The sequence below is a fragment of the Simochromis diagramma genome, unplaced genomic scaffold, assembly GCF_900408965.1.
Source record: "Simochromis diagramma unplaced genomic scaffold, fSimDia1.1 OVJJ01000302.1, whole genome shotgun sequence".
Lineage (NCBI taxonomy): Eukaryota > Metazoa > Chordata > Actinopteri > Cichliformes > Cichlidae > Simochromis > Simochromis diagramma.
In genome coordinates this window covers 301,965-446,143 of record NW_024386792.1, presented here as the reverse complement: position 1 = coordinate 446,143, position 144,179 = coordinate 301,965, and the positions used below count along the sequence as shown (strand labels likewise).

At 41.7% G+C, this 144,179-nt stretch overlaps 1 protein-coding gene and 1 long non-coding RNA gene across 3 annotated transcripts; both read right to left on the bottom strand.

Moving 5' to 3' along the window:
* Positions 1–29,421: 29,421 nt before the first annotated feature.
* grin2ab (glutamate receptor, ionotropic, N-methyl D-aspartate 2A, b) lies at positions 29,422–143,660 on the bottom strand. 2 transcript variants are annotated; one of them, XM_040023659.1, is made up of 20 exons: positions 141,725–143,660; positions 140,742–140,948; positions 111,026–111,250; positions 110,774–110,932; positions 58,876–59,042; positions 58,641–58,775; positions 58,440–58,539; positions 56,898–57,103; positions 53,433–53,547; positions 53,128–53,330; positions 47,496–47,664; positions 45,084–45,237; positions 43,508–43,633; positions 41,008–41,237; positions 40,114–40,274; positions 37,926–38,113; positions 36,914–37,152; positions 34,702–34,885; positions 33,018–33,801; positions 29,422–32,923 (listed from the first exon to the last, which is right to left on the bottom strand). In XM_040023659.1, the coding sequence occupies exons 1-20, from the start codon at positions 141,740–141,742 to the stop codon at positions 31,921–31,923; spliced, it is 4,773 nt and encodes a 1,590-aa protein (XP_039879593.1). In that variant the 5' UTR covers positions 141,743–143,660; the 3' UTR covers positions 29,422–31,920. The 2 variants fall into 2 exon arrangements, with proteins under 2 accessions (XP_039879593.1, XP_039879594.1); XM_040023660.1 differs by lacking the exon at positions 141,725–143,660 and adding an exon at positions 111,366–111,431 and having other exon boundaries at positions 140,742–140,817.
* Positions 79,415–106,644, bottom strand: LOC120728631. Its single transcript, XR_005694761.1, has 2 exons — positions 85,091–106,644; positions 79,415–80,766 (listed from the first exon to the last, which is right to left on the bottom strand). It is a non-coding gene; the product is annotated as an uncharacterized LOC120728631 (long non-coding RNA).
* Positions 143,661–144,179: the final 519 nt, after the last annotated feature.

Below are 144,179 nucleotides of genomic sequence, written 5' to 3'. Positions count from 1 at the left end.
GCATCGCCAGGCACCAGTCATGTGGCACGCAGAGATTACAGGCTGCAGGTTTCACCCCAGCTAAACACCACAGCAGCTTATTTCACTTTTATTTCAGTCGAAAGTGTGTCGAGGAGTGAAAATGTGGTATGAATGTGTCTGTCTGTCTGCGTGCGTCCTCAGAGCGCGAGAGCGACAAGACCTGGACTGGGCACCAAAGGTTGAAAGGAGAAAACCTTTCCAGCTCGTCCTAAAACCCCAGCATCTCACAGCGGGATTCTGGGCACGCATTAAAGGATGGAGAAAATGATTGAAGAGGAAAAGAGATAAGAAAATGAATGGTTGGGCAGAAAAGATATAATAATAATACCACTAAAAAAATAAAGAGCAGGAATGGTTGCAAGGCCCCCTCCTCCCCAAGCATAAGGATTAGATGTTGTGCTGCTGGCTGCAGATGGGTTTGGGCTTGATTCTGTATGCGTGTGCACCGTGTGTAATATCTCGGTGTGTGTGTGTGTCTGGGGTTTTTTTTTTTTGGGGGGGGGGGGGGGGGGGGCTGGGGGCTCAGGAAGTAGGTTCAGCAAGGAGTGAGGAGAGAGGGAGAGAAGAAGAAAAGGAGGGAGAGGGGAGTGAGGAGCATGAGAGGAGGGAACAGGATGAAAGGATGTAGGTGAGTCTAGGAGGAGAGGAGGCCCAAATCCTCACTGAGCTCCTGGGAGAGAACAAGGAGAGACACGCAGAGACTAATGATGTGAGAAAAGGGGAAAAGTAGAGGGGAAAACAGGAAGAGACTGACAGTGTGTGTGTGCGTGTGTGTGTGAGATGTATAGATCGGAAATAGAGCCAAAAGTGTAAGTAAAGCACAAGTCTCCTAGCTCGCATTTTTATATAGAAAAACCCAACAGGACCTGACAAGAGTCTGATAGAATCAGCGCAGCTACATGTTCACTCATCATACACTCCTACACGCTTGCCCTCACGCACATACTCACAGTCCCACTTGCCCTCTCTTCAGCACTGCTTCATTTTTTCCAATATTCTGTGCTTGGGGTGGTATTCCGTTTTGGTGCAGTTTAAATTTTTCAGCAGGTTCACCTGGTGTGACTTTGGGAGCCATTAGCCTTCGACTGGGCCCAATCCGTGCAAGCACCTCTGCAGGTCGACTGCTCACAGTCCGGGGGGGCTCGGCGGGCCCCGTTCGCCATTAACTCAGGGGGAAAAAACTGAGTCTGCAAAACATAAAATTGTTGTTTTCAGCCCAGGAGTTGTGGCACTCCTCTGTTGGAGTTTAAGGGCATAGCTTTGCCGGCACTGAAGCTTCTTTTTTTTTTTTTTTAATGAATCGAAGAAAATCAGTCCATAAACATTTTGATCATGGATCAGTTGTGAGTTCTGTAATGAAGCTGGTAATTCAAACATGGCTATAATTTGTATTGTTGTGAGTTTGCAGACACGATAATTACAAGATATTAGGAATTCTTTGTATTTTTTTCTTTCATTTTACGCTCTGAGGGTTACTTGGTTAGCTCTGCTGCCTCACAGCAAGAAAGTCTTTGGCCGTGTGGGTTCCTCCCTCAGTCCACAGACATGCGTGTTAGGTGGAGATTCTAAATTGGCTGTAGGTGTGAGTGTGTGTGGTAGACAGCCTGGTAACCTGTCTGTGGTGTATCTGCTTCTCCCCCTATGACAGCTGGGATAGAATGGATGGATGATTACTCAATTTCCTAATAATTATTTTTAATACTGCAAATGAAATTTTTTGCTTGTAGTGACATAACTGCTACGTCCTCACCCTGATCTCATGTCGCAGCTCCACGTGCAGCTTTTTAGCTTCTTGTTTTGGTTTGCAACTTGATTGTTTCGTCTCTCTGCTGTCACCAAAATTGAGAGAGGAGATATTTTCCACTAAAGAAAAGATAAACTGCTCTAACAAGCCCCACTGGTTGACAGGCAATTAGCTGCTAAACTCAGGAGAGCAGTTTAGCTACAAAACAAAGAATGAGTTGGTTGAGGCCCAAACAGGGTCGTCAGGTGCCCAGGAACATGTCTCTAAATGAATGTCAAAGGTCTTTCCTCTGTACATTTTGTTGCCTGAAAGTAGCTGCAGGCAAACAGCCAGAGTCTAAAGTAAAATTGCACGATGCAATAACTACACATGGAGGTCCTTTGCTGCAGGAGGTGTTTACTCACTCCTTTGTCAAACCTTTTCCAGTTGTTGATATGTCACGGCTGTGTGTATTTTTTTTTCTCCCCCTTTTCTTCCCTGCACTGTTCCCTCCAAGTAGCAAAAAAAATAAATGACTGCAGCAACCCAAGAATCATCTGGTGGATATGAATGTTGCATAAGGCTGTCCAGCTGAGAAAAGAGGTATTTTGAGCCTCTTTGAGATGAAGAGAATTCAGCAGAAAGGTGTGAGACGAACAGGTTGAGTTCAGAGGGAGCTCGGAGACATGTGTTAGGAAGCATCAGAGAAGTACAGAGAAATCCTTGTGGTGACTCGGAAGGAGGAGGCAGCTCATTGACCTGGCTGTGCTCTGCAGGTACAGGGACACACTGCTCTTTAGCCAGATAACTGTCTGAGGGAAGGAGAACATTTTTCAGGAATTTGTACATCGGCTACACGTGTAATTTGGAAAGTAGTTCTCGATGGTTTAAAAGGGTCTAAGCGTTTTTCCTCGGTGGAGGTCAGTAAGAGAGCTCATTTAGAAAAGGCATAATTTCCATTTCAGCTTTGGGGGAGCAATCTGCTGGGAACTGCTCAAGACACTACAATTATATCCTTCACCACCATGTGCACTGTGCTCTTAATGGGTATTATTCATGCACATTATAAACACCAGAATCTCTGTGTGTGGTACTTAACATGACATACTGGCCTAAACAGTGACTGTGTGCTGTAATTCAGACTTAATGAGCAGCAGTCGACGTCTAATGGGGGGGGAAAATGCAAAATTTATTTGATAATTCAGTGAACAGTTTGGCATTCTCCATGGAATTCTTTGTGGCAAATCATTAGCTAGCTTTAGAGGTTTTTTGACTACAGACAGTATAAAAGATGGACACAGGCAGCCGCTGGTTAGTAAAGTCCCATTGCCAAGCATCGAGTGAAGAGAGGATCATGCCGTGAAGTCCCACGAATATTCTCCTTTTCGACTCTTAGAATGGCACTAATTTTAAATGTCGTAGTCATAAATATACATTAAATAATTGACAATTATGTCTTCCATCAAATTGATGCATTCTCATAAACTTAGACTGAATACATTTAAAGGAGGAGGCAAATCTTTTTGTTGCTCCATCATCTTGAAGGACATCACTGTTCCGCCTAATGGGAATGTGGCTATGCATGTGAATAAGCTAAAGGCAGAGGAACAGAGAACTCATAGGTGTTTGTGTGGCATGGAAGCAAATTTTAATACACCTGCACCTTTACACTCTAATATGAAGGATCATACCCTCACACCCTGAGAAGGAGTCACCTTCACCAAAGAGGCAAAAACCCAAAGGAAAGACACAATGTGGCCGGTCTACCGATAGAATGAGAGTAAATATTGGAACAGCAGCTTTTCCCAGATGGAGGGAGTGTCAGAGAGAGGAGGATTATAAAGATCTTTGCACATGGGCTTTGAAAAAAGAAAAAGTTTCTTTGATAAAAGTGTTTGTCCTACTGTGGCCACGGCACCATCACAACTTCCCTTCCAAGATGGTTAGTGAAGTGTCTCGAAAATCTCAATATAAGGCAGAACTGTACCAGGCTATAAACATGCTTTTTAATGCTGTAAAGTTTGAAGTTTTTTAACATGGCAGTCTGATGGGAATCTCAGGTGGCCTCTTGAGTAACTGCAGTTTAAAGGGTTCATTTTTGTGCCCCTTGGTTTTTCCATAATTGCCTTTAAAAGTTCAGTTTTGTCACTGATATACAACATGCCAGTCGTGTTATATCTCGAAAGGGGGAAAATACACATGAAAATGATTGTGATTGTAGCTTGAATTAGCCCGCTTTAGTTACAGCCCACATAGCAGACAGGTCTGGTCCTGGATGTGGTGTCAAGCTGGCATTGCTGGCTGACTTCTGGCACGGTAAGTGGTCAACCAGATGTGGGACAGGTCTGGCAATGATGGCACTATTTATGTTCCCATTTTCCTGTTTTAGTTAGAAGACCCAAATGCCATGTTCCAATAATATACTGCTATGCAGGTTTGACAGGTTTGAGCGTACACTTTATCCAAAACCTACTGAGGGTTTACTCATGTATACCACCGGGTGGCTGTAGCTCGGGAGGTAGAGCAGGTCACCTACTGATCGGAAGGTTAGTGGCTCGATCCCTGGCTGCTCCAGTCTGGATGTCAAGAGTATGAATGTAGTTAGGAAGCACTCAGTTTAGAGAAACTGTGTGTGATTGGGTGCATGTGGCATTTTGTATAGAGCACTTTCAGTAATCTAGCAGAGTAGAAAAGAGTTATATAAGAATCAGGCCATTCACTGTCTGAACGGAGTTTCAACATGTTACTTTTTCATTATGTTGTTCCGGCAAATGTTGTTATTACATGGCTTGATTAAGGTACACATTAGGCTGACATCTGGGGCCAGAGCTGAAACTGTTCTGGGCCAGCACACAGCAGTGTGTCTGCAACTGGCCCGTGGCTGCACACAACTTACACATGGCCCACATACCGCAAAGAATGACGGCCCTTTGGTGGCCAAGATCAGGTTTGCCAGAAGTAATCCACACATGGGCCAGCACAGGACCACCAGTGTGTCTCCAACTGGCCTTGTGCTGGCCTATGTGTGGGCCACCTCTGGCAAACCAGATCTGGGCCTACCACTACGGCCCACATACCGTCATTCTTTGCGGTATGTGGGCCATGTGTAAACACATTGTGTGGGCCAGATGGTTTTCAGCTACAAGTAGTTGCAAAATTGACTGGCTTTGAACTCCATGTAGCACTTTTCTAAACAACTTAGCAGACACTGTGCAGCTGCCACCTCTGACCTCAGCCTCTGTCTGTCTGTGTCTCTTTCCCTCATAGGTCTGAGGAGAGCTGAGATTGCAATGGACACTCTATAGAGTTAATTGAGGGGCATAAATGATTTATATGACATATGAGCGATGACAAGTCCCCTTGCCTTCTCATGAAATTACACCTGTAAGTAAGTGGAGGATGCGTGGGTGGATTAGATTCATCTTGACATGTTGCAACGCTTAAAGGAAAGCTTCTGAGTGTTTAAAGTCTGCCACATGTAAACACGCTGATAGAAGCCAGCTGCTGTAATCGCTCGCACTGTCGTTAAGCAAAGTGGAGTTCCCTTTGTGTTTTGAAGATGATAGAGAAAATCTTGCCTTTGTCACATATCGAAATGTATGATTAGCTCAGACAAAGCTAAACCCGCCCTTCAGCAGTCAGGATATGGATCAATAGCATGAAAGATTACAGCAGCTAGCAATGCTCAGGGCACACAGCTATTGTACCAAAACTAATATGAAAATCTATACCTAAGCGAAACCCTAATATATGTAGCGAATGCTGAACCATTTCTTTTTGTGTGTGTGTGTGGCAGACATGGATGGTGGTCATTTATTTTAAATTTTGAGCAGGTTTTAGGATGAAATACACTCATAAAGCACACAAAAAAGCCAATCTGGTAGGATTCCTTCCTTCTACGTCTATAGCACGCAGGTCGCAAGAGTTCCTGCACAGGCTTGCTTCAAACACATCAAGATTGCCCGTTGACTCGATGACAGTGAGCCGATCTGTGCAGCCACTGATTACAGCTGGACCTCTCCTTTATCTGAATGCACACCACCTTTCCATCTCTGCCAGCACACAGCGCTACTTGGAGCTCTGTCCATTTTCACACCTCTGCTCTCTCCCCGAGGACCCAAGGACTGTTTCACCAGATTTGCAACGTGCGAGCTGAAATGTAAAACATGAGATCATTTCCCCTAGCTTCGTTTTGACACATTTCACAGATCAAAACAAACACCACACCGAGCGACCCATGCGTGAGCGTACGAACGCCCTGTCGAGTCATCCGTAATTTGCAACCGTTTGTGAAAAAGCGACGGCGCACCATTCGTGATTCCCGTGTGTGCGAGTCACCTCTGAAATTTTTCAGGGCAGATTTTAGTTTCCAGAGTCCTGAGGCTCCGGAGAAACCAGACTAAAACTCTTCTGACCAGAGGGCAGTGGACCAATACATTTTCCTCACACTAATAACAGAGGAGTCTGGGGAATTTGTTAATCCTGTGTTTTGTGGATTTATAACGGCTTATCTCTGTTTTCCCCGAGGTATCCTGTTAGAGGTGCTGAAGGAGTGTGAGGAGCCAGGGTCACAGCTTTGAGCTGTTCAGTCTTTTTACCCTCAGAGCGAGAAAGCTGGGTTTTAGTTGCCTGGTATCAAATCAACCCTAATCCCGCAGGAGGATCTGGAAGAAGTTGGAGGAAGTTTCCAGGGGAAGTTGAAGGGAGGAAGTCATCTGCTCTGCTGCGACCTGGATAAATGTTGAGCAAGTACTTGGAAAATTGTAGAGCCACAATATGATGTTTTCTTGAAAGCTATATTTTCAGACTTGTTTCCATAGTAAACCACAGTATCTTCCTTTGTTTTTTTATGACTATGACAAGATCTTGCATTGATGTAAAATACAAGGCTTCATTTTGGCTTTAATTACTATGTGGGCTTTGTGGTGTAACTAAAGGCAGTCCACCGTTTGTAAAGATGAATTCTGAATACACAAAAAGTCAGTGTGAGAGTGCAGCATCATACTGATTCTCCCTTGTAATAGCAGTGGGAAAAATGAGAAACATCTTTAAAAGACACGATGAGTGAAAAAGGACATCTGCTCATCGACTGTCATGTCCTGATGAAAATGATCCATGATCCAGTAATGTAGGGCTTTAGCACAAGTGTACGTGACTTATCCGTAATTCCGGAATAATATGTGCAGGAATCAGCATGAATTATTCTATGAATAAATGCATGACATATGAACTCATGAGCATTCATGCTAATAATGGAGGGTGATGTGTGACATTAGCTTGCACTTGGCACATATACATTAATTAGCCTATTGGGTCAAATGAGCCTTCAGTGGTACTTCATTGCAGCTAAGTCCAAGTAAGGATACAGTGTGGAGCTTTTTTGAGTTTAAATAATATATTTCACTAAAGTCTGATTCAGGTGAGACTTAATTTGGGACGTTTTATATGGAAATTATAGAAGTTTTGAAACATCTCATTCTAGCTCCAGTCCCTGGTCTGTCTGTCTTCACACTTCTTCATCTCTGGACTTGCATTCATAATCATAGTCAACACCCCCTTTAAACTGTAACGTTTTATATATCAGGAAGTTATAAAATAATCTTGCAATCAGAAGTCCTTAAAATTAGGTAAATAAACAAGCTACAAACATGATATATTATTATACTGTTCCATTATTTCACAAACACAAAGCCAAAATGCAGAAGCAGTGTGTGAAAATAATGTATAATCTTACTGCCTCCATAGGAATTAAGAGGGTAAGTAGCAGCCAGAAGCAGCTAATTAAATGTATTTGATTAACTGATCAGCTGTTGCTACACATCCACCCGGGAAGGGAATGAAACCATTTCAAAACACAAATGGAAACAGGCACTGATGAGACAGTAACAAGACAGTTGTCAATCTTCCTAGAAGTCAATGCTCAGAAAAACTAGCCGACGTCCTCCATAAAAAACAAAACAAAAACCAAAGAAAAAAACATGAGCTCATCTCAGACCCTACAGGCCTCAGTTAGCATGTTAGATGTTAGAGCTCATGATAGCATTGTTAGAAAGAGACTGAACAAGGAGAAAGCCTCTTCTATCGAAAACAAACATGGCAGCATTGCTTATGTTAACAAAGTGAAGAGGTTTGATCATGTGCACTGTTTGGTGGGAACCAAACAGTGCACAGTCAGCACCTCATACGAACTGTCAAGGACAGCGATGGAGGGCTGATGATTTGAGTGTTTTGCAGCCAAGGGACCTGGGCCTCTTGCAGTAACTGAGTCGATTATGACCTCCTCTGTATACCAAAGTATTCTTGAGTCAAATAGGAGGCCGAAGCTTGATCTAAAGTGGTCATACAACAGGGGAATGATCTGAAGCACAGCAGCAAATCTACAATTTACAGTCTTGAGATCTCTTACCAGGTGTCTCACCTGTTTCAGGTGACTTCAATAGGTCACGTGATAGGGTGGGGCACAGTCTCACGGTGGTTTCATCCAAAAACTGGTGGTAATGACCCATGTCTTTTTTCACACCTTGGCTCATGTGATGACTCACATGATTAATAGTGAGTCAGTGACCACCTCCTAATTGACAACAACTGTTAGGGATTAAATACCTGGAACTCTGCACATGTTGGTTGTAGAACTGAAGAAGCCTCTTGTATGAGAGGTGAAATGTCTTCAAACAACTTAAAAACATCCAGTCTTCTTCTTTCAAGCTTTTAGGAATGCTTTCCTTAAGGTTTAGGAGGGTGTTTATGGGAATTTTTCACCATTTTTCCAAAGTGCATTTGTGAGGTCAGGCACTGATGTTGGGCGAGATGGTCTGGCTTGCAGTCTGATTCATCCCAAAGCTGTTCTGTTGGGGTGAGGTCAGGACTCTGCAGGCCAGTCAAGTTCTTCTACACCAAACTCACTCATGGACCTTGCTTTGTGCACTGGTGCACAGTCATGTTGGAACAGGAAGGGACCATTCCCAAACTGTTCTCACAAAGTTGGGAGCATGAAATGAATCCTTTCATTGGAATAATAACTCCTGAACAACAACCCCCCCACCAGACTTTACACTTTGCAAATTCCAAACCCAGACTCATCACTCAAATTGCCAAGTCTGCACACTGTTCTTGAGGCTAAGTTGCCGAGGTTTCTAGTCATCTCCACTTTGTCATAATACAGCTGACTGTGGAATATTTAGTAGTGAGTAAATTTCATGACTGGACTTGTTGCACAGGTGGCATATTATCACAGTACCACGCTGTAATTCACTGAGCTCCTGAGAGCGAGCCATTCTTTCACAAATATTTGTAGAAGCAGTCTGCATTCCTAAGTGCTTGATTTTATCAGTTTTGGGTAAGTTACTTTAAAAAAGTAATTAATTACTAATTACTTAATCAATATTGTATTTAAAATACTTATCTAATTACTGTGTCTGAAAAGTAACTTAATTACTCAATAAGTAATTTAACTAAATACTTCTTAAAATCCCTATAAACCTTGAGTGGACAAACAATAGAAATTAATCTTTAAATAATAAATACATTTTTTTTTAAAGACGAAGACTCTACAGTAAGCAGCAGTAGCATCTCTTCCACAATGTAGCCTGCAATTATTTTTTAAGCTCACCTTCAGACGCTTTCTGTGCTGCTGAAGTAAAATCAAGTTTTGCCTGCTTAGCAGGAGTAGCCGCGGTGTTATCCATGGATGATGAACAAGGATCACTCAGAAGTGTTCGTCTATGCTCTCGTGTCAGGCGCTTCGGTAGATTACTCGTGCTATTAACAGTGGCCGATAGTTTTTACATATTACTGTAATGTTCTTGTCTGCTTGTTTCAGAAATGTGAAGAGTAGAGCAGGGCAATATGACCAAAAATATTTATCACGATATACATTTGAAAATTTGCGATAACGATATAACTGAGGATATAACTGACACCAGACAAAATACTTTACAACTCCACAACTTTATTAGTGCAAAAAACAAACAAACATCAATGTATTTTCACTTAAACAAGCAGCTGTTTTTTATGTGCATTAAAGTTATATAAAAATTTAACAGTGCAAATGCAAATTCCTTGCTGACAGTTTAACCAAAAGGCATTTCCGGTGGAAATTGGCCGACATATCCTCAGCATAACCATGTATAATATCCATAAAACTTAAAAAGAGGTTATACACACACAATACGGTAATATTATGTTGAAGCACAGTACGTATCACTCCGTGAGGCGTCTGCCTAATAAAGCCGTAATGCTCCGACAATCCATCAAGCAGTCTGGGTTCGTAGCTTAGCAAAGTCGTACTAAAACATTTGACAGATTTTTGAGCGCCGTGTACGACATAAAATTGTTTTGAGGTCAGTAAACACAACCAGAATTCATACATAAGGCCCATTGGATTATAAGGGACTCTGTCGATTTTCAGAAAAATCAAAGGATTGATTTTAAGTGTGCCATATTTTCCAAAAAACACAGTAATAACGACGGCCCGCTAGCATGCGCTACCAAAAATAGTGCTTTGTTGTGTATCTGACGGATGAAAGCCAAACCAGTTCCACACCACTGAAGTTGCAGCATTTTTACAAACCAGTTCTGGTTCATCTGTTTCATTCAACGATTTGCTTTCGCCGCCATGCTTCTTCTGACGTGTGCGTATGAAAACAAAGGCACTTTACCCACATTCTATCGCGATATTTCATTTTTCTATCATTGCCCAAAATTATACCGGTATTACCGTGAATGGTATGATATGGCCCAGCCCTATACGGGACTATTTCCATTTCATAAAACAGCCGCTCGCTTCAGCCGAGTCCGACAGCTTCCGCTTTAGAATACGACTATGCAGAAAACTGGCGCGAAATGACGCGCAGCTGCACTACAGCGATGTTAAAGCGGCAGAGTTTACTTCTACGTTTAGAAGATAAATTATTGAAATTAAATAATGATATTCAACGAGTTTAATTATTTTACAATGCAACTCAAGTACATTGTAAGTAACTGTAATTAAAATACCTAAAAATGAACAGTAATCAGTTACTCTACTTTTTCAGTGGAAAAGTAATTTAATTACAGTAACGCGTTACTTAGTAACACATTACACCCAACACTGGATTTTATACACCTGTGGCCATGAAAGTGAATGATTTGGATGGGTAAGTGAATACAACTGACAATATAGTGTTTGTTGATAGACATGTCAGAATTTAAGACAGACCCTGCTGACGAACCATATTAATAAATACTGACAAAAAGTCACTCATCTGCACATAACTGCTCACAGACTCCACACTGACTGGATACGGGTCTTTAAATGGCAACGCTGTATAAATGGAGTGCACCACAAGGTTAGCAGCACAGGCCTTGGAGAGGCTGGATCTAGATCTCCTGGGAATCCCTGCACTTAAATATTCTGCAATCAAAAACAGCCTTTCCTCCATAGAAAACACTGCTTATTATGCTGACCTTGCTCTAAGTGTTTCAGTGGTGTTATTATCCTAATGTATTCTGTCCGTGCTCTTCACTTGTTTTGTTGGCGTCATGTTGTTTGATCATGTGTCTACACTTATTGCACAAATACAGAACAAATAGCACAGCCTCCTCCATCATCAAATTAGTATTTTTCCTTTACCCACTCTTAGTCCATCCTGCCAGTTTCAAACCAGTGGTCACATACTAGCTAATAAGTAGTGCGTTAATCACAAGTGGTGTCCAATCGAAGGCATCAAAAGCACCAATCAAAAGCATCTGACTGCAGCTACATTTAATGAGTTTTGCTGGTGAGAAAAGACTTCATGAATATTAAAATATCCGGTCACTTTATGTGCCAACGCAAAAAATGATTCACAGTTTGGTCCACAGAGGCTGTTGTTGTGCTAACTTTGTGAAGACTGGAAACATGTGAATTCACTGTTAAAAGCAATTTGTGTGTTTGCATTTCAAATGTACGCGCTGATGATAGATCACTTTAACAACCAACAAAGCAACAAAGCTGCTAGCTGCACGTTTTTAGCTCCTCTGTCACGTTTCCACTTCCATGATGCAAGGCTGAAAAAAATCACTGTGATATCACCTAATCTTACTTTCAAAGTGTGACAAGTGTGTGTTCTGACTGTCAGCCTAGCTTATGTGTATAAATACATGTGTGTGTGTCTGCTGACACCAAGTACATTGGGGTACAAATTCTCTTTGCAAACACATGCACAGTGTGAGCACGTTTAGCCGGCCCTTGAACGGCGTCTTCTTTTCCGTCTCCCCGCTGCAGATCCCTAAGATGGCGGTCGTCACTGTCACTGACGTCAGCGTAGTGCCAGCAGGGCTGATGTCAGTGTTTCTGCTGCTGTTGCAGGTATATGACTGACTTTTCAGTGATGAAACAAAAGCTGACAGATAAAAAAAAAAAAGAAAAGAAAAAGAAGTGGATGGCTGGAGAGCTGAGAGGGCACTAATATCTCGTAGCCAAAGCTTTGCTCCTGCCGTCACACCTCTTACAATCCAAATTTGACAACTGCCACCATTCACTTTCCCATCTTCCTCCCTACCTTTTCATTCTCTCTGCTCAGCAGCTTCTGTTTCCCTTTCTTCTGCTCTCTATATCTCTTTCTTTCTCTCTCCTCCTCCCACGCGCGCCCCCTCACCTCTTTTCTCTCGTTGTTTGATCAGCAGAGCAGCATCTCAGCAGGAGTATTTAAGGAAAGAGAAGGCTCCCCTGCTTTATTCTCTCTTTCGCACCCCTCTGCCTCACATCTCTCTGTGCTCTCATTTGCTCCTTTCCCCCTGTTTTCCTCTCACTTTAATATTCCTTCTTCACTCCTCCTTCTCAAACTTTCTTAGCTTTTTCATCCCAAATTCTTCTTGGTGTTGCCTTTTACACAATAACCACAGTGCTCGTGTACGCATCTGCTTGTATCTCTTTAAGTGCGCGCGTAGAGACGGTACAGTAGTAGTGTTCAATTACACAGCAGGAGAGTTGCTTCTGAGTCACTCAAACTAATCTGGCCTGAAGGTGCAGCCCCTGAGACCTATAATGTGTGTGTGTGTGTGTGTGTGTGTGTGTGTGTGTGTGTGTGTGCAATGCTAAAAGCACATTTTTATAATCAGTTATTATGTCATCGCGTCATATGATAATCACTGAAAAAAGATGACCCCCGTACCCTTAATGATGAGTTTTGACACCTTATATACACCACTGTGTATGTTCCCTTTATGCACGTTATATTCAGCAATTTTCATAGCAAACACAAATCCTACTGAAAAAGCCAAACCAACCCAGCTCAACAACTTTGTTGGTGATGTATAATGCCGCTGAGGGTTATTGTGCTGGTAGGAGCTTGACTGTTTCTAGAAGATGGATGTAGCCACTCCAACTTAACCATAGTTGGTGAGCAAACATTTTGAAACCTCAAGTTTTGCATTCTGGCTTTCTCCTTATCCTTTAAATTTGGTTGTAAACAGACAGTAAGGAAAGGGTACCGCTGGCTGGCTAGCTTGGTTAGAAAGGTGCATTTAGCTAGCTTAAAACATCCCCAATATACAATACAAAGTCTGTACAGTTTTTTTCCACACCAGGATATAAACATGTAGTCATATGATAAAAGATGTATGCCCTCTTTAATTCTTTACAGTTTTTACATATAATGATTCAATAAAAAATCATCTGATTCTTAGCAGGTCTTAAAATGAGCTAAATACAACACCAGACGAACAACACTGTATTATTTATTTAACATATCCTCATGTTAGAACTCACTGATTCAGTTCTGCTGTGTTCCCATGTGTTTCCACTTCCCTTGATCAGCTTCCTTTGTATATTGTCGGCTTCTTCCTCTGTTCGTTGTTGCGCTCTCCCTCATTGTGGTTGTAGTGTTTGTCTATCTGTTAGTTCAGCTTGTTGTCAGTCTTGTCTTTTTCATGCTCTTGTATAGTTCTACTTTTGTTGCTGTCAGCATTTAATTAAAGCTGCGATTTTGCAGCTTTGGTCTGCTGAGTTGTCTGGGTCCACACCCTGTTCGTCACACACTACATGACAATGACACCACATGACAATGTGAGTGCATGGGGACTAACTCATTTTGGGAGCCACCCAGGAGTGGCCGTTTAACGACCTTTGTTTGAACCTTTCTAAACAAAGACTCTAACAGTCACATACACTCGATGCTGGGATTGTCCAGCTATGTGCTTCAAGTAATTATCATCATTTGAGCACTACATGGCTTTAGATTTTTGATCTAGGTTTTCGCTGCTGATACAATTAAAAACATAGATTCTAGTCTTATTCTAGCTGCTGAGCAGGTGAGATGTCCTCCCAAGAAGAGTGCAAAAACCTTTTTTATCCTTCCCAACTGATAGACAGAAATCAAGCTACAAAAGCACTCCAATGGAGGAGCAAGGTCTGGGGAGGAGGTTGGGGTGATTAAATGGGTAAATTTTAAAAAATCCTACTTTAACACAGGTGATTTATGTGCTTTTCCTGATTCTAACACACAGCTAACCTTAAACAGATACCTTTACTTTAGCGAAGGAACGATTTTACCTTGAACTGTGTCATATTGATATTATAAAAAAGAAAAAAAAGATCCCACCATTTTCATCCACTTCATATTTGCACTTGAGGAAAAGTGGCCACGTTGTAGCCCATGTGTTCTTATTCTAAACACAAACATTTCATAATCCTCTGAATGTTTTTATACACCGTGGTAGGCTGCATGTATGTTCATGCATATTAGCAGCTTGTTGGGACTTAGTTTCTCAGGGCTGAATCCCCACACTGAGGCTCAAGAGACGTTACACAAGACAAAATTGTTCATTGGATGCGACAAGTATTCTCACCGAGCTGCAGAACGATGCCTGACAGCCTCACACACCTCATCAAGTATTTAATGCAAACTATGTTTCATGCGTGTGCTGTGTGTTTCTGTGTGTGTGTGTGTGTGTGTGCATGTAGATGAACTGTTTTTTATAAGAGCAGGGCACTGACGGAAGACAGGAGTACATCCTCTCTCTCTCTCTCTCTCTCTCTCTCTCTCTCTCTCTCTCTCTCTCTCTCTCTCTCAGACACACACACACACCTACACACACACACACACACACACACAGATGTGGCCTCCAGAGTTCAGCTGGCTCCGTCCATCGCCATTGGCAGTCAGCCTTTGTGCATATTGTTAGGCACTAAGGCATTTAAGGAGCAGATGACACAGAGTGATGGGATGGCAGCTGGAAATTGAGTCAAAGTGAGTGACAGCTCAGTTGTAAACTAATAGAAAATGAATCCATTTTCTTTTTACATTTTTGTTTTTTAGTGAAGGACTAGTCCTTTAAATTTGGACCGTTAATAGCACTTAGTGGCTGCTGCTTTATCAGAGGACAGATGAACACAAAACACTTTTCAAAACGCCCCAATTTTGACCCAGGTGACAGTTTTGCTCGTTGGCGCTCTCACGCAGTAAGACTCAGCAAGACCTGGAAGGTATCAAAGCTCCACAGCACTCATGCTGGGCAGTGAGACCTGAATCATCCTTTAACCTCCTAAGACCCGAACTCTTCCACAGCATGCATTTTTAATTTCTCTTTGATATTTGGGCTGATTGGGGCCCGATGAATGCAAAAACAAAGAATTACCAGATTTTTCTTTTACCTTATTTTTGTTTTTAAGAAAAATAAGAGCTACATGTGAGGATATTTGTTTAAAATTTTGATAGAACAGTTGCAGTATAATGTCCTCGTAAGTGGATATCAGGCCCTTGTAGAGCAAAATTGAGTATTTTGGTCTAAATAACCCAAAATGTGATGTCCACATATGTGGACGCCAGGTCCTAGGAGGTTAAAGATTGTCAAAAAGAAATCAGCATTCAGTGCAAATTCGACCTTAAGTTGGTCTAAAAGTTCCCTTATTACTAAACTCTGGGATAAGTGGAAATGGTAACAGTGGGCACACCTAAACGTCCTGTCATATAATTAACTCTTATTTCTGGATTTTGATTGGATCATTGTAACAACTTCTTTCTTTTCTTTACCAGTTATTCTGTTGTAGATTCGCTGCTGTTGGTATCATTGTCCTGCTACATGACTCAGTTTGGGCCAAGCTTTATGTTTGTAGGTATGAATTAAAGCATGAATGGTTGCCTGCCTTTCTGTGTTAGCCCTGCAGTGGACTGGCAGCCTCTTGCCCTACGACGGCTGGGTTAGGCTCCGGCCTCACTCACTCGGTTAAGAGAATGAATGGAATAATCTCTTAATTAGAATGATGACTGAGAATAAATGCAGTAAAATTTCATGTATCATATCATCCGTTTTAGCATAGTAGAATGAGCCAAAAAGGAGCCCAATGAAATGCACTGTAGTGGTTAGTCTGTACAGCTTCCCAGCCACAATTACTGCAATTTAGAAAAAACACTAACGCCGACTTTTTTTCAATGTTTTTTTAAAGGTTTTGAAATGCCTGCAGTCGCTGTGAGTGACTCCCAGTCCTTTAAAGGACAGGTTAAACGTAGGATGTCAATTGCACAATCACGTGTGATGAAGTGGACGAGTGGACAGCCATTTCAGAGCCACTCCACGCTGCTAAGAGGGCTGTGATTTGCATTGGCCTCTCTGCCGGCCTTGGTTTTTCTCACTGTTTCCCGCTGAGCCAAACGTAAACTCAAAATGGCAAACATAATCAACTCCTCCAGGTGGTCTTATGAGTCATATGTTAGAAGTTCCCTTTCGCTTTAATCCAGCCCTTGATTAAAAGGTCCTCAACAGGGGCTCTGAATCCCACCTGCTCTTCGCTGCCGGGGTCGATATATGAATTATTTAAACGTCCGCAGTCCCTTTTGCTTGGCTGGTCTCACATCCACGAGAAAGGGCGATGACATTTTGTCTCATAACAGGACAGACAATGGGAAACAAAAGTTTTCAGCCACCAACAGGAAACCAGACCACATTTCCACCCTGTGAGCAGCTCACCTACAGGCAGTGCAGGCATCGTTTTCTACACCATTAATTATGTCTGTGCTTTTCAGCGACAAGCCAAAATATCTGTTGTGATTGGGTCGTAGAAATCTACCTTTCTTCTTTCATTTAAAGTGTGAAAAGCTCTTCCAGACATGTGTGACAGCTACTCAATTTTCACACTACAAAGCAATCAAAGACAAAGAATACAGGCTTGAGAACTGATTGTTAGTGTGCTGGTTTATTGATTAGGTTAGTGACTGAGAAAGGCTAACTCCAGCAGCCCTGTCCTCATCTTTGCTGGATTTGGGGAACTTTGGAAAAGTTGACCTACACTTTACTCGAGGCAGCATAATGCTGGCTAACCACGTTATTATTCTTTTTCCATTTAAAAGCCTCTCATCTTCATTCGTTATCACACTAAGACTTGAACACAAAGAGATCTGAATAAAAATTGGCAGAGAAAAAGCTCTGCCTCTATACTATGAATCATGTCATTCCCTGAGTGATGTTCTATGAAGGATGAAGGCATCAAACATTTGAAGATGCCAACACCAAAGTGAAGATAGCAGCATTCCTCACTTTCTAATGTGAGCGTGGACTGATAACAGTACAGACCATCCAAGAAGTTTGTGCTTCAGGATCGTTGACTGAAATCCTTGATTAACTCATATGAGTGTCTGTACATAGACCTGTAAAGTTTGTGAGTGCATGAAAGCTTATTGTAATTCCTAGCTTAAAAACAACAACAAGGTGGTATACGCTCACTGGCCACTTTATTAGGTACACCTACCTAGTATTGGGCTGAACCCCCCTTTTGCTTTCTGAACTACTGTCATAGATTCATCTTTCATCACTCATCCAAGTTGTCTCCGTCTCTGACTGAAGAAGTCACAGGGATGAGTAACGAAACGTTTCTCCCACTGAAAACGTTACGTCCAGATGAACAGAATCAACCTTCTGGGGTACCCTGAGACCATTAAACCCCCATCAGCAGCCTGAACCTTTCACACAAGGCAGGTTGGATCCATGAGTTCATGTTGTTTACCAGATTCTGATCCTGCCATCTGAATGTAGCAGCAAAAACGGAGACTCATCAGACCAGCCGATGTTTTTCAATTCTCCCGTTGTTTCCTTTGGGTGAGCCTGTGTGAACTACATCTTCAGGTTCCTGCCTTCCTATCAGCTTGAAGCAGTCTGGCCATTCTCCTCTGACCTCTGGCATCAACAAAGCATTTTCACCCAGAGAACTGAACTCGCTGGATATTATAAACTCAAGAGATGGATGTATTTTGAAATACTCAGATCAGCCTGTCTGGCAGCAACAACCATGCCACATCACTTAAATCACCTTTCTTCTCCTTGAAAGATGCTCAGTTTGAACTTTAACGTGTCATCTTGACCACAACTACCTGCCTTCCGGCATCGGGGTTACTGCCACCATTTGAATGGCTGATTAGATTCTACTGCATTAACAAGCAGTACCTAATAAACAAGTGTACACCTCCATATACAGTTAACTGTCTCATAAACAGAAAAGAACACATATATTTTGATCACATGAAAACAGACCCACACCCACAAAACACTGTCAAAGTGTCAGCGAGGAAAAAAAAAACCTCCCACAGTTTGTATGTCCCAGTCGACAGGAACAAATAATGTCTGAGTGATTAAGTAACAAAGATCTGACGCAGGCTGAGGGCTTCCCACGGTTAGGAAATGTTGCAGACAGCATGAAACTCTTCAAACACTTTGGACAGAGACACAGTGTTACCTGGACTGTCCATGCAGCGTGAAAGACAATCAGAAATCTTTGTTCTGTGTTGTACTTATTTAGCAACATTAGACTAGGTGTGTGTGTGTGTGTGTGTGTGTGTGTGTGTGTGTGTGTGTGTGTGTGTGTGTGTGTGTGCGTGTGTGTGTGCAGCAATGTAAACTATAAGAGATCAAGACAATGTTCACCGTTCGAGGTGTCGCAGCAGGAGGGATTCAAGTGTAAATCCATATTCAGCCAGTGGGGAACATGCATCAGGCCCAGCGGTGAGTTTTCTACAGTGTGATCCCCGCCTCCCGTCGAGTCTTCCAGTTTGGCTTTAACTCCTGGTGGGAACATAATTCAATACAAGTGTGGACAAGGATTCTTCTTGTCGAGTGGACTTACAGGCTTCTTCTGACCGTGAGATGCTCCAAAACAGCGAGCCAACGATGGTTAAAAGATGCAGAGCTCGCCTCAACTGCGCACATGACTCCATTTTTTAACATCTTTGTGGTCGGAGCTGCATAATTTATTGCCTCAGCCAACATTGCTGAACAGTTTAAAAGCGGCTTACTCAACTGAAAGCCATGTTTGACAGTGACAAGTACTTTAACAAATCACTAACTGCATTTTATTTTTGTAAAATTTAAAGGAAACTCAGAGAGAGGTGCAGACAGGGGTCAGCGTGGGTAACTACTGCAAAGTTAAATGAGACAAATTTATTTGAAATTCCTCAGCGAATGTTCGTATCTTCATAATAATAAAAAAGTGATAATAGGACCTTCGAAACAAAAGATGTACGAGTTGATTTCCTTGAGTCATTTTTGCAGCACACAGCATTCTGTAATGTATTAAAAATGAAGCCAGTGAAAAAAAGTGCTTTTAAACCTGCATTCTTTCTAATGGCCAGCAGGGGGAGACACCTGTGATTGAACTGGAGGCTACCAAATGCGTTTTCTAGGTTCATTTGACCTTTTTTGTCTTTTGTTTTTTACAGGATGTTTTTATCATGATGATTTATACGTGACTGGACTAAATCACTATTAAATAATGGACCTTAATAACAGAGGATAGAAAAGCTTTCTTACCACTCCACAAAAGGTTTGTGTGAAGGGCTTATTCAACAAAAACATTGCCAACAACACAACTTTTTGTCATTCTCCCATGAAATATCACATTAACTGAAGTTTTACTTTGTACTGCTATTTTAAGAAGAGCTCATGATCACCATCGAGCTATTTTGCTGCTCACTTGTCCTTTGACAAATTGACAAAAATGACATCACCCTCATGTCTGTGTGTGAGTACGGATCTAGATCCAGAAGGCGATCCACTTAGCTGAGTATAATGACTGAAAACTATATATAATTAGTAAGAGGATTTCAATATTTATGGTGCCTTTGTGAAAGGTAAGGTGATGTCCATATAAGTGACTCCACAGCAACAGAGCTGCAGTGGATGAAAAATGGAACTGCAATTCCTCTAGTGGCCACTTGAAGCTTGATCCAAAAGTGAGTCAGTCCCCCAACACTTCCACGTTAAATTGTCCAACTCTAGAGAAGAAATTACGGAGCCCCGCAAGGGACATGGGAGAAAAAAAAAAATTAAGACGGACTTTTGCGAGATCTCGCAAAACAAACTCGGGATCTCGCAAAAGTTTTGCGAGATATTGCAAAACAAAGTAGTAGGTCTCGACCTCCCGTTAGCTTCGAGATGGTGGGTGTCAGATCTCCGAAAACGTCGCAGCACTTTTGCAAATGTGTGTTGTCTTGTAAACCGAGCAGATATTTGACACAACTACATTCACGCCTCAAAATATCTTAGAAGTTTATTTCGTGACCCAGAAAGAGTAATATTACAACTACGTAGCTGCCGCCATTGTTGGAATTCAACTTTTGCGAGATCTCGCAAAAGTTTTGCGTAAAGTTTTGCGTAAAGTTTTGCGAGATCCCGAGTTTGTTTTGCGAGATCTCGCAAAAGTTCATCGTAATTTTTTTTCTCCCATGTCCCTTCTGGGGCTCCGTAAGAAATAAACATTTTTACAGCTTGGTGCATAAAATAAGTTTAAGCCTCTTTCCCTCTTCACATAGCTTCCCCCCCTAAGGCTTAACATTTGTATTATTAGGGGTCTGACTGACAGCTAGATGCCAGCTGTAGCTGTCTGCTAGCAGCTAATGTCTTAGCACTGGACCCTCTCATCCCAATACGATTACTTCTCACTGTGAAAGACCGACAAGACAGCAACCCAAATGTTAAAACTATGACGCCTCACAAAGGGGCTTCACATACTAGTGGGTGACATCACAATGGCTCCTTCACTCTCTGGCCCAACACACAGTTGTTCCTTTGTTTGCTTATTTTTTGTCTTTCATGTAAACCCAGTGTCATAATCTTTTTTTTAAAAATCTGTGTTGGTGTCAGTTTTCTTATCTAACTGTCAAATTCTTCCCTTAAAATCATTAAATAGAATGAGTAGTAAAGGTATTTTCAATAGTCAAACTGCAGAAAACTTGTTTTTTTGTGCATTTTTACTAATTTGCATTATTGATTATAATCTTTGGCTGGTGTTCACAATAACAAAGCACTTATTATGTTGCTTTGTTGGCAGCATGTTGACTAGTTATCTACATTTCTGCATCCAGGACCTACAGCATTTGTACACCTGGTACTGTATCGTGCCTTTTTGGCATCTTTCAGATCATGATTTGATGCCACATCAAAGTCGAGACGCTGCCCTCATCCCCATCTCACCGAGCAAACTCAGATTAAGTGACAGAAAGATTTCTCTCCATCAGGGCGACAAAATATTGCTAAAACTTTTATTTTTTTTCCCCACCAAGCAGATGACACGAACAATAAATATTATTGCTGATGGTCATGTTGATCTCTCACAAGGTCAGCCATGTCGTAAACAGGAGTGTTTGAAGAGATGCTAGATAAATTACAGGCTGGACTCTGACAAATGACTGTGTCACTGAACTAATGAGTAAAGCAGCATGACATAAAATGAATGCTTCGAATGAAAAAGCGCCTCCAAAATGTTAAGACATGTTGTACATTCTATTAACACATATGCACAAACTGTCCTTGTTCAGGGGTGGAAGAGGAGGTGGGTGATGCAGAGGGGACGATGCCCAGCGGCAAGCACTTTCCCCCCCGGGGAGGGCTGAGTGCTTCTCTCTCTCCCGCCTGGAGCTTCATCATTTATAGACGAGACAAAATAAAACAAACACAACAAAACGGCGTGAAGTCTGGGAGCTGTGGCTCTCATAGATACACACTCTCACGCGTTGAGAGGCTAGCAGAGATGCACACGGAGCAGAGTTTTGTCCAATTCCTTGTTCCTGCCTCCCAGCATCCCTCAGCCAGCAGCAGTCAGGTGGAAACCTTCTATTAGAGTACCAACAATGCCAGACACTGCGCACGTGTGCAACCGGCTGTATGTAACATTAATGGTGTGATTAGCCAGGTTATTGAAGCTAAATTTACTCTAAATGCTCTGTGTCTATTTTTGCACCTGGAAGCACCCTGATTAGCATACAGCTATTAGCATAAGCATAGCGTGGTAGGTACTCTTTCTGTGTGTGAGTGAGAGAGAAGGAGGAGGTGAGACAGGGACTAGTTGTCATCAGTCATGAGTGACATCGCTTCACACAGTGCTTATTTCAGATTTATAGCTTCCTACCAAAGAGGCCATGTTGCTTTTGTTGCTCAAACTGAGCTGACTGACAGAGACTGTGGTGTCATTCAGACATCAGCTGTCAGTGTTCAGTAAAGCCAGTAGAAAGTCCACATCAAAGATGTGAAAGGAGTCGTTTATCCCGGACATTAAATAGTAAAGGCATTAAGTATTGGACAGTAAGCTTGGAGAATTTGCAAAGACTCAGATTTAAAAACAAAAACAAACAAACAAACAAACAAACAAACAAAACCACTGGTCAAATCTGCTGATCCAGAGAAATTGTCCCAGCAGCAAATATGGCGAGCCCAATTAAATTAGTAAGAAGATACCATTCAATATCACTACTAACCACAACATACAGTCTTGGATCAAATTCTTTCTCTGTAGTGTGCCAGTGAAGCTTCAGTTAGATCTCTAGGTATGTTTTAGTATGTTTTATGTACACTCATGTGAAAAAGAATACAGCTTTGAAAGGGCTCTGTGTGGTCCAGTGGAAAAAGTAAGTACACAATTACTTGTTTTGGGGGATTTACAGGAGAAGGTCCCTTTTCCCTAAAAAGATCATGGCTGTACAGTTTAGGATTGCAAAGTTGCATCTCAACAAACCACAAGAGTTCTGGAACAATGTTCTTTGGATAGATGAGACCAAAGTGGCCACAGCTCCACGGGACCTGGGAACATTGATAAACCATAAACTCCTCTGTGTACCAAAGTATTCTAGAGTCAAATGTGAGGCCATCTGTCCAACAGCTAAAACTTGGCCCACACTGGGTTATGTAGCAGGACAATGATCCCAACAGCAGCTACAGAATATCTGAATAAGAAATTAAATGAAACAATGTGTTACAATGATCCAGTCAAAATCCAGACCTAAGCCTGATTGAAATGGTGTGGTGGGACCTTAAGAGAGCTGTCTGTAAATCATGTCAGGGACAGATGAAGTCATACAGAACACAAATGTATAGTTATTGCTGTTAAAGGTGGTTTTATAAGCTACTGAGTCATGGGGTTCACTTAGTTTTTCACATTGTTGTGCTGTCTGTCCAGTTACCCATGCATGCTAAATACCAGAGTTACCATAATCACTTGTTTTTCAGTTAAAAGTAGGGTTCAGATCAAGCACCGTGAAAGTTCAAGATATCAGTGCTTTCATCAGCCAAAGTTAAAACCAGACGCACTGTTATACTGAACGAGAACCTTTAAACACTGCTTACTGTTGATTGGGTAACAATAGAGTTATTTTCAGACTGTTAGTTGGCTGACTTTGAAGACATTTGTTAGTGCTGATTTTTTAATATGGAGTCTGTAAAGAGTGAGAAGTGGTTACATAAGAAGGCTGCATCTTGAATTGTCACATAATGGGAACGCTAAGTGAAAAACGCAGGAATATTTCCACAGCATAAACATCCCCTGGTTTTCAGCTTTGGCACCAACTTTTACAGAGATTCTGCTCTTATGTGTGTTGTTTTCAACAGCAACCAGTTGCTATGTAAAAATGCTGTAAGAAATCACTGTGTACCAATCAGAAAACCTAGTCAGCAACTACTCAGTGGGCACTTCATATCTGATGACCAGCAGATAGAGCCTTTTTAAATGAGTTATTATTCAACTGTTAAGCCTTAAAGAATATTTACTGACTATAAGATACAACCAGTTATTAAGAGAGAACCACAATGATTTCAAACATCAATGTCTTTGTAGGTCTCATAAGCTGCTCAGTGATTGCAGTGTCTCAGGTGAGTCTGACTCAAATGAAAATAAAAAAAGTCTGGAGGTGTGGAGCTAGAAAGAAGCGGGACCTCTGTATCTACTGCAGGCTGAGCTTCTGAGTTGCGTTACAGGTAATGTAGGCGGCAGGTTTTGACAGGGAAGATGAATGTGTGGAATTATAAAACGTAGTCTCTGGCTCTGTATTGATTTTGATCCCTTTCACAGATGTAATGCTGAAAAAAGGGATTTCGAGAAACACAGCCGCGCTGTCAATCAAACGTCATCTGTCAGCTTCACTGAACCCGTCCTAAAGTCGACCTTTGCAGTCGTGAAAGGAGCAGCCCGGCTCCGGTCCAGACATCCAGAAAGAAAAAGTCCTCCTTTGACTATTCAAGTCCCAAAGGCAAAACTCCAAATCCAAAACTGCCCATCCCTCCCACCCTGCCTCCCCCTGCTGCACCGATGACTTTGACGGTAAAATCCTGTCAATCCCCATCAGATCGGCACGAGAACGGCCTGTGAATGTCGACATAGGGAAAAAACTGAAACTTCTCCTGCCTCTCTCCTCAAGCTCATGATATCAAGGGAAAGTGGGAAAACATTTTCACACTGAAACACTCGCTCACTCGCACACAAAGTGAGCGCTGACCGCTGGAGGCTGAGAATAGATGTTCCAAGTTTTGATGCAGTTGATGTAACTATTATTTCTCCCATTTTTTTCCTGCTCTCCTCTCCCCTGCTTCATGTTACACCTATCTCGTCTTCTCTCCCTCCCCCTCCTCCTCTGCCGCTCGCTCTCATTCCTCTCTATTCATCTCCTCACTCTCTCTCTCTCTCACTCTCCTTCCTCCCCTTTCCTCTCCTCTGACTAGGCTCAACTCACTCCAGTATTTTTAGTATTAGTGAGTAGGCGTCACCAGGTCCTTATGAATTTTCATGGGTTTGTTTAGTGTGTAGGCTGACATGCTGCTCTCTCTCTCTCTCACACACACACACACACACACACACGATCAGAGCAGTTTAAGAACACAAGAGTGCATGCTAACACACGTGTTAAGTGAGTAGGCTGACTGCTGGTTAATGAGGATGTTTGGAGTCTAGGGAAGAGCCAACAGCCTACAGCGGCCCTGTCAAAGTCAGCACCATCACCCTCATCGTCCTCCATCATCCTCTTCTCTCTGACTTATTCCTCTTGTTTTCCTTCTGACTCCTCTCCAGCCGGGGGCTTGCTCAGATGGAGACGTTCTTAATCCAGGAAATTAATTATCTTCATTTATCTGCTTCATCTCACACCCCTAGAGAGTGGCTATATGTGGGAGAAGGCCCAGTCAGATGTGTGTGTGTGTGTGTTTGTGTGTGTAGCCCTGGGATTATGTCTGTGTATCCGCAGGAATATCCACATTTAAGAGTGCGTTGTAAGTTACTGCAGGCGGGCAATGATCATATATATTCTGCCCCTGTGTGTTACAGTAATTACATTACAGCCTGACATGTGGGGTGGCTCCATTCTATTAATTAAATAAGAGGAAGAGGCTCGAGTCTGAGAGTGTGTGTTGTTGCTCTGTCCATTAGATACGAGCATATGGATCACGTCAGGAAGAATTAGGCCGTTGTGGTCCTCGCACTTAGACTTGGAAGAAGCACACACACACTTGTGCACAATTATACACTCATGTGGGCCTGTGCAGATGCTCTGTGGTGTGTTTTGTGATGTTTCCTCCACACAAAGACATCTCAAAGAAAGTCTGGATGGCTGCAGCGGGAGTCCTCGTGTCTTTGTTCTCTGCTCTCGTCCTTTTTCCTCTGGCTGCAGCTGGTCCGTGGCTTGTGACAGATCCTCCAGCCTCGGTGTGTGCCGATTTGCAGCACGCATAGAATTGTGCGTGCGCGATTGTGTATCTACGTGCTCTTGCCTGCTCCCCTCTCCTGTCCCACTTCAGCCCAGATTAGAGCATCCGTCTCCTGAGGGAGACAAAAATATAAAAATAAAGCTTTTTACCAGAACACTGATCTGAACACACACGTATATATACACATATCGTGCGCGCAAACACACACACACACCAGGGGTGCATTATGAAAGCCTACAGAGAGAGGGACAGAGAGCTCTTTTGCAGCAGAATCCAAAAAGCCCTTTTCTCTGAGTAGTCAGTAAACTGCAGAGATGGAAGGAGATACATACAGAAGCAGACAGAGAGGCCCAGTCTGACGGGGCATACGAGCTATACTAAATGTCTCATGTTGCCAGGTTTCTTTATCCTCCTCCAGCATAACCTGCTTTATCTATTGCACATTAATAAGTCAGTGGGTAGTTTTGGAGAGCAGGAATTTTTCCAAGTACAAATGTTGGAGGTAGTTTCTGTTTCTATAGTGCCGAAACTGGGAATCATCATATTGCAGCTATTAGATTTAGTGAGGGTTTTTTTTGTGGCTCATACTGCTTATATACAGTGGTGCTGAATACAGATATTTTTTTGTAAAGAAAACATGAAGGAGAGTTACCAGAGTCACTGCTTTATGATGCCTCGTTGTTGCGCTTATGAGAGCAAAGTGTTGGAAAAGACACTCAAAGGGGCAGAATGGAGGACAGCAGAGAAAAGCAAACCAGTGAGCTATGTAATTGAATTAACACATAACAGTAATAATGATAATACACACACAATGGGACTGCAGTGAAGTGGATACAGGAATCCTGCTTTTTTGTCTTCACAGGAGTGTTTTTTCTTCTTCAGTGACACAGATGATAGAGGCAAGTCATACATCATGGCTTTGCAAATTGTACTGCAGTATCTTTGTATCACGATATCATCGCTGTCACTGGAAACCTGTCGTGGTAGCAGCGATAGTGATAGATGCGTTACACTGTGATTGCACCTCTCGATGCTTTTGGTACTTTGATTGGATGAACACAAGTGTCGGTTGTGATCACGTTTCATTTTTTGATAATGCATCAGTGTAACACACTGTTTTTCTAAATTCAGTAATCACATTACAGCTATGATTGTGTCTTTTTTGATGTATTTTTTTTTTCATTAGGTCATTAGGTAAGGGTTTGTGTCAGCATGTAAGACTGAATAATGTAACGAGCAGTGTATCAAAATACTTTCTCCAGGGAGTAATTAAGTACTGCCCTTTTTAAAAATGTAACAAATGATGTTTTATATATTGCTTTTACCAAGAAGCCTTTCATACTGAGGGTAAACAGGGAGAAGTTAATCAGAACTAGACTCATAATCAAAGGGAAGAGGCTTTAAGGAGTGATGACAGCAAGTTTGAACATTTTGGTGCAGATCATCATCAATGTGTACGGAGAAAGGCAGGAGAGGTACAGCAGTGAGTGTCTACAACCATCTGTAAAATATGGTGGAGGCTCTGTTGTGGTTTGAAGCTACATTTTGGTCAGTGGTGTTTGGGATCTTGTCAAAATGGATAGAATTATGAACAGAAATATATTGACAGATTTTGATCCACAAAGCAACACCATCTGGAAAGCATCTGATTGGCAACAGCTTCATTAAAATCATACCTGGATAGAAAAACAATGGAGCACTGTCAGTCATTTATTGGCCTCCCCAGAGCCCAGACCTCAGCTTTATTGAAGCGGTGTGGGATAATCTTAACAGAGAACAGAACAAAAGGCAGCCAACATTCAAAATAAGAGCTTTGATTGTCCCTGTAAAAGCCTGGAGAACTATTCCTGGAGACTACTGATAGAAATGAGAAGAAAGCTACGAGTTCAGGCTATTTTGCCTTCCATACTGTATTTCCATGTATATTTTCAGATGTTTCCAAATCTATAGGTGTGAATGTGTGAATAATTGTCTGACTGTATGTGTTAGCCCTGCAGCAGGTTGGCAACCTGTCTAAGGTGTACTCCACCTCTTATCCTATAACAGCTGGGACAGGCTCCAGCCCCTACCCCCCTGTGACCCTGAAGTGGAAAAGAATGGATGGATGGATAGTCATAGAGCTTATTTTTGTGAGGATACAAAAGAACATGGAAAAAGATGACTGGCTTTTTGTAAATGGAGCTTAGGCAAACCCAACTTAGGGGACTGGCCCACAAAAAGAAAATGTCTATAGGACCACTCTCAGCCCCAAAAAACAGGGTTAGAAGAAGTTTCAGAATTTCTTGCAAAGATTCCATCCATCTTCATCCGCTTTATCCGAGGCCGGGTCGCGGGGGCAGCAGCCTAAGCAAAGAGGCCCAGAGGTGAATTCCTCTGTCAGTTACAAGGACTGTGAAAGGTTATCTCTGGGCCAAAAGCACATAATAAAGAAAATGAAGACATTGAAATAGGATTACAAGACAATAAAGCATCAAAACAGGAAGATACCACCTGATGGTTGGCCATTACATCGCCTCAGAGTTCCTATTAGCCCTGCTAATGCAGACAGTAGAAATGCCAGGAAGGTTCCTGGTTCTCTGGATCTGTTTAGTCTAAAAGTGGCTAATGAATAATTGTGTTTTATTTTTCTTAAACTTCATGTTTAACACTTTAAAGATGAATTCGTTAGTGGCAGACAGAAGAACTGACACAACCCAGACAAGTAGAAAAATGTAACCTTTACTTATTTACAGATTGTACAGAGGTACTGAGTGACAAGGTAGTATTTACAACACAACTAGTAGCTTAGAAACCCCTGAACTTATACACAAGTGAGATACACGGCAGGGAGACCCACAGGACTACACACCAACACACTCTGTCCACCTAGTACAGTGTATGTGTGTTTGTGTGTGAACACCTGGGCCAAACTGAGATCTGTACTGAGCCCTGGGAACACTAAGCGTGCTCCTCAATAGCGGCTATGTGGGAGCCAGCCGGGTGCCTTACCGCTGACATCATGGGGCCAGGAGCCAGGAAGTGTAACCATCCAGGCCTCTGACCAAGACATGGAAGGGTACGTGTTGGTTCGTGTAGTCCAGTAGGTCTAACTCAGGGAGAACTTAGGTGTTGCAGCAAAATATGTACCACCAGAAACACGAGCACGTCATGCAATTTGAAAAATCTGAAAGTAAAACCAAAAGGTTGGTGTAAAAACCTGTGATGGTGGACATACAAAAACGCATACCTCATGCTCGCTTAATCACAACGGTACAGACGCAACATGTGTGTGTGTGTGTGTGCCTAGCTGTATTTGTGTTGTATGAGTAAGAGCCAGGTCAGAAGGTTACGTGTGGGACGAAGGGAAGAGAGTCCAGAAAAGCACACACACATACACACACACCACAAACAACCTGTAAATACACACATCCTCTGTCTTATATAAATGCCTGCACGGTGTAAAACACACACGCACACAGACACACTCACACTCGCTCACAGGTAAAACAGCACAGACTTGTAGTGGAACTACGTGGGTGGGAGGGGGTTTTTGTATTAACCACACAGGCTGGACGATCATTATTCATTGAGTGTGAATCAGATGACCCAGCTACGTGCAGCTAGTTAACAGGCATAGTTAACTAGTCATTAACCCAGCAGTGACGACTGTACAGTGAGGTCCCAACCAGCAACACACCAGAGGGGAAAAATAAAGAAATAAATGAAAAAAAACACAAAAAAACAAAAGCAAACAAAATCACGATAATCTAAACCATGCCAGTCTTTTTTTGTTTTTAAGAAGCAGAATTAAAAAGCCACGTTGTTATTGAAATGAATTCAACACTTAATACCATTCAAATCAAACAAATGAAATCAGTTTCTAACATTTAAAACAAAGATTTTCTCTGTACAGAAGTATAATATTGCAACCTGATATTGTGCATATAACTCACACATCAAACCTGTTAAGATTACCAAAAGAGGGGCAGCGTTCACCGTTCAAAGGTGCTGTTTTTTGTTCAAACTCTCTCGCATTCTTTGCAGCCAATATATATATTAGATATATGTGAGCGTGGTTTGCCTGTGTGTGTGCGCGCGTATGAGAGAGAGAATAGAGCATAGAAAGAAAGAGAATAGACAGACGCTCAGCTAATGGGATATCAAGTCCTTTTTCCATCAAAATCCTTGTGTTAAAAAATAAATTAATTAATAAATTTAAAAAACAAATCAGTGCCCTTACTCAGTAGATTATGGATTTCTAGAACACTCATACACACATTGCCAGCTTGTTGAGTGTGTCTGTGTGCGTGTGTGTGTCTGTGTGTGCGCGAGTGTTGCCTCTGTAACGAGTCACTTTGCAAACTCTCCGCGTTGCCACGTGACTCTCAGTGCTGAAACACAGCGCCGTGTTCTCGCCAACACAAGAGCCACACAAGTACCAGCTTACTCTGACGCGCGTCCAGGAGCATTCATTAGATGAGTAAATCTGCAACAGCGATACACTCAGCCTCTAAATTCACTACGGAGACATTAAAACCGGCTCCTTTGCTTGACATAGAAAGTTATTAGAAAAAAAGCACTGGGATCCTACGAGAGCCGAACGAGTTCTCACAGCTACTGATGTTAAGTGATTTCCAGCAAAATGTTGAGTTTTTTTTCTTTTTTCTTTTTTAAAAACACCACGACTGAACTTTAATCTTCTCATACTCGGTCTACTCTACAGGAGGAAGCAGGGGGAGTGAAAAAAGAGGAATCGAGGAGGAAACCTGGTTAAGGAGAGGGATGGAGGAAAAGGATCAGTGGGAGGGGGCAGGGCGAGGGGATGGAGCGCGGGTAAAAGTTCAAAAAGAAGAGAAAGATTTCAAGTTTGTGTTGTGTATACTGTATGCATGATGCTGTACCCCATTATCTAACACTGTAAAACGTCCGACCTCACAATGGAACGGTGCCCTAAACCCCAATGCCAAAGAAGAAATTAAGAGAAAAGAAAAAACATCTATTCAGCGAATGACTGAGAATATTCATATTTTTCAGTATAAAAGTGTTTTTGGTCAAACGTCTTGTGTAGGTGGCAGGGTATAAAATCTACAAAGTGCACAAAATGAAGCTATCTTGTAGCCTCGACACACACACCCAACCCTACACTACTATCCTAGACTACTGCGTATGTGTATGTGTGTGTGTCTGCATGTATGGATGTGTGCATATATGACCCTGTATAGGAGTTTAACTGTAACACAGGGCAGTAGGAAGCATGCAGTATGACCTGAAGGCTAGCTAAGAGAGGAAGCAAGGATGCTATACTGTATGTCTCTAGATCGATAAAACACTAGAACACACACCCTCATCCTGAGAGGCTTTTAACTGGTGGCCGCGTTCGGACCACTTTTTGGAATGTTCAATTATCTGACATCAACAGTGACAAACAGTCTGTGGTTCCCCCCCCCCCCGTAACAACAGACAGCACGTGTGTGTTCGAGTGTTTGTACGTCTGCGGGCGGGCGCCGATACACTTCTCAGACCTGTTTCCTGACCAGCTGCCCGCTGCCCGGTCTGTTACATAGATAGTGGTTTCCATTCAAGTCAAGGATTACTCTAAGTGAAGTTTACTACTCTTTAAGCCATGCTGGCAGTGCAGTTTGGAGGCTCAGACAACATACGGGTTGACTGTAGAAATCATAGTGCAACAGGAGAGTCCTAGAGAGGGGGGTGGGTGTGTTTAGGTTAAATATGCGTGTGTGTGTAATCTCAGAAAGAAAGGGGTTTCTTGTGTGTCTCCTTTATCTCCAAGAGGCTGGTGAGAGGGCGTGACAGGTCGGCTCGTCTTCCAAACACTTCATCACAAGTTCCCTTACGTCCCACTGCTGGCGTTAAGAAACCGTGTACAGTGTCCCTCGTATTCCACAGGATGTCGATCCATCTTGTCGGACAAATTGTCAGTTCGTGCCTTGTTGCCCGCGGCTCGAGGCTGGTACACACACTGACACTCACACACACACACACACACACTCTCTTCATCTTGTATTGTGCCTCCAGCTGTCCCTGTGGCCCTCCCATCTCTGACCTATGGAGGGTGTGGTAAAGAAAACAATGATTTATTTACTCGCTGTTAACCTTTTTAGTCCCGAGCTTCCCGCTTTTCACCCATGTGTGCGTGTCTGTCTGTGTGTGTGTTTCTTGTGCATGTGCTTAGAATCAGAGCTGCCTCGTCCGGTCACACACACCTCTTTCTTTGCGTGCGTGCGTGTTAGTGTGTTTCAGTGAGATTTTTAGTGTGCTGTGTGTGACTCTCAGACGTCAGACTCGATGCTGGGCATGCGGCGGTAGAGCCGGGGTCGGTTGCCGCCCGCGCTCGAGGCTCGCGGCGCTGTCACATAGCTCATTGGCTGCGAGGCAGCAGGTGGGACCATGTAGGCCACAACGGGAGGCTCCTGCGGAGGGTAGAACACCTGTTGGTCGACCTGGCCGCCATGCTGGTTGAAGTGATGGTTGCCATGGTTACCCAGGGTAAGTGACACAGGCATTCGCTGCTTATAGAGCTCATGGGCGGAATTTCTCTGTGGCATTCGTGTTGTAGCCTGGGAGGCAGGATCGCGTTGTGCCGTGCCCGGCGCCGACTGTAGGAAGGGGTTGTGGGATGGGCGGTCGGGGAAGAGGCTCTTCGAGCGCCGCGGCAGAGGCATCGGGGTGTCCAAACTGTGGTGGTGGGAGGGTGAGGGAGAGGGGGGGCTGCGGCTGCTCAGCGGACGATCAGAGCGCATTGTGAGAACATTAGCATAGGCCCCCTCATCCAGGGTCAGCTCCCTCTCCCTATCTCTGTCAGGCAGACTCAGCCCCCGCATGTGGGGGTGGGCCTGCGACTGCCGCTCGGGAATGCCGTCCGGAAGCACATTCTCGTAAGAGTGCTGGCGACTCAGCTGGAGGTGCTGGGCCGAGGAGGAGGTGGGGAGAGGGGACGGGGAGGAAGGGGTGGGCTCAAAGTGGCTGACAAGCCCGTCCCCCTCACCCACCAGGCCCAGCTCGCTCTGGGGAAGGTAGTGCGTGAACATGTCCGCGCTGTGTGGGTGAGGGTGTGAGTGGGAGTAGTGCGAGTGCAGGTGGTCTTCACTGATGTCATACAAATTCCCCAGGTGGGCGCAGGCATCGCAGCGAGCTTGTGGCGAGCGAACAGTGTAGAGGCCAGAGTAACCGCTCAGCTTGGTGAGGCAGGAGCGACAGTGGCCGGGCCTGACACTTTGCGTCCCTGGACCTGCGCTTGGAGCTTCGAATGAACCTCCGACCTTCTCTTTCACACTAGAGGGAGAGAAGACGCAGCTGATTATACACAAAGAGACAAAACAAGCACCTTAAACGGGGCTTTATGTGCGATTAATGCTAAATAAAATACCTGCTGTGAGTGTAGGTGCTGTATTTCTTATCCTTCAGAGAGTGCAGGTCGGCCTCAGCGCTGTGACTGTGGTGTAGGAGGCTGGCGCTCAGCTGCAAAATGGGTGCGTCTGACTGGTGTGAGAGTGTGTGCGGGTATGTGCTGTCAGGTGGAAACAGGTCAGGGGGGTAAGGGTGCTCATCACTTCCCCCCTGGCTGTCTCGCTGGTATGGGGGAGCGGACTGGAGACTGGCCTGGTCTGAATCAATGGAGTAGATCTTGGATGCTCCACCTCCACCGCCTGCTCCTCCACCGCCCCCACCCCTCTTCCTCAGTTGATTGATTGGCTTAAATCCGCCCCTTGCTGCCATGGAGTCAGAATCTTTGTGTGACGGTGGCCGACTGGAGCACTCCGAGAGGTCCGAGTGCTGTGGGTCCTCGGGTAGGTAGCGCTGGCTCTTCATTTGTGGCGGTCCGGGCCCAGATGCAGGGGTGGGGCTGTGGCCTGGAGATACGACGCTCGGCTGAGTCTTCAGGGTCTCGACACTTTTCTTCCACAAGGCTCGGGGCTTTGATGCAGTGAGGCCCGCCCCGGTGAGGCGGGTCTGGCCGTTGTCATCTGTGATTGACAGCTGGGGCTTGTTGGGGCTGGTCTGGTGGGGTGGAGCTTTTTGTTGCCCAGGAAATGGCGCAGCATTATTGAGGAGGTTTTTGTGCCTCCCGGACAATGACAGGAAGCCCTGTGGACCCGCAGCGTTGCTATAGAGACCAGGACCCTTCTGAGGCAGAGTATGGAGGGAGTTACCTAGGAGACAAGGAGAGATGCACCTTAGACAGAAGATACAAAAGATGGACGATTGGTTGGATGCTCAGCCAGGTCAGCTGATACATCATCTACTGCCTCGACATGCAATGTGTGGCATCTAATGTATTTCTAATCACGAGGAACGCGTGGACATGACAGTCAGCAAGGTGAAAGTAGTCACCTTTACTCACGCATACACACAATGTAAAGAAAAGACAGCTGCTATGTGAACGATCTTATTACAGGTGACACGGCTTCCTGATTTGCGCTGGCGCAATATATTAGTTTTGAGCTCAGAGCTCAGAAAATACAGTTAGTAGAACCCCTCTATGGTTTAGAAATGCCCTTGTTCTTCCAATTAAAGCTTTTATTTAATATAACATGAACCTGATCAGAAGATCTGCAAATGATGATTAATGATTCATGACATCATCATAAATTATGATTCATTTTTAACTGAATAACTGTGTAGGAAAACAGAGGCCCGTTGCCAGTAACAGTGTGTGAATTGCTTATTGCGGTGCCTAATGCAAGTTTATTAAGTTAGACAGCAAACTGATCGTGTTAGCCCGGCTGAAAACTGTTGATTTAAGAAGCAATAAATTGGATCAGTCATCGGTTCGTCTCCAAATGCCCCCCAAACAAGAACACTTTCTTCTGAAACTTGTCTACACCAGGCCATATAACAGTCGGTTTCACTCTTCAAAACCAGCACATAAACGCTTGGATGATTCTTTCAGTTGACGACCTTTAAGGCACCTCAACCGCTCATTGTTATTTATCATCAATGATTCCAACAACCACTAACAACATCTAACCAATTCCATTTAAAATGATAAAATAGACTTGTCTTTAAGAAGTAAGGACATTTTCAAGTGACCCTCTGAGTGTACTGAGTACCTTTCCCTGACATCATGTCTATGATGCTGGGCTGCACAACGACTGTGTTGCGTTTGGGAGAAGGCAAAGCGATGGACTTGGCAGACTTGAGCAGGTGCAGCATGTTGGCTTGAGGACTGAAGTCCAGCTCTGGTGCCTTCTTCTTCATATCTATATGAACGCCGTGGATACAGCTCCATATACCCTGAGAGGAGACGAGGAGAGGAAATTAATGGAAGAAAAGGAAAGGAAATGAGAGCCGGAGAGGAGGGAGATAGGAGAGATAATAGAGAGTTAGTGTAATTCACAACCCAGTGACTTCACAAAAAAAGTTCAGACAATCCCCGAGACTAATTTCCTTGTGAGGTAAATTAGCAGAGACCTCTGCATCCTCTCTCCAGTGCGTTTACTGCAAACCTTAACCTCATTTTGTTTTTGTAATGTGGCTAGAAGAGATAATCACCACTTTTTTAGATGAACTGCTTTCTGAGGCGCCTAGAAAATTAAATTTAGGTGATGATGTCACTGGAGGGGGCCTTTGAGTGCAAGGAGATGTTCTTCCTAGAGCCACTTAACCTCCAGCATCGCTGCTCTAACAGCATGTGCACGCCAAGAAACACACACAGTCACACAGACACACACACACACACAGGACTCTTTTTGTAAAACACTTAATGTGTGAAATGCTGCTCGTCTGGAATAAAAGCCCTGCCTAACACAGAGACATGACATATGAATAATGAAATAGTGGTCTGTCCGTGTGTGCCCATTTTGTTTTTTGGGTGTGTATTTGTGTGTGCGTGTGCATATATCAATGTGTACCCCTGTTTGGTCAAGCCTGTCCCTCATCTCACTCCACCTGCGAATGTGTTGCCATTTTTAGAAGAGAGCCAGCGACACACCGAACGTCAGAATATTCTATATTGGATGCCATCAGCCTATCAGCAAACAGGATGACATTTAGCAGTGGTGAAACTGGGAGAATATCTTTGTTCTTTCACTATATGTTTTAACTTTCACGTGTGAGAGAGAAGGGCGTTGTGTGTATGTAAATGAACTCGCGTCCTCTTAGTTGTCTGATTCCTCTATCCTGTCGTCCGTGCGCGCAGCAGTAAATTCATCTCTGCCTCAGCTGGGCTCCATTATCACACTGCCCCTCCTTCCTTTTTAATCACACACACGTGCAAAAACATTATTGTATCCTAACAGTAACAACTGTTTGTGTTTGAGACAGTTTCAGACAGCTGAATCACAGCAACACACACAGGCCCGTAGATTTATGTGAGTTTCTGATTCATCTGATTCATCTGTTAGAAAAGTCCTTTCTGCACATCCCTGTGTGTATTTTCGATGCCCCGGAATAAGCATAAAGATTAGGCAAATTACAGAATGGATTAAAATTTGGATGCTTTGTTTGAGAGGAAATTTTTCACAACAAGACAGCAGCAAACTAATCATTTCTTAAAATTTACTGTGCTGTTTGAATTATTGCTCTTAGGCACCACAAATGCTCTCCACCGGCCCTCACAGCCGCAATAATGTGCTGAGTTGTTTTTCTCTGTTATTTCTCTGCTTCGGCCTGAAATAATCTACAAATATAGTTATGTTTGTTTCTCTTGCAGATTCTCTGTATGTTTAGCCCGCTCTTTCTCTTTATCGGATTTTCTTTGAGAGAACTCTGTTAGCCGGCTGTGCTGTTAAACATCAATAACATTATGAGACACTCACAGCCCTCATCCCATTATTGATATAGGAAAATCCAGTGCTTTCTTGCAGTCTGAATGAGCATTGTACATCAGTTGTTATACCCTATAGGGCCCTGTTTTATCACTAAGTGCCATTCACTGCTATGAATTCTAACAGCAGCTATCTATTCCTCAGTCACACTAGAGTAAAAGAGGACGGAGACATCCTTGTGACTTGGAAAACTGATGATTGCATTGCATTGAATATTTTCACATTTGGCAGCCAACTGCACATAGTTGAGGTGACCAACTCGTCAAAGTCTGTTTGAACTGACTGTGAATGGTTGCAGACTCGGCCCCTGTCTGTGAAACAATCAAAGGCAACAAGACTGCAAGTCCATGCTTCAAAAATGCTGGCAATGCTCCAGTGTGACTGAAGCATTAAAGTCCTGCGTGAGATTTTGAAAACTAGGAACCAAAACTTCCTGCTGTGAAAATGTGGGTTCCTGTGCACGCTTCCAGGTGTGTGATGATTTCCTCTTTCTTACCCTGCTGATAGTGAAGAGAATGCCCGGCCTTCCAGAGCAGACACCAGTGAAGCAGTATCTCAGTCTCCAGTAGAAAAGGTGCTCCGAGATGAAGGTGAGGATGGAGAGGCCCATGGCCGTGGCCAGCATGTAGAAGACCCCTGCCATGTTGTCCACATCCAGCTGACTGGACATTACCTCATTCTTCTCATTGTGGCAGATCCCAGTCAGCCACTGAGCTTCCAGCTCCTCCATCTCACCTGTTGCAAAGATGAATGTGAAGGGTTAACACTGGAGGGGAAAAAAGAACAACGTGAGGAATGAAGGCAAAGGAATTCGAGACGTAAGGAGAAAAAGTGAACGAGGTGATGGGTGGCAGAGGGCAAGAAAGGGATGTGGTGGGAAAAGAGGCATATGAGGCGAGATGGGGAGAAGGGAGGAGGGGCGAGAGGTGAAGTGGTAAATAGATCGTAATGGAAAGGAGACAGGAGGCGGAGTGGAAAAAAGGGGTTGTAGGAGGAGGGCGAAGAATTGATAGTGATGGAGTGATAAGGAAAGATGGGAGGAATTATTATCAAACTGAGTGTGTCTGAGAACGTGTGTGCTTGAGCACGAGGGTGTTTGCCCTGAATAAAATGGCCGCGTGTGAAGCGAAGCGCTTTAGTGGTTTCAGCAGTTTGATTTCTGTCCGACTGATTCTCTTTCTTCCATTCGCACCATCTCACAGCTTATTATACAGAACAATCTGGAGGAGTAAACATAACAGGACACGGTGGGCACACACACACACACACACACACACACACGCATGCGCGCACACAAACCCGGAGAGTAATGATGATGAAATGGTGTGTTAAGACTAGCCCTTGATAGCTTTCTGACAGAGGGAGGGAGGAGGGAGGCTGAGTGTTGGAGGGAGAGGGGTAAAGGAGGAGAAAGCTGAGCGATGGCACAACTGAGCAAAGTCCTCCAACAACTTAGAGACTTTCAATTTCAGTACAGTGTGTGACTGAGATGGCTCTCCACGGCTTACCGTCTCCTATGATGCTCAGTATGGCCAGGTCAACCAGGCGTTTCCAGTAGGATCCTTTCTGCAGGGCAATGCCATAACCTGTAGTGGCAAAGATATAACCGCTGCCGATGGTCACCAGCTTACACCCATCATCTCTCCCCGCCATGTAGTTCAACACCGCAGCATCATAGATGAAAGCATCCAGCTTCCTGTAAGTAGTATACAATATACTTATTAAGCACTAACAGATTAAAGCCAGAATATAAAACAACAATCAGGACCTGGAGCTCTGTTTGGGTGAAGTCCCATTAGGTGATCATTGTGTCCAAGTTAGATGAAAGTCTCACCAATAACGTTGGAAGAGTAATGCTTTTTGTGAATTGTGGGCAGATGATGGATGTCTCACAGTGGCAGACACCTCACTGTTCCTTTGGCCAGATGAGCTAAAAAAAGAGTTTACTAATACTTGTACAAACTTTTACTTCACCGACAGTCAAACTGGCTCAGTTTTTTACTGTGAACTAAATTATTAATAATAATATTTAATGTTATTAATTAAAATTGCAAGATTTTAAACGTGAGCCATTTTTACCTTCTGAAAGTGTTTGAGATCCACTGATTTAATACAAAGCTAAAGCCAGTTAGCTTTACATATTACAGAATGTGTAGTCTTTAGGCTTCCTTTTTTAAACTAATATTGTGCTAATTATTCAGCTTTTGATATCATTTGGTGTAGTGTTCATAACATTTGGTGGAGTCAGGACAGCTGTTTTTGCTCTAAGCTAACTGGCAGCTAGCTTAAACTCTTACATTTAGAAATCAAAGTGGCATCACTCTTGTTAAACAGTCAGAAAGAAAACGAATAAGGGTACTTCCAAAATGCTCAGTTGTACAATAGCTGTAACAATTGGTTAGTAGTAACTGAAGTTACTATTTTTATAGTTTTTGTATGAACTTTTGCCTTTTTCTCATAAAACCAAGAAAAACGTACCTCTCCAGGGACTAACCCCCCCCCATTTCAGTTAAAAACAAATACAAGAAGGAAAGATAATTTTGTGTAACTGATATTTTTCACATAAACAGGCTTGTACTCTTCAGTTTTTAGATCTTGTTTTTGCACTGACTCTATGGGCTGCTAGCTAAGAGGCCACAGTTTGTGTCTGATACTAGCCCAGATGTGAGCCTGATACATCTGAACTCAGCAAAGGAAAAAAATAGACAGAATAGAGCCTGATGAATGATTGACCAAATACAAGGCAACAAGGACCCTCTATCATCATCCCATATAACAGAAGAAGCCTGCACTTAACTTCATTTTGGTTTTATATAATAGAATGAGTATACCTTGGGGCTAGACATGTGCATAAATATAAGTTATACTTTGGATGTAAATGCGCATATACTGTATGAAATGAATACATGGGCGATCTGTTGTTGCTGAGAGTTGCTGCTCCACAGATAATTTTAAACTAATATTCACTTGTGTAACTGTGCACAGCACTGGAAAACAATATAAATTAATTAAAGGATAGAGAGCGTCCTGAATGTGCTTCACAGACCATTTCATGACTGGACTGAAATTTTAACTCAGACTCCCAAGTGTTTATATTTTTCTCTGTCAAAACAACATTTTTTTTGCCTAATAAGTTAGCAAAATACTGATGATGCTGCTGAATGTCTTCATTATACAGTTTTGATGCTGTATAAACAAAGCCTAGTGTATTAAAAAACAAACCTTATTTCTTTCATATGCAGTATCAATAAAGTAATTATTACGGAACAAGAAAACCAAAGAAATGAAAATTATTTCTGGAGAAAGATCAAAGCCTGCAAAACTAATGAACAAATAAGAGCACTGTAGCCATCCTTCTATTTAGTGTGTGTTTAGATGGAAGAATAAAGGTAGCAAACTCCAGAACAAATTACACTCTCCCTGTTTTGGCAGCTCGTTCTTTCCAGCAGCAACAAGACTCTATAATGAGCACTTGCAGACAATGTCAGTGACAGAAACACTCAGCACAGTTACTGCAGCATTTTAGCATAAGCTACTGTTTAGCCCCATGGGGTCGAGTTCCTGCATGATGCAATGACTCTTTTTGTGTTTGTTTTCACATGTTCTTAAGCATATGTGGTGTTTGCCAACAGAATGACCGCCTCAGGTATAAAGAATCTTTCCTTGATGTGAGTTGGCTTGACAAGTTAACAGTACCCGGTCTTGAGGCTGACTAGTGCATCCACAACGCCGGTCTGATGGTATTTGGTCATGTACTGATGCATATCTGGGTAGTTCTTCCTGATGTTGCGCTCGGTGCTCCCGTTCGGAACCGTCCCGAACCGAAATGGAGGGGAATAGGAGTACGGGCTCTGGAACTGCAGTGAGGAAAAATAAGTACAGCGAAATAGTGACATATTGTTCAAAGGGGGTAAAGACAGCGTGAGACAGGAGCACAAAGAGGGAAAGAGAAACTTTAAAACAGAAAGGCTCAGAGATGAAGAGCAGTGGTGAGAGACAGCAGGAAGACAAAGTAGGAGGGAAAAAATGGGGGGGGGGGGGGTTGAAAGTAGGAGTCGGAGCTAAAGTGTGAAAACGAAGGAGAGGGAGAGGAGAGAGGAGGAAGAGTGCAAAGTGACAAGAAGAGACAGAGGAGGAAGGAGGTGGGAGAGACAGTGGAGTGGACTCATCAGTCATCATCATTGTGTGTCCAGTCTAGCGTAAGACTGGCTGGGGTTCTGCTGACACTGCCAGCCCCTGGAAACTACACACACATACACACATACACATCCAAACACAAACACACATGGCTTTGATCTATGCAGCTTGTGTGTGTGTGTGTGTGTGTGTGTGTGTGTGTGTGTGTGTGTGTGTGTGTGTGTGTGTGTGTGTGTGTGTGTGCCTGTAGGTCTGCTGTGCTGGCAGTGTTAGTGTGGTGACAGCTACGGCCAGAGGGTTTGGGCTGTTGAAGCCCAAGGGCGCTCCCTAGAGAGTCCTGTCTGGCTGCAGGGCTGGCATCCATTACAAGAGCAACCCTGACTGTGAATGTGTGTGTGTGTGTGTGTGTGCGCGTGTGTTTTTACATGTCCATTTGTGTGTGTTTAACCCCACCTTCTTGTCAGAGAGTCCAGTGACTTGGTCCACAAACTCTTCTTGGATCATGAAAGCAGCCAGGTTGGCAGTATAGGAGGCCAGGAAGATGACAGCAAAGAAGGCCCACACCGAGACAATGAACTTACTGGTGGTGCCCCTCGGGTTCTGCACAGGCACAGAGTTGTTGAACACCAGACCCCACAGCAGCCATATGGCCTTACCAATGGTGAATGAGGGGCCATGTGGGTCTGTGAGAGAGACGGAGACAGGGACCAGGCAGGGGAGAAGAAGGAGCACCAATAAAGAAAAAGTGAAAAAAAAACGGGGAAAGGACCCGTGTACAAAACCTTAAACTCACAACATGAACTTCAAAAAGTTTGAACTTTGTGTAAAATGTAAATTAGAAAAATGATGCAATGACTTACAAGTCATTTCAACTACATTTAACTGAAAATGGTGCATGTTTCAAAAAGAAAATTAAGACAGGGGCAACAGAAGACTGTAAAGTTGTATAATGCTAAAGAAAATAAACCCAGCAGAACTTATGAGGGTTTTTGGTAACGTGAGTAGCTGTTTCTTAACATAAAAATACAAAGAAACTGGGGATTTTATTATCTACATATACAGTGTTATTGCTCTTAATTGGTTCTGTGAAGCACCTCTGGTTTTTAAATGTGCTATATAAATAAAATTGTATTGTATTTTATTATTAAATGATTACAGTAATGTGTGGTAATTCCTGTGCACGGGTTCAGAAATACTACAGAAAATCAAAATCTTGGTGAATACAGGTCATTGCTGCACTAACAGTAAGTTCAAACTCTTCAAGAAAAACACAATTTAAAGCTCAAGTTGAGGGAAAAATGGTCCTGTGGTCTGGGGGAATCAATATTTGAAATTCTTCATGGACAACTTAGAGATGTTGTGTGCTCTGGGCTAAAGAGGAGAGGGGCCATTCAGCTTGTTTTTTTTACTTACAGTTCAAAAGCTGCCATCTGATATTGTATATGGAGTGCTTTAATGCAAATGTGCACATCTGTGAAGGCACCATTAATCATGAATGATGCTAAATGATATATTATTTCATCAAAATAAAACCAAAATACTTTCTGTGAGTAATACTAGAGCATGACCGAGTCCGAGTGCTAAGCCTGGTCAGGCTTGCGGTCCAGAACAAACTGTCAACATATTTTACATGAAAAATACAACAAAGGAAATCCTGTTGAGCAAGGGAAACATTCTACTGTCAAAACAACAGCAACTGGTTGTTAACCCTTTTTCGAGTGAGAAACCAAACTTCAGTAAACATCCAAAATGGCCTCAACCCCCTCTCTGTGAAGTCGAAGAGCTTATATGTATTTCTCCCAGCCCCTCAACATCATGGCATCTAACCAGCCCAACCCTAACCCTAAGGTAACTAATATGGTAATTTCACTGACCTTGATTTGCAACAGAAAAATGAAAAACTAAAGAATTAAATACATTTTTGTAACGTCTTCTACGGCTGATATTTTTAACTTCCAAGTATTTAAATGAATTTAAAAAATAATAATAACAATAAGAATCAGAAAACCCTTGTTTTTTTCTTACACCCGACTGTGTTTTTGCACAGGTTCTTCTTCCACCTCCTTCTCCTCACCATCATGTGATGCTTAAAACAATACGTTTTTATAATTGGCAGCCTATTTTAGAATAGAGACATAATTTGTAAATGAAGGAAAAAGTGCTTTATAATTTAATAGAATCAGGGGGATGATTTTTGTAAAAATGCACTCAACCTGAGCATTTTTCAATGTCACTGTGAAGAACAAGCATTTTCTTGGGTTTTAAAAAAAAGAAATAGTGGAAAAAGTTTTTGGCCAATCAAATCAAAGTCTCAAACAAATTTGTCCACTAACTGATCTAATTTCCAATTTGGTGGGTTGAGCCAAACCCAAATGAATGTTTTTCAGATTAATATGTTTCAGAGGAAAAGACAAAAAAGAAGATGAAAAAAAGCAAAAGAGGTAATCAGATTTCCAAATTGTGGCTTCAATCAAATCTAAATGGATCTAAATGTTCAGGTTAAAAATCTAGTTACAAAGTTTTAAACCAAGCACTCATTGTTCAATCAGTGGGAGGTGAAAAAAACAGCAAGCTAAACACAATGTATAGATTTCCTGAACTTTCAGAAGTGCTGAGTGGAAAATCAAAGGAAAAAACATTAACTTGCTACTTCTGGATCGGCCTTTAGCTGATTTAAATGTTAAATTAAGTCACAACATTTTATACAACATTAATCTCCAATTCAGAGCCGACAGGGAAGCTCCAAGTTTTGGTTTTTGATGACGCCTCAGATTACAGGTTTGGTAGTTCTGGGAGAGAAATGCTAATGCTCTGTAGCATTACCTGAACTGTCTGAAGTCAAGTGATAATAGGTCACTTCTTTTGCTTCAGGGCTTCTTGCTCCTGGGAAAAACGATTGGTGTGATATTCTTTGTGTGTGTGTGTGTGTGTGTGTGTGTGTGTGTAAGTCTACCTTTGCCTTGGGCCAAGTTGCGGTTGAAGCCCAGCGGACTGACAAACTCAAAGAGGAAGACGGCGATGGCTGTGACAATGAGCAGCATCACAAACATCATCACCCAAACCGATGCACTGAAGGGCTCTGAGAGGAAGGAGAAGGAGAGAGAGAGGGAGCAGAAAGAGTTAAAGGCAAATCGAGTACAGACAGCGAGATATCGTGGAGGAGCAGGAGTGAGGGACGTAGAGGGAAAGTGGAGGCAGACAGACTCGCGGAAATAAAAGAAGAGGCGCACACACACAAAAAAACAGGGATGAGAGGGGAGATAAAGTGAGGAAATGATGATAGAGAAGAAACAGAGAGGGGAAAAAGGGATACAGATGGAGTGAGAGAGGAGGGAAGGAGAGGGAGAGTTAGTCACAGAGAGTTTGACGGAGCACATTTCCATATTTCTCATTATTCCCTTGGATGAGAGCTGAGAGAGAGGGAGAGGCCTGGGGCGGGGGAGATGGTAGAGGAAAGGGTTAGAGAGAGAGAAAGGGAGAGAGAGGGAGAGAGAGAGGGGGAGAGAGAGAGGAACCAAGCCCAGAGTGATCTGCTGTGCCCTGCTGTGGGCATGTGTATGTGATCTATTTGTGTGTTTGGTGTGTAGCAGGGCAGGAGTTCAGAGAGCGGGATGAGTGCCAGAGACATTGAACCCAGACAAATTGTATGTGAGTGTGTGTGTGTGTGTGTCACTGCATGTGTAAGTATGCGACTGCCAGGGTTAGCCAACCCTGAGAGATTGTGCGCTGAGGTGCCTCTAATATGAGTGCGAGATACTGAACCGTCACTGATACCCTGGCGCAGGCTCAACACACACACATTTGCTTAAACACACACACATGCATACATGCACGCAATCATACAATAAGCTTTAACATAAATACACGCACAAAGCATTCACCCCTTAACATACATACGGCCACAGCACCTTCGTTCTCCACACATCCTTGTCTCACTACACAAACGTCCCAATATATAAATATATATAAATATATATGTATGTATATATAATATCGCAAAAATGTCTTGTTTTTGTTTTTCTCCCAGCACACACACACGTGCATACTGACACATGGCTTGATACGCTGGGACCAACACACGCATGGTCCAATACATCCCCTCGCTCCCTGCCTCGCTCCAATGACAATACAAGACATTAGGCAACCACAGAGGAGCGCTTCAATTCCTAGTCGTCTGAACAACTGGAGAGGAGGAGAAGGCAGGGGAGAGGAAAGGGGGGAGGGGTGTATCAAGAGTGCTTTGTCTGAGCTGACTTTTCAAAAAACAGCTGGCACGCTCCACTTCCTCTGCTCTGGTAGAAATATTAATGTGCTTAGGGTGTTGAGGCTCAGATAAAGTCAAGAGTACAAGTGGAATTTGGCCAGCATATACTGTCTGAATAAAATATTCCATTTTATGTGCAAGACTTCGCCAACATGTAAGCACCTCCCCTTTTCTCTGCCCCCAGTAGTCAACTGAGTTGGGGGACCGCCAGAGAATAAAAGAAAAAAAAAAGGGGGTCGAGTTAAAAAGAGAGCGATGGATTTACCGAGGAAGGCTGAAGGCGAGACGGTCCCGTTGCTGCGTGACACCATGACGCTGATGCCAGTCTCCACAAAGGGCACAGAGAAGTCAATGACCTCCGACCTCTCCTCGTTAATGGTCAACGAGCCAACGGCCATCTCTGCCTTTTTATACACCACCTAGCAACCAGAGAGAGAGAGAAGCACTGTTATACCGAGAGCATGACTTACTGCCTACACTGTCAGAAATAAATACAGTGAGCTCTGTAAATATTTGGACAACATCACACAGTTTCACTCTGACTTTTTCCTGCTTTTTATTTTGGATGTGAAATATCACATTGTATCACAGGGTATAACTCGGAATGTCAGTCGTAGTTGGAGGGCAGCTCCAGCCAATCCAATGAAAAGTGAAAGTACAGCTGTCTTTTTCATTGTGCCACCATTTGTAAATGTCTCAGTGTATTGTGACAGAGGGACATTCTGCTCATAAAGATGTCTTTTTTAGTAGGAAATAAAATATTATGCTTTTCTTTTTCAAATGTAATTGTTGAAAGGCTTCTAGTGGTCTGATCCGTGAACAATCTGTGGATCGTAATGTCAGGTTTCATTATCTCTGGTGTAAATTTCAGTTTAAAGGTTTCCCTGTGGCAGCGTTTAGGTTTAATATGATTTGTGGCTGAATAAATCATTTCCAGATAAGATAATTGATAGGAATTGGGTAAGACTGATGGTGTCCTGTCCCCTTTTTAAATCAGGACCCACGGACATAACTGTTCAGTGAACAGAAACAAGCGGCTGGGCAGTTGTTGCATTTCTGTTACACTTTGAAGCTAATCAAAACAGATTAAAGAGTACCTCCCAGTGCTGTGTTTTGAGATCTGAGAGTGCAAACTGTAGGTTTGAGAGCAAAGCTGATATTCTATGTTTTTCATATTGATAACAAACTATGTGAAACAACCAGAAACATTGAACTGATCCAACTAATCGCATTGTTTTTATAGCCAAAGTCTAAAACATGCCTCGGTGCCCCCAGGGCTCCATCGTTGTCCTTAAAGTAATAAAAAGAAGTCATTAGAATTACAAGTTCCCTCATTAGAATTAACACAGGCACTGCAGTTTATTTCAAGTTCATCCCACTTAAACAGTATTGCTCTTGTACTGAGACATTAATTAATTTAATTAAAAAAAACAATTGCGATTACTGAGCCTCTTTAAAAAAAAACCATTAGCAATCCATTTTTTAAGAATCACTTTTATCGGTATTAAAGGAAATGAAAGTGGGAAAAATGCCCCCCCCCTCTTATGGCTTATTCATTTTTACTTTGCTAAATATTATTGTTTAACTGGCCCCTTGCCTCTCAGCCCATTCACGTTTCTGGGACCATCAATTAATACTCATTTGGCCAAACTAGCATGGCTCATTTACCCACGATGCCCTGACAGACCGGTTTATGGTTAGTGAGATAGGTCTGTCACCCCTAACTTGTCATTTGGCAACAAGTGTCATTACTAATGTGAAGAAGCATATTTTACACTGCATCTTTTAATAAACATAACTAAATGTGGGTATTTGGGAGTCTCGTTTGGTGCCAGCAGAAAGTGAAAATAAGCCAAATTAAATACAAAACACAAAGGTCCCAAGTGTCCAACCTTGAAGCAGATGGCCTATAGCAGCAGAAGACCACACACAGGATCTGAGGCTACAATTCGCACAGGCATACCAACATTTTCCTGGTCTTATCAGTCTGGATTTCTAATGTGATTTTTGGAAGTAAAGGTCAACAACATGAAACCATGGATCCATCCTGTCTTCTGATGGCTGCTTCAGGATAATGCGCCATGTCACAAAGCTCAGATCAACTCAAACTGGTTTCTTGAACATGACAATGAGATCAGTGTACTCAAATGGCCTCAACAGTTGACAGATTTCAAAACAACAGAGCACCTTTAGGATGTGCTGAAATGCGATTTTCACATCTTAGACAATCAAAATCAGCGAGCAATGTTTCGAGCGGCTTGCTAAAACTGCTCCATGAAGAATTTCGGTAGTTCTGAAGGCAAAAGGGAATCCAACCCAGTGCTGGCAAACTGTAACTAGCTGTAACTAGCTACTAAGTGAAAACGTGGGCATTGTTGGTTTCTAAAGGCAGCCAATATATCTGTGTGCCAGTATGTGAAGGAACCAACTCTAAACGACATCTTGTGTGTAATTAGGAAACGCAGGTGGCATCTCACAGAACATCATTATATTACGCCCGGAGAGAGAACAGGTTTCATTTTGCAAAAGTAGCCCGGCAGCGTAAGCATAAAAAAACAGCACTATGTCACTGCTATACTTAAAGTTCTATTTCATATCATTGTTAATTGAAATGCTTGCACAGAAAGTCAGACTCACAGAATATACATTCATTTATTAAGACAGAGACAGGCAGTACCTCTCCAACCATGCCATTCCAGACGTTGTTGATCTTCTTTCCGTGTTTCCCGTTGGTGACCAGGTAGAGATCATAGGTAAACTTCACATTCCTGGCTATCTTCTTGAGAATGTCAATGCAGAAACCCTTGCAGCACTGCTTAATATAAGCGCCTCCTGATGTGCTGTTACTGCAACAAGCATATGCACAAACAGAATTAGGTCATTTTTTATATCAGAGGACATTTGAGTGTTATGTGTGTAACTGTGCGAGCTGCCTGCTCGCTCCACATCTGGTGGTTCCATCAAACTGTAAAACTAGAATTATGACACTACTAAAGGGTAGAGAGAGCTTTCAGTCTGTGTGTGAGGGACTGTGTGTTTCCCTTAGTGCCAGCTACCCAAACCAGATGAAAACACAGGGGTGCCGAGCATAAGCTACTGGGCTTTATATAGAGCCAGGCTCTACAGAACAACCAACCCACATAATTAAAATATCAGCTGTCCTTTCCTCATCTGTCTTCTGTGTCCTTTTCGCTCTGCCTCCTCGGTGTTTCTCAGCTTTCGTCTGTAGGAAGATGCTGCCCCAAAAACTCCGCAGCCGCACACATAGGATGCACAGAATTCGAGCCGGTGTTTAAGTAAACTTTTCTGACAGCCGTCCCCGAGGACCTCAGAGCAGTGAACTAAACTGCATTGTTGGATCAAATGATTCTCATAATCTATTAAACCCTACCAGCATTTTCAAAAGCATTTCCATGAAAAGTTAATTCCGTTCCCATGTCAGCAATCTTTGATGTAGCGTACTGTATGCGGATGGGAGCAGCAGCTCTGTGACCTTTTCACTTGCCTTTTTCGCTGACTCCAATTCAGGAGAAAGTTCATGAAGAACTGAGGGATTCACGCGCACAGAACACCGAGAACGACTGTCAAAGACACGACACATCAAAGGATTAACAGATCCTTTAACTGCAGTCGACTGTATCTGCGGCGCATCATTACTGCGTGTACGAGAGAGACAGAAAGAGCCAGAGCAAGCATCGTATACGTACGCGTGAGTGAGTCTGAGTATGTAAAATCTCAATGTCGCAGGTGTTCTAATGCACACATACTGTATGCATTAGTTTTTCCCAGCTGGGCTCTCTCTGAACATGCAAACACACAGACACATATACACACACCAACAGGCTGTCTGAGGTTCACATATAGTACATCTCTTTGATTATTTTCATAACAACAAACAGATGCAAATGATATGGAAGTAGTGACTGTATAAATGTAGCAGCTGTAGGGGGTTAGATACTGTATACAGATGTATGGACATCTGCACATGAAGTGCTGCACATAAACATGACAATTGTAGAAGAAACTTGTCTTTTTACCTCAGATTTTAGAGCAATCCCCTCTAGCGGATGACTGGTTAAGGTCACAAGTTAAGCTCTGTATGAGAGGTGATTCAGATGTCTAATAGTCCTTGCCTGCAGTGCTGATAATCTCAGAGGTTGTTATGATGCATCCATTTCTCTGAGGCATCTCCCGTCTGCCTTCTTTGAGTTCTACAGATGCAAAACCTTTAATATGGTGGCTTCCGGCTGTTAAAGAAATCTTCAAAGAAAGTAATTACCGGTGAGTTTTTGCACTTCCCCTGTGGTTAGCAGTGACAGTCCTATCCTATCCTATCTATGCTAACCCACGCTAATGACTATCCTGAACAATTTCAACTATTTTCTGCTGTCTGGATGAACCGACGCATTGATGACACAGAATGCTTCAGAAAAGAGATGTTAGTTGAACATTAGGGCTGTGTTGTGGTTAATGAAAGCACACATATGGTACTCAATAAGTGACAAAATTAATCTCAGTCGATTATAATGCATATTTAGGGGCTCCAAACTGGACATCCAAAATGTGCAAATGAGCAAAAAAGAAAAGCTGCCTTATCTTGTCACGGAGAGCCACTGGTCGAGGTGTCCATTTGTAAAGTAGATAAATGGAGCAAATCCAAGAGGAGTTTAATTGAGAAAGTTCTACTTTCACTGTATATCTGAAAAATATCTTCTTTTTGTTTATACATTCAAGACGGCATGCGACATATTTCAGCCTCTACAATAATGCCTTTTAAGTTCTTTCAAAGAGAAGAGTCCTCAGTATTGTTTGACATGCCGCTGCTGAAAAAAGGCTCAAAAGCTCTCTGCTGGGCTGACTTAAAAACAAATGTCATGTACGTTAAAACACATTGAACTGATATGACATCTGAGGAATCTATATTTGATGTTATTAAAGGCCTATTATCAAAAATATCTTTTCATCATTTTCATCTTAAATCAACTGAAAAATTATCAATTTGTTGCAACACAAATGACATGCAGTGCAGAACAAACATCAATCAATGAGGTGGACAGTAACAGTAAAAGTGTACTATGTTGTCATATATATATACAAATAAAATAATCACATTAAATGAAGTAGCATGGCAAAGCCTGTGTGAATTTGTGATACTGTTGTCAAGAGTGCTGATAGCAGATAACAAAATGTTCTGGGATCCAGATAAAGACATCAGATATCAGATAAAGACTTGCTAAAAATAATGATAAGAAAAAAATTTAAGCAAACGGGTATGAGGGATGTTTTTAATGTGAGTGAGGAATCGAGATATTCAAGGGAATATTTTACAACACAGGATATGGAGCAATTCTGCTTTCCCGCCTGGAGTAGAAAGGACATTTTGCTGTTGGGGAAGAGCAAGAGCAAAAAAAAAAGAAAAAAAGAAGAAGAAGTCAAGGCCAGGTGAAATGACGACGAAGCTGCCGCAGGGAGCAGAGAGCTAAGTGGCCGGTTGTAGCAGAGCACAAAGCACAAGCTGGTGAGTTTGGATAGGCCGCAGCCTGCAGATATGGACGCACGACTCCCCGAGGAGCCTTGAGCGCCAGGACCAGAATTTAGAATTCGATGCGAACAGCCACCAGTAGCCAGTGAGGAAGAAGAGTGTGGAGGAGGTGGGGAGCGCAGGGAGAACTTGGGGAGGTTGACGGCAGGGCAGGCTGCAGCGTTCTGCTGAACAGAATACTTTACGAGGCCGGCTTGGTGGATGTTGCAGCACTCCAGATGGGCGATGACAAAAGGTTGGGCAGCGTCCCACATGAAACATCTTTTCATTTTCTGTCTCCAGGCATGGTGCAGGCTGGGGTTTGTTCTTTTTTTTTTATAACATAAATTAACCTCTGCTAAAATTGTTACACATAACTGAGTGCCCCGGAGTTGCCCAGAAAGCAAGATTATGTTCTTGGTATGAAAACAAAAAAGGCTGAAAGAAATTTAATGCCTCTGATGATCAACATTTTCTAATCTACTGAACACTGTGTTGATGCCAAGATAAGGTGCTTGTTTCACAGAATACCACATATCAATAATAAGTTTATTGATATAGCACCAAATCACAATAGCAGTAGCCTCAATGTGCTTTTTATTGGAAGGTAAAGACTATAATCAGACGGCTGCCTGTGAGCAAGTACTTGGCGACAGTGGGAAGGAAAAAGTTCCTTTTAACAGGAAGAAATCTCCAGCAGAACCAGGCTCAGGGAGGGGTGGACATCTGCCACTAGTGGCTGGAGGTGAGGGGAAGGAGACAGGACAAAAGACATGCAGTGGAAGAGAGTCGAATAATAACTAATGATTAACTGCACACTGGTGTATAAACACATAGAGAGTGAAAAAATGAAGAAATACTCAGTGCATCATGGGAAGCCCTAGCAGCCCAGACCTGTTGACATAACTAAGCCTAACTAAGAGAAGGTTTAGGGTCACCTGATCAAGCCCAAAAAGCTTTATCCAGACAACTGTCTTAAACCCAGTTATTTAGTATACTGCATGTACTTTTCACATGTACAGTATATAATTTAAATCATCGGTCCATCAATTAATCAATTAATAAACAGTTAAGTGTAAAAATTTATTTTAAAAAAATACTTTTCTATAGAAAAACTGTCCAAATTTCAACTGGAATTACCACCTTTGGGTTTTTGGCCTCTGCAAACCAATCAAGATGAGGTTTACAGCCATATCAGTCCAGATTCATTATGTATATTCCATGCAGGCTCTGATATAGTTTCAAAGATGGACACCCAAATATTAAAATTGGCCACAATGTCCCCTTCTGTTCCTGAGCTGTGACACAGAATAATAGCTACAAAAGTGTGTTGCAGAACAGCAAAGATGTTGCTCGACCTTTTGGATATAAAATGTCCTTCTCTCATCATTTTATCCTGTTATAAAATTATGTGAAGTTTGTGTTATAATTGCCTTGTGAATTCTTGAGTTTAAAAATGTGTTTTGTGAGGTCAAAGTGAGCTTTGACTCTAAGACTCAAACTCAAACCTTGAGTCAGGCTGAACATCTGTGCCAGATGCAATGAAATTTAGTGTTCCTGTGACACTGCAATCAAAACAATGTTGTGTTAAATTTCCAGAATATACCCCCTTCATAAGAATGGGATGGACAGAAGTACATGATGACGCAGAATCAAAAGATCTTATAATCAAGCTCAGGCTGAGAGATCCGTTGGTTGTTTTTGAACCCATAAATTCAAGCCAACCTCTTTAAGAAAACAAAAATCAGGAAGAAAAAACTGTATTAAATAATATTTTGAATAAGTTCTCCAAGTCACACGTAAAACCCAAATCATGAAAGGTGCAGAGTACCACCGGGGGGTTTAATTTTCCCATTATGAGTAATATCCACATTCTTCCAGGATCCAAGCACGCACGGCCTTAATGCCTTAGTGTTAATGTACAATATGCAATATGAGGAAAACAATAAGCAGGGTTACTAATTAGCTGTACTGCAATATTTAAAAACAAGCAACACATTCAGAGCATTTAAAATAAAACACAAATCAAACCGAACTAATGAAACAATAAAACCACAGAGGGCTGCACTTGCCACTAAAGCGGCAGGAGAAACAAAAATCGAGTATACCGACAGATTGGCATTAGCGAGCTGACAGCAACAGAGAGCAATTAATTATTAATGCTGACAGAACTGATTACCTCTGAACCAAATGAGAACTCGGGCTGTGTGTGTCGGTTCTGTCTCTGACACAAGACTTTTATCTTGTACAACACTGGCAAAGAACAGACAGCGGGAAAAGAATACAAAAATCGAGCTAGGCGAAAGCTGCTCCTCTTATAAGTGCGAACGTTTTCGGTCAAGTTGTAACATGGGCTGCAGAGTTTGTGAGTTTAGTATTAAGTTGTGCTGAAGCGTAATCGAGTTTGCCTCGATTACAGTGCAAGCTACGTACTGTACATTTGGATTTCAGACTAGAGGACAAACAGATGGTGAATCATTATTATATAAACTAAAAACGAGTGGGCCCGGTATAAATCCCGAAAAGTGCAGGAACAAAGGGCAGCTGATTGACAATCATCCCGTCAGACACACTGAGACTGGTTAGAGAGGTGTGATTCTGTTCAGCCAAGAGATACACAAACAGATGAACTAACACTACCTGTGTCCTAATGAGACTGAACCTATTCGAAGAACAAACAGGTATCTGTCTCTTGTAGCGTCACCATTTCGGGGCATGCAAAGTATGGCTAACAACCTGGCTCGTGATTTTATGTGGGCAGTGGGCAGGTGTGGGTGCAGGTACTTACTTTTTGACGTGTTTGCGGCAGGGCACTGAGTTTCTCATGCAGGTGCCAGTGAGGATGTCTACGTTGTCCACAATGACGAAAGGTTTCTCTTCCAGAGTGACAATGGAGAGGTGGTTTTCATCGGCATCCTCGTCCCCATAGGAGTTATACCTCGGCCACACCGGGAACATCAGCGACAACGTCCCGTTCTCCCAGCGGCCCATCTGTGAGCACGGGAGGAAAAACACACCAAAAATCACTCCAAAAATCCACAAAAAGACATCTTATTAAAGTTTTTTCTTTAAATTTTCGCACTCATTTGTTACCTTCTCCCACTTCCTTTCCACATTTAGGACGATAACCACCAGTTTTGGGTTGGCCTGGTAACCGTCTGGAGTAAAGGATAAATCTCGGCCTTCATTCCACACGTGCATCATGTGCCTGAAACACATGGGGGGGGGGGGGGTGTTGATTTGCATCTGCTGGGGTGTTTGTATATGTGCACAACAGCAAATACGTTCAAAATAACAAGTTAAGCACTCTGTAATCACCGCAAGGGTCTCCACTTCAAATCAATGTTGTCTTCACCCACCATGTGTGCACAGATGCCTGAGTGTGTACGCGTGTGCGTGCATATATTTGTGTGTAGGAGTGGGAAGAGTCAGAGGCCACGTATCTCTCCCATCAACATTCTGCATTGATTTCTCCACAGATATATGCCTGAAAGACAAGTCTCTGGTGCAACAAGGCTGCCCTCACTCTTTTACTCACTAAAGCTGTCCTGCATAAGCAAACAGATCCTATGCTGAAACGTTTACACACTCGCTAAAGTGAAGCAGCAGAGAGAAGTAAATGAACCGGTATCACACACAGTGATATGGGGATTAAAGATACACTCGCTCCAGTGAAACAATTTTCAGAAGGAGAGGATTTCTGCATGTGAGGACTGGGATAATAGTGTGGATTCCCACTAGGGGAGAGAAGGCCTGTCCAAGAACGTTTACCTTAAAGACTGAATCACAGGCAGGACAGCAGCTGTCCAAAACAGACAACACCTTTTCTCTGACACCTTGTGTTCTGTTTTATTAGAAATTGTCTGAATCATCTCGACACCGCATCGTGTGATCCTGTACGAATGAAATATCATTCAGCTAAAACGGAATATTTCAGAAGGCAAACATCTGCTTTATAAACATATTCATACTCTGTACAAGATTCCCCTTTTCATCCAGAAGAAAACTGTCTCAGTCCATCAGCTATCTAAACATACATTATCTGAATTGCTATTAAAAAGGAAGAGTTAAAAGCATTTTTTTTATATGAGCTAACAAGGGCACGGGGCCATGAAGGAGTCATGCGTGCACTCAGATATTGCGACAGCAAGTCAAGATGCATAAAAAGAACCATGTGAGCACTGTTTAGCACGCACCCTGCAGCTGAAAACTATGATAATTACACTCCAGTTCAAACAGGTGGGATTTTATGTTGTCCCATCTCCAGGAGAGGTATTAGAGTCAACACACATAAATATTGTAGTCGGACAGTGGATTAGAGGGAGCTACATTAATCATCTGTTCTTACAAAGACTTGGAAAAAGGCCTCTGCTCTGTGAAAGCTGGCTCCACTCACACTGAGAAAAAGTAAACAAAAGGTCCCCGTCTCCCTCGTGTACTGGCACTGCAAAATAAATAAATAAGTAAATATAGATATATGCGGTTTAGTTATGTCCTCTCCCAGCAAACACAATAATTAAATATAAACCTACACAGCCAAACATTACAGGCTTCACTCTACAACCAGACCTACCTCTGTCACAGATCACAATGCTTTGGACTATAAGGGGCACGTCAAGACAAATATATATTTTTTTGTGTTGGAAAAATCTTCCCGGTGCAGCAGGTGATGCCCTTGTCACAGCGCATCGCCACGGCTGAGCACATGTAGCGGAAACGCTGTGTGCAGTTTATTCTGGGAAACTGCTGTCGCCTCCTATTTCAGGTTTGTTACCATTTTGGGGGAAAAAAAAGTTTCTGATGTAAACGAAAGACGCCGCTGTGTTTTTGAGGCATGCAGGAGAACCAAATCCTGTTTGTATTGTGATTCCTTGTGTAATGAAAATGAAATGTAAAGCTACATTATGAAGTGGGTTCAGCGATTTTTATATAAATGTATCATCATCACCTAGAAATTCAGTAGAGGTTTAAGTAGTACGTGGAAGAAAGAGTTGCATCATAGAAATATATGAAACCCCCTCCTTCAGTAAGTGCAGTTTTTAATGTGGATCCTGCTACCACTATGTGAGAAGCACTTTTCTATTAGCTGAAATACTCTCTGAGCACTTTTATGAAAGTATGAATAAAGAAGAAAGGCAGGCTTCTTCCCAAATTCTGTATTATGGCAGAGAGCATATTTTTAGAGGAAAGTGACAGCTTAGGGGTTTGCACGCTACACTGGTTCCATCAAAAAGAATAACCTTTTGAAATTTACAACAAGGACAAACCTTCCATAAAACCTGTATCATTGTGGAGACCAAATAAGCTCAACTAGAGTCTGAGATATTAATTCCTGTCAAGCAAGAATGACAGAAAATCCGGCGGGTCTGATAGTGTCTTTTAAGTGCCGGATTATGTTGTCCTATTCCTCCCCACCTCGCGTTGTTTATATGCACACTGCGGCAAGATTGTATCTAGACTAATGTATGCAGAATCCTGATCACAGCCTCACCACTTTTCCGAATCAGGGTGGGGGAAATCCAACCTGTCAGTTTATTATCACAAAAAAATTGGCTGCAGTTGTTTTGACAAATATGCAAATTCTATCGAATAAGTTAGTGAGACAAATGAGGTACCTCTGACAGTAAGAATAGAGCTCTGAATAAACATTTGAGTTCCTGTCGAGGTCTGAGTTATATTGGATCAACCTGTCAACAACAGCAGTGTTGTATATGCCTTGATATACACTGTAGTGGCCTAATGGGAGAGAAAAATGGGATAATAAAGCCATAATGGTGAAAATCGCACTGTGGCTCTCATTCTAATGAGCCAGCTCATAAGTCATCACCAATGTGCAGACCCTAGCAACATGACCTTTATATTTTTAGTTAGTTTAATATAGACTTCTGAATTTATAACAGCATATTAGCCACTGCATGCTTCATATTCAAGATGCAGTCACAATATCACTCCGAAAAAAAACTTTACAGAGGCAGTTTAGCTAACGGCCCTGTAGCAGTGACTGCTCAGTAGCTCAGTATGAATCTGCATGCTTGTGTTTCTCTGTGTGTATGTGTGTGCGCCTGTACATCACAGAAACTTCAGAGACGAGTACATTATCTTGCATGCTGGTATGCACACCTACACACACCTTCTGACATACACCGTATGAGCCCCTCACAGATCAAGTAAAAAAGAAATCCAGACAACAAAGGTGCACACGCAGAGGTTCACACTATCATACACACACGCATACACAAGACACATCCTAAGCTCTAGTTAACACAGGGTGGCAACAACAAGGAGGTCTGCCTGAGGTCTCCCAGCTAAGGAGGCAGAATGAGCTCACACACCGAGCAGCCGTGTACACAACATCTAACAGTGTTAAAAGCCATTAGAAATCACAGTGTTTAACACTGCTGTCATCTCTGCTTCCTTTCTCTCCTCTTCCCCTCTCATTACTACATTAAAAAGAGTTATGTAAGGCTGCCGAACAGTCAGCCACAAAGCCAACCGAGTTATGCAAGTCCCTGGACCTTGATCTCCTCGCAATCGTCACACATCCACAGTTCCACACACCTGCGCAGGGCACTAGGTGGGAGCTTCCCTGGGCTCCTGTCTGATGCTGTGCTGTAGCAGCTGCTCTGGGCCTCTGGTAGCTCTCCCTTCTCCCGCAACATGAAGGTGGCTGCAGAGGAAATGATGCCCACCCCATCCCGCACCCGTGTCTCGAGCGGGTACTCCCAGTCATCATAGGACACAGAGATCATACCCAGGGGGAAGACCTGAGAGGGGGAGGAGAGGACATCTAAGAAACGACACATATGGTTTGTAAGCGTCAAGTTTAGTTTAATTTGACATTTTTACCCCAGATTTGAAACATCCATATGCATTTCTCAAAGGTGTCAGGCGGATGATTTATTGGTTCTGTCTGTCCTCCGGAAATAATTCATAGCTGGCTACTAGATGCGTGTGAACAGACTGTATGTCTATAAACTGAATTACTCATTCAGGTATCGCCTACATCTTGCAGCTGTCATTGAAAAAAAAAAACTGTATAGCTCAAACTTTATCTCTCTGAAGCAGACTGAGCAAACATCAGAAAAAAAAATGCAGGCACAGCAATCTGTCTGTCTACCCTACAGTACTTTGTTTTTACATTTTACTTTGGCTTTAGTTGTAGAGTCAGATCCATGACTGAGAAAGAAATCAGAGGCGGAAACCCAACACAAACAGGAAGACTCGAGTCAGAGATGGAGAAGAATTAGGAGAATAAACACTTGAAAGGCTTTTGAGAAGTGAGTATTTTATGCCTTTGGGACTGATCATATGTTGTTACGTACAAAAAGATGACTTTTTGCTGGATTATCTGTAAATTAGTATGCTCTGACGTGAACTGTATTAGCGGTCAACATGATTTGTCTTTGAAACATCTTTTAATATGTAATACATGGATTAAAGATAAAGTTTCACAAATTCTGGGAATTCTGCACAGACACACAACGTCACTTGTCTATGTAATCGCATCTGCCTGCCAGCCCCTCTTAACCCTACTAATTAAGAATTTCTATCTTGCTTGTCTGATCTACGGACAAACAAAAACAGGTAGAAACACAATATTGCAACCAGGGTTCAACTGCCAGAGTAATTGTTTTGGCTGGAAGCTCTGATTTCCTGGAATCTTGCTGTCGTGAGGTTATAAAGAGTTTAACAGCGTTCAAGAGTCGAAACCAGCCAGCCCCTCATAAAACATCTATCACAATTATATTTGATATTTTAATCTGTAATCTTCATATATATATATATATATATATATATATATATACACACACACACACACACACACACACACACACATACAATATGTCAGAGTTTTTATTTATTTAAACTAGATATGAAACAATTAATCTGTGGGTACGGAGAATTATATTATTTTATATTATTTTTTATGTAACTTTTCTCAAAAAAGCTGACCATGTTACATGGTCGGCACTCATGAATAAGAGGGGAAATCTGGGATAGTCAACAGATGACCTGCAACAGCCTGGGATCAAAAACATGGCTTGTTTTGTCAAACCACACAAAAGTGGCCACCTGTTACTACATATGGGACCTCACTACCTCAGGGGTAAAGTCTGGGTTGCCAGTGGTGAGACTGGACACGATCCAGATGTAACCAGCTCCTATCAGACCCAAGGACCGAGCCTCCTCCATTATATACCTGTCAAACAAAGGAGACAGATCCAAAGCTGAAGTCTGTGAAGGCAGTGTGTGACAAAGAGACAGAAATGACGCAACGAAACAACACACGCAAACACTTACACGGCTTCATCCTTGGAGCAGTAGAGCAATATAACAGGACTCTGGATCCTCTTGAGTGCAATGTGTGATTTAGAGTTTGGGTCGCCATCCACAGCATCTAGAGTCACCACACTCTGCATGTCCCATCGCACAAAGCTGTAACAATAAACCATTAAACAATAACACACAGCTTGTCAGCTATCATAAATAAAGGAAAGAAAACAACATGTGCGTTTGTATGTGGTGTTTTCATTACCTGTGATCCACAGTTACCCTCAGCGTGCTTATGAATCCCTGGTACCCGGGGAACTTGGATGTGACGATAGAAAAAACATGCCAGTCGTATTCCTCCATGATAGCAAGCATGAGCAGAGCCTCCTGCTGAAGAGCCGCGCCGAACTGGAAGAATGTGGATTTCTCATCCTGCAATGACATGTGGGGCCAGCAGCACAGACAGTCAGCAGATTTTTCAGAGGAAGTAAATTAATTGCAGAAAAAGGGATAAAAAAAGGCACTGGAGTCTATGTGAGCAAAAAACCAGAATTAGAGCCCTTTTCAATTTTACAATCAGCGAGACAGACCGAGAGAAGAAGGGAGATAAGAGAGACTTGCAAGAGTTGGAGAAGCGACAAGTAGAGAGGGAAAATGGGAAAGGGCCGAAGAGATGCTGAGAGATTCAGACAACAAGTGAGACTGCACAGCAAGAAGAGTGACTGCCGGCAACAAGGGGGGCCTAATGGTAGGAGATAACTGCCTCATAACTCACAGGTTTGATTCACTTCAGCACTCCGTAGCCAATATACCAAACAGCCAGGCATTGTCTTGAAAGGTAATTGAGCCAAATACTGATGTCTCCGATCATGTGAACTGACTTAAAAACATTTGAGTCATTAAATGTTTTGTTTTTTTCCTTTTCCCCCCGTGCTAACTGCAACAATATATAAAGTCATCCTATAACTGTCTCATTTGGAAACCATCGTCACTAAACTGCGGATCGAAATGTTCACAGCTTTGGAGCAATAACTCACAATGCCATACACACTTAAATCATTTCGTCTCAGATTCAGGACGAAACTGTGTGAGAGTAAAAGAGCAGTATGCACTATCAAAACCAAAGCAGCTGTTAAGCAGAATGAAACCCCAAACCGAGTGTGAAATAAGTTGCTAATGATCGCAGAATGTATATTTGCATGAAGGATAATCTACCCCCAACAAACAGACAGCAACACGGCCGAGCCACTAGAGAGGGAGGGAGAAAAGAGGAGGAGGGGGTGGGGGTGTGGACGGGGAGAAAGAGAAATAGGCTGAGAGGGGTGAATGAGATGGAGAAAAATGTTCCAGCCTTCTGAGTGAGATTGAGATACCTGCTGCAGAAAGAAGTGGGGGGAAAAGTATGTGAGCGAGAGAGAGAGACACTGACATCAAACCCTCCTTCACTATGACTGTGCCTCTATTCTGCAGGCAGAAAGATCACACGCGCACATACATGCTTTAACACTCTTTCAGCAGAGGGCATCGAAAAACGTGACACATTAAACATCAAAGCCCTCGTGAACACAGGCGAAGAGTCCGTTCTTCTCTTCAGTTGTGCGTGCATGTGTGCGTCTATGCTGTTTGCGCACGTAAAAGGGCTCAGGCCCAGTACTTTGGTCCAACAAAAATTTCTCGGCTGTAGCCGTAACGCACATCAGATCCAACACGCCTCCCTCAACCACAAGAAAAAAAGGAGAAAAGTGGGAAGGGGAGAGGATGAAATTGTACTTCAAAAAGATCTATCTTGCTGTTTTCATCTGTGTGTGTGTGTGTCTTTATACTTTACTGAGGCTTAGAAAAAGGAAAAAAAAAGAAATCTCCCTCTGTGTGGCAACAGGCACATCCTCAGCTCTTCCTAGATAAGAGGGACACACAAGCACAGGTACTACCACACACTAACACTCGCTTATATTCAAGTGCACAGCTGTACACTCACATATAAATCAGTGCTGCGAGTGAGATTACAAGCAATCTGATTTGTCAGGTAGCCGGTCAACCTAATTATCTGCCAGAGCTTTAATAACGGTGATGATTTTGGGTTACTCTTTCTACTTTTGACCACTGCAGATTATTAGTCGTCAAGGCAAATTGTTAAGATCCGGAACAAAGGAACATCCTGACATTGCAACAAAGTCCGACTTGCCTGATTGTCTGAGTCGTCTTGTAAACAAGACCAAATTTACATATAATAGCCACATTATCTAAATCATTCATGTGTAAATGAGCGCACTCAAAATGACTGTAATAATGCATGTGCACAAATGCAGCAAGGGCGTCAATATCGGAACGAGGAAGCCAGCAAACCATGAGTGATTTTTACCACTGATTAGGTAATTATTGTACTATGCACCTCGATTTTCACATTTAAATAAGTTTGCCTAGCCTGAAAGGTTTCGAGATTGTTGGTTGGACACATAAAGCAACTGAATATAAGGAGTCTAAAATATCTTGTTTTTAATTTTAGCATTGTGTGCATTGTATTGCAACACACACAAAGCTACTTAGGTGGTGCTAAAAGTTATATGTACTGACTGGCCACTTCATTTGGTACACCTGGTCAACTGCTTGTTAAACCTAATATCTTATAAACCTAATCTACCCACACATGGCAGCAACTCAGTGCTTCCAGGCATGTAGACATGGTCAACAAACTGCTAAAGTTCAAATAGTGCTTCAGAATCAAAAAGAAAGGTGATTTAGGTGACTTTGAATGTGCACTGTTGTTGGTGCCGGACGGCCTCGTCTGAAACAAGCTCCTCTGCTGTAATTCTTTCACACAACCATCTCAGTTGTATAGCGAATGGTCCAAAAAAGAGAAACTATTGAATAAGTGGGAGTTTTCAGGGTGAAGATGCCTCGTTGATCTGAGAGGTCAGAGGAGAATGGCTGCTTGAAAGTGACTGGGAGGCAAGAGTAACTCAAATAATCACTCTTCTCTATACTCAAGGTATGCAGAAGAGCTTCACTGCAGAAGAGAATCTCTGAAGATGGACTACAGCAGCAGAGGACCACAGCCTGTCAGCTAAGAACAGGACACTGTGGCTATAATACGCACTGTCTCACCAAATTTGGACAATAGAAGATTGCCTAGGCTGATGAGTTTTGATTTCTGCTCCAATATTTAGATGGTAGAGTGCGAATTAGGTGTAAACAACATAAAGTGTGGGTCCATCCTGCTTCGTATGAGCAGTTCAGACTGCTGCTAGTGATGAAATAGTGTGGGGAATATGTTCTCGGTAGCTTTGGACCCCCTAGTACCAACTGATCATTGTTTAAACACCACAACCTACTGGAGTATTGTTGCTGACCATGTCCATCAGTTTATGACCTCGTTGTACCCATCTTCTGATGGCTGCTTCTAGCAGGTTAACACACCATGTCACAAAATTCAAAAAATCTCAAACTGATTTCTTGAACATGCGAATGAGTTCACTGTATACAAATGGCCTCCATAGTCACCACATCTCAGTCCAAATTTGGCAAGTCTGCAGCGGTGTTTCAGAAGCCAATCAGCCTGGGACTAGCAACGCATACCCAATAAAGTGTCCAGTGAGTGTATGTTCATGGTACATTTACACCTGTCATCGTAATCGAAGCTGCGCTTTATTGAAAATGAACAGCCAAAAAAAAGAAAGAAAAAAAAAGAAAGCCATAGAAAGAAACCTCTTTGTAGGAAATGAGTCTTCTTTGTCAGAGAAAGCCTTTGTATTAAAATAGTAATCTTATTTTAAGACAATATATGCAACTTTGTTATAATAGGATACTCTAGCTAACACTGAGCTACAGTTAACAGGCTTGAACAAATCGTTTACATAATATTCCAGCAGAGGAACAAGATTGTTTTCCCTAATTTAAGAGTAAGACCTCTTGCATAACTTCTCAATTTAAGCTTCCTGGTAAAACTCTGGATCTAACCAAGACTTGCAGTCTTACATCTCACCATAAAGTCCTATTCATCTCATTTTGAGAAAAATATACTATGTAAGAGCTGATTGTGTAAGATTATCCAGATTGTTTTAAGAATATATGTTTTATTTCTTAGTGAAGCTGGTGGATCTGAAGCTGGTTATTCTACAAGAAAATTCAAGCTTAATTACCATCAGCTGTATGAGGCAACATCTTCTTACACTGCTTTCAGCTGCAAGACTGTTGCAAAGGCAAAGACTGTCCAGTAACAAGAGCTTAAATCACACTTATATTTCTTATTTATATAAATGCTGGTGTTGCATCCGCATCAAATAATTTATATACAAACATTTTGTGTTATCAGCAGTATCATCAGACACCCCATTATGGTTATTAGTTTCTGATTTTAAGTAGAACATCAGAAGGGTGCACACTGTTAGAATAAACCGGTTGAATAACCTGATGTGTGATCATCCACCCTTTCAGCATCTATCAGCTCTGTTTTCCTGGGCAGGTGTATTAGATTATAGTAGCATATGCTCACAGATCTCTATTCGGAGCAATAAAATGAATAGTCCAGATGTTTTTTTTTATTAGTTCACAGAAACCTACACTTCCTCTGGTCCTTTCATTAGTGAACTTATCACCAGTAAGAAAAAGTCACTTTACAGCGCCTGCATTTTAACTCATCCCAGCCGAATAGGCGCAGGTGTAATGAATAACCCTAATGACTATTGAGATGCATTAAGTGTCCCATCAATCCATTTCAACCAGCCAGCAAAATACCTGGAAAGGACTCACCTAAATGGGATGCATCCATTGTTACTGGCATCACTTACACCTGTGTTTTTCCTGCCTCGACAGTTAAAAAATGTTGGTTGTTTTCTCCTTCATATGCATCACTTTGGGGACTTGATCAAGCTCCTTCTTAACTTAAAAAAAAGCCACCCAAAGCGGCTTTGTGGTTCAGTGACCTGACACAATTTACACAGTTGGAAAAAATAAAGTACGCTCTCAAGGGGTCGAAGGAGAGATTCTTTGCCGTTTGGGATACATTAAAACCATAGCCACCTGATAGATGCTTGACATCTGCCGTACATCCTTTTCCTGTGTGATTATGATTAATTTTGTGCAAACTATTGCCCTTTAGGTGCACATCTTCAAATATGGTGAATTTCCTTGTATCTCATTTAAATTCACTTTATTCATTTATGTATTTTAATTTTTTTCCCCTCTGGATCGCTGTCCAACATGTTCTTGGGGTGGGGTAGATATATAAAAAGGAGCATTGTGGCCTTGCTACATGTATATCTTCGTACTACATTGTTGATGCTCAATAAAAAGAAAAATAAAAAGGTCACCAATGACTTCCATACACTTTGAAATTCAGTTCAGACGGTGGTTTGATTCCTCAAACCTCTACACGCCAAAGTGTTCACTGCTCCACTCTCATTGGTACGTGAGCTCATGTTTGAACGGGTGAATGAGAACGTCAAGCAGTTGTAGAATTGCAAATACAATATTTGCAGTTTCATATTTCACATTAATAAACAAAAAAACATTTTAAAAAAGAACTGACTAGATTTAAGTGTCATTTCTCTTGCAGTTTTAAAAAAAAACCTTTTCTCTGAATAAAGTCCTCATTGAAACATTCTTTGGAGAAACCCTTTTTACTGATCTCAGTTAGTGTTTAAGAAAACTTCAAGGACATTTAAGATAGTTAAAAAACATATTTGCACTGAACTGTGTTGCCATAGATAAGAGTATCAACATGTGGCCAGATTTAGGCACAACTACGGCACACAGGTATCACTCAGACTCACTGGATGTGATGAAACCGATACATGTTGAGAAAGCAGCTCGGGTGAGTTGAAGGTTAATGCCAACAACGGATGGAAAGAATGTGACAGGCAAAAGAGGATGAAGCAAGGAGTGTTTTCCACTAGAGAAAGGTGCCTGTTTTTAATGCCGTGCTGCCTGACGCCTCAAAGATCACGGCCGTTCCATATTGATTTTTGGCCTTGTCTCTTGTGTACAGAGATTTTCACGGATTCTCTGACTCTTTTAAAGATATTGGGAACAGCAGATGATGAAATTCCCATGTCCTTTGTTATTTCACACTGAAAAAGGTTATTTTAAAATTGTTTGTGTTTAAGAGAAAGTGATACCCTCCCTGTCTTTACTTCTAAAAGAGTTTCTCTTAGATGCCCTTTTAATACCCAATTATCAAATTTACCTGCTGGCAATTAACATAATTAAAAGTGAGATTTTCCACTTGGTATTTTTTTTCTTTTCGTATAACTTTAATAATCCCTAATTGTCCCTGTCTGAGCTTTTAGACAAGATCATATATTTAAAAAGACATTTTCAGAGTTTCAAAATCTGATGTGTTTCATTTTTGCCTTTTTAAAACTGTAAAGACCCCTCATACTTTAGACAGATACTCGAGAACATGCTTTCCACAGGCGCTAATTCCATAAAACCTCACATGAGATGTTGGTGAGGACTTTTAGCCTGACTCGCAGGTTTATCTCTAATCTTTTTCTGTTCTTTTTTGTAGTTAAACCACAAATGTTTGTGCTCTTTTTTAGTTTGAGGGGTGTTAAAAATGTACTGTGTGTGTTTGAATTACACAAGTGTGTTTGGATACCTGTGCATATCTGAGTTTAAAACATTTATGACAAAACATTATTGCAAACTGCCTTAGATTACCAACTTAGACTACTAACTGCCTGGATGACTGAGAACCTACACAGACATATATTTGTAAACTGCTACACAGATAAAGCTAAAGCCACGGCTGTTTTTCATTTCTAGTATTTGTGTCTAGGCGTTTCTTCGTGTAGTTATTTAAATGATGATTTATGTTCCAAGCAGTCTGACACATTTTATAAGACTTGTTTGATTTTTGTTTTTTTTAGAGAAATGGGATGTTTTGTTGGTTTAGTGACGAGTTGTTCATTACTCCTACAGTTTAAAGATTGTAGCTAAGCATTCATTTATTTTCTTAATAGCTCACTCAATTCAGAGTTGCAGGGAAGCTGCAGCCTATTGCAGTGGTCACGGTTTAAAATGCGAGGCACTCCTTTGACAGGTCTCCAATCTATCACAGCAGTGAGAGACAGACACATCCATTCTCATATTCAGGCATACAGCCAGTTTAAAATCACCAATTAACTTAACATGTAAGTCTCTGGACTGTAGGAGGAACCAGAAGTGCTGTGCAATACTCTAAATTTTGGTATTGATCCGTTACCAACCAAACCCAGGATCAGTATAGCCAATATCAACACCAATACACATATAGTTTCAACTTATAAAGGCATTTTATGTCTCTTATGTGCGAAAAGCGCTATATAAATGCAATCCATTATTATTATTATTATTATTAAATTACTTCACCTGTTCGTGATTACAACCAAGAATCTTCTTGCTCTGACGCAACAGTGCTGCCGAGGCATCAGAACACTCCTCCTTTAAAACAATGTTTTGAAATACAGAAATGTTTGAAGGAATCAGTATCGTGGAGCTGTCCACCACTGACCTGTGCCTGCAGCAGGGCGTGGATAAGGCAACTGCGGAGTACGGATCAAAGAAAAGGTCAAAGTCCGCTTACTGTCCAGACCTAATACCCAGACATGGCTTGTTGACTTTGATTTTACAGCTGTTTATTGTGTCCTGTAATGTGTTGTTCATTTAGATTCAGGATTCTTTGTCCTTTTTCCTTTTCTGTGTTATAATAATAATGGATTGCATTTATATAGCACTTTTCTAGGCACCCAAAGCGCTTTACAATTCCACTATTCATTCACTCTCACATTCACACACTGGTGGAGGCAAGCTACAGTTGTACACATCAAAAACCAAAATATGAATAACCGTGCTGCAGCTGACTGCATGCTGGACTCTTGTTGTTGGCGGAGATCTGACTGGTATCGAAATGAGGTCCTCCAAATTGTACCTGTGCCACTCTTCCAGGAGGACCCTGTCCTATGACTGTTACAGCCAGACAATGCCCACCCAAACACTGCCAGGAACGCCAGAGCAGTGAAGGCCTTTCTGGATCAGGAGCATATCCAGACACTTCCTTGGCTAGCATTTAGTCCAAATACGTGTCCTACTGAGCATGCCTGGGAGATGCTGGGTCGACATTTTCATCAGGGTTAACCACAACCAATGACCATTGCACAGCTGCAGGCTACACTAACCTGGATGGAGAGCAATTCCCTCAACAGATTGGGACATTTTTACAGACCTTGGGCAGACAGGTGTGCTGCGTGCATTGCATCCAGAGGAGGCCATGCCTCATAGTAAATATCTCGCATGTACATATATGATAGTGTCAGTCTAATAAATTGATTTAAAATAAAAACTTGTGCTTTATTTTTGGCTAGTATAGATATTCTCAAAATGCAAAATGCCTTTACTTTACACATGCTTTTCCTGCAAACTGCAGTAAAGCACTGGTACCTTATTTCTTCTTGTGTAAAAAAAAATCATAACATTAACAGTCTCACTGCACAACCAGATGAATTCATCTTTCACAGGTACACATTCTCAAATCTCATGCTTTTTTTTTCAGCTACAGATTTGTGCAGTGTGCCTTCATTACCTCAGCGGCGAGGGCAGAGCGAAGGACGGCGGGCATGTGGAGAATTTAGAATGAATGAGGTGAAAGTCTTTTTGGAAAACTGAAGGAGAAGATGATAATTGCTGGTGGTTGCTGAATTATAAAGGATAAGAGACGTTGACACAGACCTGCACCTTCTCATCAAATCACACAAGTCCACCAAGAAGCTTACCTATGAATAATGCATGAACATAACACGTGTGTACACACACACAAACTGCAAATGTGTCTCCACATTATAACCGCACATACCTAGAGATTCTCTGATGACATTGTGCATCAATTATACAAATACAGTGAACTTCGCGTACAGTTTCACATCATTCCATGTGCATGCACACGGCACATACGCACGCGCACTCGTGCACAAAGAGCGGCTAAAATACATCCTTACTCATGAGCCAGCATACTGATGAATAATACACCATCAAAACCAAGACAGTATCTCACTTATTCTCGCTCCCCTTCACACACACATGGTGCTTTATGTCAAAATTCATTTTTGTTTACAGCAATCAGATTAAGAAAATATGAAAGTGTAGTGGGAGCGGTGCAGATTCAGGCTAATGACGGATGAACTGACACATTTCTAGAAACGGCTGGGAGATGGAGTCATACGGGCTAGAGGATGGAGGAGGAGTTGGAGTTGAAACTACCCTTAGTGAAGGTGGATGAAGCAAGAACTGAGCAACCACATGCTAAGACACCACAGCCAAATGACTGGAAGGAGAGTACATGACATGGGGCAGAAGAAAATAAAAGAATAAAGCCAGTGTGCGGGATGATGACAAATAGATGGGTGTGAGGGGGGAGAAGGAGGAGAAGGAGGAGGAGGGTGATGAGGCCAGCAATGTGCTATATTAATATTTAATGCAGCAGGTCAGTTAGGATAGAGCAGCTACATTAACTTAGACTGACAAAGTATGGCCCCCAAGTGCAAACAAACTAGCATGGCAAAATAAAATCTGTGTCAACAAAGTGAAGCTTCAAGGGTCACTTGTAGAAGAGAACAGCCACAGCGACAGTGGCAGAGGGTTTTTTTTTATTTTTTTTATCCCAGAATGAGATTCTGCCCAAAGTTGAGTTGTAGAAAGCTTAAAATAAATCCCCACATTATTCTGGTGAACTGAACATCAAAGTCTACTGGCTACATAGTGCAGAAAATGTACTACCTCAGTTCCCTGTGGTCTGAGATACAGGTGACTGACAAAAAAAAAGAAGTACTTTGGTATATAAATTATGGGATGGCATCAGTAAGCACATTTGGGGACAGCTGTACACAACAGATTTTGTTTTTTTTGTTTTTTGTCCTAGTTGTCCTGTGATATTAGATCTTAGTGCAATTAGGAATAATTTAACACTGCAGGTTAGTGCGTTAAGAGGGTGAAACATAGGGGCATGACAAGAGGGCCTGTCAAACATTAAAACTGAACTAAAGAGCTTCACTGGCGAACGAGACACATTTTCTGCTGCAGTCTAATTCTCTGTAAATGCTCAGCAGATGTTCTGCAAACCCAAGTGCTAACAAACACTGCTCTAAATCCATGCGCTAACATAGAATTAGCTCAGGAAATCTATTCGCAAACAAACACCTCGGGTAGCCAAGGAAAGCAATATTTTTTTACTTGACCAAAACCAGAATAATCAGGCCAAAGAGGAGTTATTCAAAGAGAGCTGCTTGTGTTAGAATAGCTTCAGTACAACGGGGGCATTTTATTCTACACGTGTACTTTGATTTCTTGGTGTTTAAACTGTGCTGTGACTTCAGGAACTCTACAAAGAGCAGTTTTATGAATATAATAGTAACACATGTTACATCAAACATCAGTCTGTGGGTATTCCTGAAAGCTGCGAGCAGGGACATCACAGTCGACAACCTCTGCAGCATTAAAAACACTGACGTAAGGCAGGTCCTTCAATAGCTAACAAGCAGAGGTCCCTTAAGCTCTAAAAGCTCTTCAGTTTTAGAACACAGAGACAGGTCCCAAAGCCCACATCCACCAACCATGCACAGGCTTTCTACTTTTCTGGGATTGACAGAGAGCTATAGCATTTAGCTTGCAGACATTGGTTCCCAGTGCTAACAAAGACTACTTTAGTATTTAACAAGAGGTAAGTCCCGCTGCTTAAATCTACTGTAGTATTTAAAAGTCTTGCACTCCCCATGGAAACACAGAATACCATTTAACAGAGCGCAGAGCCCCAAAGCTAGCACAGCCTAGCTTAGATTAGGTCTCACCACAAAACCATGGGAAGCACGTAATGGACAGCAGCGCAGCCTCAGATTGACAAAGCTCACAACGAAACCTCAGAATGTAAATGGGCCTGGAATACGGCGGGTCTCCTGACATTTAAAACACTTTTCCATCTCTGACCCAACACTTAAATAGTTTTAATGTTATTTTACTCCTGAGTTATCCAGAACACACTGTCCTAAATGGTCACACTGCTGAGGATGTTACTTTTAAAGTAAAGGTCTGCATCCACTGATGTAGAGAACTATGGAAGAAGAAAAAGTTATTTCTAAAATACTTTAAAAATACGCACTAACCAGCCATTGTATCAGGTACACATGTTCAGCTACTCATTAACACAAATATCCAATCAGACCATTACATATTAGCAACTCAATGCATTTAGCCATGCAGACGAGATAACCTGAAGTTTAAACCAAGCATCAGAATGGAGAAGAAAGCCATTTTAAGTGACATTGAATGTGGCATGGTTGTTGGTGCCAGATAGAAACGTCTCATAAACTGCAATTTTTACAGGATTTACAGAGAATGGCCTGAAAAAGAGAAAATATTATTTTAAGTACCTTATTCATTTGAGCTGCGCTGCTTTGAGCTGATAGGAAGGCAACTGTAACTTAAATATCCACTTGTTACAAGCAAGGTATGCAGAAGAGCATCTCTGAATGTGCAACAAAGTGAAACTTGAAGCAGAAGCAGAAGATGTGCTACAACAGCAAAAGACCACACCATGTACTACTCCACTCTCTCAGCTAAGAACAGGAAACATAGACTCGCAAAAACTGGACAAGAGAAGATTGGAAAAATGTTGCATGGTCTGATGAGTTTCAACTTCTGCTGCAACATTTGGATGCTAAAATCAGGATCAATATGAAAATCTGGCTTATATCAGGAATTCAAACTGCTGCTGGTGTCTGGGACATTTTATTGAAACGTTATGGGTTCCTTAGTCCCAACAGAGCATTGTTTAAACATCAATGTTTTTCTCTGAAATTATAGGAGAAAGAAATCTTTCTATCTATTTGTTATGTGAATCACCAGACACCCCATGATACAACATTATCACAGTACTTACAATATGATATTATTGTGATTTTTAACATTTTCCAATATTTGCAAAAAAATTCAAATTCATTCATATATTTATTTGTATATTTATTTGCCTCATGGTGGTTTATATTGTGAGGTAAAGACCCTGTAATAACAGAGAGAAAAGCCCAACAATCAGATGACCACCTATGAGCAAACACTCAGCAAAAGTGGGAAGGAAAAACTCCTTTTTAACAGGAAGATACTGGGGGTATTTGCACAAATTGCATAACTGCATCACTAAAAAAAAGGCTGCCATGAGATAAGATGGACTCACTCTGCTATCAGTCTGCCAGCTTGAATGGGGTCAAATTGGTAATAACATGCAGACTTTTTATGAAAATACACCAATTAACTGTGAGAAATAACTGAAAATCACATATCTGTAGCTTTCTATAGAGACAGAAACACACATTTCACTATCACATTTGCGCTTATCAACCTTTCTGTTCTACAGGAAATTAACTAGAATGCAACAAGCTGGCAGTCAGAGAGTCAAATCCCCTCAAGTTGCACTCATTGACAAAGACTCATTCATAATGATGGCAACACTTTGGCAATCTGTCTGTATTTAGAAATTAGGCAGCAATTATTTGCAAACCTCTGAGAATGACCGCAGGTTGCTTCCTGTCAGACAACGTGTGCAGTCGCCGTGATCATGGTCATTGCGACCGTGGCTCAGGGGGTTGGGAATCGCATCTGTAACCGGAAGGTCGCCGGTTCGATCCCTGGGCTCTCTGTCCTGGTCGTTGTGTCCCTGGGCAAGACACTTTACCCTACTTGCCTACTGGTGTTGGCCAGAGGGGCCGATGGCGCGATATGGCAGCCTCGCTTCTGTCAGTCTGCCCCAGGGCAGCTGTGGCTACAACTGTAGCTTGCCTCCACCAGTGTATGAATGTGAGAGTGAATGAATAGTGGCATTGTAAAGCGCTTTGGGTGCCTTGAAAAGCGCTATATAAATCCAATCCATTATTATTATTATTATTTTTACTCGTGTGACTGAGCCATTAGCCTGCTCTGAATTGGGATCTAGCTTTGCCAAGGCAAGTGTGTCCAGTGTTTTTCAGCTGAACCAATTTAATGTGAGTGTGCTTGACTAATGTTATCTCAGGATGGTGTTGAAAGAGAGGACCCTCTTTTTCTTGTTCTGTTTATTTAATTAAATACATACATTTTTGATGTCCCAGTATTGACATAACATCACCAAGCAAAAATATCACAAAACTGTGTTGTATCAATTTTTTCTTTTTTTTTTAAAATCAATCTATCAGTGTAGCATCATTTATATTTGCTCATTTACATTTCCCGTGCTGCGGGAGTATGGGGTGTCTGGCCCATTGCTACGGGCCATTCGATCCCTATACAACCATTGCAAGAGCTTGGTTCGCATTGCCGACAATAAGTCGGACTCGTTCCCGGTGGGTGATGGGCTCCGCCAGGGCTGCCCTTTGTCACCGATTCTGTTCATAATTTTTATGGACAGGATTTCTAGGTGCAGCCAAGTGGCAGAGGGCTTTCACTTCGGTGGCCTCAGAATCTCATCTTTGCTTTTTGCGGATGATGTGGTTCTGTTGGCTTCATCGGGTGATGGCCTCCAGCTCGCACTGGAACGGTTCGCAGCCGAGTGTGAAGCAGCGGGAATGAGGATCAGCACCTCCAAATCTGAGGCCATGGTTCTCAGCCGGAAAGGGGTGGAGTGCCCACTCCGGGTCGGGGATGAGTTCCTGCCCCAAGTGGAGGAGTTCAAGTATCTCGGGGTCTTGTTCGCGAGTGATGGGAGAAGGGAGTCGGAGATCGACAGACGGATTGGTGCTGCGGCCGCAGTGATGCGGACGCTGCACCGGTCCGTCGTGGTGAAGAGAGAGCTGAGTGTAAAAACGAAGCCCTCAATTTACCGGTCGATCTACGTCCCTACCCTCACCTATGGCCATGAGCTGTGGGTAGTGACCGAAAGAACGAGATCGCGGATACAAGCGGCAGAAATGAGCTTCCTCCGAAGGGTGGCTGGCCTCTCCCTTAGAGATGGGGTGAGAGGTTCAGCCATCCGGGAGGGGCTCAGAGTAGAGCTGCTGCTCCTCCACATCGAAAGGAGCCAGCTGAGGTGGTTCGGGAATCTGACGAGGATGCCTCCTGGGCGCCTCCTGGGTGAGGTGTTCCGGGCATGTCCCACCAGGAGGAGGCCCCGGGGCAGACCCAGGACACGCTGGAGAGATTATATCTCTCGGCTGGCTTGGAACGCCTTGGAGTTCCCCCAGATAAGCTAGAGGAGGTGGCTGGGGAGAGGGAGGTCTGGGCTTCTCTGCTTAGGCTGCTTCCCCTGCGACTCGGCCCCGGATAAAGTGGAAGAAGATGGATGGATGGACATTTTCTTACTGTATTAATTTGACTTGAAGTATTAAAAAAATATATATAATGAAAAAACTATATATAATATATATAGTTTTGTAATATTTCATGCTTATATAAAAATTTTAAACCCCTTTTAAACACACAACTAGAAAGATTTTGATATATTTAGCAAAACCTTTAAATATGGATGTTTTTAGGATGCATTTAATTCATCATTATAATTACAAAGCCAGTAAAACTTTCCTCCTGTTTGTTTTTGCTCATGTTCGTCAAGTTTTGGAACATTTTAATGCTTATAAATATGAAATTTTAAATCCCCAATTAGAAATTGAAATTTAAAATGGGATTTTTATGAAGTCAGATGAATTCAAAGTAAACCATTAAATGCAATATTCACAGGTGTTAAAGTGTAAGTTTGTATTGAGCATCATTTAATTTAAAACTGTTACATATGCAAATGTGCACGTGTGTCATTTTTTATTTTTTACATGTAGAGAGAAGTGATTTACCTCTCAGACTTTTGCTGTCATTTCAGTGTAATTTATTTATTTTTGCCCCAGTCACCAAAACTTTGAACCCACTGATGTATTTGCTTTAGTCAACAGTTAATACACCCATCTGCTGCAGGTTTACCTTCATTATCTCAGAGAAGTCATAAACTCACATTTGTTTTCCAAAAATCCATTAAAAACAGCTCGCGGACACGCTGCAGCGTTGGAGAACGTATTGTAATCCATCACACTCGTGTAATGCATTCCTCTCCTGCGAACATGTCTGTGAGTTGGGTTTTTTTTGTTTGTTTTTTTACAGTTTTGTTGGGAATCGCTGTGAAGCAAAAACAAATTATCAGTTATTAATGCACGATGAGATTAGCAGATTAGTGAGTTAGTAATCCGGTGTCACACTCCTCTTAACGTGCCAGAGCAAATCCGGATGATTAAATCAGGTAAGATATCTCTTCTCCACTCTGCCATCAACACCAGCTTTTATTTACAATGTTTCTGTTGTAACACTGCACTCCAGCTCTGACATCTGAGATGTGTGCCTTAGTTTGTCAAAGTTTGTTTTTTGGCGATGATTTGTATTAATTGAAGAATCATTATTGCAAATATTAATAAGGAATATTACTACATAAAAAAGGCTGGTTAAATAATTTCTTTTTGAAGCTGGATTTCACTGAACTTACAGTGTGAAGAGTAAAAAAAAAGGTTTTCTTTTTGTCTGATACGAAGTAAATGTGTGCAACTGAAACAGCCTGCTTTTTAGGTTAGGACTGTGAAACACAAACAGGCTCTTACAAGATTTGGATCCAATTAGCAAAACTTTTGAATGCAGATGTTCTGAGGATGCATATAATTCATAATTGTGACTGCAAAGCTAACCGAGTCATATCCCCCAAATGTAATCCTTTTGTTTGTGTTTACTCATGATCGAGTAATTTGACACTGATCGTAATGGTGACACTTTATTCCTATTGCTGACACGAAGGGGCTTCAGAAAAACAAAGCACATTAAAAAACACAGAATTACACAAACGAAAAGGCCTAGAAAACGAAACTTATTGTAATCCGGTGATAAATTCTGCACGCACACAAGAGTTTGTGCCTTTTAGACTTTAAATATATCGCGTGTGCTCACAGAAATAATCCATCAGCTGTCCCCGATAAATCAAGATGCACTCTGCAGTGCTGACTCCATCACATATGTTGCTGCATCAGCGTGCAAAAAGTCAATGAGAATAATGTAAAGAAATAATGTAATTTTTTTTGGCACAGCCGCGGAAAATTCATTTCGAGCACAACTTCAACAAAGCCCATTGTACTGGAGGGCGGACGTGCGCTTGCCAAGCACTGCTGGTTAAATCTGTCTCCAGAGTGGTAGCTGATGGTTGTGTGTATGGTTGGCCCTGCCTATCCAAGTGTCAGAATCCTGCTCACGGCAGAGGTTAATCACAACACCTGTTTAGGAGAGATTACAGCAGGATCTGCCAGAGTATTCAAAGGCCTCTGCTTTATTAAAACCAAAGTGTCTGTCCAGGCTGTGACAACCACAAACACGCAAGCATATGTGTGGCAGGAAAACGAATGCGATGCCTGTTTATATATGGTCTGCGTGTGTGTGCGTGTGTGCGTGTGTGGCCACGGCTGTTTGAGTAATAAGTGCTTGACTTATAGAGCTTCAGAGAGAAAGAGATGTTAACGTTATTTCATCCCTCTACATGGAAAATAAATGACAAAGCCAACCCTATTCCTCCCTCGGTTCCTCTCTTCCCCCATTGGTGAATGAATTTAAAGCAGCTCGAGAACTGAGCAAGACCCTGCATCCTCCTCCCTCCTTTGGCAGCCTTCATTGGTAAATCAAAGAATTGCCAGTTTGATATTTATAGCTGGAGTGCCTTGGGGGGGTGAAAAAAATCCTACTTTCTCTCTCTTTCTCTCTCTTCCAGCCTACTGACGGTGACTCCGTTGGACTTTAGAAACCTTAGGCCTGGTGTAAAAATGGCAGCAAGCTTTGAGTCAGCCCATCCTGGCCGACTACCGCAGCGCTGATCGCCGGAGCACGCTGGTGCCGCAGGTATGGGAGTCGGATGGTCAGTCATTGTCGGGGTCAGGGCAGTTGTCCAGAGTCACTGCAACGCAAACAAATCTGGCTGATGTAGGAATACCGCGAGCCAGAAGATTAATTAGACAATTCAAAGAGTGTTAGTATTCCTGCGTTTAGAGAAGCGCTTCAGGCCCTGCTGAATATTAAAACACTGGTTTATCCACATTTTGGTTAAAATTACAATAGACTAGTGTTGCTTAAGTGAATTTATGACAGCAGCAGCATTATATCTACTAAATATCACAGTATAAGTTTATACAATGACACAGATGCCCCCGGGGCTTGTCAGTTGGGCGCAGGGCTGATTCTGGGAGCAAATGTTAGAAAGCAGCGAAGGCGTTTTGCGAAGATTGTTTGCGGGGAAAGGAGTGTGTGTGGAGGGGGGGGGGCTTAGACAAATCACTAATTCTGCAGAGGAAAGAAAAACGGTAGCTGAAGGGGGATTCATTCATTATATATAAGCCTTACTCAGGTTTGTGTAAGCCTTTTTATTCCAAAAACACTCCCACAACTCTATTGTGCACCCACTCTCCCTTTGTGAAATGCACACATAAAAATCTTGTTGCTACATTTAGTTAAGCCAGCAACAGGCTAGCGAGCATTACTCCTCCGTCTTGTGGCCTCTGTTGAATTTGTCCCAGTGTGAGTCCACTTGTGCCTGTTTAATGCCACCACCGGCCTCCTCGATTCCCCAGCTCCCCTCGTCTCCTTTCTCGGTGCCCTTCCAATCCAGCCGCTTGTTCTCATCGCGTTTGTTCACACGACAGTCACCAGCCACTGTTACCATGGCAAATCAATGGCTAGTCTACAGATGGGAGCAGATTCATTTCGCCCTAGCACATTCTTGCACACATACTGACACACACAAACACACACACACATGCCTGAACACACAATGTATTTGGGCATTCCACCACTGTGTTAATGGTTTGGTGTTGATTTGCTGTGGCTGAGTGCATGCAGGCAGATGTGAGTGCACACGTGTGTGTGTGTGTGTGTGTGTGTGTGTGTGTGTGCGTGTGAGTGTGTGTGGCCAATATGTTGAAGATCAGATAAGCAAATCTATTTCCTTTACTAATTAAAGGCAGGCAGTGCTCCTAAGGAAAAGAGAGCATACCAAATGCCAGGGCATGGTGCTTTAGATGTGGTGATAACCGCAAACACACACACACACACACACACACACACACACACACACACACACACACACACACACACACACACACACACACACACACACACACACACATGTGCACGGATACACTCACACATGCACAAATGACTTTTGGCAGTGTGTATATTATCTCTGCTGTGCGTCGGTATGGGGTAAGATTGTACATGTGTGTGTTGTCTATTAGTGTATGTGCTAAGTTATTAAGTGTCCACTGGGGGAGTACGAGCAGCTACATGGCAGATGCTTAAAGCCAGTGGCTGTTAGACAGCAGAGCAGAGATAATAGGCTATGGCTGCCATTACCTACTACGCCCTATTAGCCAGTACCCAAGCTGGAGATAAACAGACAGACACACAAATGGGGGCAAATCTGTACTTTTGTGTTCGTATCTGTGGGTGTGAACGAGCGAGAGAAAGACAGAGAGAGAGAGGAAGGATAGAAGGGCTAATTTACCAGGCCTCCTATTAGTGAGACAGATCTTTTCCAGATGGGGAGGGAGTGCAGGAGAAGGTAAGGCGAGACTCGGAGGATGGGGAGGAAGCAGAGGAAGTGCTAACACATTCAGAAAACAAAAGTACATTACAGTCCATGTAAGCAGGAAGATGAGCAGAGAGTTGACAGGCAGAGCGGAGGGGAGGGGGGGGGGGGCAGTGAGAGAGAGAGAGTTAGAGAGACTGACAAACAGAAAGAAGGAGAGAGTGAGATATGCAAGAAAACCCCTTCCATGTGACATCCAGTGAAAAAAGAAACAAGAGGAAAAGCCTCACTTCTAATATCTGACTTGTCTGCAGATGATGCTTCCTAATGTGCATGCGTGTGCTGAGCAGAGCACGAGTGTGACACACACATCACACACTGGCTCTCTATATCCATCTGTCTCTCCATCCACCCCTCCTTACATCCTTCTGTCACCCGGTTTGATGCTGCAACTCTCAACGCATGCAGGCTTTGCCTTCGTGGCTGCTCCTGCTCCTTGAGAGTTACTCTTAAAAAAATGGTGAGAGTGTATTGGGAACTGGCATGGGAGGGGGAGTGATGACAACGATGATGATGATCAGGCACTATCACCACCCCCCACCCACCCATGTCCTCCCTCTCCCCTCTCTCTGTGTCTCCCTCTTTCTCCCTTCCTGCTCAACACACTTTACAGAAGTTTGAGCCACTGGGAGATCATTAGCACAGGATCAAACCCCAACACTCACTGTCCACACACACACACTGGCAAAAACACACATACACACTGAAAGAAAATTCACACAGACCACACATGAACACACACATAAACAAGAAATGGGGGCACACACACACACACGCGCACACGCAGAAGAGAACTGCAGCTTGAAATCCAAAACACAGAGCGAGGGAGACAGTGCGTTTTAGCATGAGTGTTCATATCGGTGTGTGTGTGTGTGCGAGCGGATCAGGCAGGGAACACTGACACACAGTGTGGTGAGACAGAGGGGACAAAGAGGACTGATTGACTACAATTTAGTTAGGTTTTTTTTTTTTTTAATACGAGCAAAAAAGTAGCCGAAGACAGAAAATACACATTTACTTCAACAGACTTGACAGACGTGTGTGCGCACTTCGCCACATGCACGTAAAAGTGAGCAGCCACCCACACATTGCGAGCCCATTCAGTGGCTCTGAGCAGCCTCTCTCTCCTACACTCCTTCTAGCACACAAATAAAGAAAAGTTCAGACAAATGCACACCAAACTTACATTTCTCTCTCTCAACAAATGAATTCACGTGCTCACGCCCATACGCGCATGCACAATGCAGGAGCCAGACATGCAGACACACACACACAGTCACAGTCAGTCTCTCCATCAGGCGGGTGCTGAATAATTCAGTTTAAGGGAAGTACACAAGACTGTTAGGAGTGTATTCAGCGCTGGCCTGAGGGCCGGCCTCTGCTCTAAAAGCATGATGTCACTTTCAGCCTCCTCCTCCTCCCGGTCCTCTTTGCACCTTACTTTATCATTTCCACTTTCCGCCCTTGATAAAGCCGATGGCTAAATTTACCTTGGTGGCTCCTCGTTGCCTAATTGGATCCATAAATCACAATGTGTGTAACCACAAAACAACAGTAAAAATAACCTTAAACAATTTTAGGAACGTTCATGCTTTATCAAGTATATTTAAACATGAGAGTCAGGCTACCCAGATTTTTTTTCTCCCGTCTCTCCAAATTTCTCCCTCATTCGTTTCATCACCCCTCCCTCCCTCTGCAGGTCCGCCAGCTGTTCTGCTGATCCACCAAAAGCCTCTCTCAGATGTAGGTCACTTTCTCAATTAAGGCAATTAGCAGCAACCGGGCGAGACTGAGAACGAGACTCTCTCATAACAGCAACAGGAGCCATAGGCCCGCATCACATGGCGAGCACTTAACACTCCACTTGGCACCTGCATTAGCCTCGCATAGCGCCAATCTGCCAGTATTTACATGCACTAAGACGGACTTGGCCCCAGCAGAAAAAAAAAGAAAAAAGAAAAAAAAAAAAGAAAGCCACACTGCTCAAACTGCACTGTTCAAATCGGATTAGATTTGCTCAGGCTGTAATTTCCCAGATCATTCATACAGCATAAAGAATCTCTGCTGATAGGAGTGATGTAAAATGTCCAGTTCGCGTCTGGTCTGCCAAAAAGAAAAAGAAAGAAAGAGAAAAAAAGCTAAATATTCCAGCAAGACTCCCAAAAATTCAGCCCAGCAGCAGAAAAGAGACATTTGCACCTAAAGAATGATGCTTGTTTTGAGGTCAAAAATCTCCCTCCCTCCAGTACATGTGTAATGACAATCTGCTGGCTGCTACACAGGAACGCCATTATTGAGATTATAGTGGTGTCACTTCAAGCTGGATTGCTATTATCAGATGATTTTGGAGTTGCTTGTTCCCCTGTTGTTTTTCCCACATTGATAAAAAAATGTAGACAAGACAGAAAGGCTGTCAGACAGCGCTCCCAAAAAGCTCGTTTTGTAGCACGAGTCGTTCTCTGAGTTCAAGAATGAACCTCCAGTCCACACATCCTAATAACTACTATTTCAACATCTTGCAGTAAAACTAATAAAATGTGAAGAGTGCCTAAAATAATCTACATAACCCCTGCCAGACTTGTGATGCAAGCATCTGCAGTGTGCTGCTCTGCATTGCAATCTTTTAGGATGTGCCAGGCTTGTAGCACCGCTGGCCATCATTAACCGGCCTTAGTGATGTAGGCCTCTCTCACACTACTTTGATTCAAGTCCTCTGCTATGTAGCCTCGTACCAATAACACTTGATTAGCACTGGTCTGCAGAACAGTGTTCTAGGATGCATCACAATCAGCTAGCCCAGCAACACCTCTGGCCATCATTAAAGTGCTGCAGCGAGGTAGGCCATGTTGTTCCATATTGCTCACACACAGCCGGGGTACAATTAATAACGCTTTAATTTTGTTTACGAATTCACATGTTCACATTTGATAGAAATGATTTCCTCCAAACAAGTTTATATATATATATATATAAACAAAAGCATTATTACAATTCACAATTAAAGTTATTTTTTTTGTCTATCTATACATCAATAATATCATCTATTATGTCATCTACCTTTGTGTTTGGATTTATTACACTGAACAGACTCATGTGCCGTGTAATTAGGTACATGCAGAATACATTTATTATGCACGCAATAACAATTGGTCCATGTACAGTACACATAGTGAATCTGTCGTAACATATTTGGCAGAAATCTAAGCATTACTTTTTTGGATTTTTCATCTTCTGATGAACAAAAGAAAATCTGAGAAAGTTAAAGAGTTAACAAATAGTTAATGCTTTCCAATGCTGGGAATTTTTTTCGGCTCTGAATAAAACTTCTTTTAGTTATTAGTTCAATGCAGGATTTCACAACATGCATATTAGCTGCAGTGTTAATAGATATAGTGATTTTGGAAAAATTCTGCTGAACACGCATGCTGCGATGTTTGTAAGACAGAAAGGTTTAATAGATTTATATGGGAGAATACAAAACCCGGGCAGTAAATACTGCTTTCCTGACACATGTTGCTGGTGTCACAGAGATACATGAAGGTGCCCTTTGGTGTCTGTGCCTTCATGCACTAGCTGCAGAGAGAGAGAGAGACCTCTTTTAAAAAGCGAGAAAGTCCGCATTGGAAGTTGAAAGGGTGGAGATGGAATCAGTCACGTCTGCCATCAGAGAAACTGGTTTGCTTCCTGCTTTGCACTGAGTTTATCTTTTGTTATCATCCATTCACTACATTTAAGCCCCAACCCCCCTCCCCCCCCCACAAAAAAGCAAAAAACAAAAACAAAAAACAAACCTACTTGTACCCTGAATGTTTGTGATGCTTACCTAGTGTTCAAATTTTTTCCTTTACAAACATCCGTATGCATGAGTTTGAAAAGAAACCTGACAGAGAATTAATGACATTATGATGAACTGGATTTCCTGCTTCACTTCCAGTTTGTTGTATTTCAGTTTATGAGATTATTAGGGGTGCACAGCAACAAAGTCCTGGGTTAGAATCCCTTCTGTATTTAGTTTGCATGTTCTTCCTGAGCCTGCATGGAACTCTGCAGAATTTCAAGCTTGCTCCCACATACATGTATGTCAGGTCAATGGTGATTGTAAATCGGCTGTAGGTGCAAATGTGACCCCTTTAATAGACTGGAGACCTGTCAAAGTTACACTCTGTTTTGGCTGGGATACCCCCCTGCGACCCTAAATTGGATATGCACTTAAGAGAATGGATAGATTTGAATATAAAAAGTTTGTATCTGGTCCCTGGGCTAGTTTAACAGGCAGTGTCGACCAAAGCAACTGGAGACAAACCGTTTGACCAGCTGGGAGCACTTGGCAGCACTTTGGAGGTGTAGCGGAGCAGCTTTCTTTGCTATGATACAGAATATCCACAAAGGTATTTGTACAGGTAGATCCACAGCTAACAAAATGTTCCTCCGTGTGAATATTGTGGCCGTGTGGTGGTGCCATTTGCTACAGATACGGACACTCATAGAGCAGCAGTGTTAATTTCTCCTTCACACTTGTTTGGCACTTGTACTTGCAGGATGTGACCATTGATTTGTGTCATATTTGCCTCCTTCCTCATCCACTAGGACTGGACAGCTGGGTAAATTGACAGTGACGAGCACACGTACCTGAAGTTCAACGTTTTTCATTTCTTGCTTTTTCAGCGTAATGTGAAAAAAACTAAACAACAACACTCGGATGCAAAGATGTGAAAAAAAGTCCACCTGCCCCGGGTAAAAACCACTTTGATGGACACACACACCCCGAGAACATATTTAACATTTTGTGAGAGAAAAGCTATGTGACCCGACTGAATTTAATTACTGTCACTGTGACAATGGCCACTTAATTATTTAGGGATCATGTGAAGGGTAGAGGGAGAGGTTTTGTCATCCATAGGGTGACGTAAGAATGGTTTTTAACAGCTTACTGTGGCAAAAAACATTCATTTAACTTCACAAGTTCGTCCATTAATTAACGTTTCTTTTTATTTTAAACCCCCCCCAAAGATTTAGGAAGGTGTTATTTCTATAAAACGCCTACACAAATTGTATAACTGTCATTTATTTCATCTTTAGGAACGAATCTGCAAAAACTACTGTGACGTGTGTCTCACTGTAAACGTGCGGTATCTGTTCATCGCGTTGTGCGTGTGACTCGAACATGGGGAAAAAATGGCAGAATTAGCTGTTGTGTATGTAAGCAAATGATTAAAGATCTGCTGTTTGGCAGTGATGAGCTGCTGCAGTATCTTTACACTATTAATCATCTTCACCGTGACTAACGCTGATGGTGTCACACAAGCACCGCCTAAGACAGTCCATCTCATGAGATCACAAACACACACACACAAAACTCTCCCTCTCTTTCTCTCTGAAGGGTTCGTACTGTACATCTTCACATCCATTTCTCTCTCACACTTGTTCTTTCTCTCTCTCTCATCTTTTCAGATCACCTCATACTTAACTGTTACCATATATGGTTCAATTATTCTACAAGCGCTCTCAATCTCCTCCATCTCTCCCTCTCTCTCTCTGCAGTACTGTTCTCTTTGCTCTCTTTTCCTCTTGAACACTAAAATCACTCTGATCAACTGTTTCTCTGTCTTTCTCTCACCATCTCGCTTGCTGTAGCCCCTCCAACATTCAAGCCCCCCCGCCCAAATCTCCCTCACCATCTCTTTCTCTGCTGTTACAGCCTCCCTCATCCTCTCTCTTTCTCTTTCTCTCTCTCTGATCTGCTCTGAGAGTGTTATTTATACAGCAACAACCCACGCAGAGTAGAGCAGAGCAGAGCAGAGCAGAGCAGTGAAGGGAGTTTGACTTGCCAAAGTGGGCATCACCTCAGAAACACAAACAAAACTCTTCTTTCTTTTAATCCATCTATAGCCACGCCGCTGCACTTCTTTATCTTTGCCTCATCAAATGCTTGCAGTTCACACTCTTAAAGCGAGGTATTCTTAATAGTTCAAGGGCAGCAGCTTAAAAAAATGACAGTAAACAGGATAAGAAATGACTACGTAAAACACGCAAGCTCTCCTTCCAGTGTAATATGGCGGAAACTGTTTGAAGTATTGCAAAATATATTCAAGTATAATTATCATAAGGGATTAATAGCGAGGTTGTTGAAAGCTGTCTAAAAGCGTTTGAAGGCTTTTTTTTTTTTCCTGCAGCACATTTTCCTGATTTGGATACTGAAACATCATATTATGTGAAGTGAGTCAGAGCTCTGTATGGAGGTCAGAGAAGTGGGACTATGACTCAAAGGTTGCTAGTGTGAATTATTGACTGGCTGGGAACATCTAATAAAAAATAACATGGATACTCACTCAAGTTTAGTTGGATAAAAATAGAAAAACAAATCCCACTGCCTACCCTGACTAACATGACTTCCTCGCTTATCTGTACTCTTTTTGAACTCACACATATTGTCCTTTTTTTTTTCTTTTTCATATTTTAGAACAACACTTTTAGTGTGGGCTGCAGCTACTATGATTGGCCCTGACAGGGATAATGGGTCATTTTAAGAAAATTCAGCAGGAAACCATTTGCTAGACTTACCCTCACAGAGCACGGTGATAATGTAAATGACCTGTATTTGTATAGCGCTTTACTAGTCCCAAAGGACCCCAAAACGCTTTACACATCCAGTCATCCACCCATTCACACACACATTCACACACTGGTGATGGCAAGCTACATTGTAGCCACAGCCACCCTGAGGCGCACTGACAGTTGGTTAAATTAGCCCAGAAATCAGCTTCAGTCAAGTGTGAAAATAACAACATACATACATATATATGTGTGTATATGTCAGTTATGTCTGAAAATGAAATCTGTGTGTAGCCCTCCAATGACCATTAGATTTTAATCACTTTAGGCAACAAACACACCGTCAAGTACAAACAAGGCTATGAAGGCACATGAGAAGGAGACTATAGCAGCTGTTGATGTGCAGCCCAAAACTAAACAAATGACTTCACTGAGCATCACTGAAGCACTCACTAGTTGGACTCCTTATGACAGGAAAAGGAAACGATGGATAGAAAGTACTGATGCGGCTTAATGGAGATATAGGACGGCTTTAAGCAGCTGGCTAAAATGCTCAACTCAACATACAACAGCCCAGGTAGAAAATAAGCTCCTGATGAGGAGAAAGTTATTTTAGTTATCTTTACACTAGTCTTATGTGCAGTTATGTCACAATTTTACATAATTTTTTTTTATGGGAAAAACGCTAATGACGCCACTTTTGAGCTTGTGTTTGACTTATGTTGTATCAATGGATATAATGCTGTGTCACTACCGTTACACTATAATGCTGCTGCTGCTGGCACCTTGTTTAGTAGATTCACACTTTGAATTAGGCAGTCTGTCATCTACGACAGCAGCTCGTTGGAAACAAAGGATGGAAAATGCTCTTCATGTTGTTTGCACTAACAAATGCTGCTGCCTGCAAGCTGCAATCTTAGTATGTTTGTTTTCTGTATCATCAGAAATATCGTCATTTCAAATTTCCCTGAAATGTTGTGATATCATTTTTAAGCTATATCGTCAACTTCTAATGAGCAGAAATTTTTAATTATCTTTTGTTTTTTCATAGTAGACTTCATTGTGGCTTAATTAACATATTCCTCATGGATATTTTTTTAATTAAGTTAACTTTTAACTCCCTAATCGTTTCAGCTCTAGTTCAGGTAGCTCAGCTGGTGAAGCTACTACAGGGCACGGTACTGTCAGTGCATAAATATCAATTTTCTGAAGCTGCCAGTTTTTTACAGGACTATAACTGAATGTGAGCAAATATAATGGACAAGAGACAATTTCCCAGGTAACATCCTTCAGCCACTCTTAAAGGATCCAGTGGCATTGGCAGACAGTTATAAAATATAATTACCTTTTTCTTTCGGATTCCTTTCCAAGGTGACACTTCCAGTAGGAAGCACCAAGGACAGTTTCTGCCTGGACACGCTGACCGTTCTTGGAAATTTTAAGGCCAGCAAACCTGTGGATAACCACAGTATCCATATCCCCCAATTTCATTTCTCAGAAACAAGCTCAGGCTCCTGAAAAACAACAGATGAGGACTGTGGTTTATCTTGACCAGCACACTGTCTCTTCTAAATTGGCTCTGCCTCTGCCACCACATTCTGGTGCAGCACCCACGTAGCAACGCCACTTGTCAACTTCCTGGCCCCTCTTTTACACTCATAAGTGACAATGACCCAAAGGTATTCTAACTGCTGCACCTGATGCAGACGCTCCCCTCTGTCTGAACACAGCCAGCCACAACCTCCGATTTGGAGGTGCTAACCTTTTCTCACCAGTCAGAAGTAAAAAGCTCAAACTGCACACTGGAGGTCGCGGACTGATGAAACCAGAAGGACAGCACCATCTGTGATTTAAAGAAAGCGACATAAGTGGAGTTTTTTTCTTTCTTCTCAGCACACCGCACCACAGCTGCAGCTCCCTGCCTGTCTCACATATGACAGGAAACCAGGTAAAAATGCAAGATCCTTGTATTCTTGATCTGTCTTGAACATATTAAATATAATGGCAGGTATAACAAAACAGCATTCACTTTGGTATACAAGAATTAAACGTGTCATATTAGGAGCTCGGTGCACAAAATTGTCCAGTTTGCCCGTACAAAATAAGCCTTAAATCAATATCACAGGTTGTGGGGTCACAACACGGCAGCTTCCTGTTGCTTTTAGTCAAAACACACACACTAAGTGTACAGCTTGGCTGCAAGCTCAAGTCCCCAGCCCAGCTTAAAGAAAAGGAGCCACTAAAAGCAAACTAACTGCCACAAGTACTGAAGATAAAAGTCTAACAACAAAATATGAGATATTCTGACTTAAAAGATGTAACTCAAGAGACAGTTTCTCTGCAGCACAGACACATCTGCATGCATGTCTCACATAATTATTGGTGACTGAAAATAACATTTAGTGCTCCGTTGCTATAGAAAGGAGAAAATTGAGTCTAAAACAAACCGAAACGACAAAAAGATAATGGCTCTCCTACCATCTAATTAATACTTCAGTTGACTTCACTAACTAATTGCATCCTCTCAGCTTTAAGGTATAGCTAATCAGTGACATCAGCTGCCATATGGTGACTATAAAGTCACTCAATCTCAGAAATACAGGTAAAGTAAAAGTATATCTATGTCTCTACACATGCAAAATGCACAGGGCCAATTAGTGCACCTTAAAGTAACCATGTGCACATTTTCAAAGGATTAAAAAAATACATACACATATATTCTTCAGCAGTTAACACATATTTGCACCATGTTTGATGTTTTTTTTATGGCGCTGTTTATTTGCTTATTATTTGTTTATGTCAGTCCTGTGAGAGACTGGCAACCTGTCAACATTTCAACAGTCTACTCCACCTTTCCCCCTTGATGGCAGCTGGGATAGGCTCCAACTCCCACCCGCAACCTTGAATTGGATAAGCTGAAGAAACTGCGTGGATGGGTACTCGGGCTTCCTCCCACAGTCCAAAGACATGCTTGTTAGGTTAATTGGTGATTCTAAATTGGCCGCAGGTGTGAATGTGAGCACGAATAGTTGTCTGTCTCTTTGTATTAGCCCAGCAGTAGGCTCACTGCCTATCCAGGGTGTACCCAGCTTCTTGTCCTATGACAGCTGAAAGAAAATGGATGGATGGAAAGATTAATGGGTACCCCTTTACGCATTTTTGTACCCTTATTTAAGAGATCAGCTTTTTTCTCTCGTTACATAACAGTGCAGCACTTCCACCAGGGGTTGGATGTCAGTTTTATCATGACTCAGAAAGCTAGGGCCAAAAAACGATCCATTTATTTTGCAAAACAAGCATCCGGAGACATAACCTGGAGGGAGTTTGGGGGCTTTCCTTGCTCGCGACGGCAACAGTTTTTTCATTTTTTTCATTAACCCTAAACTGTCTTCAAGTTGATGTGACTGAATAGCTCACACGACACCCCCATATGTCACCTTCTACAGTAATGTGCCTTATACCTTATTTTCTGAATGCAGAACACTCGGCTACAGCCAGTGTAGTAAAGAGATAATCATGTAAAAGCACCTGGAGAGACTGTGTACTCCTGAACAAATACATGGATACTTCCCTGCATTTAGAGATGGGCTGAAAGCCTGATATTACTCAAGATCAATGGCTTGGCATTTCCACTCTCTGTGCACGATAAGCTACAGACTAAATGAAATGTCATGAGAGAAACATGAGCAAATATTAAAAAAAAAAAAGCTGAGTTGTTTGTTTGAATGGAGATGCAGCACACACAGAGAAGTCAGCTCTCCAAGGCATATAATTGAACAGCACAGCTGCATGTAGTGTTTTGTTACCAAAACTATCACTCTGCTTTTGTTTTGCTATCTCCTCATGTCCTTGCAATTGTTTCCAGTGTCCGTGTCTCTTCTTAGTTTCTGTGTCTCGGGGCCAGTTGGTGTGTTTTCCCTCTGAGGGAGAGAGAAACTTCTTAACATGGAGGAAGAGGAGTGGAACTGACACCAACATGGTATGCCTCTGACACAGGCTTCACTCAAATCTACTTTTTCTCTACCTTTTCTTTGTCTGTTTCCCCCTCTACCACCTTCTTCCTCTCTCCCAATAGATCGCATAAAGCACGTCGACGGTGGATGCCTCGAGGTATGTGCTCACAGTCTTAGCACAAATGGTTGCCCGCCTGTACAGTAGATAGTGGTGAGAAACACTATGTTGCAGGTTTAATCATTCATTGTATCTGTCTATTATGTAGAGCAACAGCTCATTTGTAGCTGTTACATATGTCAGTAGTTATGTCAGTGTTACATATGATTGGGCAACTTACGTAACGAATGCTACTGGGCTGCTGTGGTAATGATAATCAGGGATTGTAAATATAGTACCACATATTCATGAACCCATTAGCAAGTACAAAGAGGTTTTTTTTAATTTATCTTTCATGTACACCAACAGAGCTAACTTATACAGGATACATTAGCTCAGCATTCATAGTTTAGGATGTCCATCACAAGCCCCTGGAGGCTGTTCAGTGACCCCCTCGCAACATCCAGGCCAGTCTTGATTTGCCTTGATTTGTTGCTGGAGGTTAAATTGGTGTCAAAGAGGTAGACGGTGCTGTCTACCTCTTTGTCTGCAACTATTCCCCAACTACTCACCAAGCAGTAGCAAACCTGTAAAAAGGTATGTTTGAAAGTAGAAACAGTTTGCCTTCAAAGGAAAAATAAGTGCCTTCAGCCAATGTGGTTCAAAGGGCACGTGTTTGCAAACAATCTATAGCAACTAAAGCAATCACAAAGAGCTTTCTGCTGACACCAACATGGCCATTGGCTGCCCACTGCTTCACTGAGTGAATGGGTTAAATGCAGAGAGGAATTTCCCCACGGGATCAGTAAAGTATACATTATTATTATCACTAGTATGTCAGACCAATGACATATGTTATATAAGTTGCGCAACAACTAATTGTTCCTGAACTAAATTAAATTAAAACAGCAACAGGACTTTCTTTCATGAAGAATTATCTCATATACCTTGTATATTATATTCAACCTGCAGCTCCAGTGTTTAACTACAATTTAATAAAATGGATCTAAAAATCTCCTTCTTTCAGTATTTTGCAGTTGCTTTCAGTTGCGAGATGAGTGATATGAAACAGAAGCTACTGGTCCCTCATGTCTTGTGACTTTGTCAAGCACCGTCCTAACTGTGATTGATTGGGTTACATGGCAGCTGCAGTAATTGGCATATCAAAACAATCGAAAAGTTAGGAGGTGGTATTCCACCTATGGAGAATATCTGCTCTGGAGAATTCAGCCCTTTGTTCACCAAACCAATTACCGTGAGTGAGAATTGCAGCAGTAACTCTACAGTAGAAGTATCAATAAATACAGAACTTTTAGCCTGCCACCTATCTTTGTTTCAGATAATTACACAACACTCTGCTAGTCAATAGATGTTTCTTCTGGCAGGGCTGGAATAGGCAAGGATTATCACAGACTGTGATCGCACCCAGATTTTATAAAAGTTTTTGGGGGATTATAAAATTAATCTTAACTACTGGGGGTTAACTAGGAGGGGAGCACTCATTGGCTTGAGAACTGAAAAATATGGTAGCATTTTAATGTTATTTTTACCACCACTGAGTCTTTGCATACAGTAAGAGTGTGACTGCTTGATTAGCTGCCTCTGCCTGTCATGCTTTCCTGCAGCAGAAGAAAGAATAAGCTGCCTGTTTGCAAAGTTTAATGAATGCAGTATGAGCCTGAGCCTGTAACGCAAACAGGTCGCAAAAAATGTTCGAGTATGCATTTGCCTTGAACTTTAAAACTATAAAATCATAATAGTTTTATTACCTTCTAATTAAAATATGCTCTGAACGTTGGGCCGCTATTTTGGCTTGGGGGTGAAGGCATGGCCAATGAACTGCAATGTCCCTGCTTTGCATCCACTGCTGACCTTTGTTGCGTGTCATTTCTCATCTCTTCTCCTCGCTTTTTTTCTCGCAGCTACTCCTCTTCTGCCATCTGTCTAATGAAGGCAAAACAATGCGGTGAAAACACCTTTAAAAACGCTCACGATGCATCAGCTATCTAGTGGTTAACGCAGTGTTCTTGTCACCAGTCTTCCACAAATCATCAGCCATCCATCTAATCCAGGCGAAATCCTTAACTCTCCTCCCAAGAGAAGCATCACTGCCGTCTGCCGAGCGGCTTAATGGACAAGTTTGTTCAATCGACACATGCATAAAACACTGCTTCAGTTCATATCAGGTCAGACCCAGTCAGGCTGTGTCGTGCACCTATTTTCACCGTGTTGTTTAATTTGCCCCAGTTTACTACCAAAAGTATGAGCATGTGTGTGTCTGCATCATTAATTAAGTTATTGGAATAATAACGAATGTCAAAAAGATACCATGAATAAAGAGTCACCATGGCTTCTGGTTTAGTCGGTGTTTAATTGCGCTGATTTGTCTTGATTTTAATTCCCATGGAAGCCTTCGCGTCACTGTCTAACAACTTAATTAGGAAATGTACTTTCCTAACGCTGATGATTTGGATGATGCTGTTCTTAATCTGTGGTGCTGAGCACATGTTTTCGCAACAACAGCTCTTCACTGAGCTGAATCGCTGATAATATATTCAAACAATAACTTTGAAATGAAATTCTACATGATTAGTGGGATTTTGAAGGCAAACACTGCAGTGAACAGCTTTGTTTTTCAGGGGACGGACCACTTTAATTACACAGCAGATGTTTACATTATTAATGTAGATGTTATTTTACCGTTCATTAGCATATAATATGAACACTGTTTCCATATAATCTGAATATTGCGCAGAGACATGTGAAATCCTTTTTAATAAAAATAAAAAAATACATAAAAATCTAATTACAGAGAATGACCTCAGTGCTGCTGTGATGACTATTATTTCCCATTTCCTGACATCAGAGATAAAAAGAGCTCTCTAGTCTTCACAGTATCTTCACCACTCATCACCATCTAAATCCTTGTCATTGTTATCTTCATCGCTGTCATCATAGTCGTTATCATCTCTGACATCACTGTCATTATCATCGACAACTGGAGCTTAGAAGTCCATATGTCAAAGACTTGGACTATTCTGATATAAAAGGCTATTAAGTTCTTTGTCCTGATAGACAGTGACAGTGGTATGTAATCTCGTCAATGCTGATCTTCTCCTGATGCTACGAAGAGGTACTTAATTCTCAATCCCATAAATTCACTCATGCACAGAAAACACTGTGTCCTCATAAAGTGCAAAAAAAAGGTTATAAAATCAATTTTGCTGTGAGCAACATATAAAAGAGTTGATTTAAATACTCTATGTCAGGATATGTCAATAGTCTAAGAAAAGGCAAAGGTGACTCCTCTGAATATGGATCAATAAAGAATCCCCCGTGACATAAACAAACTGTAGATAAAGAGGAACTGATGTTTGAGCCATTTCAAGGGTCTTTAAAGAACAACCACAGTTAGGCTTACAATGCCAGACCATACGCAACACATCTGTGCTATGAAAGCGCAAGTGTGAGATTAAGACAAGCTGACGGGGAAATCTGGTTTACCTTTCTCTTATAAGACTGGCAGCAATGTACTATTCGTCAGGCAGGACATGAAAGACAGACCAGTCCACATGTGCGAGGATTTAAGTAATCCAGCAGAAAAAGGGTAAAAGGCAGTGGTCTCAGAATTGGAGACAGTCTATAGATGCTATGTGGTATCCTATCGGCCTATGTTAATACAGTTTTTTTAGTAAATGAAAAGGAATTATAGTTATACAATAATGTGCAAAGGTGTTGAGCCACCCATGATTTCTTATATTTTGCTTCTAAGGAACAAAATATAATGTAATTTTTGACATTTTTGCTGTCAAAAATGATTAAACTATGAGTGCAGAGTCGGCAGTGGCTTCATTTTTTTGCCAATGTGGTAAAAACATACCTGGACAGAAAAGCACACAGTGGAACGCTATCGGCCATAGATTGGCCTCCCCAGAATTCAACATTATTGAAGCAGTGTGGGATCATCATGACAGAGAATAAAATAAAAGGCAGCCAAGATCCAAAGAAGAGCTTTGTGTCGTTCAAGAAGCCTGGAGAAGCATTCTTGAAGCCTACTGACTAAAAGAGTTCAGGCTGTGCTGAAGAATAATGGTGGTCATATTCTTCAGCACAGCCTTTCGAGACAGTAATAATTTGTACAATCTCAGTTTTTGCCTTCTATTCTGTATTTCCATGTATGCTTGCACATTTCGATAAACTGTTGCACCTTTTTTCTATTTTTTTAGCAAAATATAAGAAAAGAAGCGGGTGACTCGAAACTTTTGCACAGTAATGTATTAAAAAGATAAAATAATGTGGTCATTATTTATATCTTTGCAGCAATACACTAGGTAAAAACAAGACAAGACAAAAGGCTTTTCATATCAGAACATATTAGATAACATACACAATTGCAACTGATAATACTGATAAAAACAAATAAGTCCAGACAGGCTAAATGCAGAGTATTTCCTCACAGTGTGAATGCTCCATTTCTGAACTGTACAAATCAATAGGTTTTAGCAGGACATATCACTGGGTGTTCTCAACATAGCAGTGAAAGGAAATGTAAATCTTGAGTTTATGACTTAGTAAAGTAGCAAACTAATGTAGAAGACAAATGTCTTTTGAATCGAACCCTGTGGGACCCCGTGAAAGATCTAAGTCGAAGTAAATGAAAAACTGTCCGAATGATTCTGGTGCCTGCTTATGATGTAAGCACAGCCAGGACAGAGCTGTCTGCACTAGCCCGGTTCTCAGAACAATCAGTTTTAGTTGTATGATTTACTTTATCAAAGGCACTGCAGTAGTGTATGAGGAAAACACAGACAGAACCAGCAGTCAGGCAAGTGTGCTTACTATTCAAAAGCAGCACACAGTCACCAATATGTAAATGGTTCAAAAGACTGTGTAATTTTAACAAGAGTCCGGCCCATTGCATGTATAAAACAGGACGGAAAAGCCCCAGTGGCCAAAGAGCTATTTACAGTGGAGATGACACTTGGACCGACAATATCAGAAAGCCCTTAAGGGGGCTTCTGGGGATAATGTCAAGAGGCAGGTTGTAGATTTCATGTAGGAAACAGTCTCTATTAAGAAAGAAAGCTCACAGCAGTTCAGCACAGCAGAATTTCCCAGTGAAATAGAAATGTTGGGGGACATTTGTAGGACACCACCAGTGCAACACATTTATTAGTGTGGAACAGGGCCCGTGAGACTGTCCACTCCAGAACACAACAGTGCTGGTCATTTGTTTGAATTTGTAACAGCAGATGTTAATGTTAAGAGCGGCGATGGTGGAACACACATACAACCATGCACATTTAGTCGCGTGCTGGAAGTATTCACTTAACTTGCTCTATTTTCTGTTATCATTTCAGTTATACTGAACCAAGAGATTTATGATCAAATTTACGACCTGTTAGTTTTATGCTGTGCTCCTTTTTCATACTAAAGCCACAAAACTCCCATTTGTGGGTGATACAAAGGTACTTTTACATTGTTGTATCTGCTGTATGACTGTAGTACTTCTATCCATCCATGAATCCATTCTCTCCCACCTATCCTATTCAGGGCTGCAGGACGACTGGAAGCGATCCCAGCTGGGATTGGGCAAGTTTCTGTTGCACTCTGGACAGACCGCCTGTCACAGGGCTTATGATTGTAAGGTAATATATACACACGTTGACCTTGTAAATATAACAATTTAGTACGAAATTATTTTAGTATAAAGTATGTAACAGCTGTGTACAGCAGTATAAGTCTAAATCAGCTATAAAGTTTAAATCTAGTGTATACTTTAGGCTTAAATGTTAACAAACTGCAAGGCACTCCCTCTCTAAAATAAAACGAACATGCCTTTTTTTCACGGTGAGTTTATGTAAAAACTCCACTATGTTTTACCACACAAAGCCTATATGTATCCCTTCCAAAGAGCACCTCAAATAGAAGCAGGCTGAATTCAGGAAGCGCTCCGTCTCGAAACAATACCAGAGTGTACTTTATTTTAATGAATCAGTCATAACACAGGATAATATATACAGGACATATGACTTTTAGCTGCTAAAATGCATTTTGTTCTCCTTAAGTGACACTTTATTGCTGGGCTTTTACCCTGTTGGAGTAATTAGCATGGTGAATTTTTTACTGTGAGGGCAGAGAAGTATATTTCTGTCATGACCTTGAATGTCTCGTAATGTTTTAAGCAGTCTATCAAATAAGTGAAAATCCCTCCTCTTTCTCACCTTTCCCTCCAAGGAGCACAGGTGCAGCGCTGGCTCAGAGCCACGGCTGTGCCACGGCTGTGCCACTCTTTATTTTTTTATAAGTTTAAAAGGTGCAATGACTCAGAAATGGCAGACCAAGCGCTACGGAAAAGAGAGAACTGCTACTCTGTGCTAATAACGGACATATGACGAAGGCCGAGGGATCAAACAGTTCACAACTGGAGATATTACACTGCTGTGGCAAAAATGAGCAGGCAATATTCTTTGAGTCAAGTTTTACTGCCAGGTTTATTGTCTGGAGGTCCCGCCTGTTTTATTAAAACACCGGCTTTGCTTTTTAAATATTCAAGTTGACTTTTTTTTTGCTGAGACGCTAACAATTTTATGACCCAGCAAAAACGCAAATGTGGCTCTGCAAAAAAATTAACATAGTACATATAGATTCAGAAGCGACGGCTGTTTTCCAGGTATACACTTGCTCGCTGTTCAAAAAGGCTTTAAGTTCATAATTTTGACATGAAGCCTAAAAATGCTACGTGCGCTCAGCTACCACGACTGAAAAACATACAACCATAACTAAAAACTCACACGCTCACTCTTTCTCGCCAAACACACTTGGTGCACAGTACGCGGACAAGCTTTCCCCATCGAAGCTTCTTTGAAAAGGTTTATAGAATCTTAAAATAGCAGCGTGGTCTGTGAGCATGGGGATTAAAAAAGAGAGAGCCACCATGGAGCTGCTGTAGTGTGACATCACACAGACAAACACACCGCACCGCACCACACAGCCCTGCCGTTGCCATCTCATTGTACTCCCGAACTGGGGCGTGAGAGAAGGAGGAGAGGAAAAGGAGGGGGGGTGACAAGAAAAAAGGAGAAGAGATAAGGCAGTGGCAAGATGTGACGGGAAGAAAGGGAGTAAGTAAAAAGACGATGACTGAAAAGTAAGAGGTTATAAGAGGAGTGAAACAGGGCAAAAGATGGAAAGCGTGGACTGTGAGAGATGACAGTGGTAAGCAGGAAAAAAGATGAAGATATATTAACATAGACTCGGAGCGGGTGCGTTGGGCTGGGCTGTTTGAGGCAGAGATGACTGCTGACAGATCTGAGTGATTCGTGAGCACTCGTGCACACATTCTTTTTCATAAACACAAACACAGGTGGGGGACGGCGAGTCCGGCTAACGCAGCTCGCTCAGTGCGTGTGAGACACAGGAACCTGTTGGCTGACAGCGACATCCTGCTGTTCCATCACACAGCGCAGACAGACATCAGGACGCACCAACACAGTGTATGCTAAACAGCTGCAGCAGCTCTGCTGTGGAGAGACTGACATCCTCAGCAGCCGCTTCCAGCGAGCAAACACCAATAACTGAGACTCACTGCCAACACAGACAGATAAACAGAGAGCAGACACACACAAACACATAATTACACAAGTGCTGTTACACTGTCAACAATGTTTCACAGAAAAAAAAAGTCAGAATTTTGCAGGGGTTTTGTTGTTGTTGCTTAAAATTAATGAATCGGTGGACGAAACGTAAAGTTAGACATAGATTCTACTGATGTGAGATGTGTGGATGTGTGAAATTAAACTTCAGTGAAGTTTTATTGATTTCTTTTTGATACATCAAGGCAACTCGGATCTTTCTGCAAGATATCATTTGAATCTGTTTATTTCCTCCATGTGGAAGATCGACACATTATGTAGTAACAGACTCTGTCAGGATGAGTATTAAGGGTACCTAATAAAACCCAGTGCCCCTCTATGTCTCATTGTTTGTCATGGAGTCTTGACTTAGGAGTCTTCGTGTTCATGTTATTCACTTATTATTATTCAGATTAAGTTATTCTGGTCTACTCAAACTGGTTTTGTAAGGATGCTCTGTACCTAAATGGCTTCCATAGTCACCAGAGCTCAATAAAAAAAGCACCTTTGGGATAGGGTGGATCCGGAGGTGCACATCAAAGGTCTGCAGCTGACAAATCTGCGGCAACTGTGTGACGCAATCATGTCAATGTGGACCATGAGAATGAGAATGTTTCCAGCACACCTTGGTGAACAAAGAATTCAGCTCATTCTGAAAGCAAAAGGTGGTTCAACTAAGTAGTAAGAAGGTGTACCTAATAAAGTGGCTGGTGAATTTATTTGCGTGTCTTTGTGTTATTTTTCTTCCGTCCTTCCTTTTTTGATTGCCTGAGCAACCCCAGTTTAACCTGAAGTTCACCAATACAAGGCTATCTTTATCCTTATCTGGCTTCACTTACCCTAACATCAACAGGCAGCGTCAGGCTTTCACAGACGAGGCTATCAACTCGATAAATCAACCCAGGGTTTCCACACATAAAAGAACGGAAACCTATAATGTTAGAAAAATCCAAAGAGGTTAAAGATACAACGCAGACTAAAAGGAGCACAGCTGCTGCAATCAAAGTAGCGCTGCGTGAGTGGTGGTGATGTGAAAAGCACCGTGCATGGCATGTAGGTCTGTAGTATTAAAAAGCCCTCCAAGAACATTTGCACACTTTAAGGCCTTTGAATGTAAAAGCTCTATTTACTGCAAATAAAGACATTCAAAGCCAAGAAGAAAAGCTTGGGGGAAAAAGCCCACTGCGTCAGGTATTAGAATTATTAGTATCACTGCCCCATCATTAAAACACAGGCAAGATCTGAGTATAATTACAAGCGTGCAGCCTCTCCTGCTGAATTAATTCTGCCCTAAATGGACAGAATTTCCTACAGTGTGCAAGACACTCTTTGCCTTTTCCTACAGCTCCAGCAGCCCTTAGCTGCTAACACCTGAGAGAAGGTAAAGAACAAAGAGAATTAAACCTTTTAAGTAGCATATGGTGCTGCATTAAGGCATATAGAACAATACAGGTTTTTAAAAACTGTTTGTAACCATCAGGGAAACATGTAGGGAATACAGTTTCTCGTGAGAATATATATATTTCTACTGAATTCCATCAGGGAAAGACAAAGACTTTAAAGTCTCCTATAACGACTGACCCTCTTACCATCTGTGCACCGAGGCCAACTGGATCTTTCAGGAACTGTAACTATTTTCCAGAGAACTGATTGCCCAGTAGGCTGCGATTTCTTACCTGCTGGCCTGTTATCACAAACACAACCTGCCCCAGAGAAGTGAGCTAGTGAAGTTACCTCCTTATCCTAACGCAGGTCTCTGTACTTTGCTCTGCACTCCCCTCAGTCTTTTTCAGATTGCCTGTGTGCGCTGTGCCACTCCACGTCTGTGTTCCTCATCTCTAGGCTTTGTCAGTTCCACTAGTTTGTGTCTCATTTAGTTTTTACCTTTGTTGCACAACACTTTGGTTTGCTTCTCCATGCTTTCTCTATTGAGACTTCTTGCTTAGCTAAGTTTAATAAAGATCGATGTTGCTTCTACCTGTTTGCGTTGGCTGCATGTGTCAGCATGATGGAAGTCCATGGCAGCATTTAGTGCTAACCTTTTCTCTCTCTACTTTTAGAGATAGAGCATTTTAATGTGGACACATATTGCTTAGCTGTTGCGATGCAAGGAACTTTTCCAACTTTAAGCCAAAGGAACGACACATCCTTTACTTGTTATCACTATGGCCAGATGTAGCAGAGTAGTTTGAATCCGGTGACATGTTCTGACTTCAGCTGATGGCGAGAGAAGTGCAGAGGGAGTTTTTTTCTGAGATAACATTCAGGTTTTTTCTTTCCCTTTCCTTCAGCTCTGATGAGCTAAGGGCACCCGAGTTGACATCGGCATTTTGGACAGCCAAAATGACTTCCCACTATAAGCAAGCAGATGACGCTATGGATTATTTCACATTTGATAATAGGTTGTCAGCATTGCCTTGCTCAGGCAGTTTTCAGGGGCATGGGCAAAAAATAAATAAAAGCTCTAATTCTAACTCAGCTGAGCCAGAGAAGGTCATGAACTATGAAAGGGCCAGGGCAAGGCCTGAAAAGTTTTGATTGCTACTTGAAAAGGGCAATTTGCACCCAAGAGGAAAAAGGGCAGACCATTCCTGCCCCCATGAACGCCAGGCGTTGTCAGTGTCAAAGCTGACTTGTATGAGCCTGAGTCACCACAGTAGGAAAAAAGCAGAGGCTTAGGCTGGGCAGCAACACCACTAGCCAGGACCTTAAAGACTATTCTGTCAAATATCAGCTGCGACTGACAGCACTTCTGCTCCTGGTGTCAACAGAAACCAACTGATAACCAAAGGCTTTTTACATCTACGGACTTTTAGCACAACATCATCGCAAAGAATGCTTCTGTGTTACTACGATCACTGGCTTAAAACAGTAAATAAAAAGTGAATCTGCATGTCCTTTAAAATGTGTGTTTCAAAGGGTTGGTAAAGCAGGGATTACTTGCAGAGCCTGATCCTAAACATCTTGCTGCGTGCTTAGCACTTAGCTCGACACACAGCGAGATGGGAATATGACGGTGCTTGAGCATCACAATAGCTGAGATTCTTTCCATTTTCCTCATACTGAGTCATTTTACTGACATTTTGAACATTTTGAATACAATAACGAGGCGCTGAAATGGAATAAAACATTTCTGAACAAGCAAGTTAACTTGGTTTATTCAAAAGACATATTCGTAGTTCTGTTTAAAGGAGTCATTGGTACAAATGGCTGTCTACATCCATTTATACTGTCATACAAAGGAGGCAAAATTAAACTAAATTTCATCATAACCAATGCATGTATAATTTCAAAAGCTGCAATTGTGCATAACGTAGAGGTCGGAATCACCAGACACCCAACAATATGATATTATCACAATACTTAACTCTCAATACTGCTTTTAACAGTATTCCAGTAACATATACTTCAGCTATTTTCTTACTGCAAAATGAGATTGTTAAGCATATCAGCACTCACACTACAACCTGCCATTAATGCTGCCATAAGACAGATTCAGTCTGCTATCAGTCTGCGACTGAATGGGGTCAAGTTAGCAATTACATTTAATCTGCTTCTGATAATACAGCAATTAACTGAGATAAATAGCCAAAAATGACATATCTACCGCTGTTTAAATGAAAGAAATTCACATTAAATAGAAACACTGATCAGAAACATTTAATGATTACATTTGCACTCAGCAACCAAACAAAATACAACCAGCTGAAAGCCAGATGAGTCCAGTCTTCTTGAGCTATGCTCATTGATGAAGACAAAAGACCTCAAAAAGAAGTTAACTGGACTTCTTCACGTTGTTTTAAGATGTTTCACTTCTCATTTTCTTTTCAAGCTCTTAAGACTACCATGACCTGGATGATCCTACCTGGTGGCCTGTGCCATCACTTTGTAAACAAAAGTGGTTATGAGTGTGAAACACCCTCAAGCTATGGGTAATCACTCACTCACTCACTCACCAAAGGTTGCATTCAGTGGGAGAATGTGAAAGAATTCAACACAATCACCAGGCAGCCACTGATTTTCTTGTAGATACAAGGAGACTGTTGTTCTCTCTTTACTCATGTGACTGAGACATTAGCTTGCTGTGAATTAGGAGCTAGCTTTATCAAGCTAAGTGCGACCAGTGGTGGATGTAGTTTGTTCGGCTGACGTTCTCACAGGATCGTGGTACATCAGATGAGCCCTTGTTTTTATAGTATTGCCAGAGTTTTTATTTTAATTTATTTAATAAAATATTGATATTTATTGTCCCTGGATTGATGTCACCACGCAAATTATCGTGATAGCATACTGTATGTTTCCCCTCACCCATAACTGTTTGTATTCTTCCTGTAATTATGTACTGTATTTGTAATTTTGGATAGAAAGTGGGTAAGTTATCAAAACTGACATATTCCCTGAGTAAAAATAGCAGCCATAGCTTAGATGTAAAGTGTGTGCCTGCTGTCCTTTCTGAGTATAAATATAGAGTTTAAAGTCACGTCCAGGTAAATACACTCATTCTCCTAATTGATAGCACTGAATAAATAGCTATTATAGTAATGAATACATTGTGCACTGATATCCAGGGTCCTTTAATAGATAAACTGTAAAAAGAACCAAAGTAGAATGGCTTTAATGGATTGTGTTGACCTTTCAGACTGGTCGTCCACATCACTGGATGCAAATTATTTCACTTAAAGCAATCATGTGAAGAGTGGGAGCAGAAGGTCGGATCAGAGGAGCTTTTGTTTAACGGAAACAAATGGATTGCTCTTCTGTCATCCTTCAAGGCAGTGATCCACTCATTCAGCAGTGTGCAGATTAAATGAAAAGCAACTTTTGCTAATGTGCTTATATCTACAAACGTCGACTTTTAAACAGGGACTGTTGTTATGTGTCTTTTCCCTTTTTTTTCTAGCATCTTTTTCCTTTTTTGATCAACATTTCACTAATAACTGTATTACTATAATAACAAAATCCATTTCATTGATGGTGGTGAAAAAAGAAAGAAAGAAAATCAAAAGATGCGTGTAAAGCACAGTTCACCAGAACTGAATAAGAGTATTATTTTTCTCCAAGTTTTTGTTATCTTACTACTGTGCTTCAGTTGCCTTCTGCTTGAATTTGGATTTAATATCTCAAAGGAGGTCCAGTCAAGTAAAATTTATGGGTTTTTTTTATCAATCGTGTACTTAGAGCAATGTTTTCTTTTTCTTTTCTTTTTATCTCTCCACAGAAATGGACGGCAAAAGCATGAATTCCCAGATTGATCTTTAACAAGTCTGTAAGGTCTTGCCAGTTTGTTGTAGGTTTCTTTAGGACAACCTACAGAAAATCAAACTTCATAAACAGAAAATTCAAGGACAAGGAAAGTGGAACGTGTACTAAAAGGTAAGAACAAAAGTAAGAGAGAACATCATTGTTCACAGATAAAAAGCACTCCAAGTTAAAAGGTAATGATGATGAAAGGGAGACGTGTCAAAGCTGACACTAGATTGGAGGCTGATCTATAGAGGATTTCTTGGGAAGATGTGGTTACTGAGGGCAAAATTCTGATATTGTTTTAGATAGGTAGATACCACTGTCATACATACCATACTGTATGTATGACTTTTAAAGACTATATATAAAACAGCATCCATGCATTCTCTTCAACTTGTCTAATTGAGGGTTGCATGGAGGCTGGAGCCTATCCCAGCTTTCAGGGACGGTATGACCTGTAACAACCATCAGATTTGCACCTACAGTCAATTTAGACTGACCCCATGCATATCACTGAACAGCGGGAGGAAGCTGGAGAGAACATGCAAACTCCATACAGAAACCTATGGTCCTCTTGCTGGGACACAACAGTGGAAACCACCTCATCACCAGGGCGCCCATTTTAATACAACATGATGTTGATTCATAAGTTCATAAGTTATTGTCTCTACTGTAGACAAATAAGGCAATAAGGTAGGAACAGCTTCTCTGTCACGTCCAATTTTAAAACTCTGGGTTGGAAGTAGCAAAAATGCTCAGCTCAGAGCTTTAGGACTGCAGAGCAGTGGGGTCATGTCAAGGTTACTTAACAACTTGACTTTACTTCACAAAAAGTTTTCAGTTTTTTACTGAAAAAGAAAAAAATGATGATGTCTATTAACGTTACACAAGAGCCAGGGGATCTTTGTGTTTTCACCAAATCCCCTTTGTTACATTTGGTAAAAGATACGTGGTATCTAAAAGATTGTGGTATATCATCCGTCACAACATTGATCCTGCACATTGACAAACGATTGACTATGACTGAGATGCCAAAACATCCTTAACAAGCATTCATATTTGACAAGTTGCGAGTGAGACCGACCACAACTGATGATGGCAGTGAAGCTTTTACAAAATGGCAGAATTTGACACCCAGCAAATTAAAACAGGCTGTAATACTTTGAGGCTCTAATGAAAAAAGCATCAACAGAAAACAGCATGACAAGGAGAAACGCTTCAGCTCTTTTCTTCTTGGAAATGGTGACCTCGCCACCCGACAGCCAAGTTCCAATATCCTGTTTAACACAATAGGGCATAGACCAGCTGCTTTTTTAAATCTTTCAAGTTTCAAATATATTTCTTCAACCCACAAACAATTTTGATGAATTTTAATGAAATATGCTACAAATGTGATGTTTTTTTGGTCTTTTTGTTTCTCTCTCATTTTCAGTTGTCCATTTTCTGATTTGTGTCAGTGCACATTTTGTGCTGTTCTATGTTCAACAATGGAAAAAAAAGTCATAAAAATTTTGTTTCTATTTGAGTTAAGCACATAGGATCTTTAATTATACTGCGTAGTAAAAGTGACCCTGTTTTTTTTATAAAAGAGAAACAGATTGGATATAAAGTATGAACATGCCAAAGGTGGAAACACACACACAGTGTTAGATATTAAAGAGTTCTATAGGACCAAATATTAAGTGCATGTAGCACTTACTGGTACCTCTGAATGCACACGAGGTATTATTTTTATTGGTAACAGCTTTGATACACTTTATCATGTCAGCTGATGACAGCAAATGCTGCAACAGGAAATGACCTTAGATGAACTCAGTAATGTTGATGTTTGAAGCAGTAAAATGCTGCCTAGTGATGAGCTGGCAGTGGCCACATATATTATTTCATCACCACTTTTAAGGGTAGGTGTGTAACATTAAAGCAATGATAGTCTTTGATGTGCTGCATCAGTTGGCAGATGTCTGGCTCCTCTGCAAACGGTGACTTCACTGTGCACTTAGGATAAGTCAAAGTCTGTTCGTCAGCTATGTCACATTCACAGGCTTGATGAACAGCATATCAGCATAATGGTTATTTCCAGGATAACCGTGATATGACCCACATTATGGTATTGTTTAGTTATTTTTTTTTACTGCATTACCATAAGAAAGTGCCAAACAGAAACTGTAAACAGGTTTTTCCCCCTATGTGTCGACAAAACCGGAGTTTCCATTCACTAAACACATTTTTTAAAACAGTCTCCAAAGTGAATGACTCTAAAAACATCTCAGTGTAAAAGGAAAACTGAGGTTTTGGAAACAAAACAAATAAATTTCTTATATTTTTTGTACATAAAACTGAGAGACATTACTGTGAAATAGGCATGGGCACAACTCACCACAGATGGCTGCAACTCAGTCATATTTACACTCTGGGTGCTTTAACATATATTTTATATTATACATATAGAATGTATGTATAATATAATCGTGTGTGACAGACAGTATTAGTCATGTGATAGACTGCTAACCTATCCAGGGTGTAACCTGCCTCTCGTCCTATGATAACTGGACTAGCAACCCTGAACTGGATTAACAGAAAAAATTGGATGGATGGATTCTTTAGAACTGTCTTCTGATTGGTTTGAATAGGAGGTGGGTGGGGCTTTTGCGAAAACAGCCAGGCAGGATCTTAAGGATATTCACTCTCTCTGATATCATAAAAAGCCAAGAGTATGAAAAATCCTGTCAGAAATTGAGCGAGCAGTATGAAGCCTGAACCTTTGGTTCACAGTAATTACATGTAAATACACCGGCCTCATTATTTCAGACTCTGGCCATGTTTAACAGTGTGTTTATTCCAGAAAATACTGAAGACCTCTTTTAATTTCTTTAACCTACATTTAATAATACACAGCGTCTGCTTGCTGTGAATGTTGCTGCTTAGATGTTTGTCGACCAAAACAATAAGACAGAGAAGAGGCTTCCTATTTTTCAGGTATTTTAGTGTGGATAAAGACCTTTGCTAGTGTGGACATACTTCATATTTTTTTAATTAGTCATAATTGATTCACTATATTTGGAGAAAAAGACCTCAAATGTGGTTCACACTGCCAGTCGGTTGTGTCAAAGTGGTGCTCAGCCAAGCTCAAGGAACCAGGCATCAAACCCTGTGGAGCCAGAGAAGCACAGGAGCCAGGAAAACAGGACTAAATGATGTAGTCTGGTTTAGTCACCATTGTAACCATACTAACCGAGCTACTCTCTCTTTCCCTCCCTCCTCTTTTGAGGTTTTTTGTTATTTCTCTCACATACAGACCCACAAAGCCATCATCCAAGCATGCTTCACAGGCTTCAAGGCCAGCAAGACTTCCCAAATCTTTCTAACATGGCTGGCTGTTCTTCACACAACCTGAGCCTTCTGAGAATAACAACCACGGAAGTAAGAGTGGATAAAATGAAAAAAACAGAAGAGAGAAGGATAAGGTGGCAGCACAAATGGAGATGTGTGGGAGAAGGGAAAAGCAGAGGAAGCTCAGAAAGAAACGTGGGACTGGAGGAGACAGGGAGATATGAAGGAAACAAATGGCAGAGAAAGGGAAAGAATTAGAGGTGAAAGCGTGGAAGAGCTCAGCGAGTGAATGACACAGTAATGTGTCTTCAGCAAGTGACAGCAGGTGAGGGGAGCAGGTGTTAAATATTAAAGAGTCGCAGCAGAGAACCTGGGCAAATGCCCCCTACTGATATGGGACATCCCAGGCTGGGACAGACGCGCACATCCACACACACACACCCACACACACATGCACACGCAGATACAGAGACACTAAGAGTAGCATCCGACCACAGTGGCAGAGCAAAGCAGAAAGAACATGCATGTTTAATTCACAACCCTCCATTTCAGCATGTTCCTGTTCCTACACACTGTGACCCTCTGCTCCCCCATCCACACACACACACACACATGTGAAAATAGAAAGTTTAAAGTCGAGATGAACAAGGCTGGCAGAGAATAAGCGAGCATATATGAGGCTGAGGTAAAGCCAACAACATGTCTTATTTCCCAAAGCAGTTTCTTTGAAATGGAAGCACAGCATTCCAAACTAATCCTGTTCCTCTCCCGGGCTTACACATACACTCTGTCCACATCCATTCCACGTTCCCTAACCATGTCTCTCTCCTAACTGCACAACATCAAACTTCCCACTGTTTATCCCCTGACACGCATTATGAGGGATGAGGAGGAGGCAGAGACTGGAAAAGAGAGAGAAAGACAGCTGGAAAGAGTGGACAGATCTCTAAGCTGTTTGTCTTTAATTAGGAGAAAAAAAGCATCTTGGTCTGCAGCTGGCAGAGGCTGATTTAACTCACTTAATTTCAGTTCAGGAGCCAAAATGTTGCTGTGCAATAACAATGTAGGGTGATGGTGGATAAGGTTACTATCTAGAGGGCCAGTCTGTTACTAGTGTGCAACTGCAGAATAACCCTGAGGTATAAAGCTTCTTTTATAAGGTGTACTGCCAGGACTTATCAGAATTTTGGATAATAAAATTCTCAAAGCCACAAATATAGACAAAGACAAAATTACTGAACTGAGAACAAACAAACTGCCATACCTTTCATGTTTTTTACTGAACACACTGAGGAAAAAGTAAGCGAACAATTAAGAAAATGAGATTGGATGCGTAGGTTGCAGAGGTGCCTCTCTCTACAAAAAAAGGCAGACAAAATCTGGTTAAAGACAAAGTCTGCTTTTCTGAGGAAATATAGCTTTGTGTGAAGCATTCCTCGATGACAACAACTTTTAAAGGGGTTAGAAAATCTTTATAGAGACATATGAAGCTGGAAAGGCTGCAAAAGCTTCTTAAAAACCTAGCTGGTCATCAATCCACAAAGACAAGCTGTCAGCAAATGGAGGCAATTCTCCCTGGGAGTGGGCGTCCTGCAAAGATAACACCAAGAATACATTTTGAAATCCTGAAAGATTTGAAAAAGAACTCAAGGGTGACAAGAAAACACCAGCAAAAACTGTGTTCATGTATCATTGATGAGAAAAATCTGTATAAAAAAGATGTAATGGAATGGATAGCATGCAAACCACATTCAAAGTAGGTGTAGGTGTTAAAGAACACTTTGTTCTTTGGACAAAAATCCACAACACTATGATAAGGATGAAATTAACTGTACCCCGAAAACTTGTTCTAACTGTGAAGCACGGTGGAGTGAGCATCATGGTTGGGGGCTACTTTGGGTCCCGGATCCAGTGCAGTCTTTGGAGGAACAATCCACTCATTAATCCAATCTTAAGTCAGAAGCTGTATTTAAAGAGGACTGATGACAAGCAGTCCAAAATTCCTTTGTGCTTTGCAAGAAGCTACATGAAAGCCTGGTAGACGGTTCATTTAAATATGTGCTCACTTAAGCCATCTTGTTCCAGCAGCCCACTTCTCAGGGTGTAATTGTTCCTCAACACCTGACGTGGACCTTGCCAGGTGTGATGTCCAAGCCGGTATTGCTTCATATTTATGTCTCTTGCTCATGTTTGAGGGAGGCTTAGTTAGCATAGGGGGGGTCTAGCCTAGGGACCCTTACTGGATGTAGAAGTCCTGGTATGGAGTCAAACTCATAACTCCCGTTCCATATAGTCTTGCCACTACGCTATCCAGCTGCTTATTGAGCACAAGATCCATAGAGGCTGGGGTCTATCACACCAGGTGATAGATGTAGCATTACTGAATGATAGCAACATCAGGAAGAAGGACACGAGAAGCTGCAGAAGTACCAAGAGCTCAAAGAAGAGCTCGAGAAAATGTGGAGGGTAACAGTGGGGTCAGTGGTAGTCGGAGGGCTCGGTGCAGTGATCCCCAAGTTAGGCGAGTGAATCTAGTAGATCCCAGGAATAATATTCAAGATCTCTGTCCAGAAGAGCGCAGTCCTAGCAGCTAAGATACTGCGCAGGATACTCAAGCTCCCAGGCCTCTGGTAGAGGACCCGAGCTTGAAGGATAGACCACCCGCAGCGGCGAGAGGGGAATAAAAAAAAATTATATATATTTTTAAAATGTATAAAATATTAAAATGACGTCATTTTAACGTCATTTTAACGAGATTAACACTGACAGCACTAAAATATATATAAAACTAAGAGGACCTCTGCCTTTTCCTTACAGTACAAATACCTCATTGTATTTTTGGTGACTTAGTAGAAGATGGCCAAAAATTATGAGTAATCACTTCAGAAATCCTGGTAATTCCAAAGGATTCATGAAAGATTCTTGAAATCCATAAATCTGACAGAACAATCCTGCGCATAAGTCTCCAAGCTTCCCTCATTCCAATCTACAAGATGCTGAACAAAAGATAATCCCTGTACATACATGCACTATCCAAGCCAACTGGATGTGGTCATGCACCGTTATGTTATTACAGTACTTTATTATACAGAAGCCTGAAAAACCAGAAAAATGTACACATACAACAACCTTTAAGACTTTGCTTAACTGTGAGATATGGTAACCTGCCAAGATATCTGAAAAATGTATACATTAAAAAGCAATATTGCTTTTTTTAAAGGTGGCTGGGAGCACGAATTTCAATTCCCTGATTTGCTTCTAAGACAAACATTGTGGAGCAAAAATAAGCATAATTATTATTTTTATGAAAGTTGACCAAAATCACTGATACTGATGGTTTTGATCAGTTTAAAAATGGCCCCCAAAGCTACATTCTCACTACTATGAAAAAAAAAAAAAAACTGAGCCAAACTCAACTTGACAAAAAACCTACTTGAAATATATATATATATATAAATCCTTGTTTTAACACTTTTATTATTATTTGTTTTTAAATAGAGAGTCATTGCCTTAAGTCACCTCACCCTGGTTCTTTATCAGTTTATATGGATCGCTGCAGTGCCCATCCCTGTTTATAGCTAATAAAAGTGACAACTGGAGAAAGCCTTTACTTGAAATGTGACACAATCATGACAGTTAAGTTGGCATTCTGGCAGCTTAACACTGCTTTAACACCAAGGATTTCACACTTGCACTGCCCACCTCTATGTAGATCCATTATTTTAGAGCACAAGTTTTTTTTTTCCTGTATTTTCTTGGCATCATCCTCTTCCTTCTGTTTTTGCTCTCCATCTAAAGCATGCTGTCTAAACTGATACTGTGGCCAGCTAACATACCCAAGGTACCACAGGAGGATCCGCTCATTTTTCCACTCCTCTAGTACAAACTTGATTGGCACACTAACAGAGTGAAGTGTATGTATACGTGGTGACAGAGAGCACACGACTCGCTCAAGCTGCAAAAAAGCACAATATTGTTTGTTAGTCCACAGTAATCAAGCTGAATTGTTACCAGCCCACTGGGATTTATTTCGATCCTCCAGATTATCGCTACACCACTGACAGCAGGTATGAAAGCAGTGGTCACACTGCCAAGAGATGTTTCACATAGCCAGATTTTTTTTTTCTTCCTCCACAGCAAATCATGTTTGCTGGAGTTGGTTTGTTTTTATTTTTCAAAGTCTTCAGACCATTCCTGCTTAAATGCGTCTGATGTTGTGAGATTAATGGGAGCTAATAGAGCTGAAAAAAAAGTGCTGAAGGGGGTTATTGTGAAGCTGTCACGATCACAGAGGGAGCATCAAGTGCAAAGCATGTGTCAGCCTCACTGAGAGTCCTCGGCACCTCTGTAATTATTTTTAATAGACGCCATCAGCAAATGCTGTAGCACACCAGTATGTCTGACGCTCAGAAATATTATCAAAAGAATCAATCGGTTAATAAACAAATAAATGCCAGCTATATTTTACACCTAATCAAATAAAAATACCAAACTTTTGATTGTTTCTTAAATGTAATATTTTTGTTGAATTTATGTATTTGTATCTGTTTATTAAGATTCTGAACAGTAACAGTATCCATTCACAAATGTGTAAAGAGGCCTTTTACATAGCATATCTGCCTCCCAAAGAAAATAATAGTTATCTATGACTAGCCGCCACATCTTGTTATTATCATGCCATGTGCATTGTAGCAGTTTTTATGTGGCTCGCCTTATCTGCAAATATGCAATAAAAAACCTCTTATCTCAAAGAGGTGATCATGTCTCCCCTTTAAAATATACGCATCTCTTGTTAAAGGTACAGTGTGTAAAATATCACGACTACATGTCAGTGGACTGCAGATTACAGTCACCTGAGTCCTTCCAATTCAAGTGCATAATCCTAGCTATGGTGGCAACTCTGGTCGTTATTCATCTGTAGTGAGCGCAGGCTACTGGTTCACTGTTTACCTCCGCTGTCAATATAACAAGTGTATTCACTCTGGAGGGCGTACGAGTCTGTGAGTCAGTAAAGCTCACGTCTGTGCAATGACAGCAATACTGAAGTGAGTTGTTGACGATATATCAATAGCTAATGAAAGCCTATAGTCCCAATCGTGTCTACAGGAAGACTTGTGCCCTTTCGTGTCCTTTCCCTACATTTCTGATCTGACAAGGTAGATGTGAACTCGAGCAACCGCATGTCTGAGAATTTTCGATGATCTGCTGATTCACTGTGCTTCCATACCTGCCTGCTAGTGGGATGGTTTCGCCCCAATTTAAACCAGGCATGGAGTCTTTGTTATTTACAGGTAAACCCTGCAGGAGCTGTTGTGGAGGAGCTGGTTAGTTACAGGCCATACACACTCACTTTTACACCTGGGAGCTGCCAGAAATGACCGCTCTCTTGTACTTTTGGCCACCGAGCTGTTCAATTAGAGCAGTTGGGGGCTAAGTACCCTGTTTAATGGAACATTAACGGCAGCGATTGAGAGCGCGAAAAATGTTATTTATTTATTTCCCCTATCGTTATAAACTCAGCGGGGAGTCCAAACTGCTGACCTTCACGTTACAACCACAGACCCCCTCACCTTCAAGCCAGTTCTGTCTCCTTTACCTCACTCCTCATCTCTGTTATCGTTCTTTCTTGTCTTTTTCTCTCGCACGCGCTCGCGCACTGCATCCCCCGTCAAGGAGCACTTCAAAAGGCTGCTGTACTGCGGCAGTTATTGGTTCCTGTGTTTTGGCTGCTGTGCCCTGAGAGATTTAAAAGCTAAAGAACCAGTTGTGTTTGTCTGTCTGTCTGTCAGTCAGCGAGGTCTACAGAGCCAGCACCAGAGAGAGAATTCAGCTTAGAAAGCAATGTACATCCTTAACTTTGCACTGAGCACCGCACCAAAATAAACACACACACACACACACACACACACACAAATACCCGTTCTTAAAAGATATCTCCTCTTTTTTCTTTTAAAACTAGAAATCTGTTTTTTTGTTGTTTTGTCGTTTTTGTTTTTTCTTGCATCCACTGAGCACTAGACATGATACAGCTACATACAGCTCAGGATTTCTTTTTCTTGTTCTTTCTTTTGGTTTTCTTTGGGGGGTGGGGGGTTAGGCTTTGCATAGCCCAGTTCTAGACAAAGCAGAAAATGCATTATTACATATTTAAACGATCCTCGATCATCTGCTAAAATAAAAACGATGTACCAGAGGATGCAGCGTGCTCCATGCAAAGGCGTCTTCTGACCTTACAAACACCTCACTTCTAAATGTGCACTTTGTAACCTTTTAAAAGCCTAATTAACATAAAATTACTTCGGGTGATAGCAGCCATCAATTCAGAGCAATTAAAATTCTGTTTAACTTTGACAGCAGCATTTCCACTTTCAACTTAAACAAACACTAATCTGATGGAGCTGTTGATAGCACACACATCATTCAGAAACCTCCCGGTGTATTATTTTCTCATCTAGAGCATTCATTTATAAGACAAACAACCTCAAAGAGGCATCCCCATAGTAACTCACTGGAAGCAAATGATTTTTTCCACTCATGTACCTACCAGCTGAGAACATGCAATTCACATGTGTAACGCATGGAGCTTATCGTTTTTCATATTGGAAACCAAGTGGACTATATTGCATTTTCACATCAATCAGTGCCACAAACATCTGGAAAACAAAACTTAATGGGGGTCCTTATTTTCACTTCCAAAAAACAAACACTGATGTATGCAAAGCAGTCCACCTTGCATGTGTGTCCTCGAAACACTGCGGCAGGTCACTCACCTTGTCAGCCATAATCATAGAGGAGCCTCCGTGGACTCCCAGGACTGGAAGTTGAGTCTGAACGGACAGGAAGTCAAGGATCTGGGCAATGGCCTCCTGATCGGTGCCATCAGCAAACACGATGCCATGGAGACGAGTGCGAGAAAGAAGCTCACACACCTTGGGACAAAGTAAAACAAACTCCTGCATCAGTTTGTGGCAGGCGATGCATTCATGTGCGTAATGCTTGGTGAATGCCAATGCGTTTCTCACCTGTGTAATCACAGACTTTGGGTCTGTTTGGTTCATCTTCAGCGTGACCACGGAAACATCGAGCGCATCTTCGGGGCGCCGAGGTGGTCGGAGATCCTGGTCGATAACGGCACGCGTCTGGCCCATGATCACGCCCACGCTGAGCCCTGGGGGCTTTTGGGATGCCACAGGCGCCATCATATGGGAAAGTAGGAGCAACATCCAGCCCACTACACCCATTATACCCTGTAAAACACAGACACACACACACATCAATACAAATAAGAACCAGTAACAGAACATTTTACTCCTGAAATGATGGCGGGGCTCATATACTGAGCCTGTAACAATATTTCTTTACCTTGACAAATTCTGCCTGTTATCAGCAGCCTGTCACAGGTGCAGATGAGAGATGCAGCACCGTACACTGTCAAGGTAAGAAAATACCTGTATATTCATATTTTATGAACATCTTAAATCTTAAAATAATAATCCTGGAGGTTATAAAGTTTATAGCCAAGACTTTTTAAGTAAAATAACCAACAAGTCACACAGTTTCCGCCACAAAAAGTGAAATATTTACTATTTTAATGTAAAGAATGATTTTGAGTCATAAAAAAACAAGAACATGTTCAAATCTACAGTACTTTACTCCCTATTAGGCAGGATACATTTTGGCAGTGTATTCACGTGTCTTCAAAAGGCACAGAAGTGATATCAAAGCTTTCTCACAGACTGGGTTTTATTTATCTAAACACAGTGTGACTCAGATGCATTTAATGATTAATCTCAAGTGCAAAACCAAAGATTACATGATAGGAAATGACTGCGACTAGAAGCCCATCATCCTCTTTTTGTCCTCTAGTGTTCAAAAATAACTTCTTTCAGTGTCAAAGTGGGCAACCGCATGGAGACCAGGGCTAAACCTAACTAACCGCTAATCGGCCTTCATGAGATGCCCCAAATCTCCCTTCCACTGTCTGCTTTTATTTGAACACAATCTATGCCTTCAGGCAGTATTCACAGCAAAGTGCCAGCTATTAACAGATAAAATAACCCCGAAATAAATAATCTGATTTTACCTCATTCCTGGGGTGGGGGATATGAGAGGAAACCAAAGTGCTAAAGGCCCACACAAGTGTCTGCATCAATCAGTAACATTTGCTGAGATGAAAATGCTCTTTAGCTCTATATCCTAACCAAATTCTAGTCTGAGACAAGCTCCTGCTCCCTGTTTCAGCTTACTCTGTATTACCTTCTTTTTTCTGTAATACGAGCAGATCTAAGAGAAGCAGATGAGTAGAGGAAATGCAGTGTGAAATGCCTTGGGCTGAATGAGAGCTAATGAAACCATGATGCAAATGCTACGTTGCATCTCAGCCAATTTCTTACACCGCCACAGTCCAGCAGAGCTGAAAAACACCCCAGGAGGAAACATCACGTCCACAAAATTAACCTACTGTCTTTTTATCTCTTCATTTTCCCCTCTCTTGGTTTTTAACTTTCCACCCATTTCTCCTAATCATCCGTATCTGTTCATTTTCTCTTAATGCACTCATGTTGTTTTTTCTTTTTATTTAATTTTTCCCAATCTGTCTTTCCAGCTGGGTTAGTATGTGTATCTGATCCATGTCATCTCACACCCGGTCTAATCAGGCCAGTTAGTGAAGGCAGTACTTTCCCAGCTTGCTCTCTCTGCCCTGGTGCCCACATACTAGCCCGGAGCTCCAGCAGCACTTAGCATACGCCGCTAAATCACACACCGCTACACTCCTGTCCCAGGGAATTAGTGTCAGCTCCAACCAATGGGACAAGATTACACTAACTTTCCCTGGAGTTAGCATCAGAGCTAACATAACTGGGAGTCAGAGTGTGCTGCACCGCAGTTTTCAAAACGGTCAACGTAGCTGGAAAACTTTGGGTCACTGAGTGCTCACGCTGTCTTGGAGGATTTGCATTTGTGCTTAAAATCACATCCGCTGACTCCTGTGATGTGTCATGAGGGATAACTGTTAGCATTCATGCTAATGTTGCCAGATGAGGGCCAAGCAAGATCTTAATGAAGTAAAATGTTCAGTGAGATAATTCTCTGCCAACAAAAATTGGTGTTCACTCTTTAAAAAAATGACTATGAAAAGGAATTTTTATTTTTTCCCCCAGTGGCTGATTTACTGCAGTGGAACAGACTGCAAGGAGCTTTTTCATTTGTGATTATTAAACATGCTTTCTAAATTGAACAAGTTTGCCTCCAAGCAGGAAATAAGCCTCGTCTAAAAGAACAAAAATGTTGTGTTTGTAGCTGAACTTGAATCTAGATTTGTGAAAATGATGTATCTGTCAAAAATCGAGACAACACACCCAATATTCAAGCAGGATCTCGCATTAACGGGCCCCTCAAGCCGCAGCTTCAGTGACAGTGAATCAGAGGATGTCTGCGTGCACGCTGTAACACAACCCAGAGTGATTTTCCTCGGATATAAGCACATTTTGTGGTTCAACAATGTTAGCCCCAACTCCTATTAAATAAAGCTCATGTGGGCGTAATTGCTTAAATCTATCAGTCCACAATTTCATCCTTTCATTCATCGCCAATGAAGCAGACCTACATAGTGCCTCTACATGACAACACAAATTATGCTCTTGGTTATACGGCTGTTTCCCCAAAATACCTTAAAGTGGTATTCCACTCGATATCTCTCCTTAAACCTTCAGAGGCCTCTTGTAACAGATTAAGCTTAGTCAGTCACTGACGGAATTTAAGTGACAAAAGTCATTTGCACAAATATGCAAACAGTTTTTGGTGGAGATTCCCTTTTAGGCACCTGTCATACAAATCTGAATTGTGCGTGTGGAAATGCTGCTTCGTGTTAGAGTTGATCAAATTTGTCTTGCTATTTTTCTAACTAACGATCTGCTGTCATATGCGTAAAGCTGACAGGCATTTATATGCACCCTACTAACCTGACTAACCACTCAAATCTATCTATTCACACACATGAAACTCTCATCTGACACGCTGATGGATCCATCAGGGATATTTGGAATTCAGCATCGTGCTCAGAGACTGGAAGGGCCAGTGATCGAAACCCCTACCGCCGACCTCCTGATTAGCGCCTTCTCTACCTCCTTATGCACAGCCATCCTATGTTAAGTGTTCAGTGCAGTGTAAGAGCTCAACATTGTATTATACAGTCAGATTTCGAGTATGATCAAATTGGTGGTCAGCAACAATGCAGCTGCAGTGGAGAGCTTAGAGAGGGAGGAAGAAAATGAGTCCAATAACAAATCAGTAAAACAGGCCTCTTTAGTACTCCTCTTCATCATGCTGTAGCAATAATATTGTTCTCAACGGTATTGGTACAGAAGCACCTGGGAAATGTGTTGCCCTTTTCCTGAGAAAGCATGTAGCAGCGATCGCTATTAAATCTACTTTTGCTTAAGGGCGAGTTTCTTTAGCGAGAGAAAACGTTAAACTGCACATTAACGGGAGCACAAACGCAGGGTTTTTTGCATTATATCAAACCGGTAGGTTGTTCTCCGCACTCTCAGGGTTCAATAACTTAAAACATATTAGCATTTCTTTTGATATGCACAGCCCCGGTGGTAGCACAGGACAACAACTTCCAAACTAAAATATCTCACCACCCTCTTTCTAGTGTGAGTGGTACAAAAAAGCTTCTTTTTTATCATAAAAATATATATATTTTTTAGTTTGGTATGTTAATCCCTGTAATACCCGGTTCTAAAATATTAGTGTCAGGGCCAGATTTATGTGCATATTTGAACTGGCAATCTGCATGAAATTAGCGTCTGATTTTCTAAAGCAGAAGCTAATTATCAGTAACTGGGACTGTCTTTAGGTGCTTTCCGCCTGTAAACGAGATCTCCAAAGATGCACCTCAATAGTGAAACTAGGATGCAGAGGGGTGATAAATCAAGAAAGAAATCAAGCCTAGAAAAGCAAATAAAAATGTGCTGATACTGAAATAAAGGTCCCCCATTAAAGGAAGTTTTTAACTTTCCGAACCATTTACTGAGGTCATGATTAAATGCTAAGTTAGAAAATTACTGGAACATGTGAGGCAGGAGTCACTCGGAACATAAAATGTTTGGGGAAATAAAAGCCACGGCAGCTTAGATCAAGATCAACATCACAATCTCCACAGTGGCTTCGCTCGAATTAGCTCTGGTGTCAAGTTCAAGTTCAGCTTTAATGATCTCAGCTTTCCATCCTGCTACTCTGCACAACCTTCCTTTAACAGCTCATTTCAAATCTGAGAATCATCCTCCCAACGCTGACCCCTGACTATTGGGCGAGCCTTAATAAATGTACCAGAATGTGTAGTCGACCACAAAATGTGCACTCTCCCTCTGATGTCTGCGCAGTCCCTTAAATGCTAATTGCATTTGCATTAAGAAGAGAGACACACTTCACTGGATGCACACAAGCTGCATCTCAAACTGCGCTTCCAGGCCGATGCACCCGGTCAATAAATAACACGCACGCCAAGTAAACTTGTACTGATGTCGGCTTTCATACTTGCTTATGACTTGACGAGACTGGCAATGTTAGCAGCGTTGTCTTAAGAAACTGGCAGCCAGTGCATAATGCATACATATATGAGAAGGATGAAGAAAAAGGAGTCCGTGTCTCTGTTGAAGAGAGCAGTTCAGCGTTTGGAAAGATTATAGTGCACAGAAGTTAAAAGAAGAGTTGGCCACCCACCTTTATTGTTTCTAAGTTTTATTTGGCTGCAATACTACTGTGAGAAGCTAACCATGCTCGTCACATTACCAGCCAGTCTGTGCTAAACTGTGTCTCAGTTGGAAAAAACTTGCAGATGGCAGTGTGACGTCTTCAGGGGCATATTTCAGGAAAATGTTTTAAAAGGTGTGGAATCCTTGAAAAAGAAAAAAAACTCTGAGCTTGCCTTTTTATACACACATATATATACTGTATATATATGTGTGTATGTATGTATGTATGTATGTCTATGTGTATATATATATAACACCCAGCACGCCCCTGCGGGCGGTTTATCCTTCAAGCTCGGGTCCTCTACCAGAGGCCTGGGAGCTTGAGGGTCCTGCGCAGTATCTTAGCTGTTCCCAGGACTGCGCTCTTCTGGACAGAGATCTCCGATGTTATTCCCGGGATCTGCTGGAGCCACTCGCCTAGCTTGGGAGTCACCGCACCTAGTGCTCCGATTACCACGGGGACCACCGTTACCTTCACCCTCCATATATATCACCCTACATATATATATATATATATATATATATATATATATATATACATACATACATACATACATACATACATACAGTATATACAGTATATATACAGTATATATACTGTATATATACAGTATATATACTGTATATATATATATATATATATATATATATATATACTGTATATATACAGTATATATGTATATATATATATACATATACATACACATACATACAGTATATATACAGTATATATATATATATATATATATATATGCATTAAATTCTACCTTTCAGAAGTAAGTTTGAATCAGTGTGAATCAGCGAATGTCTTGAGTCATTTACAGTCTTGTCTTTTAACTGAGCCAGTGCACTGTCACCCTAATATAGATTATTGAGTTTGGACACAGCGCGACTGTAGCCTGTGATGTTTACACAGACCTCGGCAAGGCAGAGACGCTAATGTGTGACTGATGGGAGCAGAACTGCACGAAGTCACCCAACATCTCGGGCACGCTGGCTGCTGTAAACATGTCAGACGTGGTGTGGAGTTGGTCTAATGCAGGTAAACAAGTGGCAAGCACTATCATTAGGTATCAATGTCAGATTTACAGAAAGGAAATGGCTGGAAGGGGTGACTATTGTTCAATGGATGTTTCTTCTTTTTTTCACTGCTGCACAGACAGTAAATAAATCAATGCATGTGCATGTTTCTGATTTGTTAAGGACTCCTAAGAGACAATTTGTAGACAGACAGCTGAATTTAGCACCGTAAGACTGCAGTATTTGCCCATAATCTGCTTGTTTGCAGGTTCAAGTATCGTGAGAAACCTGAATGCTTAAAGAGAGAAAGTGTTTTTTGAATGAAATTTATAGCAAGGCAAGTAAATATTGAAACTAGGCACACACACACACACACTTAGACACACACACTCTCAAACACTACACACTACATTTAATGGGTATGAAAAATGAGACTGACAGCTTAACATTCATCCGTCTGTCATTTAGAATTTAAATCAATTTTAGCTGATAAAAGCGATATTTTTAAAAAGTCACTAGAAATACAGCACTTACAGCTGACATTCATGCCACTGAGCGCTTAATGGTGATGCTGGAATTATCTACATCAGATATGTCATTTTAATTGTGATAATATACATCAAAAGTATTTGATACTTTGCAGCTATGCCTTTCCTTTATGTAGGTTTTACCCCATCTGTTGGCAACCAATTAAATCTCTCCATTCATTTCAGACACAAAGAAGCAGATAAGTAAGAACCTACAGCCAGCGGCTAGTTGCTTTAGCTTAACATAAAGACTGCAAACAAAGGGAAACAGATGGCCAACAGAAAATCTGCAGATATTACTGAATGAGTTAAATGGAACAAGAATCCGTCGGGTAACAGGAGCAAACCTGTATTGTGGAGATCAGGATCAGACAGGAGGAGAATCAGTAGTTTGCCTTTTAATTACTTGGGCTGCATCCTCGACAATAACCTAGTAATGAGGTGCAGCTTAGCCTGCTTCCAGACCTTTTGAATCTCTGCCCACCTCTCAGATTTGTTCGGTCATTTATTAAAGGATGATTTTGTGCAGAATGATTAGCTGATTCTGCCAGTTGGAGGAAAAGCGCTGAGGTCAAGCTGCTCCAAAAAGGACATGATGCATTTCAGCCCGTTTATCCTCAAAGAGCAAGCAAGATAAATAACAGGTGGGTGAGATCAATGCGCCTCCAAGCACTGAAAGTCAGCATGCGGACATGGTGAATCAGCATATCAGTTTGTCAACTGGAAATGACACTGACGAGCTGGTGCTTCTAGTGGTGGGTCGTTTGCTTTAAAACATGGAATCAGTTAATGCATTTCAAGAGTAATTATAAGCCAAACAACTCTAAGTGGTCCACACATCCACATGCTGCATCTTTTGTGAAAACAGAAAGGAAGAAGCAGTCGAACATTGTGCAGATTTTCAATAGAGCTGTTAATCAATGCTCTGGGCTCTTACAAAGACCTTAAAATGCAAACTTCAAGCAGCACAAAACAAACCAGTCAGTGTCACTGAATGCTCCGAGGCATGTTGGCAGCTCTCAGCTTCTTGGGCTTTCATCGGGGGACTGAGCATGTCATTTTCAATTAAAAACAGTCCTTATAGTACTTGTAAGTGCACCCAGCCAATTTTACAATTACTTCAACATATGAGGAGACTAGATATGCGTCCTAATAAATTTGAATGCAGTGTTAATGTGGTGTGGCTGGTCTTGTTTTCATTTTTTTGTATGTATGTTTGTATGTGTGTATATTCTCTGCAAAATGTTTTTACAGACACAAATCAGCAGACGCTACCATGAGAGCAGGTTTCAGGAGTTCGGCAGGTGTCAAGTCATTCTGTCTGTTTGTATGTGCACAGACACAGTCAACACAATGAAGTGCAAAACTTCATGGGTGTGTAGCTCCAAACAGCCCACTGAATTCAGGTGTGCTAGTCTGTGAAATTTCTTCCCTCCTAGATTTTCCACAACTAACTATAACTGGTTATATTGCAAAGTGGAAGGATCCACAGCAGCACAGACCACAAAGTGGCAGATTGCATAAAGTTAAAGTCCATAAAAAGTATGAAAAAGTCACCAACGCTCTGCTGAATAAATATCTGCAGACCTCCAAGCCTCCTCTGGTGTTAACATCAGCGCAATCACTGTGTGTCCCGGGAGCTTCATGGCATGTTTTTCCATGGCTGAGCAGCTCCTGTTAGTGTAATGTGTAGGTGTCCCAGTGCTTTTGTCCGTGTAGTATAGCTGTGTCCATCTTAATGAAGGTTCTTATTTTGCAGTTAAAGCAGCATGGAAGGGTTTCTGACATTATTGGTTAAGAGGAACTGAAAATTCTTCTTGTTCCTTTTTTAAATTAACATCATGGAAAAGTCAAACATCAAATCCACAAGCACGGATATAGTGCACCAGGTTGACCCACATGCTTTTAGGCTATTGCAGAGGTTTGGTTTCAAATCTACGTTCATGTTTTCCCTGCTTTCCTGTCTTCTCTACACTGTTCAACCTCAATAAAGACTAAAGAGCCCCCCAAAAGACCAAGTCCACATTCAAGGGGAACCTGTACATTTAATCCAAGTATCTTCTGTCACTCACCACAGAATGTCTAACTTAGGGTCAGACATTATTATCTATAATGAAACGCCTTCTTGATTTTGTAACTGAGTATGGCTGTCGATAGCTCAGGTTCTTTGAGTTGAAGAATGAATGAGCGCAATCAGACTCCTTTCACATGGCCGTGTTTGAAGAACAGAAACATCTGAAGCAGGGGTGAAAATCTCATTTAACTTCATAGACTGCATGTACTCCAATTTCATCTTAAGTAGGCTGGACCATTACAGCTATTGCTTAATAACATGCATAAAAAAAGAGCTCCAACTTTCAGTGTTACAAAGTTTAACTACAGATTCAGTCCCTGAGATGTCTGAATTAAAATTTTATTTGGCTGCCACAGCTACCCATCACCTTCCTAGCAGATGCAGCTTTGGTATAAGATAATCCTATGTGATTACATTATTTTTAAAAACACTTGATCTCTGACCTTGATCTTAAGGTCAAGGACACTGAGATTCAGTCCAAAGATTTTTGTAAATACACCTTTGGTATCCAGTTGAAAATCCTGAGTGAGTTTTTCTCAAGTTAATTGTCAGTTGTTCACACCCCCCTCTTGGCAGCCTGACAAAGAATGACAACAATGCCCCATCAGCTCCTTATGGCTGAGGGGTTAACAGTGTAATTGTAAGCATGATGCTGGTCTTAATTTTTCCATATTATAAAGAAATGCTGCTGTATGAAATCGGGCTAATCGGGTTTATACTGTTAGAAATAAAGAAAACCAGGACTTTGTCCTGTAATTAAACAACACAATTTACCTGTGAATTCACAGAAAATGTCTCCTTTTACAAATATTCTATTGTACATGGTGAAAAAGGCATGTTTTTGTTATCTAATTTAAACTAAGTTTATCTTTTTTAAAAAGCTGTCATTTTTACTAAGGCAGTCTCAGTGTTATGTCTTTGTCAGCAAGAAGACTGTAAAAACTGCTGAAATTACAATAAAAGGTCCACAATTTATGCTCTCTTATTTAAAATATTCAGGTTTTCCAAAGTCATTGAGTGGGCTGCATTGGACCCTTTGGTGAGATGGTTCTGACTTGTAGGGCTGTATGTTTGACACCCGATCTAAAGTAAAGCTGTCAGTAAAATCACACAGTCATTTATTCATAGAGAAATTTCATATTTTACAATCTTACATTTTATAAATCTCAGAGAAAATGGTCAGGAAAACAAATTAAACTAAAAATTACTGAATTAAATCAAAATCATCCCAGAACAAAAATAACACATTTAAGTGCACAGCACAACACTTAGATGACACAGGATCATTTAAAAAATGGTTTCACATCTCCACAGGTCCAGTGCATCACCTGTGAATAATCTTAATACATCTTTGCTTTCAAATTACACATTTCGATGTGATTCTCCTGACCTTCGATTGCCGCGGTTCATTTTTCCAGGGGTTGTCGTGCGTTTGCTAAAGCACGGCGCGTATCATTATCCACCCACCAGATACTAAATTGCAAAACAAAAATGTTTGCTGTCTTGATTTGATGGCAGAATATGGTGGAAAGAGCTTGTTTGAAATATCACACTTTTATTTGTTTAACATTGACACGAGTTCCAAGTGCCTTCCTGCTTGTCCTCGATAAAAATGGCTGCCTGCTCCCTGCTCCCCTCTAGACGCAGTCTTTTAACAGCCCAACAGCCTTATCCCACATCAAAATTTCAGTAACTCTGAGAAATGTGTGCTCATCTGTTAGCGGGGCAGACTTTCAGCCAATTCTTTTAGTCCTCTTTTTTTTATGTCACTGTTGTATGTGCGGGTATATGTGGTATATGTTAACTCTGTATGACTTTTGTCATTTATATTTCATTGCTGATAAATATGAAAAAAACAAGCACAATGCCAAACACCAAAAAGGACATTCTGTCTAATTCATAAGGGGCCTGCACTTGTTCTCTTTGTTACTGTGTTTGTGGCTATGACTATATGCTGTGTGAGTTTGACTTTGAGGGCATTTGTGTTTCTGTGCAGCACCGTGTCAAGAAAGACACAGGTAAGAAAGACACAGCCCCTATGGAGGAGACTAAAAGGCAAAAGGTGAGACAAGATGAGGGAGGAAAGAAAGGAAAAATAAAGTTATTATGAAAGTGTGCCAAGGTGCACAGTCTTTCAGGCTCGATGCTGTCTGAGAGATGGAGAGAGGACTTATTACAAGGTAACGTTAACTCTCATCTAGGATTCTGTATTTGGGATGTATGAAGTCTGAGCTGTTAGTTTTGGTTTGGTTTTTTAGTTCCAGAACTAATTAGTTTATATGTCAGAATTCTTTGCATATGTCTGAAGCAGCTGCCAGTCAAAGTTAATTAATTAAAATGATCATGTAAAAAATGTGTCTGACCCAAAACTGTAAGAACAGCAGGGTTACAAGAACACTGCGCAGCGTGCTGAGCTGGGACTGGCCCGCTCTTATGAATATACAATGAGATTTTTTCTAGATATCAATTATTGAAAAGGACCTGAAACATTAAAATGACACAGGACAGTTGTAGACAATCATTGCCTTGTTAGACAATCTGATGTAATGATGGAATAAATTCACGCTTTAATTTTTAACCAAAAAACGAACGTGCTCTCATTTTCATGCATGACAAGTGCGCCAATCTCTTACACGATCCATTATTGATGAAAGCAAAGACATTTATTAATCCGCAGAATGCCGTAATGTCTAAAGAACATTACTCTGTACAAAGTTGAGAACGTGTCTGATTTCAGCAGAGCAGATTCATGCATGTAGAATGTTGTTTAGTGATTATCTGCGGAGGAATGACAGAGCCGAGACACGTGTGTAATCAGTACTGTTGTAGAAGTATTTTTGCAAGCAAGATTAATCATAACCTAACAGGCTCAATGTAAATAAACTTAGTGTACAGGTAGGGCCTTGGTAAAGGTAGAAACCCCTGCCTTGTGGTATGAATCTGACTCCCTATTCCTGAATTTCCAAACTTGAGAGCATTGACCTTGGCAGAACATTCAAATTCAAATTCAAATTCAAATTTTATTTGTCACGTACACAGTCATACACAGTACGATATGTAGTGAAATGCTTGGACAACTGCTCGTGACCTAAAGAAAACAAAAAAAAGGAAAGGCTATGAATAAGATAGGAAATAAATATGAAAAATTAAAAAGGGTAAATTTAACTAGGAAGGAATAAAATATAAATTAAGGTTAAAAATGAAATAACTGTACAACACAAATTAGAATGAAGGGTAAATTTAACTGGGAAGAATAAGATAAAATATATAAATTAAAGTTGAAAATAAAATAACTGTACAACAAAATACACAATATAGAACTATATAAGAATGTATGAAGAAATCTAAATATAAATAATATATACACAATAACAGCAGCTGTACAAGTATTAACCGGAAATGAAGAATATAGTGACCAGTGTTGTGCAAAAACAAAGTCCAGAAAGTCCAGTGTGTGTGTAAGAACTGTATGTGTGGGTCAGTACTGTGTGGTGGTGTGATTGAGAGACCGTATCGCCTGCGGGAAGAAGCTCCTCCTCAGTCTCTCTGTGTTGGTCTTCAGGGAGCGGAATCGCTTTCCTGACCTCAACAGAGAGAACAGTCCGTTGTTGGGATGGCTGAGGTCCTTCACGATCTTCCTGGCCTTGGTCCAGCACCGCCTGCTGTAGATTGAGTGCAGGTCAGGGAGCTCGGAGCGGATGGTGCGCTCAGCTGACCGCACAACCCTCTGTAGAGCTCGTCTGTCCTGCATGGTGCTGTTCCCGAACCAGGTTAAGATGTTTCCCGCCAGGATGCTCTCTATGGTGCACGAGTAAAAGTTCCTGAGCACCTTGGAGGGCAGTTGGAAGTCTCTCAAGCGTCTGAGGTGGTAGAGACGCTGTCGGGCCTTTTTCACCACGGTGTTGATGTGACAGGACCATGACAGGTCCTGCGTGATGTGAACTCCGAGGTATTTGAAGCTGTCCACTCTCTCCACTGGGCACTCGTTGATGACGGGGGTCTGGTAGTTCCTCTCCTGCTTAGTGCTGAAGTCCACTATCAGCTCCTTTGTCTTACTGACGTTTAGAAGGAGGTTGTTCCTCTGGCACCAGTTCTCCAGATTCCTAATCTCCTTCAGGTAGGCCGTCTCGTTGTTATCAGAGATCAGGCCCACCACGACGGTGTCGTCAGCAAACTTGATGATGGTGGTGGAGCTGGTAGTGGCCACACAGTCATATGTGTACAAAGAGTACAGCAGGGGGCTCAGAACACACCCCTGGGGGGCTCCAGTGCTGAGAGTGGTGGAGGCTGAGACATGTCCGCCCATCCTTACTGCCTGTGGTCTGCCAGTTAGGAAGTTGGAGATCCACTGACACATAGATGAGCTGAGTCCCAGATGCTCCAGCTTGGTGGTGAGTGTGGAGGGAATTATGGTGTTAAATGCAGAGCTGTAGTCTATGAAGAGCATTTTAACATAATTCCCCCTTCTAGTGTCCAAGTGAGTGAGTGATGCATGCACTCTCCAATAGTTTTTCCAGTTATTTGATTTGGGGATAATTTGGGACTAACTTGGCAGGTGTGCGTATGTGCTGTAACGGCATTTAAAAATCAAAGGTTTTGTTTATTGCTACAAAATGATGAAAAATGATCCAGGCAGCTTGTTCTTTTTGCTTCCATGCCCCCGTCAGAGACACTCATCATGGTCTAAACATGCTGCAAATTTTACAAGCTCCAGGTCAGAATCACTTCTCTTTAAAAATCATGATAGTAATCTTATCAACATGAACCTGATCCAGTTCTTAGTTTCTCAATATCAAATACAGTGCTTAACAGAAACTGAATCAAAACAATATTTTTAATGCTAAAATATAATTATTTTTGTTATCAATTCATTTTCAAATGTTTTACAAAAACAGAAACATTACGATCACATTGCATTTTTTAATTTACATTTCTAAAAAGAAAAATGTATTTTACTGGCTGAATGTTATGCTTAGTTGTTTTCTGACTTCTCGTAGGTCCAGTGTTTCCCCTCAAAGGTTTGTGCAAAAATATGTTTCCTCCCTTGAGATGCTTTGCTCGGCCTTCACTGCAGCACACCTTCAGTAGCTGCTTGTTAACCTGACATCCATACATGGCAATGCCCTAACATTACTTCCACCATGTTTGACAGATGATGCATTATGCTTTGGATCATGAGCTGTTTGTTTCCTTCTCTGTGAGTTTCTCTTTTCATCATTCTGGTCTTGGTTTCATCTGTCCAAGGACATTTTTTCTCGGCAGGTTCTTTTAGATTTCACATCTCAACTGTTCTCACTGTTCGAAAACTTCTGGAGCGAACTGTGCCGAAGAAGCCACAGTACTTCTAATCAGAGCAGTAGTGGCCGTTTTCCCAAAATGTCACCATAAACACTGTAATACTTGCACAAGCTCTGAAAACAGATGGGAACGTGCTTCAGATTTGGCACTGGAAATCAGTTTGTGGCAGCTCAGACAGCGCGAAGGACGCTGCATAATGTCAACATCTATGGATGCATCCAAGGAAAAAAAACAAACTCTAGCTTACTCTTTGGCAACAAACTCCAAGATTAAATTTTGCTTAAGAACACGAAGAGACATCTGATGAATGCATTCTTTGATCAGATATGACAAAGATAAATTAATTTTGCTGATGTGGAGTCCCACACGTTTGACGTGAACCTAATCGGGACTACCAAACTGAATTCTTAGTGCCTACAGAGAAGCACGGAGGCTGGAGTGTGATTTTAACGGGCTTTATGAGTGCAGTCTCCAGAAGTCTGGCAGGTAAGGAATTTTCCAGCATTAGTGATCAAACGCACGCTGCCAAAACCACACAGGAGGTTTCTTTAAGACCAAAAGTTGGAAAAGTTATGACCTGACCAAGGGTGAGTCTGAATACATAAGGCACCTTAAAGGAACGAGCAGATATTAGAAAATTACAAACATAAGGATTAAATCCATCATTAAGTACACAGAACGTACTGAAAAAACAAAAGACTTAATCTTTGTTGTGAAATTATACTTTGGAGACTGTTTTTTAATCATAGCCAATCAAAGCTCTTACATAAGAGCAAATAACCAAGCAAACCTCAGGAGTAATGTAATTATGTAAGGTGACACAATTTTGAGTCATTGGACAATGAAGTGATATTGCAGAGTGATGTACGCACTTCTGTTTTATACATAGAGAAGATCTAGTGTGTGTTTGAATGCGATGGACAGCTGAAACCTGCAACCTTACACATTCGGCATCTGAAATATTGTGATGTGAAATAATGCATTTGATGACAGACTCCGACATGAAATCAATCCCTGATCATGCGTGTTTGAGCACGGGAGCCTGGTCAGCATATGGTTTTTGATGTGCTGCTCATTGCTGTTAAAAACTACACTTGGCAGAAGGCGACAGAGGCTTCAAATGTTCCCACATCACCAGATGCACTGTCTGGCTGAGACAGCACCTGTCGCCGGCGCAGAAGGGAGCATTATACCTGGCGTAATATATTTTGGATGATCTGTGGCTGTATTGGGAATATTTTTGGCCTGTGCATCCTGCTGCCTGGCAGAGTTCTCAACAAGATCATGTTGAGGGAAGAAAAGGAATGAAAACTGACTGGACGTGACACACTAAATCATGGAGTGATCAAGGTCCTATTCATGGGGAAAGCTGGTAAAAATTACAGCATCTCCAGGATTTTCAGGAAAGTAACAGCATCATTTTATTTGATGATGCCTTAAAAACTTCATCACATTTACCAAGATGCATCTCAGCTGCTTCACTGACCATTTCTTTTTAATACACAACATCATCAGGAGGGCAGAATCAATCGGGCAGTGTCATACTCCCAGACATTTGATTACCATGTTATATTTTATGGGCATGTATTAGTATGCAAATGTGTTTTGGATTGGGAAACCAATTGCTGGTAATGCTTTTGCTCACATATTTATCAAATCAGCGTGTTTGTATCTTCAAGGTAAGAAGCAGACTTTTGAAAAACTGCTCCACTGGGTTGTTAGCATTAAATTACGCTAACTGCTTAAATCAAAGTGTGGTTTTTATTAAAAAGCAATCACCCCCCTCCCCCTTTGCAGATTTATTGTTTGTTTTACAGTTACATAATTAAAGCAATAATTATTTTTGTGCAGGACTTTCAGAGCTGCACTGCCCTCCACACGGCTTGAATAACACAAAAGAATCAACAGCAGAATCAATAAAAACAGAGTTGGTGCTCCAGGAAGTCTCTTAGGTGCCATGTTTGTACAAATTGGAGAGAAGAGAGGCCTCTGACTGAGGCGAAAAAACACAAAGCAACAGCTGACTACATGAGAATACATAACACCATGGATGACTTTAAGTAAATCAATAATAGATAAAAGAGCCTAAATTTTGAAAGCATTTCTTTTCTTGACAGAAACAAGTACAAACAGGTCCTCCCCGACATGGGAAATTAGGTTTTTTTTAATAGTTTTCTGATGAAAGTGCAAATATCTGTGCATAACACCGTAGGTATGCCCCCTGGGTGTCCATTGATACTTTGAGAATTTACTTCTATTCACGCCATCAAAAGATTTGAACTCCAACTCCATTTGCATGGTGAGGTATCATCGCTCTGATCTCTGGAGGGACATATGCCTATTCAGACATGAGATACGTAATCCTGCCGCTTTCATCACTTGATAATGTGACAGTTTTCTGTCATTCAGACGCAGGTCACTTTTATGCTCCTCACGTCCTTTTATTGTTGCTGTTTTCTGGCAGAGACATTTTATAAAGAGGAGGAGACCGGGCGCTCTGCAAGAACGTGACATGCTAAACATGGCAGTTTTCCTGCCCTTCTTCTAAAAAAAACCAATCAGGTCACTCATATAGCTGACTTGATGCATGGCAGATGCAATTCGCAAATCGTCATCACAGGAAAGATAGGTAGGTAAATGTACTTGCCTACTTTGTTTTGGCTTACTGTCTCCATAACACGACTGCTGGGATATTGGACATTCCCATGAGAGGGAGACAGAGAGAGAGAGAGACAATCACGCTGGGTGTGTTATGTTTTGCCATATGAGCAAAAGATTTGGTGCACTGATAACGCGCACTGTCAGCACCTAATGAAGTTTACCAGACTTTCTTTGCTGTTGTCACTGACAGCAGAGTCAATATGTTTGTGCAGCAGCTGCCCCCACTCCTGGATTGGGAATTACAAAAATGCATCACAGAGGATTTTTTTAATCATACTGCAAATTAGAAGCAGAGCTGATTAAATACCGGAGCCACGTATAGTTGACATTTTGTGTCTGCCTATCAGTTAACACGATGGCATGCAGTTCAGGCCTCTGATATGTCAAAATTAAGAGATCAGACGCAGCTAGTTCTGATAGTCATTCAAATACGGCTCTGATATGTTCACATGTAAAAGAGGGCATGTCTGAAAGTCCACTGTGTGACTGGAGGTCGTGGCAAAACATTTGTCATACACACTCAGTTCCTGGTATCCATATTTTTATTCAGGATTCTTTTAGAAGTGAGTCTTTTTCTTCTGCCTCCAAAATCAAACAGGTGAAAAGGTGATGACAGAATATTGGTCCAAAAATTTGAAAGATCTCCTAAATTTTCCCTCTTTTAGATGTGCCAAAGAAACAATGATGTTATAGATAAATAATTCCATGTGACACCTTTCTCAGCAACACTGTTCATGATTGTCAATTCCCTTAATGCTTAATATAACATTAGTTACGTTTGTTACCGAACACAAATCACTTAATTATTTCCCACAATTTTATAATTAATGTTATCACAGGACTGGGACTTTACTTAACATTTAACAAGAAACTTTGTAACACTTGCTAAACGCTGTCTTTTCTCTGAGGTCCAGGCCAGTTTTCATCCACGGGCAGTGACAGGCAGCAAGGCAATTTAAGTTACCAACACCAAGTGGCCAGACTTGGTGTTGGAGTCTGTAAGTTACTTAGCTGTGGTAAGTACATGGTATAAAATCAAACCAAGTGCCAATATTTTAGGACCATGCAGTGATTTAGATAGTGTCTCTATGCTGCAGAAACTGAAAGATCCACCCCTCTGTGTTGAGTCCAAGAAAATCTTTCTTATTTTAACATAATAACGCGCAGATTTAAAACCACTTTAAGTGATTTTGACTGCAGCAATTGCCAGTATTTTTGTGCTAAACTGAGTAAAAAATCATCACAAAAACCCCAGTTAAAGAATTTCAATGTGATAACTGAAGCATAAATGTTTTTTCTTGAGTAAATAAACAGGTTTTTCCTGCACTGAGGTTTTATTTCAAAATTTAATTAGAGGAAAAACCCCTTTGAGATGCACCATGTAATTTTTTAAACAGGATCCTCAGACGCAAAACTTATTAAAAATTAAAAATCATTTAAACAATAACAAAAACAAAAATTACATGCATAAATAATGATGCTAATTACTTAAAACAGTCTAATAACACAAAAATAACTAACAGTAAAATCGGCAAGGTCATACACAGGAGGGCTCTCCACCATACAAACCGATCTACCTAACAGATCAGCCACAAGTGATATCCAGTCAGTTTAAAGTCAAAAACTGAAATTCTGAAGTACTAAAAAAACAATCAGTTCAGTTCCACCAAAGTCCTAGTCACACAGTTAAGTACATATGATGATTGAACTAAAAGAAGGTTTTAATAAATACAAACTGTATTTATAAACGATGGATGCATCCACCATGACATGATCCCATGTTTCTCGATTGACTCATTTAGGGTGCTTCGAAACCTCAAGTGGCTTGGAATATTACCATTACTATTTTGGTGTTTTGGAGACATATTTGGATAAGATTATCACACAAGAGTTTATGTGAAAAGTCACGTAGACATGTGGATTGCTTAGCGATCCATAAAAAGAGCACATTTCATGTAGCTGATCACACTATGTACAATTTTCTTTTGACAGAACCAAACTATTCATTTGTGCTAGCTAACATAGCTATAAAAGTGCATCCACACTCACAGAAACCTGCTAATTAGCGCAAAAATAAAATGCTGATATTGTTGAAAGCACTTACTTCTCCAAAGGTTTGTTTTTACAGTTAACTGCACAGCAAGCCACAGAAAATTACACCACAGTCCAATTAATATAGTCCTTATTTGTAGAAAAAAAAGATTAAGCACAAAAAAGAAAAATAGTAATTGAAAACTAGGGCTAATGACAGGCCAATGGATAAGGATTAGGGCCTGATTAATATTAGCCATCTGCTGATATATCAGTGTTTAACAGCTGATGCATGAAAAAACGAGAGGGAGAAACACCCTTCAAACACATTATGTGTTGATATTGCACAGTTGGTCCACCAGCAGGCACTCTGCAACTTGTTACCCTGTTGGCAGTACCTGATTGGAGCAGCACAAACAGACCCAAGTGTGCTTATTGGAGCATAAACAAGTTTTCCACAACTTTTTGTGACAATAAAACATCATTACTTTTAAACTGCATTTTCATATTATCTTAGTAAGAAATATAACTACATATAACACATGTTAGGGAAATCTGCTGGTGTCTCTGAAAGATTATTGCACTTTTAACTCACCAGAAATCATGATTATCAGCAATTTCCTTGCATCTTCAGACTTATTCCAGTCTATTGCCATAATTTCAGCAACTAAAATATCAAGATTCATATTTTTAACTCTGCCTCATGCATATTGGAAGATGTTGGATTTTAATATTCCAAACACAGAAGAGAATAGAGTGGTCACTGAAAACGATCAAAAAGCATGTCTGAATTATTAATCTGTAAACAACATGGAAAATTGGAACATTATGTTGGAAGACATGGAAGATTATGATGTTTCAGTAAGTCTAAGATTAAGTTACATTTATGCAGTCAAATGCATTTTTATCAAATAGACAGCAGGCGGAAAGCCAGTCATGGGCAATATACATTTAGTAATGCGTTAGGTTTGTTTTAAATAAAATGTATCATAAAAAATGTGACGACGTCAGTCTAGAGGTGACATATGCCAGCCTCCAGCCCCCTGAAGTGCATAAACTAAAAATAGCACAAAGACAAGACGAGCAGACTTGAGTACAGATTGTTCACATTTTCTTTTCAGCAGTCCTAGAAAGTCAATAATCCAGATCAGCAGGCTGACTCATTTACTTGAGGCTAGAATTTACAGTTTGAAAACTCCAGATCTAAAAAATGTATGCTGTAGTGACGCTACACTGTATACAAGATAGAACAGGGAAAAAGCTCAGCAATGACGAGGAATAAGATAAAGCAGGCACAGTAACAGACTGTTCATGTCAGCAGATCAAACGGTTAACTAAATTTAACTTAATGCATCCCAAAACAAAACATAAGAGGAAAAAAACAGACATACACAACATTTTTCATTCAAAGAAACTTCAAAATCAGATACTCTGATTACACTGTGAGAGAAGGGTATTGTGCATTTCATTGTGGAGATTATAGTAAAAATTCAAAAAGAAAAAAAGACTGTTTCTTCAAGGTAATGGAAAAGTCAGGGATTGCCATCATCACCATGGATGGATAAAGCACGGACTATTTTAACCTGAGGTCATGAAATTTCCTGTAATGGAACCATTTTCACCTTTCCTTGAAGTGAAGAAACTGTACCAGTGTTGGTAATGGGCGAGCTCTAGCCTACAGGGTCAGGGTCCTGCCATGAAAAGTCAATCAAAATTTAATGAAGCCATGCAAAAATTTACCTTGACACGATGAAAGATTTTCAAGTCACGGGCACTCAAAGTGCACTCAAAGTTTTCATTTTTTTGTGTGTTATTTTTCCAGCATTTGTAACTGTAACCAAATCAGTTTTATATGCAGAATTCCAAATCTCACAATCTGAAGCCAAATCTGTGGATTTGGATTCTGCATGATTTTTATAAACCCCAACTTTGAGCATCAATGTCAGAGAGTGGGGATAGGTTAACTGGTAACTCTAAATCACCCATAGGTGTGAATGTGAGTGCAACTGGTTGTTTGTCTGTATGTGTTAGGCCTGTGACAGACAACCTGTCCAGGGTGTACCATGCCTCTCACTCTGGGATAGACTCCACCCCTGCCCCCTTATCCCCTAAAAAGGATAAGCAGAAGAGAATGGATGGATGGATGGATGGATGTCATTGGAGACGTCATAATATGTCTATGACACAGACTTGCTGAAACACTGAATGTTTTCTCTGTTGAAAAGTTGCACTTGGGGTTTGTGAAAACTCATTTTTTCCCAATTATAGGCCAATCTCCAACCTTCCTTTCATATCAAAAATCCTTGAAAGAGTAGTTGTCAAACAGCTAACAGATCATCTGCAGAGGAATGGTTTATTTGAAGAGTTTCAGTCAGGTTTCAGAGCTCATCACAGCACAGAAACAGCTTTAGTGAAGGTTACAAATGATCTTCTTATGGCCTCTGACAGTGGACTCATCTCTGTGCTTGTCCTGCTAGACCTTAGTGCAGCGTTCGATACTGTTGACCATAATATCCTATTAGAGCGATTAGAACATGCTGTAGGTATTACAGGTACTGCGCTGCAGTGGTTTGTATCATATCTATCTAATAGACTCCAATTTGTACATGTAAATGGAGAGTCCTCTTCACACACTGAGGTTAATTATGGAGTTCCACAGGGTTCAGTGCTAGGACCAATTCTGTTTACATTATACATGCTTCCCTTAGGCAGTATCATTAGAAGACATAGCATACATTTTCACTGCTATGCAGATGACACCCAGCTCTATCTGTCCATGAAGCCAGATAACACACACCAATTAGTTAAACTGCAGGAATGTCTTAAAGACATAAAGACCTGGATGGCCGCTAACTTTCTGCTTCTTAATTCAGATAAAACTGAGGTTATTTTACTCGGCCCTGAAAAGCTTAGAAATATGGTATCTAACCAGATTCTTACTCTGGATGGCATTACCTTGGCCTCCAGCAACGCTGTGAGGAACCTTGGACGCACATATTAAACAAATATGTAAGACTGCGTTCTTCCATTTGCGCAACATCTCTAAAATTAGAAATATCCTGTCTCAGAGTGACGCTGAAAAACTAGTTCATGCATTTATTACTTCCAGGCTGGACTACTGTAATTCATTATTATCAGGATGTCCAAAACACTCACTGAAAAGCCTTCAGTTAATCCAAAATGCTGCAGCAAGAGTCCTGACAGGGACTAGAAAGAGAGAGCATATTTCTCCTGTTTTGGCTTCCCTTCATTGGCTTCCTGTTAAATCCAGAATTGAATTCAAAATCCTGCTCCTCACATACAAGGTCTTAAATAATCAGGCCCCATCTTATCTTAATGACCTTGTATATACCATATCACCCTATTAGAGCACTTCGCTCTCGCTCTGCAGGCTTACTTGTTGTTCCTAGAGTATTTAAAAGTAGAATGGGAGGGAGAGCCTTCAGTTTTCAGGCCCCTCTTCTGTGGAACCAGCTTCCAGTTTGGATTCGGGAGACAGACACTATCTCTACTTTCAAGATTAGGCTTAAAACTTTCCTTTTTGCTAAAGCATATAGTTAGGGCTGGACCAGGTGACCCTGAATCCTCCCTTAGTTATGCTGCAATAGACGTAGACTGCCGGGGGATTCCCATGATGCATTGAGTTTTTCCTTTCCAGTCACCTTTCTCACTCACTATGTATTAATAGACCTCTCTGCATTGAATCATATCTGTTATTAACCTCTGTCTCTCTTCCACAGCATGTCTTTATCCTGTCTTCCTTCTCTCACCCCAACCGGTCGCAGCAGATGGCCGCCCCTCCCTGAGCCTGGTTCTGCCGGAGGTTTCTTCCTGTTAAAAGGGAGTTTTTCCTTCCCACTGTCGCCAAAGTGCTTGCTCAGAGAGGGTCATATGATTGTTGGGTTTTTCTCTGTATCTATGAAGCGCCTTGAGGCGACTTTTGTTGTGATTTGGCGCTATATAAATAAAATTGAATTGAATTGAATTGAAATTCCCCCATATTTTCATACCAGGCACATCTTCTAGCTGGGATTCCTCCATTGGTGTCCACATATTCTATAAAATAGTTTAGATAATGTTCCTAAACGTCTTTTGAGTTTTGAATCTGATATTCTTTCAAGTTCTACTCTGATAGTGTTAAATTCTTGTTATGTCAGTTTGTACTGGTGGCCCATTTCCATCATCAGATTGTAATTTTCTGCTGGGCTGGGGAACCGACTGTATGGCACCAAGTAAGCTTCATTTGTTCATGAAGATGCTCAGTCTTATTTGTGTTAACTCTCTGTTGTACTTCCGACAGATGTACCCACATTTTAATCACCAGTACTTAAATGTTACTATCATTATAGATTTGATTTGCTGTAACGGATCCAAAATTGTTTTAAGAGAATCCTCATACAGGTCCGCTGTGAAAAATTCATTCCAAAAAACTGCCAGTCTACAGCTCAAACAACCATATTTGATGAAGCATCTGCATCACATGACAGCAGCCGATGTGTTTTCTTGTGTTTCAGCCCAAACGACAGGAAAATTACAAACACAGACATGATAAGAAGTTATAATAAAAGAGCAATTCAAATCCCTTTCAAAAGTCTTTAATAACAAATTATCAAACAACTGCTGAACAAGCTGCCTTTGACGTTCCAGTCAGCTCGCTTCAACACACGCTGGATTGGACAGCAGGCAGCAGCCAAACGAGACAGTTATTAGGTTTTTACTGTGCCCAAATGCTCCCAGTATAAAGTATAAAAGTCGTAGGTTTACAGCTGTGTTGAGTTGCCCTCTATCCAGGGTCACTCTGAGTCTGAGGACAAACCTTGTTAAGCTAGCAAAACAGGTGGTGCTCAGAAGTGCCACACAGGCTTTTTTTGTTTGATACACACGGAACGAGGGTTTCATTTCAGCTAAAGTCACCTCACCAAACTGTCTGGTAAAGAAAGTTAAGCACGTGCTCAGAAACAAAACGAAACATTTGTGGGCTGCAATTCTCGAATCTTTTTAGAAGCGTATTTCTTGTGTACGCATGAAACAAGCCTTGAAAGAAAACCCTCAGTGATGTGTGTGTGTGTGTGTGTGTGTGTGTGTGTGTGTGTGTGTGTGTGTGTGTGTGTGTGTGTGTGTGTGTGTGTGTGTGTGTGTGTGTGTGGTTTAACTCTAATTATATTTACTGAAGGAAGGAAGAAATAATATGGGGAAGAAAATAAAGCCATGTTACTTGGGCTAAAGCTGATTGATAAAATTCCTTATGGACTTAACATCATTGGCACAGTTAGTGCTGTGCACACAGCGCCAGCCTTTCCTTTTTGTAGCTGTAGCTGCTGGGTTTTCTAGAGAATTACATTTACTATTTTTTTATACATTGCCTTTTGCCAATAGAAAGACGGTGCTGCAGTAAAAAAAAAAAAGTGTGTGTGGCTCCATAATACCATTGTCTAAAGAAAGCCCTACTGTGCATGTGTTATCTCCTCTGGTTTAATAATGTCTGATTCATTGTAAAAATGTCTTAATCATCTGAGTCACACATTGAGCTAATTGTGCCATAACATATGTAAGGCATGAAACTGTGAGAGCAGGAACTACATTTCATGGAATTAGAGAGACTTCAGCTACACACCGATCTGTGTTAGAGACAAAAAAAGTGATGAAGTAATGCTGATACCTTTATGTGAATGCTCTGGTCCTCGTAGCCATGAAAAACTGAATCGAATTGGATTTAAAAAGCTAAAGAATGTCTTAACTAGGACAGTGTTATATCAGTCTCAACCAAAATCTGGTGTCTGTAAAAGCATAAAATTGGAATATGGGTTTTGGGTGTTAAGTTGGCCGAAATGACAGAGCCAGGCTGGCCGCACTTAGGCACCTCCTAAGCCTCTTTCTCAGCCTAGGAAAAAAAAACCTTCAGTGACAAAGTGTAAGAGGCATCATTTAAGGTAACAACCCGGCCTCCTAGGAATCTGGATTCTTCTCAGAGCCACATGTTGTGCCTAATACTAATCAAGCTAATTCTAAAGCACAGCATTCAAATAGGCACATAAGGGGGAGGTTACAATCCAAAATGAAACTTCCACCATCTTGAAAGCCTTAAGCTTTCAATTGAAAGATTAATACTGACATCAAAGGGGAGCAATCTGTCCGCATCCATTTTTTTAAATATATATTTTCAGAAAAAAGCCTGCTATCAGTATTGAGGATTAACTATTTTGAAGGAACATTGTCAATTCACAGTAACCCCAATCAGTAGTTTTATAATAATTATGGATATAATAAAATTATAGGTGTTGATCCTCCTGCACTACACTGCAGCAGATCCTCTTGGCAATATGACTTTTAGGTTTTATTTTTGTTTTTACCCATCCGTGTTTTGGGAAGGTCTCTCCACTCATCAACTAGATTTCCAGCGAGAACAGGCAGTTTGTTTTTTGTTTTTTTCAGTAAAAACATCAGATAAATCCAGTAAGTGCTCTCAGTCTCGTGGTAGTGACTCTAACTAGTGCCATATACAGTGTGTTTCACTAGGGAGTTACTGTAATTGAAAACAGTCATTAAAAAGGGAGCATTCTTACTTCATTAAGTAGCTGGAGGCACCTCTCAACATGAACGTTTATGTTGATCCATGCCTGCTGGATTTCTTAATAAGCAATTGTTTGCTAACATGTCCGCTATAACATTGGAAGGTGCTAATTTATTAATATTGTTTTTGCAGAAATTTATGCTATGGGCAAGTACACCCCCGTCCCCCAAAATTAACGCTGCTTTAACAATACGTTTTACTTATCAGCCAGTTTCAGGTCCTTGAACAAAGACTGTATATAAAAGATGCGCATAGCCATTGCCATCCCTCATTGGTTAGTAAAGTCCTGTCTTTGGGTGAAGTCGTGAGCGAGTGAATCTGACAGAGACACAAACACAACAGTTTTCACTTGTTTCTTCAATTTGTCCTGATGCACTTGGATTTAAATCCAGCTTCCTGTCTCTCTGTGTACCTGACCTGTCCCACTACATGATATTCACACAATAGTGTGATTCTTGTCTGTCCTTGCATGTGATTGGCCACATGCTCAGCCCTGAGCAGGAAGGGCTGAAGACTTGGCTCTGCCCGACGGAGTCGGCTCTTTTCGTGCGCTACAATCGGCTCTTAGAGTCATTTGTGAACAACACATCACTAAATGAGATCATAAATTTATCAGGGAAAGAGTTTAGTGAGGTCATAGATAAATGGGAAGGTCTTTTTTTTCACAAACTTCTTTTTGCAGTCAAAAGAGTCGACCCCCTTAAAGCCCTTCAACACTGTCTTCCCTTTTCAGACCCAGATGTTACATCCATCTTTTATATAGAGTCTTTGGCATTGGGCTGCTTGGAGATGGTGGCCAGCAATGACAACCAAGATTTGCCTCAGATTGATAAGGGGCCTGGCAGAGCAGTTCTATTAAGACATTTTTTTACCTATTAAAAACTGTTCTGTTGACTCTCTCCCCAGAATGGGACTCCCTTCACTTTTTACTGGGAAAGTATGACTGTTATGTTTCGCTCAGTGATAAACTGCTGAGATGTATTGACGTTCCTGCAGCCCTGTCAATACAGGTCAATAAAAGTTATAAATTACTTAACATCCCACCCTTCCTTATCTCACTACAAGCTCAGTATAAAATGTTAATAATAACAGATTGCTATTCAGCTAAAACTATTTGTATGGACAAAGTGAAAATGGCATGAACCGCTGTTATAAGGTAAAGTGAATACGGCAGCATGGATGGTGTCGTTAAACCATAATGAAAAATAAAATTACTTTTATGATTTCTAATTGTATTACTGAAATGTTAATGCAGTATAGCAGTCTACATGAAGACATCTATAGGAAAAAATAAAGGAACTGAAAGGCCATTTGATGGACTATCCAGCTGGTCCCTCCATCTGCAACAGAGACATTTGGGATGAAACTGTTTTGACAGGTTTGCTGATGAAAATAGAATCATGAAATGCTAATTCTTCTCAAGATGTATAGATGGCAATTTCTTGGTTACAGCCCTATTATGCTTGTCACATCTCTAAATCCACCCCGAAAGCACCTCTCAAGCAGGATGAAGATTATCTCGATTTCCAGCATCACAACTATCTGCCTTTGAGTCATGAAAAACACAGATACAAGTTTTGAGATTGATTAAAGGTGGGGTTTTTTCATTCTCAAATCCAAATCCTCGCCTGAGCAATGAGAATATGATTTATCAGGTTAAAAAACAAACAAACAAACAAAAACGCCAATTTTAAGATTTATTCCAATCCGATTACTTAAATCCTATCCATAAAGTTCTGAAAGACTGTGCTGAAACTGGATAAGACTTATCTGAAATCTGAAGCAGATGAAAACACTTTAAAACCATTAAAAATTCACTAGAGATGTCATGCACCAGCTATAACCATTAGGCACAGGCACATAGGCAGGTCAAACTGCCAACAGGTTCAGTTAGAATCTAAACTGTAGGGCTACAGCTTCGACTCGCAATACTGGTAACCGCAACAATGATGCAGTCATGTCTTTTATTCTTAGTTATGAATTCATATAACATTTAGAAAAATTTAGGTTAGGCGATAAATTTATCACCACTAGCAACTTTTGGGCCTATCATGTTAAAGCAGGGACTCTCACACACCAGAAAAGTGTGTTAAGGCACGCAGTGGTTCTACGAAATGGCATCTACTGTCAGCTTGATTTAAAAATGATCGGTTCAAAAACCTGTATTAGTCAAACCCTACTTAATATCACACATGGCTCACTAACTCTTTAAATGAGAGTACCAGCTGTGTTTTGATTAAATGATTAAACAGTGCACGTTTGTAAGAGGCGTTTGGGTTATTAACTTGCATCTGAGACTGCACTATCACACATCAATGTACAGAAGATCAGCAGGGGTCAAAATACTCATTATCATATGTCACTCAGTCCTTTTTACTGGAAATGGCTAAGAAAAGGAAAATGAAAACACAAATTTTCATCCTCTCAGCCCTCGGTGTAAGACGAATCTGAAGTGCCATTGTATTTACAAAAAGGCACTGGCTTTTTCGTTATTCTAGGGGTGAACAAGAAAATGGGTTCAAACTGTCCGCCGCCGGGTCGCGTGTAACCAAATTTCGACCGCGGATGTTTTCTTGCGACAAGATTATCCGAAGTAACAAAGTGCAGGCCCAGCAGCGGGTTTAATTGACTTTGAAGAAAGCACTCACTCAGCAGATGACAGCTAAAAGGCCACGCCAGAGGCTCGGTGGCTGCACGTGGCTTGGCTGTTAATGTCGTAGGCAGAATTCCGACATCGAAAACCTTAAACCCACAGTTTGTCAACTTGGATAGGGAGCTCCAAACAAAAACAGTGTGCACATAAGAGGATTATTTGCTGTAGCTCCTATCACGGGATATGTCAATACCTTCTTCTGGACAAATACAGCTACAACACAGGCCAGGAAGGTAAATAATTCCACCCACAAGTTTCCCTGGATTTTCTTTTCCTTTGTTTTTGGTTTTTTTTGTAAGTATCTTTGTAATTTTTCTCATAATGCTCAAAGTTGCAGTCTTGTGTGAGCACTCCTACCTAAAATCCACTAAACTGTAGGAAAAAGAGACCATATGAGTAAAAACTTAAAAATAAAAACACAGTATCTAGTACCTGAGAGGCACCAAAGCAATATTTGTACAGTTCAGTCAGTGTTATAATCAAAGAGTCAATCTTCACACAAAGCCATTCTGGTGGTACGACCACATCACAGTAAATGCACAATAATAATTGCATAGTTTTGGATCATTTCAGTATATCTCGCAGTTCAACAGAGGTAAAAAAAAAAAAAAAAAAACCTCTATGTATCTTTCATGAAAAGAAAGACTTCTGCATGATCGCTCCCTGAACCTTTCCCACACTTGCAGGCATATGTAGATTTTGGGCTAAATTTGGGCTCTGACTCTAAAAATGTCTTGCACAATATTAAAAACCAAAACACAGAGCCCTGGTTGACACAGAGCAGTGTGAAGGCACACCTCCTGCAGCCCCTCTGATGCAAGAAACCTCTCCGAATCCCTGTGTAAATGTAGTACATTTGTGTTTCAGCAGAGCCATGGGGAGAGAAAGACAGTTCCACTTAGGTGCCACCAAAATAATCCCCAAGAGGACTGCCTTGTTACAGGCAGCACAACAACATGTTGGCACTGGCACATTAAAAAACGAGAAATTAAAATCGATTTAACTGCGGAAATCCAAAACAACAGGGCCTCACTTCTGACAGCGCTGACAAGAAGCTTAGACGCAATGAGTTCTGATGTACTTTACCTGCTTGTCCAACAATGGAGCCGGTTCAGTGCACAGCTCAGTCAGATGCATCTCGACACATCACTTCAACACTATGTCATCCCGGAGCCCAAATGGGACTCAGAATATGGTATGCATCACATCACAGAGATTTTTTTAAGGTCTTTCCTGTTTAGCTTTGTCTCAGTAGTTGGTTAATAGCAGACTGCAAAGCGATGAAAATACAAGGCCCAACTGAGCAGGAAATTCTCTCTGGAGTGATAACAACAAGACAGAAAGTGAATAGAAAAGTAGGCCTGTTATAAAATACTGTTGAGCTTTTCTAAAAGGTGCTGTGACATCACACCCAGAATTCATTGCTGCTTTGCACGAGATATTTATATTAATGAAGGTAGCAACAGCACTCGACATTCTCTGCTCCCCACTCTATTGCGTTTATGCCCTACAGAGTTGATCTCCTTTTGTGTCATCCCACTATTCAGGAAAATAGGCTACTGCTGAGCACAACATCAGTCTCTCTTCTCAGTTCTCTACAACACCACAATGAGTCTGGCGCAGCACGGATGATAATTTGCTCTAAATGATTATGATAAATGTGCATTCATTCATACATAATATTAAGTAGTCAAAATTGAGGGCATCCGTTTGCCAACAGGAACGATGGGGATCATTCATGATGAAGATTTATGGCCATTCAGGGCTATACATCCTGTCATCCTGTCACGTCACACTCCTATTTTCTTATATTTACCCCCTCCAGTGTAACATCTGTGTGTGTTTGTGTGTGAGCGTGCGTGCGTGCGCGTTCGTGTGAAGGCCTCAGTGTCCCTGAGAAGAGGAGAAGACACTTTGTGTGTCAGACTTGGCACGCCAAGCAGGAGGAAAACGGAAGAAAATGTGTTTCTACAACGTGACTGCATTCAAAGCCTGAAAACTGTAATTTGAGATATGAATTCATTACATGGCTTCTCATCAGCAGCCGGGGGATAATGTGATGCAACAGCGCCGCTTAGCGTCGCTCGGCGCTCCGTCTAAAAGAAGAGCGTCGCTCTCTCCTCCTTGAACGCAGCTGTCCTTACCTTCGGTGTCACAAAGCGCGGCTGCTGCGGGGTTGTGTTCGCGGAGGTTTTGCGCCTTCTTCTGCGGAGTCCGTGCGATGAATGTTGACTTGTGCTGCCGTGGTGCGAGGGCCCGTGCGGGCAGCCACCGTGACCTGTCCGTTTACTGGCATTTTGGTTCCTTCTCACGGCGTCGGTGAAACCAGAGGAAAAGTGTTCAAACTTGATCTGAAAATGAAAAAGAAAGAAACGAAAAGATACCAGATTTTAACACTGCGCCGCAAGCTCCCAGGACTTGATGACTTTGTCGCTTTTCTATAAATAGGCGCGAGCGTACAGGCAGGTGCTTATGTGAGCTATAAACATTTTTAACCAATGTCGTTTTACTTCTCGCACCTCATTAGCATTTTAACAGTTTGAACAGCATCAAATACCAGCTAGCTGTCTGCGTGTTTTTTGTTTCCGCGCGCGTGCGTGGTTATATGTTCGTGTGAGTCGGAGCAGAAGTGCGCGCGTGCCTGCGTCTCTCTATTGGGGGATTATTGGAGGGAAAAGCTCGCCGTGACGAAAACACAAGTTCATATCATAGGTGTAGGCTACGGTGAAAAGGACGAATTAGTGCTCTCTCCCTCCGTGCGCGCGCGTGTGCTTGTATGTGTGTTTCAGAGAGAGAGAGCGGGGGGGGAACGGAGTAAAAACAGCCTGTGGCTCTTTGGCGAATATTCCCCTCACGCTCCTCTCTCCGGTGCCGGGCTTCGTTTATGTAGGGCATGCAGCAGGTTGTGTGACGAGGACTCGGACAAGCGTAAGAGCGCGGAGGAACCCGAACCAGGCACACACCACCCCGCCGCTGTTCCACTTTAAGGAGAGTGAGAGTGCGGCAGATATTAAAACCACCGGACCCCGACAAATGCCGCTCATTTTCCGCGTCTTTGGTGACAGAGTTAGTTTTGACCCAACCTAAAAAAAAAGAAAATAAAAAAGAAAACACTAATTACGCTCACCCCATTCCCGTGACACATCTCTCCAGGCGGCCAGGTGGAGATGACATTGCAGCCTGTTACTCCATTCGGGTGCCCTCGGCAGGAGTGGGAATCGCATACGACTCTCCGTCAGATTAATCCATCAATTTCTCCTCCATTCAATTTCCCTTCCCCAAAAAAACGAAACCACACGGATAAATCCACCTGTCTGGTTCTGAAGACTTCCCCCCTCCACCGCCACCTCTCCCACCCGTAGATAGGTAGTATTCCTCTCGGTTTAGATGTCAAACGCCGTCCATTCAACGGGAGAGACGGGGTGGGGGAAAAAGCCCCCTGGCGCGCGGGGATCAGTTAGACTCTAGAATCCAAAATAACCGTTGGTTTGGAATCTCCAGCGGCAGCCCCGCGCGTTCCGCAGTGAGGGCTCGTGGACAGGTCCGCGCGCCGCCTCCTCCTCCTCCTCCTCTCCTGTCCTCCTCCTCCTTGCGCCGCTCGCGGATTCTTGGAGACTGAAGGGGGGGATTCCGTCACAAATAACATCAAAACACACACACATACATATATATTCACACACTCTCTCTCTCTCTCCCTATCTTTTCTCACTTGCCCTCCCTCTCTCCCCCCTCTTCTCCTCCTCCTGCTGCTGCTCCCCTCACGCGCTCTCCGACGAGCACCGCACTCCAAGCCGCCCTAAACAATTCGGAACAAGTTCAAACGGGTCGAATTATTTTTGTAGCTTTCCGCGCCGCACGACCGAGGTGACGCTCGGCAGCCGACCGAGCCGTCCGGGCGGAGAGGAAGAAGGAAATATTCTCCCGACAGTGTCTTTACCCCGCAGCAGCCCGGCCGCCCACGCTCCGCTAGCTGAAGGTACTTACACATCAGCCTAGTTAATTAAACATATAAGGGGTAGAGGAGGCAGTGGTGAGGGCGTGCAGACTTGGGTGACTTCATCTTCCCATTAAAAAAAAAACGGAAAAAAAAAAGATATGTGGGGAGTTAAGAAGGAGCGTGCTAGGGAAATTTCGCCATGTCTACCCCCCTAAGAAAAAAAGAGCGACTCCAACTTCACAGCTCGTTAAAACTGACATGTCGCTTCCTTGTCTGTCCTGGTCGTGTTTTCTCCCTCTCCGGGTCGTTCCCTTTCCCTCGTGCGTCCTCTCCCAGGCAGAAAAAAAGAAACGAAAGCGTGAGAGGGGGTATGGCGCACAGCATCATCCGTCGTTTATGGCATCACCTGGTGCCATCTCTCTAAAGCGAAGCCGCGCGCGCGTGTTTGTTCCTGGATGCCAGTGTCATGGTGCGCGCGCGCGCGTGTGTTTGTGACGACTGTCTCGGCGTCAAAGAAGTCGCCGCGTCGCGCCTCCTCTGCTCTTCAGCTGCGCGCAGATAAAACATTTCAATATCCGCTCAACTGTTATAACCCAATCTATTGGTCCCCCTGCAGACACTTCAACTCTTCCTCACAATTAAAACGCAGAGCCCTTAGAAAATAAATAAATAAATACAAATTACCGCACCGGAAAACGTTTTTATTGCTGATTGTGTGTCATGTTCTCTCATCAGCGCCGGAGTTTGTTAAGAGCCGCGGCTCAGATAAGGGGGAATAGAAGCAACGCGAGTGAATTACACAGTCTCAATTGAACATAATTAGCAGATCAAAACTGAAGCACAGGGGGTCCTCGGGGAACGCTGACACCCCCCATCTCTCTCTCTCTTCCTCCCCCCACCTCCATCACTCTCTCTGCATCTCCCTCTGAGTGTTGCCTTGGAGTCCCATTGCAGACAGATGGTGTAGATCCTGCATGGGGTCATGTTAGCAGGCCGGGGCTCTACTAGGACTGGCTGTCATAAGCCTAGTTACCCTTTGAGGCAAGAAGCAGCGCAGCATAAGCAGATCAGAGGGCTTATTATTAAGGAACAGTTCACTACCCTCTTCTTCCTCCTCCACCTCCTCCGCTTATATCCCTAGCAGAACGAAAAAAGGAAAGAAAGGAAGAAAAATCTCCACCTGTTGAGGTCCTCTATCCTCCTCCGTCAGAGCTCGAGCCTCCCAGGCTTGGAATAAAAGAAATACATGATTGCATAACACGGGTATGGGGGAAAAAGAAGGGAGAAGACCACACAAAAGTAGATAATGGTCTTAGTTTTTTCTTTTTCTTTTGAGGAATAATAAATCCCGGTTTCGAATATAATAGGTCTGCTTTCAGACTCTCCCACCCACCACCAGCTCCCACTGCTATTTACCCATTAGAGGCATCCTGGTGGGACAGGCCAGACTCAGACACTGCCTTGGGAGATGTACGTTGTGTGATGCCATTAACAATGACTTTCATTCTTAGTATCTTAAACAAAATAAAAAAAGACAAAAAATAGCCCCAATGGAGTACGATTGTATCATTCTATATATAAACACCAGGCTGTTGCCAAGGAAATAAACTCATGCGTTTGTTTTTTTCTCTCCTGACCACATAAA

Excerpts from the sequence above, each read along its gene's own strand:
- grin2ab (XM_040023659.1), bottom strand. Across the intron at positions 110,933-111,025 it reads CAAAGTCTGTGATTACACAG|GTGTGTGAGCTTCTTTCTCG; the intron begins GTGAGAAACGCA and ends CTTTGTCCCAAG. Across the intron at positions 57,104-58,439 it reads ACCCAGACTTTACCCCTGAG|GTCTTCCCCCTGGGTATGAT; the intron begins GTAGTGAGGTCC and ends TCCCCCTCTCAG.